The following is a 141,260-nucleotide window of genomic DNA, read 5'->3' on the forward strand; positions in this document are numbered from 1 at the left end:
ATTCTAGCATTAAGACTAACCACTTGATGAAACCATGGGTATGGTGCCGACAAACCTTGGACAAAATACAGAAAATAAAAAAGCTGTTCCCGTAAATGTCAAAGGGACGTAACTCTGAGCAGCAGCCTGTTGCCTTCGGCCGTTGGGCCACCCCGACCTGCAGGGGAACTTGTTACGCAATATTTGATTAATAACATAACATCGGTTTCCACTGCTTTGGGCAGTATTCTAGCAATACAACAGCTGAGGGAACCAGATAGGGACTTGATACATTGTCTATAGATCTATGTGGGAAACCGAACGGGGCCTGTTATGTGCTCTCTACTGCTCCATGCACTGCGAGGACACAACAACATTTCATTAGCATTCACGTGTACTCGCCATGATGGTGATCGCTGACAAGGTATTCATACGCGCAGTGATAGGGCTAATTACAAAACTTGGATCACGATACAAAACTAGGATCGCGATATGAATTGAGTATTATATATTATAACCAGTCCTTCCTCCTGGTAAACCGCCAAAACACCAGTTTACAATGTATGAACGAATGGAAATAAGAAATGTAGTTGACACCTCTCTTCAGGTCACCATGGCCGCCTTTGATTCAACTGCATCAGCTCCACCGTTGACATAACTGAAACACGATCTTCCATTTCCTACATCACTTGTTGTGAGAAAAGATTTTGTTTGTTGTTTAATGCAGGGATGAAAATGGATATTTTCCTTTTGAGCTGAAACATCTTTGCAATGGAGCGTGGTCCATAATTTAGATGTGTTTAAGGGGAAGCCATGAGATTTTAACAAATTTGTGGTCACTAAAATTCAGGGGAACATTCTCACCCCTGTTAATACCACTCTCCGGAATATTCCAGCTATATGAGTGAGTGAGTTGGATTTAACGCCGCTTTTAACAGTATTCCAGTTATATCACGGCGTGTCAGCTTAATGTGGGAGGAAAGCCTGAAGTGATGCAGGTCTCAGACGTTTACCACTTCAGTGAAACCCACAAGCAGGGGTATGGTGCTGACAAACCTAGAAACATAATTTATCATTATAATCAGGGCGAACCGGGATTCGAACCCACAATCATAGGTTTCTGGCGTGCCCAAGGGACTCCAGCTATATGACGGCAGTCTGTAAATATTAGTCTGGGCCAGACTATCCAGTGATTGATATCATGAGCAACAATCCACGCAATTGGGATACGATGACACACACCAACTATGTCACCGACCTTGACCTCCCAATCCGGTTAGACACCTCTTACAACAACCATGATTTTCCTGAAGACCAATTCTAACCAGGACCTTCACAGGTGCATCTTATAAAGTCCTAAGGCTCTTCCTATACAGTTTAAACACTGCCACCAGTCATAGCCGCCACCAGCGAGAGTGCTGAATCAGCACAACAGAAACCCTCAGTGGTCATGGTCAGTATCCAATACAAGTGAGTGAGTGATGGAGTGAGTTTTGCTTTACGCTGTTTTAAGCAATATCGCAGCAATTTCACGGCGGGGGACACCAGAAATTGGCTTCACACATTGTACCCATGTGGGGAACCGAACTCATGTCTTCGTAATGAGAAGTGAACGCTTTAACCACTGGGCTACCCCACTGCCCCTCCAAACACTAAATCCATGGTACAATCACTGACTGCTGAACAAAACAACCTGACATATGATATTATAATTCAGGGTAATTATTTTCCACAACAACATTTTGCATTTTGCTGTCCGTCAATAGGACTTTTTATCCATTTAGCTATGTTGTTTTTTTATTTTGTGAAATCTGCCTTTTTTAAACTGTAATTCCCATAGAATGACTGCATGATGAGTGTCAAGGACACCAGGTTTACAGGGCACACAGCTCAGCAAAATTTTGTGAGTGAGTGAGTTGTGTTTAACACGGGTTTTAACAGAATTCCAGTTATATCACAGCATGTTAGCTTAATGTGTGAGAAAAGCCCGAAGTGATGCAGGTCTCAGATGTTTACCACTTGGGTGAAACCCACGAGCACGGGTATGGTGCTGACAAACCTAGAAACATAATCGGGGCGAACCGGGATTCGACCCCACAATCATAGGTTTGTGGCCTGTCCACGGGACGCAACTCTGCACAGCGAATTGCTGCGCCTTAGACGACTGGGCCATCCGTGCCCCCAGCAACATTTAGGCTCATGGAGGAGCAGCCTGGAACATCCATTACCCTAGACGAGTATGGGCAGATATATGTATACTGAATCACTTTTGTTTCATTCTTATGAACAGTATTTCAGTTACATTATAGTGTATTCAGAGGCCTGAAAGGAAAAGAAAGTTGAACGTTTCAGATAACAAAAAGTATATTCAAATGATTCCAAACTGTCTCTACAATGTTGGATTTCTTCCATGGGTGCACTGATCTTAAACGCCTTATTATATACAATTAAAATTCATTCACTGTCAAAGGAACAGTTTTTGCACCAGCATATATGAAAAATATTGTCTGCTAAACGGGTGAAATAGACCTGATACCCTGACAAACAACTTATTATAAGCAAAATCACATATAATTATTCAAAAATTTATATGTATTTATTGAATTTCCTATGCACAGTTCTAGGAACTCTTTTCAGTCTTGCTCTCTGCATCGAGAGCTTTCAACATGGCCAGCAGGTTGTCTCTCCTTGCCGAGAGGGGCATATGGGGACTTCGCCACGTGTGCACTGTGTTTCCGTACGCTGTGTATGTCTTTGGGCCCCCCTCCTTCATCAATGACCGCAGAGCAACGTTCCTCTTCAGCAGCTGGCTGTAGTACTCAATTCCCCCCTCCACATAGTCCCTCCCCAGAGATGCTGTCCGTCGCTCAATTTTTCGGTCTGTGTAGTTATTATATGTGTCCAGACCTAAATAGTATAAGGTCACACCAACAAAGCCGATAAAACTATAGACAACCATTCTTGCCGGTAACGGCGCCTTCTTGTGGAAATTGGTAACTTTGTTAAACACAAAACCTGTGCAATAAGCAATTGAGAAGAATCCAGAGAGTAGTATGGCCTGTGTGTGCACATGGTACGTGTTGACGGATATCAGTTCTCGAGCGATGGCGAAACGTCTTGCATTTTCACTGAAAATCAACGAGTCTAGCAGAGAGGATCCAGAGTCGGAATGCCAATCGATGGCTTCATTTTTCAGGGTAATCTTGTTTCTTTCAATCTCCCTTGTTGACTTGTACGTGAAGTTGATGGGAATACCGATAATGGCGCCATCTCTGGTACTGGTGGAACCTTTGCTGAGAAGGTTCTGTCCATAAACGGTGAAGAACCGGACACTGGCTTCGGAAACAGGATCCAATTTCATGTTGGTCAGAATCTGAAAATACACAACACGTCATGTTTCTTCAATCTGTTTGTTGTTTAAAACTGCACTCAGCAAAATTCCAGCCATATGACGATGGTGACATCATGAGCCCAGATCTATGCCAATTGGGATACAATGACATGCAATCAACCAATTCATAGAGCCTGACCACCCAAGCTAATCGTCTCATGACAGCCTGGGTTGCTGAAAACCACCTCTAACCCAGAGTGAGTGAGTATGATTTTACGCCGCTTTTAGCAATATTCCAGCAATATCACGGCGGGGGACACCAGAAATGGGCTTCACACATTGTACCCATGTCGGGAATAGAACCCGGGTCTTCGGCGTGACGAGCAACGCATTAACCGCTAGGCTACCCGACCGCCCCTACCTCTAACCCAGATCTTCACAGGGTTATGTGTGTGTAGGTCAATGGTAAGGAGTGTTGCTCATGCTATCAACCACTGTTGTCTAGCCTTGTGGTCAAGGCCTCCACCAAGCAACCCAGGAGCTCCACTCACGACCCACAGTTAGTCAAGGTCAGCTGACTCACTACCAACAGGAAGTCAAGGTCAGCTGACTCACTAACTACAGGAAGTCAAGGTCAGCTGACACACTACCTACAAGAAGTCAAGGTCAGCTGACTCACTACCAACAGGAAGTCAAGGTCAGCTGACTCACTACCTACAAGAAGTCAAGGTCAGCTGACTCACTAACTACAGGAAGTCAAGGTCAGCTGACTCACTACCAACAGGAAGTCAAGGTCAGCTGACTCACTAACTACAGGAAGTCAAGGTCAGCTACAGGAAGTCAAGGTCAGCTACAGGAAGTCAAGGTCAGCTTACTAACAACAGGAAGTCAAGGTCAGCTGACTCACTAACTACAGGAAGTCAAGGTCAGCTGAGTCACTACCCACAGGAAGTCAAGGTCAGCTGACTCACTAACTACAGGACGTCAAGGTCAGCTGACTCACTAACTACAGGAAGTCAAGGTCAGCTACAGGAAGTCAAGGTCAGCTGACTCACTAACAACAGGAAGTCAAGGTCAGCTGACTCACTAACTACAGGAAGTCAAGGTCAGCTGACTCACTACCAACAGGAAGGCATGGTCAGCTGACTCACTAACTACAGGAAGTCAAGGTCAGCTGACTCACTACCAACAGGAAGTCATTGTCAGCTGACTTACTACCCACAGGAAGTCAAGGTCAGCTGACTCACTACCAACAGGAAGACAAGGTCAGCTGACTCACTAACTACAGGAAGTCAAGGTCAGCGGACTCACTAACTACAGGAAGTCAAAGTCACCGGACTCACTACCAACAGGAAGTCAAGGTCAGCTTACTCACTAACTACAGGAAGTCAAGGTCAGCTGACTCACTAACTACAGGAAGTCAAGGTCAGCTACAGGAAGTCAAAGTCAGCTGACTCACTACCAACAGGAAGTCAAGGTCAGATGACTCACTACCAACAGGAAGTCAGGGTCAGCTGACTCACTAACTACAGGAAGTCAAGGTCAGCTGACTCACTAACTACAGGAAGTCAAGGTCAGCTGACTCACTACCTACAAGAAGTCAAGGTCAGCTGACTCACTAACTACAGGAAGTCAAGGTCAGCTACAGGAAGTCAAGGTCAGCTGACTCACTAACAACAGGAAGTCAAGGTCAGCTGACTCACTAACTACAGGAAGTCAAGGTCAGCTGACTCACTACCAACAGGAAGTCAAGGTCAGCTGACTCACTAACTACAGAAAGTCAAGGTTAGCTGACTCACTAACTACAGGAAGTCAAGGTCAGCTACAGGAAGTCAAGGTCAGCTGACTCACTAACTACAGGAAGTCTAGGTCAGCGGCTCACTACCAGCAGGAAGTCAAGGTCAGCTGACTCACTAACTACAGGAAGTCAAGGTCAGCTGACTCACTACCAACAAGAAGTCAAGGTCAGCTGACTCACTTGTTGTAAGAGGCAACGAACGGGATCGAGTGGTCAGGCTTGCTGCCTGGGTATATAGCTGGAATATTGCTGACTGCAGCATTTAACAACAAACAAACAAAAGAACAAACTTCCTGTGAGTCATCACTCCCAATCTGGAGGAAGAGAGAGCCAAGGTGTGTGGGAGTTACCTCCTGTCCGATTCTCTTTGAGTCAGCATCAAGCGGCACTGGGAGCCCGTCCTTATACAGCTGCACAGCTTCCAGGTAGCGCCGGATTCCCCACACCTGGGGATACACCTTCCCCACGTACAGCACCGCGGCGCCCACTGCAGCAATGTACTGCATGTTCTGCCGCACGGCACCCAGGAACGCCATTCTGTGGACAAAACATCACACTTCAGTTTGGATGTTTAATCTCCGATTTTAAAAAGGAAAGAAACAAATACAACATCCATGTTATCGATCCCCATCCTGCTGACAGCCTCCGTGGTCTTGTGGTAGAGCGTCACATCCTCATCCTCCTTATCCGCTGTACTTATCATGCTTATAAACCAGAATTTTGTAGTATAAAGACAATAGATACCATGAACATTGCATTGAGGCTACAACTACCACGACATACTTGCATACATACTATTTCATGTCTTCAAAGCCTATTCCAAGGTGTAGGTTTAGGAATAAAATCTCACAAATTTCACTTATATAAATAAAATTGCTGTAAATGTAAATGCCGGCTCGTTATATAAAACCTAACTCATGGTGCATTAAACGCCATGTACCCCTCGTGATCCTGCTACAACTTATATTCTAACCCGGATCTTCACAGGTGAAACAATACATGTAGCATGACAGGTGATGTGATTTGATTTGTTTGTTTGTTTGTTGTTTAACGCCGCACTCAGCAATATTCCAGCTATATGATGGCGGTCTGTAAATAATCGAGTCTGGACCAGACAATCCAGTGATTGACATCATGAGCATCAATCCACGCAATTGGGATCGATGACATGTATCAACCAAGTCAGCGAGCCTGACCACCCGATCCCGTTAGTCGCCTTTTACGACAAGCATAGTCGCCTTTTACGGCAATGATGGGTTGCTGAAGACCTATTCTACCCAAGAATCTTCATGTGAATTGATACAAAATACTAATGTCATTGTTGGAATCATTAGTCAACAATAACTGCACAACCCTAACATTACAATACATAGCGAAGCTCCCAAAACATATAAGTTTAGAACTTGGAGGCTTGCCGAGGAGTTTTAAACTTTTATTGACTCATCTTGATGTATTTGATATCAAAAGACACAAGGGTGAGATTCTATTTATTATCCAAAATCATTCTTCTGACTTTTTCAGTTTGTAAACAGTAATAACCAGTGTCTTGAGTGTACAAAGTGCAGATAGCTAGCTTCAGTTTCCACAATAAGGGATGTTATTTAAGGACTGACTTTCACTTTGTGTGAGTTCATTGGAGTATGAACCCTCACCTTCATAGAGTGTGGGTCAAGCTGTATGAACGTCAGGGCTTGCGAAGACGTTCATACAATATTTGGCCCTCATTCAATAAAGGTTCATACTCCAATGAACTCACACAGAAGTTGTTAATGAACCTGTGGCTATTACAAGTGTTAGTCATCACTGATTTATTGCTCGATCATTGAAAGGTCTTTGTAAAGATGTATCACATACATAGTATGGTAAATTCATAGATTGCTATAGACTGACACTGTAGTGTTGACATGGATCAAGTCATTACCACGATAGTATGGATGTGCTTTTTTTCGTTTTGTTCTCTAGGATGGGTTGTAGCGAGAATATCTTTAATGCAATCAAACGGGCATGCAATCAAACTCTCTGACTTATCCCGATGTATGCTAAAACGCCAAATTCAAGATTAAAGGGTCTAATTAATGAGAAACAATGCATCTGTATTTATTCGTGCTAGGGAATTCCTAGGGGGTTTCCCCATGAATGTGGAAGTAGTCCGTCAGTGTCTATGTCATTTCAAGAATACAGTCTTGTGAAAATAGTATGAATGTTAAAATGTGTCATTCATACACTTATGAACTTCAGTTTTGCAGTCATGTGACCAACCTCTCATCCAATGGAAACTCCATACTAAACTTCAAATAAAAAATTGTTTGAATGTGACGTCATGGCAATTTACAGCAGCACGAACGTCAAAATTTAATTTATAGATCAGGGGTAATATATCTATAGATAAGTGGGTCCGGCAGTGAATGCCATTGATATGGAATTTTCTAATATTTTTGCAGTTATTTATGAACAACTGGACAGAAAGAGATGTTCTTGAGATTGGATTGCTCTTATTAATTGTCCAAGTGTCTGTGGTGTCACAAAAAACATGCTTTCCCTTGTAGTCCTATGCAATGACTAAGGAATTTCTTTTTAAATTATTTTTACTAAAAGCCTAGGCAAGCCTAGATCAGACAAAACCAAGACTGGTATCTTTGATTCCACAAAACAGCAGAGAAGGAAAGAGAATTTTTTTTTAAAAATTTAATTGACAAAAAGAAATGTTTTCATAGTCTAAGTGGGATACTAGATGATCTGTACCAACAGAGATTCATCCCCACAAAGATCCATACCCACAGAGATCCGTACCCCCCAAAATGGCTAAACATTCACACATTTGGCGAACTCAAACACAGATTTGGATATCAGTACACAAATTTCAAGGACCAACACCCATTTATTTTTATATTTGTTGCATTTAAAATGAGTCAGTATCAGACACCATATTGCATTAACCAGTATTGACCTAAAAACAACAACAAAATATATATTCATAATTGTTTATCTACAGCACTAAATTCACATATTCTAGCATATATACTTTAAACACATTTCATTTAATTCACTTTCATCATGTTCAAAGCAATCATTATTTATTCACAGCACCATATTCACATATTCTACCATTTTGAGCATTCAATAACCCTATGCAATCATGCATTATACATTCAAACATACAAGTCACTCAGTGTGTTGATTGGGATAATTGGTGGTTATCCCTCAGACAAAGTTCCAATTAACACACTCCGTCTCAAACACAAGCAGTTCACACAGTGATCTCTGATCTTAGTCCTTTTGGCAGTCGTCTTGTTACTATACAGGCCCATGCACATTCAAATCGTAGTACACATTTCAGTTGACAGTGTCACTGGAACTGACATGATATAAGTCAATGAATTATCCTGTGACTGACTGACCAAGAAACTGAAGCCAGTGAAGGACAAAATGTCAACTACCGAATTCTCTTTATTTTCATTTTCTAAAAGGTCCGTAAAAATTTATTCGATCACTGAATGAGTTCTAAACCATGTATTTCAACAGAACCATATTGAAGTTGTGGTGCGCGAATAAACAAATCACCTCTTACTTTGATATTGTTCTCGAGAGTCCTTCTAAAATGCTATTTACACGAGTTACGCCTGGGCGCTGCCATTACAACCTTTGAAAGGTTACTTCCGGTCGGTGCTCTTCCGTATTTGGAAAGTTCCGTCATATTCCGACTTCCTTCGTAAACATTGGATCGTTGTACTTACCATAACACTCATTACATATCGTAATTGAGACAGGAGGTTGTCTGTTGAATTTGGTTGGTTACACTATTTCATGCTTGTTATTTTGTATTTTATACATGTTTCTTAAATGCACAGATTATATACTTGAAAAAGAAGGTAAATATTTACTATGTAAACAATTTTGTAATAATCATTGTCAATTTTGATAAATAGTTTACAAACGTGAAACTGTTTTAAATTTATATTTACACATTCGATCAATTAAAGCATAATGCCACAATCGGAAAATGAATATTTTAAATCTATTTCTATTTGTTCAATTTCTCGTTTTCATGAGTGATTACAAAAACAGGCAGATTCAACTCGATACCAACAAAAAGTAACTTTTTTAAATGAAAGCAATTCATAACGTATACAGTACTTCACAAACAGATTTTAGAAATATGCAAAATGTTCCTATGTTCTTTTTAGATTTATTCCTGTGTCAAAATTAAAATTAAGGACATTATATCTCAGGGAACACTGCATAAATAAAACTTCGCAAAGTGTCTTTGTGAAATGAATACTAAAATGTTAACATGTAAACTTACAATTAGGGCAGTTTATGAAGCAAACTTATTTTGCTACTATGGTCATATTTTGGTTTTATATTTTCTTAAAACATAATATTTTAAACTAGTTGAGACTGAAGTATTTGTTCTATTCTTTCACAGATTTTACAAGATAGAGTTGTCAATAGAATAATCAGCTGATAGATGTATTTTAGGACTAACGGGTCCAGATTAAAGAGGTTTCACTGTATTCGATCTTAAATCATTAACCAATGTCAGGAAAAGTATTGAACAAGATAAGTGATTGGTGAGGTTTCAAACGCACTTAGAAAATAATATAAAATTGTTTTAATTTAATTGGTTAACCAAAAAACCGATGTAAACCATGTATTAAAAAGTATCCCTATAGCAGCAGAATAACAAGTTAGTAGTTGGATCGTTCAGATTAATTGTCATTTTAAAAAAATGATAACTTGACATGTAGTTGCAATGTAACAGAGTGACTTACACCAATACGAAAGTGTTCACTAAAGAAAGTATCACTTCGCATTTATTATTTAGCATTTAATATATAGAAAACAGGAAGGTTTTTCTTTTAAATCTTACAAATGTCTCTGTCGTACATGAAAAGTAAATAACGCACAAGACCATTCCGTTGAATGACCGGTAGAGGGCGATACGAATTGAGAGAAGTATAAATAAATAGTTGTTAGGAAATTCCAATGGCGAAAATATCGGAGATGACAGTGAGGTTGATTGGAAAGGGTCCTGTGAATCATGCGGGTTTTAGGGAAACCAATTTTGTAATTTGTGGCCATGAAGTGATGAAGCCTAATTAAGGAGCTACCAGTGTGTGTTTGAGACTGACCTAGCAATATGTCGGCCTTTTTCCGTTTTCTGAGCAAGCGACGAAGCCGAAGAGGGGTCAAAAATAGGACGGATCTTGGTCACCCCGCCAAGAAGAAGAATGTGTTGACTTGCACTGTGATGCTTTTGGATGGCACGGATTTTACTGTCGATGTAAATGTAAGTATATTTTTTAAAAGATATTTTCACTTTGATATACAGAATTGTCGTGTGCACATTTGTAATATTAGTGGTATAAACGAGAGGGGGTGGAATGTCGATCCTCATCGGATGTCGACAACTTCCTGAAAGGGAGTTTACAGGTGTGAAAGAATTCGTGAGCTCGACAGGTGAGCTTCGAGGAAATATGTTTGTTTTGTAATTAGCAACTTGTTGAACTTAACCCTTTGAATATGAGAGATGGGTACATTGTTTAAAACCAAAAGACATCACTCCTTTCGCAGACTTGAGCTAAATATAAGAAGACGAGTCATTCTTTCTAAATTTGAAAATGTCAACTTGACACTGTCCCCAGTTACTTAAGAAAGACATTGTTTCAGTTTGTGGATCAAAGTTTCTTATTTACAGTATTAACACGTTTTAATAACGTTTGTTATTTCAAACTTTATAAAGGCAAACTGTTTTTTCTGCTATTGGATTTTCAACATGTTCAGTTTCCAGTTTCAAAGGTAGATAAGGATCTATTTCTGTTTCTCCTTAACAAGGAGTGTAAATATTTGTGCTTGAACCATTGAGCCAAAAGAAAAATACAACAAACAAAAGTGTATGCTCAATTTTGTTCTTAAAATTAGCAGGGACAGTGTCAGTAGTAGTAGAGAATGTCCCCTGTGCACTGCAACACATTAGATTGCTATGGCCAATGTTTTGAATGAACTTGGATGCACCTCGTCACACTGTTTAACATTCTGATATATGAGCAATTGACAACACATCTCCATTTGCTGTCAGGGATGTAATATCATGTCAGCTTTCTGTAAAATATTTTCTCCTCCAAATTGCTTGATCATGTTTTTGCATTTCTTAGTTGATAGTTCATCATGTTCGCCATGACATGTTTACTGAATTCATGGGTGAGTTTACATGTTGCAAGGATGTTGAAGAACCAGGATCCAGAATGGCCGTTCTGTTATGAGAACTTGTCACATATTTACTTACTTTTCCTTACGAGATAACTGCTATAAACACTGTGACAAGTTTCCCAGTGGACACATCAAACACTACCCACTCTTGTCTCAGCTGGCTTGTGCATGAAAATCAGTGGATGTTTCAAGTTCTCTTCCAGCGTACCCCCTCAATATCTCAATGTATTCATTTCAGAACAATTTATTGATGGCCCCAGTCAGATTTCCTTAAAACATTCTGAGTATCAAAGAGCCAAACCACAAGTCAAAGAGCAATCTAGCTAGCATCATCTTGGACAAACTGTTGGTATCAAGAAAAGTGGTTGGCTTCTTTTTTAAATGACACAGTTTTGCGACTCCTTTTGACAAGTAGAATGAACAAAACATGTATACATGGTATATGAATGCAGCCTTGGAAAATTCAGAGTTTTGTTAAGACATGTTCTGAGGGCTGGTGGAACTTTCTTTGTATCTTATACAGCTTGGAGCAGATACAAATGTTACTATGTTTACATTCCCTGTCAGATTTATTCAGGTACAATTTGTAGCAAATGGAAGCATAATCAATGAACTGGTTCAGAATAACAGTCCACAAGTTCTACTCGTCAATGAGGACCATCATTGGATGATGCTTGTCTTCAGCACAGTGTAGTAGTCAGGGACTAGCGGGAAGTCGGAAGGCTGGTATGTAGTACCTCATTCGACATTATAAGCGCCCACAGTGATATTTGCTGATATATTGGCTAGTGATCAATCCCTATTAGCACCTCTTCCGATTGATCAAAGTACACAAGACTTATTTAATCGTGTATAATACGCACTCGTGTGTTACATGCACCCTTAATTATGGGCAATTAAATTCTGGAAAAATATTTGTCGTGTATAATACGCACAGACTTTTCTTTTGTATCATTTCAGGTACATAAATCTAGAAATATATGATCTTTCAACTCTGTTTTTTTTTCTTACCAAAATTATATTCTAATAAGAGCCCCCTATTTCTTATTTTGAGAGCGCCCTGGGCGCTTATTACGTCGAATACGGTCTACCCATGTCTGCCAGTAACTGATGGCTGGTGTTGTGACATGCATGTCCTATTCCTCACCTGGCAGAGCATCACGTGGGACAGTACGCAGGATGAATAGGGCTTGTGTTCATTTACATTGTGCTGGCTGTTGAAGTCCCATTAAATGGTAATATACTACTTCAGTTTAGATAGGGATATGTAAATCTCTCAGTGACACACAGCACTGATCTCATAGATCAAGTGTGTATTGAAATACATCTCTGATTAACATTTTCGAGATATGAATAGTAGGGGTGTCACGATAAATCGAAATATCGATATATATTGCTATTTGTAAGCACTTAAAGTCAATAGATCTATTGTTAAAATCAGTTTCCAATCAATAGTATCGATTTCAGTTAAGAATATTGATAGTTTCGATTGTATTTACCATTTCAATAGAATACATGCAATGCTGTTCAAAGTTGTTTTTCTTTTGATCATTAGTGGCAGTAATTATACATGGTAATGTGGAAGTTTCTTTTTCTTGAACTATTAGGGTAAAGAAAATAATCAATCAGCCATATCTCAAACTTTACTTTTTATTTGTTGTTATGGTTATCACATTCAAAGGAAACTTCAGTTCCAAGGTTTAATTCAACCCTAAAATCCATCTAAATTGATACACTGAAAACTATCGATAGTTATCGCAATATTTTCTTTCAGTAGTTATCGCAATATTTTCTTTCAACATCAATAGTTATCGCAATAGTTTCTTTCAATATCAATAGTTATCGCAATAGTTTCTTTCAATATCAATAGTTATCGCAATAGTTTCTTTCAATATCAATAGTTATCGCAATAGTTTCTTTCAATGTCAATAGTTATCGCAATAGTGATTTCCAGACTAATAGTCGCCCCTTCTGAGTAGTATGCAGGGTTTGCAATATTTTAGACTTAATTCACAGTGGAGGAGAGTGCTTCAGTGACCTGATCACATACTGCAGGGTCTAAATGATTAATGTTGACATAGAACATAGAATTAATGTGTTTTCACAACACATTCAACTCGTGTTTGTAGCCTCAAAAACAAATTCTATTTGTGCTTACCAATAAATCATGTGACCAGACTTTCGTCTGGTCCTACAGGGGACATCAGGGATGGCATGCATGGTATGTACAGTAGACCTGTGGTTGGCTGAGACAGGAGATGGAGGGGAAGTCAGCCAGGCCATGGTGGAGGTAGTAGTTTTATCAGCTGTTTGGACACTGGCTTGATAACCTCTTGATATTTATGAGTGGAGTTGTTTGGATGTAGATGGGTATTTTCTGTACCAGTAGATCTTGTGTTGGTCCCTGATGTGGACTATTATATCCCCAGGATTTTACCATGGCCTACAAAACTAGGGTTCCAGGGCCCCAATGATTAATGTCAAGGGTCTTTACAGGAAATGTGAGGGTCCTGTTTTTGTGGCATAAGTAAGGTTTGTTTGTTTGTTGTTTAATGCCACACTCAGCAATATTCTAGCTATATGACGGCGTTCTGTAAATAATCAAGTCTGAACCAGACAGTCCAGTGATTGACATCATGAGCATCGATCCACACAGTTGAGATACGATGACATGTATGGACCAAATCAGCGAGTTGTACCTAGACATAGCACGCGATATGGAGAATGTAGTAGCATGGCCACTTAATACGAGGGACGGTCGGGTAGCCTAGTGGTTAAAGCGTTCGCTCGTCACGCCGAAGACCCGGGTTCGATTCCCGACATGGGTACAATGTGTGAAGCCCATTTCTGGTGTCCCCCGCCGTGATATTGCTGGAATATTGCTAAAAGCGGCGTTAAACCATACTCACTCACTCACTATTACAGAACTTTTATTTCTTGTCAAGAAATTGATGCAATCAATATTATTGTGCATCCCCAGGATGCAACATATTCTTATTTCTGCATCCATTCTCTACATCTTTCTGCGTCGTGTAAAATACTGTATGCCAACAGTTTTACATATGAGTCAAACACTATCTGCTTCAACATGGTCGATATTCTCAGACTATTGAACATGTTGAAAGTTGCCATGTATGTTTTCCTGCAAGAGGAGTAATGTTTCTTGAACAACTCCATGAGTTCACAGTGTCTACCTCTCTGGGATGCTGATGAATATTACATATTGAATAACCTGCAATGTAAGGTATCAGACAACCAAGGATGCAATATTTATTTATGCACCTACTGAAACCCTGGCTGAGACTAAATATTACTGGTAATTTCTGCAGCATATTCTGATCTTCACAATGAAGTATTTATGAAATTGCACATGATGAGATTGAGTAGGATTCATATGGTTATGGCGTCCTGTCATTAAAACCGTTAAAAGCAACCATATTCCAGTTTTCTAAGTCCGGAAGGTAATAATGGTTTCATGTGTGAGTAGACATGAATTATTGATAGAAATGGTCTTTGTTAAGACAAGTCAAGGCTGACTGATTGCCTTGAGAGTTTTCTTGTTATAGTTGTAGCTCATTCTCTGATAGTCTGGAGCTGTGCAGGAAAATGCTCCTTGATTTCCACAAGTCACTGTTATTTCCTGCTGTGAAATATGCTACTGTAATTGATTAAGGTCTACCAGCAATGGTTACAACTGGCTGGTGAGCGTGACAAGGTGACTACCTTACCCCCTCGTTAACACCTGCGTGTTATGTTGTTGTTTAATGAGGGTGTTCACCCAACCATTGCTGTCTGTTACTTGTCAAATGTCTTCCATTCAAAGTTTAGGTGATATCTACTAATACTATTATTAATATCTACTGGAAATGTAAAGTGATAAGACTTGACTCTAATTAGTTGCCAGTTTTGGGAACAGACTGCCTTTCCTCTGGTGGATATATTTTCACTGGTATTTCCTGTATTGTGAATGATTTTCCTGTCATTATTACTGTTTACCGCATCTTTATGATAAGTAGAACTGAATTTGCTCCTGATTTTGTTTCTGGGTTTGTCAGCACCATGCTCATGGGTTTCACCAAAGTGGTAAACGTCTGGAACCTGCATCACAAAAGCAGCATTAAAATAGACTGTTGCTCGCTCACTCACTCACTCACTCACTATGAAGAGTATTGGAATTGATTCGTCTTTATCGATGTAATAATTTGTTTCCAGTAAACCCCTCTCACTATTCAGTGTTTGTTGTTGAGTGAGTTATCTGAAGCACAAGTTGTCCTTTCGCCATGTGTTTGGTATGATCCTGCTCAGAAAGTTGAAAGTTTTGTGGAAGTGTATCACTATATGCGAACAAATACTTTCAAAACTGATCAAAGTTACAGAAGTGTTCATGACTGAAGTCTTTGATAGGCATTTAGAAGTTGGGGAAAACATGACACTTTTTTAGGGATAGCAACTTCTTTTATTCTTTGTATGACGTTTCAGAGTTACGTCTTGCTCCTTCATCAGGTTAATGACCCTCGAAGATTCCGGGTTAGAATAGGTCTTCAGCAACCCATGCTTGCCGTAAAAGGTGACTATGCTTGTCGTGAAAGGCGACTAACAGGATCAGGTGGTCAGGCTCGCTGACTTGGTAGATGCATGTCATCGATCCCACTTGCAGGGATGTGAAATCTCCGCGGAAACGCGGAAAATCACGTTTTTTAAAACAGTAGTCCTCGGAAAAAATCATCCTCCGCGTGACTTGCGTGGATCGATGCTCATGATATTGATCACTGGATTGCCTGGACTCGATTATTTACAGACTGCCATCATATAGCTGGAATATTGCTGAGTGCAGCGTTAACTGGTTAAACAACAAACCAACCAACCATCAGGTGAATAACATTATCCATAAAAAAGTGTCATGTATTCATGTTCATAACTGGTTTCAGATGTTCTTGGGGTAAACAAGAGCCATCCTTCTGACAGTGTACTGTACACATGGCATGTGGTAATTGTGACATAATTCTCTACCTCTCCTGGTATCAGCTCTCAGCTAGGGAATGTTGTCTACTTCAGTGGCCAGATGTCTGCAGCAGCAGTGTATTACATGCTATTTCAGCAGAACCCAGTTAGACAGTATAACTGCCAGTAAGGGCTCAACATCACATCACTCAGTCATGATAATTGTAAATTGTAAGCAACTTATAAAAATGCCAATCAAGCAGTTAATTGCAAATTTCAATGTAGGGTGTGATGATTGTGCTCTGGGGGTCAGTGTGTTTCAACACAAGTGTTCGAAGGTTACATAAGCTACTTCTATGTGATGTTTTCTGAATCAAAAGGGAAAAGATCTTTATGGCAGTGCCTTGAGGCAGAGATTGACAATCTGCTGCATACTCTATAGAGTCATGTATAGATTGTCGATGTTGGAAATATTGATGACTTGATGAGATTGGGAGGTCGACTCACTGACTGCTGCACTGAAGCCTACCTCGTTACGTCACACCAGTGTCGGTGATGAATGTGTTCAGTCTGACGTGGTGGGTGAGTGAGAGGTGTGTGCTGTGAGAGGACGTCCTCCAGATGACACGAGCTAGTCAACACTGTCAGTTCATCATGTGGAGCTGTCAGTTTCAAATTAATAATCACTGTTAATTGATACTATGTTTAATCATACAAATAGGGTTCACTCAAGCAATTTTGACTATCGAGTGAAAATTTCATATATTCCAGAGGTACACCCACACTTGCCCATACAGCACAATATTAAATTGCCCCATTGTATTTGAAAATGTGGGCCTTTTTTTTAATTTAGGGTCTGACAGCACAAGGCCCACCCTAGAATTATCCCTGTACAAATGTAGGTATGTAAAAACATGGTCAAGTCATGTTAAGTAACAGGACATTAGCCAAGTTTTGAGGCCTATCAAACAAAGTTTTGAGGACTAAAGTCGGTATTGGATTTTCTTTTAACTGTAGTCAAGAAACGGTGTGTGGCCACAAGTGGACTTGCACCCCAGTGTGATGAGGGATGGTGCTGTCGACATGTCAACATCTACATCATGTAAACTGCCGGACTGCGTCCACATTCCTCACACAACCCCAGGGATTCTGTAGCACGAATGAGTACATGTTGTTTTTATCACTCGGACAGTTTACTCGTGTAGTTGCCAGTCGTTAGTTTTGGACGACATTTCAGTGTGGTGTTTACTAGACCAGACAGCATAACCCAGTGTTTCCTGTCTGGAGATGGGTCACACCTAGCCTCTCACATTCACTCAGTTATATTTTCCATATCGCCCAGCCCTTACTGTAAAAAAGCCCTAATGGACAATGATGAAGCAAGTCTTGTTTTTCCAAAGGGTGTCACCTGGCTCTATCTCACTGGGGCTCCTTTTTAATTTATATGGAGTTGTTTGTTTCTATCAGAATTCTATGTTTGACTTGTTGTCTCCATCCAACACTCCCTCTGTTCCACCCCTTCTCTTCCCCACACTTGCACCCTGTAATGTGAACCCAACTACTCCTCAAACAAATATATCCTGTCATCTTGCCTTGCGCCAAGGGTCTACTGAAAGATATGTCCCTGGGTGTAAAGTAATTCTATCCTTATAATAGGCAAGTCTAGATAAGGGGACAGACAGTCTGAGGACGTCAGTTATTTATTGGGACAACTTGTTCTTATCATTTATTTAATCTAGAAATTATGATTTTAACTAATAATTATTGCTGTGGAGACTTACACAAGTCTACCTGTCACCTACCATCATTTACTTATGTCCCTGACCTCTGTGACCTGGCAACACCATTACTGTCAGTTTGATGCAGTGGCTGCTGGGTTGCAACAGGCGGCCATCTTGTTCTGGATTGAAGTGTCCGTGCCCCACCTCCCAGTGTTGGGAATGGGGCTTGCAAGTCTTGGAGTCCTTTTCATGACCAGTTTGTTAAGTACTGAAGATTTACAGCGACCCTAGATTCAGATACTTAAGGAGACTCAATAATTGAGTACACTGCATCAGCCTTTCAAACTTGCGCTTACTAGTTCCAGACTATTAAATTGTGCTGAAAGTACAAATCCAATGACACTTGTTCTCTTTCAGACCAACAGAAAAAAATAGTTCTTATATCATCTAATAAAATATGATAAAAAGGAAACTCCAGTAGTCTAGACTTGCCAACTATTAGAGACTTGCATGGGCTGTATTAGATATATTTGTTTCACAGACTGTATGATGCACTTGTTGATGAGTATTATTTGATGGTTATTATCTGATCCAGTTCCCAATGCCTCAGTTTTGCTACAAATATGGAGCCATACTGAAATAAAGTCCTCTGGACTTGTCTTTAAAAAAAAGAAATTCTGAGGCAGTGCATGAGCCCCTTCCTGTCCACCCTTCCCCACAGTAGGGGCTTCTCACTTGCACAGGACCCCACCCACCCCCCACAGTAGGGGCTTCTCACTTGCACAGGACCCCACCCACCCCCCACAGTAGGGTCCAGGTCGTGCCCCCCGGGGCTTCTCCTTGTACCGGACCCCTCCCCCCAGCTCTTTGAAGACAGCGCAGACAGGTATTGAAGCCTTAAGCCACTGTTATAAAGGCCTGTGAGTTAAGATGGGAGTCTTAGGTGCTTGTGACAATAGGTGCTTTTGCCACAGTGACTTCAGGTGTAATAGGTGTTTGGATTATCATAATCCCTTTCAGCCTGCTCAGCAGGAATGTGTCTTTGTTATTGCAAGTTGCAGAACCACTGATGGTCTCAAGTCTGTCCTTAAAGGGGTACTTGCTTCGGGCATATTGGCAGCCATCGCATGCTTGAGACGTTAAAATCAAGCAAGTTTGCCGACTCTGATGTTGGGACATAGACCAGTGTAGCAGTTTATTATTAAGCTAATAACACAGATACAATGTTTCATTACTTCACATTTGACTAATACAGTGAGTGAGTAAAGTTTCAGGTCACATTGGAAATATTTCATCCATGTCGTGATGAGACAAAATTTGACATTATTAACATATATTTAAACTGTATTAAATTCTGTTGTCAAATGACATAATAACTAGAATATCACAGATTTACATAAAACTAGTTTGAGAGCATGTAAAAATAAATTAGCATGCAACAACACAATAGAAAAACGGGTTATTGATCGCCAGCAGCTGAAGGTAGATCACCACACTAGGAACCATGGGGACTTACGCTACTTTTGCTACCTGCATGGACCCCAGCCAGATTTACATCATCCCTTCAGGTGTTGGCGATGGCTGACAAATTTAGCCATACATGAAACAACACATATGCTACGATTAAAAATGTGGCAGAAATTAATATACTTTGAAAGACGTGGTCTTACATTTCCGGGACTAATACATCATCAAGACCTGGAAAGGAGTTAGACTCAAGACTGTTCTGCCCAGTAGGGTTAAAAGTTTACACTCTCACGTTAGCCTTGCTTGAGGTGTACGGGGACAGAGTACCCCTGAAGATCCGGGTTAGAATAGGCCTTCAGCAACCCATGCTTGATGTAAAAAGTGGTTATGCTTATGGTAAGAGGTGACTAACAGGATTGGGAGGTCAGGCTCGCTGACTTGGTTGATGAATGTCATCGTATCCCAGTTGCATGGATCAATGCTCATGATGTCAATCACTGGATTATCTATGATTAAGTTAATAACACAGATACATTACTTCACATTGGACCAATACATTGTCTAGACCTAGACAGGACTCAAGACTGTTCTGCATAGTAGGGTTAGAACTTAACACAGTTAACATTGTTGCCTGTTAACCCAGGGCTAAATACCTGCAGGCTAGTAAGAAATTTCCCCATTGTTTTTATATTTCGAAGACATTTCATTATCTTTACAGGATCGGGTGGTCAGGCTTGCTGAATTGGTTGATGCATGTCATAGATCCAATTTGCGTGGATCGATGCTCATGACATCGATCACTGGATTGGTCCAGGCCTGATTATTTACACATTGCTGGAATATTGCTGAGTGCGGCGTTAAACAAAAAATCCAACAAACCAAATCATTATCTTTATCTGGGCTTGTGAAGCTTTTCTCTTAAGTTCTAACCCTGCATAGTCTCCCCTGGTTTAAGGTGACCTTGCTATTTGTTGACCATCCAAGGGTTTTACGAGACTCACAAATGTAGAGAATGGATGCAGAAAACAATTAACTGCGTCCTGAGTGATGCACAATAATATTCATTGTATCTACAGCGCATCGAGCAGTTCTGGGTGTCTGTTATTTCATCCATCAATCGTGACCACTGTCCACATGATCATTGATTCATTCCAGGCTCCAAAGTAATTATCTAATCGTACAGTACACTACACCATTTCATTACTTTACAGGACTGTCATATAGCCTGCAAGCACCCTTAAAATGTATTACTGGGGGTCACCAGAACCCCTACTTTCGTAACACAAGGAAACAGGATATTTACTAATCTGAAACTCATAACCGTTGTTTGGAACTTGTCTGTTCAGGAAAGACTTTTGAATGTTCGAGTAAGTGTCTCTGTCAAATTGTCCTCCACAGAAACTTGAATCATCTGACAACTGTCAGGTCACTGGTCTTCAGAGGTCAATGTGATGAAAGGGTCAGTGGTCAAGTTCTCACTGGAGGCCTCACATCAAGCACCTGCTGGTCATTGCTGGGTGTATATATATATACAAGATATTCAATCAGTGATAAGAATTGTCGGTTACTCAAGACAAAATGTCAGACATTAGGTGGCTGAGCGTCTGACAAAATGTCAAGTGGTTAAAAGTATTTTGAGGAAACTATTGACCTTCATTTATGAGGTCGTGTAATTGCTTTGATATTTCGGTAGTCAAAGTAATAACCAGGGCTAGACGTTAGCACTAGCCTGCTGGCCCGAGCTAATTGCATTATTGTTATAGACTACCTAGGGCTGGTAGAATTTTAAACATTTCGGGAACGTTTCTATATGTTATCACTATTCGGGTCGAGTTGACTTTCTAGGTTAAATTCTATCTCTGGTAATTATGACAGAAAAATATCATATTAATATGGCTTAAAAAATCAGAAAATGTTAAAACTCATTTATGTTTGAGGGACCTTGTCGGCCTGTGGAAGTTTTGTTCAAGATTTGAATTCATTGGCAGACTAGTTTGAAATTTAGCCTTTCAGCAACATGAACAAATATCCCCAATAAAATCTTGCACTATTTTCACTTCAGAAACTAGTTGCTTATTCCATTTTGAAGTTCAGCTGTCTGATTTGAAATCCAAGAGTTATTGAAGTGCCTCTGTTTACCCAGCAGTGAATGGGTACCCGGTAGGATGAGATAGCAATGTGGTTGTTAACCTTCTAGCACCTAACAGGCAACTTGGTTTGTATTCTTCCCAAGGAGCTGAGAGTGATTCTTGAGTCCAGTGACCGGGGTAATGGTAGCGCTTTGGGCGTGGTGTGGATATATGCACAATATTAATAGCCTATTGCTGTATTCCATATCAACAAGATCGAAATTCTGCGTTGTTTGTAAATTCTGCAACCAAGTTTTTAGAATTCTGCACATGATTCTGCAAACTTTTGAGAGCTACGTTTTCGTGAATGAAATTGCCCATTACACTTAAAACACATTTCACTTTCACGTTTGTGTTTTATTTTGTTAAGTGATCACTAACTACACCCCTGATTATGCTCAACATTATTATGATTATGATCGACATCAATATTGCACAATATTGGACAATTTGCAAAACGCATCCCCATTCTTGCCCACGTCGCTAGGCATATGGCTGTACCCCTAAGCACTAATATTTTTAGTTGTGCACCTGTTGTACTTGAGGCAGGCATTTGTCTGACAAACTTTACCATGGCTAGAATAGTTGATTGAAGTGAATCTGGAGATCCCTGTGTAATCATACAGACTTGCTCTTCCGGCAAACAATAACAATAATACAAAAGTCAACTTCACATGGCTGTACCCCTAAGCACTAATATTTTTAGTTGTGCACCTGTTGTACTTGAGGCAGGCATTTGTCTGACAAACTTTACCATGGCTAGAATAGTTGATTGAAGTGAATCTGGAGATCACTAGTGTAATCATACAGACTTGCTCTTCCGGCAAACAATAACAATAATACAAAAGTCAACTTCACTTCGAAATAATGTCATGATATTGATTTCATGTAACCATAAAAGATTTTTTGTGAATTGAATAGTCTTACATCCATATTTATAACACAAATACCTCAAATAATTTTTTCGAATGACTTAGTAATTTGAAATAACAAGTATTCAGGACAAATTTTACGACAGAAACAAAATGCAAAAGTCTGCACAAGAAGTGATTTTCTGAAAATAGGTACATTTCTGTTCTGAGTTGACGCATCTGTGAAATATTCTGCAACCATGATTGATTGATTGATCATTGAAAGTTTTATAGGTGTTCGTGGAACTTGGCCCATTTACACCTTTCCCATAATAAAGGTTTGACAAGTTCCTAGAAAATTCATAAAGTAGCGAAACTGGCAAACTCTTTAATAAGCTGGAGTACAATGAGGACTGCCTGTACGTAGTAACATACAGTTTGTGTCATAGTAACTGTCGCCCATGTTCCCTTCCACTTCTATTACGACTTGTGTCTGCGGTGACACACAGATGATTGGTGAATTAGGTCAGCCCCGAGCCCTGACAAGTCATAAACTCGGGATCACCTCACACTGTCACAGAGACATGTATGCACTGGTCCGCACATTCAACACTACTTGCATGTCAACTGAAAAATCTCAGATACAACACCGTTCAACGTATGTTTCAAGACCGAGTCTAGGGGATTATTAGTGTAAATCATATTTCACAGATCCTCAGAATTTGTACTAGACTAATACTGTATGAAATCTTTTATTACACATACATTTCTCTCATCTAACTGTCTAAAATTAAAAAATAATTTTCCTGATGCTGATTTCATAGAGCTGGCTAGACTTGCTTTTATGTATATCTAGATTGGTTTTGCTTTAATAAAATAAATCTCTTCCACAGTCATAGTGCTGAGTTAGCTTGTACCAGTCCAGAGGACATGTGTAGAGCTTATTTCACTGGTACTAATAGCTTGGACTTGTAGCTGGTCCTTCTGGAACAAGACAATAATGTTTACTACGTTTACATTTGTCAGTTTTAGTCAGTCCCAATCTGTAGCAAGTCTGTATAAGCATTGAGAACTGGTTCAGATTTATAGCCCTCAAATGCTATTTGTCAATGGACAACCGTCATAGGAGTTGTACTGAAAAAGCTGCAGTGATCAAGTGTGAATCATAACTACCTAACCCCATACTCACATCAAATAACTGTCATTACTGCTTCCAGTCTCGCTATAATCACTTTGAACTTATTAGGTAGGTCAAAGGGTTGTGCAAGAGTCAATTGCCTGTAGATGTTTTCACAGCCCAGTGTTTGAAACAGCTGCCTGCCCGCTAGCCTAATGCCAGTGACTTTTGAATTGGGCAAGTAACATTTCTGTAAAGCTAGCCGATAGTCTATAAATTCTAGTTAATACATATATATTTTTTTGCGAATCATCAAGTCAGTTACAGTCATTTAGTGGTCATTTAATGTCAAAATCATTTTGTTTTCATTTTGTAGTTAATTCGAAGTGTTTTGGGCTGGTAAAATATGATGAAGCCTTGCCACATTTTTTGTTAACAAGCCCTCCTGGCCAGTGAACTTTGGAAACGGACTCAAACTATGTTATAGAGATACATTGACTTACATCATCCAAGTCCTGATCCCGTTAGTCCCCTTCCATTTGGTATTTGGGTTGAACTGATGACTGAAGATTATATGAACGGAACATGTATACAAAAGTACAGAAATGTTTTACTGAGGTCGACATGATACTCATTTGGCTTGTTGAATGGCTGAGTCAGCAATGTACCAGATATTTGATGGAGGTCAGCATGCCGCTGCACAAAACAGCCTTGGTGCTACAACTGTCGCAAGTCTATGTTAAGGTGTGGGAGTTACGATCATCTTTAGCGCTACGACTGTCTTAAGTATATTTTAAGGTATGGGATTTGTGATCATCTTAACGCTACGACTGTTGTAAGTCTATGTTAAGGTTATGGGAGTTACGATCATCTTAGCGCTACGACTGTCGTAACTCTATGTTAAGGTATGGGATTTACAACCACCTTAGCACTATGACTGTCTTAAGTCTACGTTAAGGTATGGGAGTTACGATCATCTTAGCGCTACGACTGTAGTAACTCTATGTTAAGGTATGGATGGTATGATCATCTTAGCACTATGACTGTCGTAACTATGTTAGGTAAGGGAGGTACGACCACCTTAGCGCTAAGATCGCTTTGTACAACGGCACCCAGCACAAAAGCCAAACAGTGATTGATAATACAAGCAGAAACCCTCTGGGGTACAGTGGCATCCAACACATAACACAACATGTTTTATTTTTCAAGTTAAAAAAAACCCAGTACTGACGAAGTAGGAACATGTTCATGTCATCTGGTTCATATTTTTCAAACAGGTATTATCATTATGATATAATTTTTTTTCATTCGGGAATTGCCTTTGTCAAACAGATTTCTAACGCATTCATATAATTAATGTAAGTGCTGATGTCGATAATTGTGTACGTAGGAACTTGTAACAAAATAGGTTTAATAGGTTTGTGTGAGATTGTATATGATCTCCATTAATACCAGCAGGGTGCTGTGACAGATCAGTCGGAATGAGTCAGTATTGAGTTGCCTTTTCTTGTACATGGAGGTTGGGGAAGACATGTTTCCTTTGAACAGGGAGTTACGTAGGATTCAAGCTAAATGGATCTGGCAAGTGAATTGGGGGTGGGAGTGGGGCTCAAAATTGGGATTTTTTAAAGTTCCTTTTTTTCTTAAATTCAGAGGTCTTTTGACATCGTATGTTAACATTACAGTAATATAACTAAGTACTTATAGCCTCTCTTCATTACTGGTCCTGAAGTAAGTGAAACACAAGCTCATCCCACCAAGCCGTCACAGTAGTTACAATTATGTACATGTTTTCGCCGTCCTTGACCCCATATCACCTCTGTGAGCGGAGCTATTGGCCATTAATGCTAACCCTAACATTAGCTCCAAATCGAAAAATGATGTCATGATGTAGACATGAGTAGGGAAAGTTTTAATTCCAATTTGGAATCTCTTGCTGACATTTGCTTCAGATATGGGCCAAATATCAGCTTCTGAGCAGGTCTAGATAAAGCCCTCAGAAGCCCCAAGTTTGCAGCAAATGTCAGTTAAAATTCGCATAATCAGTCTGCAATTTTAACCACTTGTGCGAAGCCTTGTGTCTTGTAAGTCATACTCTGTTTCAGTCTGTAAGTTCAGCCTATTCTTGACCATATGCTAAGCCCAAGATCTACTGAAAATACTACCAACAAATATATTCAGGCTAGTGGACTAGTATTTGGCACAGACTTCAAATGTAAATATATAAATGTCCAATAATGTCAATATGGTCGTGGCTAGTGTGGTAGCTTCAGCTGCCCTGTCTTGGTGACTTGTTTTCACGGACTGCCTGAAGTTTACCTTCTCAGACAACTAGCAGACTTATGTGTATTTCAAACCTAAGACCCATATGAATATTGATTTAGTCTTCTTGCCTGTGTTAATGTTCTATTTTCGTTAAATCATTCATCATTAACTGCATCTGTCCTATCTTACAGTATTGATTAGGTACCACAGGAAACTATTATCATGATTATGGAGCATTTAGCAAGGAGAGAGTAGTTTGTTTCTCTTTGAGTTTTAAATTACACATGGGTATCAATTATCTTGATCAAACTTATGTGTGCAGTGGTGTTCTGAATCTTGAATTATCATCAGACATTGGAAGATAAATGAGCTTTTATGGAAATTTGTTTGTTTGCTTGTTTTGTTGTTGTTAATGCTGCGCTCAGCAATATTCCAGCTACATGACGTCGGTTTTGTAAATAATTGAGTCTTGACCAGACAATGCAATGATTGATATCATGAGCATCAATCTACGCAATTGGGATATGATGACATGCATCAACCAAGTCAGTGAGCCTGACAACCCGATCCCGTTGGTCGCCTCTTACGTCAAGCATTGTCACCGTCACCTGGATTGCTAGAGACCTGTTCTAACATACAGCACCTAAAATAAGATAAAGTACACCCAAACAAGATAAAACATATGCCATGTATTAGTTAATTTGATTCATAACATTTAGCTTCCTGTATAGATTGGGAAAGCAGCAGTTGTACTGAGTAGATGTTTTCCTTGTCAAAGAACTTGAGCCGGTTGTAGTCAGACCTCTATATATGTCTTAAATGTGGATATGTCAAAACGATTATGATATCCTTGCATAGAAGTAGATGTTTATATGTCTAAAAACACTTGCGGTTCAAGCTTTGAATCTGTTTGCATTCTCTTTGAGGTATGAAGTTCTCAGCTGTGTATCTATTGAATATCGGAAAACACCTTTTTTGGATAGATCAGTATTTCATATTCAACGACAGTTTTGTTCAGTACAGTATTAACAATGATTAAGTGTGAGTGAGATGTACAATGTACAATGTACAATGAACAAACAGCAAGTGGGGACACTGGAAATGCACATTGTTCCCAGGGTGGAAGTCAAACCCAGGCAAGCGCTTTACCCACTTGGCTACCCTACTACACTGTGGGGTTGCCTGGTCAGAATTTGTCGCCAGCAACCTATGCTGATCGTGAGAGGCAACTACATGGATCGGGCAGTCAGGCTCAGCATGGCTCAGCATGGCTCAGGGACTAGGTTGACAGTGTGTCCTCATGCTGTGGATCATTGCTCATGATATCGATCACTGGATTGTCAGGTCCAAACTTCATTATGTGCAGACCGCTGTCATATAGCTGGAATATTAGTGAGGGGCAATAGACAACAAACAAACAAACAAACACTACCACAATAGAGGAAAACTTGTTGATAACAGCTTGGTGATGTTTATGAGCTTCTGTTGACTGCTGGCTACGCTATTGGAATATTGTGTTGTGTGTCAGGTTATAGCGACCCTTGTACGGTGATCAATAGCTTTACTGCACTTAATGTTGGCAGCCATTTCCTTGTCTGATCATGCTATCAGTATTGTTCGCAATGCAGCATGTTGTTTGTGAATTTTTGTAATGTCCCAGACACAGTTCCTCCTAAAGTTGTCATGATAAGTTGTGGGAGGAGACATGGGTTCAACTCCAGGCACACACGCACATCTTCCCTTCCAGATCTCATGTCCCTTTCCAGATCTCCTGTCTTCCCTGAGTTAGTAGCCTTGCTCCAAGGCTCTACTAAAAGATAAATCCATGGATGTATAGTAATTCTATCCTTGTGATAGCCAAGTCTAGATAAGCAGGCAGTACAAATACCAGTCTTCTATGGGGACAACTTATATTTTATATAATCTAGAAATTATGATTGAAACTACCAATTATTGCCTTAGAGCCTGGTGCAAGTCTATTGAGCTACCTGAGTGACCTACTTGCCGAGGGAGCAGATACAACCTAGGTTTCAATTGGGTCACTGATTCCACTGAGTCGTGTGGGATGACTCCCCTAACCTCCCCTGCACAACATACAACCCGTGAGGTCTTCAGCATCCATGCTTGCTGTAAGAGGCAACTAGGCTTGTTGTAATAGGTGATTATTGGGATTGGGTGGTCAGGCTTGCTGACCTGGTTGATGCATGCCATCATATCCCAGTTCCATAGATTGATGCTTGTGGTGTCAATCATTGGATTGTCTGGTCCAGACTCGATTACTTACAAACAAACAAACAACACTGAGCAGCAGCCTTCCATCCTCTACACACATATGCCCGACACAAGGAGATGAAACAGTCGTCGTCCACCATGTCCTCTTGTCCTAGTGCTGTCTCAAATCAGATGTGTGTCATACAAGAAGTAGTATCCCCATGTACAGGTGACATTTGGGGAAGATTGAAGATGATGAAAGGAGCCTCCTGTGTCTGGCACCTGTTGCTGCCTGACTCACTACTTGGTGAGGACTTGCTTGTCATGTAAGAAGGGGGTGGATGTCCCGTTAGGCAGGGTGTCCAGTTGGGCAGGGTGTCATGTTGGGCAGGATGTAAGGTTGGGCAGGGTGTCAAGTTGGGCAGGGTGTTCAGTTGGGCAGGGTGTTCAGTTGGGCAGGGTGTCAAGTTGGGCAGTGTGTCAAGTTGGGCAGGGTGTTCAGTTGGGCAGGGTGTTCAGTTGGGCAGGGTGTTCAGTTGGGCAGGGTGTCAAGTTGAGCAGGGTGTTCAGTTGGGCAGGATGTAAGGTTGTGCAGGGTGTCAAGTTGGGCAGGGTGTCAAGTAGGGCAAGGTGTCAAATTGGGCAGAGTGTTGAGTTGGCTCAGGTGTCAAGTTGGGCAGGGCGTCGCGTTGGCTCAGGTGTCGGGTTGGCTAGGTTGTTGAACTGGGTCGGGTTTCAAGTTGGGCAGGGTGTCGCGTTGGCTCAGGTGTCGGGTTGGCTAGGTGTCGAGTTGGCAAGGTGTCGAGTTGGCAAGGTGTCGAGTTGGGCAGGTTGTTGAGTTGACTAGGCTGTTGAACTTGGTCGGGTCTCGAGTTGGGCAGGGTGTCGCGTTGGGCAGGGTGTCGCGTTGGCTCAGGTGTCGGGTTGGCTAGGTTGTTGAACTGGGTTGGGTCTCGAGTTGCGCAGGGTGTTGGGTTGGCTCAGGTGTCATGTTGGGCAGGATGTCTATGGGTAGGGTGTCGTGTATCAGGACAAAGAGGTCAGGGAGTTGCATTCAACAGTTACAGTATATTAAAACTGTGGTGGTAAGGTATACTTCACATCCAGATTGTTTGTTGTCAACAGTTCCAGAGGGTGGGGATATTGATCATCATGTCACTGCTGTTCACTAACGATTCTGTTAACGGAAGAGTGTGATGTTCAAGCTGCAGACTCGGAAACAGGGGGTTCCAGACACCCTTGGGCCAACCAGCCTGCAGCTCATTTCAGACAAGTGGTTAAATAACCAGATTTGGGGAGAAAACTGCTGATCCCTCTAAATGTACGGACAGACCAGCCAGTGGACATTTCTATCCCAGTGTAGTGTCAGCCTAGGTCTGTGTGGGGTTGGTAGGAGAGGGCAGGACACACTTTGTTGTGTTACTCCATGGTTAGCCGGAGGGGTAGGAACAGGGAGAGAGGGGGAGAGAAGTCGGCAAGCCCCGCTGCATTATGTTACCCAGTGGAGACAATAAGGCTTTCCTCACAACCTCCCTTGTTTAACCTGACAGATAAGTAAGTTGTAAGAGGGTCCTGCCCAATGTCAAGATTGTAGAGACGTGAGACAATAGGCCGCTGATGTATCAGGTGTCTCCTCCACACAGATGAGTCAGCTAATGAGGTGCTCTAACAAGGTGGGTTATGTATGTCAGATGACACCTACATGGTAAGGGAGGGGGAAGTCACCTGGGGGGGAGGTAATGTCATGGAGGAAGTTAGCTGGGTTTTGAGGTAATGTTGAAGGAAGAGTTGGGGGGGGGGGGGGGGGTGAAGGAATGTCGAGAGGGGAGTTGGCTGGGAGGGTGAGGTAATGTTGAGAGGGGGGTTGGCTTGGAGGGTGAGGTAATCTCAAGGGGGGAGTTGGCTGTGGGTGAGGTAATGTCGTGAGGGGAGTTGGCTGGGAGGGTGAGGTAATGTCGAGAGGGGAGATGGCTGTGGGTGAGGTGATGTTGAGGGTGGGGGTTGGATGAGAATAAAACATTAAGGTATGTTTTTATTTATTTGCATCAGGCTTGTTCTCTTGTATAAATAAAGAACAAGCATGATGTATCAAGCTGCAGAAACCAAATAACCTGTTATCAAGCCTACCACTAATAGGAAGGTGGTGAATGTAAGAGCTACAGTATGTCAGTACATAAGGGTGTCTTGAATCAGGAGGGTGGTGAATGTAAGAGCGACAGGTAAATACCTACAGGTGTTAATTGGTTACCTGGTCATGATCAAAGCCAGTTCAGGTGACCCAGTTCTGCAAAGTTCACCCTATTCACCTGAAGAAGAAAAGACATATGGGATTAGGTCTGAAAAGTTTGGGCATGGCCAGTGAATCCTTACTGGACAAGCAATAGTCATTTCATTTGGTTTGTGGTAGTATTAATGGGATCCGTTCACAGAGTCCGATTTGGGCAACGTCCAAAGCAAATTGAGAGATAAACTAAACCCCCCTTCCCTCCCCATAACCTCTCTCTTTGAGATGGCATCTGGTGTTTGTTCACTTGGTGTGGAGACCACATGATCATTCTGTCTGTAAGTAATCATCTGCCCACCGAGATACTGTCTGTCTATTTTCTGCGTTAGATGCAGGACTTGACCTGTGAAGATCTGGGGTAGAATAGGTCTTCAGCAACCCATGCTTGCCACAAAATGCTACTATGCCTGCCATAAGACTCGCTGTCTTGGTTGATGTATGTCATCATATCCCAATTTCTTAGATCTATGATCATGATATCAGTCATTGGATTGTCTGGTCCAGACTCTATTATTTACAGACCACCATCATAAAGCTGCACTATTGCTGAGTGCAGCTTTCACAACAAACAAATAAACAAACCGAGAGATTCTGTATTGCAATACATGTTGCCATATGTTGGGAACTAAAGTGTTTGGACATTGTACAAGCTGATCCTATTTTCTACATTCAAAAGTAAAAATTACTCAGCATGGTCTGTCGCTGGCATTTTGTAGTCATGGATACAGGGGAAAAAACAATGTGAGAGAGAAATCATTTGTGAATGAATTTCTGTGTAGATTTAAGGTTAAACGATGCAAAATATAAGAAGCTTGTTTAATCTAGTATCATTTGAAAAGTGTATTGCAGGATACTGTAATACCGTGCAGTGCTTAGTAGCATTAGAGCAGGTTGTACAACAAGAAGCATCAGAGCAGGTTGTACTCCAAGTAGCATCAGAGCAGGTTGTGCTCCAAGTAGCATCAGAGCAGGTTGTGCTCCAAGTAGCATCAGAGCAAGTTGGGCTCCAAGTAGCATCGGAGCAGGTTGTACAACAAGTAGCATCCGAACAATCAGCCTCATTATGGCAATCGTAAAGTCACCATGGAGGTGTAATTATGATTACCATTATCACTGACAGTCTGAATCCCAGGTGAATTTATTTTGTTCCCAGTCGCCACTGAAAAGGATCCTAGTTCCTTCAGGGTAGCATTGATACAGGAGATTGTTATCAACTGTTGGCTCAGGGGCACCTGCCGGGTTGTGACAAGAGGGAGGTGTAATTAAAGCTGAAGAGAACAACTTGACATTTGTAAGGCTGCCCTCTACAGATGTGGCTCTGGCATTGTACCTGACCATGGGTATACTTACAGAGACTAACAACGATCTTATCAACAAAGACGTGGTCTGATGAACTGATGAAGTTTTTAATGTTTCATTAATGCCCTCGATCGAAGTAGAATGTTGTTTGCCAAGAAACTAAAAAAATGCCGGACTCAGATACTTTCTGAGGCTGTTTCTGAACAAATTTCTTGTTGACAGTTAGGAAAATTAAACTAGCAAATGAGATGGAGGTTTGAGCATATATAGTCTTTGAATCTAGGGACCCCATGAATCATGAAAGGTTATGACAAGGATTCCTGACAGTCATTCTTAATTTCAAACACTGCTTAATGATGTCAGAAGTCTTTGTTGAACTGAATTCTAGGATTTGTGAAGTGCGTATGATACCCACTCGAGGTATTTCGACTGATATCGGTGATCACAGATTTGTATGATCAGTTTAAAGCTGTAAGAATATATTTGTTTCTGCTCATATTTATTGTTTGACATTTTAATCTGAAAACAGAAATTATATGTTGGCATCACCCTCAGCAGGAAATACTAAGTAAATCAAATGTGCATTCCACTGAGATGGAATCATGGCATGGCTAGCTCCTCCTACTGCAACCCCAGTGCTATAGGTTTCACTCAAGTGGTAAACGTCTGAGATCTGCATCACTTCGGGCTTTCCTCCTACATTAAGTGCCATAAAATAAATGAAATACTGTTCAGCGTGGTGTTAAACCCAACTCACTCACTCACTCACTCACTCACCCAAACAACCACCCACCCACCCACTCACTCACTCACTCACTCACTCACTCACTCACTCACTAACAATAATGAACTAATCATCTGAATTCTGAATCTGGATTCAAGGTGTAACATAACTCCAGATAAGCTGTTGATTTTAGTAAAATATGCAAAATACATTTGCCCAATTAGTTTTGAGTTGCTTGCATACAAATCTCTCGTGAAAACCTTAAAAACTGTACTGGACATGCTGGAGGGAGTGGGGGATGGATCCTGCTTAGTCAGCAATATTATCAGCACTGGAATCAACTCAGTACACCAGACAAGTGAACATACACCTGCGGAGGGATGCCATGTCACTTGAACTTTACGGGTGAATGCTTGAAGCATTTCCCTACCCTACCACGCATAACCTTACAAAAAACATTTCCCCGTGTGGCGAGGTGAGATATTCCACCTGTGTCACCTCAAGGTTTGTGTTCAGGCAGGTAGAGATTTCCTCCTCCATTGTTGAAGATGTCACACTGACTGGCCATGAATGCAGCCGGACTGTGATGTATCCATCGCCATTGTCCATTAGATTAGCTGTGGCTCCTGTTTTGCTCTAATTCTGGATTTGATTTACACAATTTGCATCCTTTAGCTGGGAGAGACAAGCTTTAACTCCCATTAAACCTGGCAAGTATCTGTTAGATTGGATGAAAGTAGATGGGTTATCTCCCTTTGATGTTTCTGCCCAAACCCGTGCTTGAATAGTTGATGAAATGAGTTATCATTGATCACTGAGATCACTGTGTCTATAAGACCGCCTCCATGGTCTAGTGGTAGATCGTCTGCCCGGAGACCGGAACTACGGCGGAAGGTCCAGTGTTCGATTATGGCCGTGCATACCAAAAGACGTTTAAAGATGGTACTTGTTGTTACCCTGTCTGGCACTCGGCATTAAGGGGCTCAAAAAAGGACTGGTTGGCTCGGAGACAGTTTACTGTGCCTGAGTGTAGTATTCATTCATTAATATACATGCTAATCTGCAACATGGTATCTGAGTGAGCTAGCACAATAAAAATCGACATCAGTCCGGACTAGTACAAGCAGCCACACACACCTGCATGCACGTCACTATATAAGTGCAATAATCTCGGACACAATGCAAAACCCCATTACACCTCACTGTCTCTTGATCAGCCTTGAGATTCAGCCTCGTCCACAAGTCTGCAAGTCTGCAAGTCTGCAAGTCTGCTAGCCAGAGACTGTGCGGAGGGCAGGTTAAAGTACTATCATGTTTGTCCTCATTGACTGGTAGCATATGAGGGCTGTCATTCTGAACCGGGATTTTTTTTGTCAATGTCAATTTTGCTAAAACATTTTTGTCTCGTTCAAGCAGGTCACAAGAATCAAACTCTGAGGACTAGTGAAATAGGGTTTACACTGGGCTCTGGATAAGTCTGTTAAAAAAGACAGCCTGCCATGTAATAATAAAATTCGCTTCCCCAATAACCACACCTCAATTCCTGAATTTCCTCCCTGTACTTAAGAATTCAGTGTTATGAATTATGATGGTTTGCCAAATGATAATACTGTGTGCTGAGTATATCATCATACTGGACTGTGTTCAGATGGATCATTTCATCAGTGTGCACAGTATCGGAATTATTCTAACAAAACTACTATGTGGATGCTGAGAGAAAAATCACTTTTTTACTGGTTGGATATACTTAGCAATAAATGTATTAGCCTAATGTCCTATTGAGCGTTTCCATTCCAATGTTCTCAGTATTTGGGGTGTCCTTGTCCGAGGGATCCCTAGATTCAAATACTGTAAGAGAGAGTTTCAAGTTTCACTTCGGGCTTTCCTCCTACACTAAGCTGATACGCCGCGATATGACTGGAATACTGGTAAAAGCGGCGTTAAACCCAACTCACTCACTCACTGACTCACTCTAGAGCATTTATCATGCATGTCTCATTATTTAGTGTTGTTCGCACCTACAGTGGTGACCTGATGGTGAATGCCCCATCACCACTGTAGATCTGTAATGGCAGGTCAGGGAGGATTGTCAATTTGAACGTGTTTTGGGATGGCCAGGAAAACAATGAATACAACAGGAAAACAACCCAGGGCAATCCTGGACATCAGGAGAGATATGGAACATTCAGTCAACATCGTGACCCAACCCATAGCACACTGAGATATATATATATAGTGAAATATATTAAACCCCACCCAACCCCACCCCACTGAATGTCAAGATCATTAACCTGGCTGTGTATTCAAATAATTTCTGCCAAACCGTCAACCATTCGAAACGTTTTGTGTTACATAACAGGAATAAAAATTACACTAGGAGACTAGCCCGAATAGGGGTAGCAAATAGAAACAGCCTAAGAATGTTCACAATTCTGCCTGCCATACTTTATATCAGTGAAATTGGCTAGGGTGGTAGGCTGGTTTCAAATTTCTGTCTCTGTGTGATGGAAGACAAGATGATGGCAATGGCTGCCACAGAGGTGCAGGTTGTGTCTGATCTGATGGAAGACAAGATGGTGGCAATGGCTGCCACAGAGGTGCAGGTTGTGTCCGATCTGATGGAAGACAAGATGATGGCAATGGCTGCCACAGAGGTACAGGTTGTGTCTGATCTGATGGAAGACAAGATGGCGGCAATGGCTGCCACAGAGGTACAGGTTGTGTCTGATCTGATGGAAGACAAGATGGTGGCAATGGCTGCCACAGAGGTACAGGTCGTGTCCGATCTCATGGAAGACAAGATGGCGGCAATTGCTGCCACAGAGGTACAGGTCGTGTCCGATCTCATGGAAGACAAGATGGCGGCAATGGCTGCCACAGAGGTACAGGTTGTGTCCGATCTGATGGAAGACAAGAAGGTGACTGGCTGCCACAGAGGTACATGTTGTGTCCGATCTGATGGAAGACAAGATGGCGGCAATGGCTGCCACAGAGGTACAGGTTGTGTCCGATCTGATGGAAGACAAGATGGTGGCAATGGCTACCTCAGCTAGCACTTTACCAACTACAGAGGTGCAGGTTGTGTCCCATCTAACACACCACTCTTCTGGCAACTTGCAGTGCATTCAGTTTTCATCCTTAGTTATGATGGTTTTCTTTGGGGGAGGGGTTTGAATAGCTCCTGTCTGTTTGTTTGGGGAGGAGGTTGTAATAGCTCCTGTCTGTTTATTGTGGGGAGAGGGGTTTTTAAAATTATTCCAAACACTGACTTCCATGCTTTATTTTGAACACTGCAGAAGGTTCTGTTTTGATGAGTTTGTACTCATGGTACTCAAAACAATCCATCAAACATCGCACAGTGAGCCAAGTGAGGACATGGGGAGGTTGCTGCAGGAATGTGGAACTAGTTTGGCAGAACTACACATTCTCATCTCAGTCAGAAAGTGAAACTTTTGAGGTTCAACCTGACCTGGGAAATGATTAAAAGAAAATCTGACGTTGAAATGTGTGTATCTGGTATAGCATGGGCACTGCAGTATGGGCACTGCAGCAGGGGTAGATTGAAAAAAAATGCATTTTCTGCTGAATTGGTTCTCCCAGATTGGTTCTTCTCATTAGCCAAGGACTCTTTACAAGTATGTTTGAGTACTGGCTTACAACAGCCCACACACTTTGAGTACTGGCTTACAACGGCCACACACTTTGAGTACTGGCTTACAACGGCCACACACTTTGAGTACTGGCTTACAACGGCCCACACTTTGAGTACTGACTTACAACGCCCACACACTTTGAGTACTGGCTTACAACGGCCCACACACTTTGAGTACTGGCTTACAACGGCCACACACTTTGAGTACTGGCTTACAACGGCCCACACTTTGAGTACTGACTTACAACGGCCCACACTTTGAGTACTGGCTTACAACGGCCCACACACTTTGAGTACTGGCTTACAACGGCCCACACACTTTGAGTACTGGCTTACAACGACCCACACACTTTGAGTACTGGCTTACAACGGCCCACACACTTTGAGTACTGGCTTACAACGGCCCACACACTTTGAGTACTGGCTTACCATGGCCCACACACTTTGAGTACTGGCTTACAACGGCCACACACTTTGAGTACTGGCTTACAACGGCCCACACACTTTGAATACTGACTTACAACGGCCCACACACTTTGAGTACTGACTTACAACGGCCACACACTTTGAGTACTGACTTACAACGGCCCACGCACTTTGAGTACTGACTTACAACGGCCCACACACTTTGAGTACTGGCTTACAACGGCCACACACTTTGAGTACTGACTTACAACGGCCCACACACTTTGAATACTGACTTACAACGGCCCACACACTTGGAGTACTGACTTACAACGGCCCACACACTTTGAGTACTGGCTTACAACGGCCACACACTTTGAGTACTGACTTACAACGGCCACACACTTTGAGTACTGGCTTACAACGGCCACACACTTTGAGTACTGACTTACAACGGCCACACACTTTGAGTACTGGCTTACAACAGCCCACACACTTTGAGTACTGACAGGCACTGTACTATTTCAGCAGGTCACAGGTTTGAATTGGTCCCCAACAACCGATACTGGTATAGTCTATCTCCCAGCACTGGGGAATATATTAAAAAAGGAATCCAACTCAAGTCTAGAATGATTTGGCAAGTCTAGGTTGCCTCCGCTCCTGAAATTAAGCATTGTTTTGAGCTCAATTTCAGTTTTCTTATTTATTTTTTATATTTTGATCAGATAATTTTATTTCTTGGACTAAATGTTAGTCTAATGGTGGTCGTTTGAGGCAACTTCATTGATCAGTTCGTCAGATTCGGTGACCATGAGCTGCATGTCATACCCAACAGCGTGGACCGTTGCACATAGAATCAATCACTGGTATGTAATGCTCAGACTCACTTATTTGCAGGCTTTCGTCGTGCATGCCATGCAAGGAAATATGGCGGAGTGCAGCATTAGGTAACAAACATTCTACCATGACATTGAAGGATTGGTTCATTTTACAAAATTTGAAGTGGTTAATGAGCGATAACCACTTCCGACAATGAATCACTGCATTGAATATGTACGCAGGAAAAGTCTGTCTATAAAACACATTTTAGTCATAATAGAATCGAGATTACCCTATTCCGCTTTTTAAATTTTGAATGGTTTATTGTTGATAAAACACCCCTGAATATAACGTGCTAGTGAAGGTTATTAATGTAACATTTAGCAGTCTTAAATCAACAATGAACCATCTCAAACATGTCTTGATTTATAACTGAATTAGGTTTATCTCCTGAAGAAAAAATAGACCATTCATTCAGTATTAGGATTGGTAGGCCAGTAGACTGGTGCATTATCAAAATCAAACTGAAAATATTTTGCCATGCATGTATAGAAGTTCAGGTAGATTTTGAATTTCAATATTTTTTTGTGTATGGGAATCTCTGTTATCAATCAGCATTAGTGATGCAGGTTACAAGATGGAGCATTGATGTACAGTCTGCCAAGACAGAAGCTTATGGTTATCCAAAAAGGTCGTAAGACCTTTCCATACATCTTGTGTAAATGTTGCCATCAAGTATGGGGAGGAATTCCCTAAGAGACTACAGAAAAATATTTACCACCATCCATGTCGTGGTCTTAGCTTGAAAACCTCCCTGCAATGCATGTGGTGGTGTGTCAGACATGCATGGTGTGAACACGAGGATTTGTGGTGGTGCACTGTAAAGGCAGGGGCTTCCTGTTCTTTGGGGAGACTAATTCTGATGATTTCAAGACTTGGAGGGTGCATGCCGTGAAGGTCAGAATGCTGTCCCATGGAAGAGATTCAACATGGCCTTGGGAAGCTTACATTCCTGGCTGGTACTGCAACCACTGCAACCACTACCTCACTACTCCGGGACTCCAGGAGTGGAAGTGCAGGCCTTTTTTGTCCCCATCTTAGAAGTTTCTTTGAACATTTTTTCAAGATTTTAGAAAAAGGTGTTTTGTTAAGTTCAAGGTGTCTTGCAGTTTGAGAGCTTTTGAAAGAGAAGATTTGTGGTGTGCAGTGTGTTTGTTGTCGTTGTGTGGACATGGTGAAGTCACAGATCCGAGTCTGTTACTGTGAGCTCTTCTCTGCTGTTGTGGGGGCGGTTGGGTAGCCTAGTGGTTAAAGCGTTTGTTCGTCACGTCGAAGACCTGGGTTCAATTCCCAACATGGGTGCAGTGTGTGAAGCCCAGTTCTGGTGTCCCCCGACGTGATATTACTGGAATATTGCTAAAAGCAACGTAAAACCGAACTCACTCACTCACTATATTCTTTGTGCATGTGGATGTGAATAAGTGTCCACCACTTCATGTGTGCTATATATTGATATCAAGTTGTACTGATTCATAGATGGAGGCCAGACTCCTGCACTTATCACCCATGTTGGATGGGTAGAAATGGTGCAATCAGCATGATCAGTGTACATATATTTGATATATGTATACTGAATAATGACCGTATCGCCAATGTTGAATGGGTAGAAAGTATACAATATGTTGTATGTATATGATATGCTGAATAATGACCGTATCGCCCATCAGTAATTGCCACTCCTCTCTGACCACACGTCACCCTGCGGCCCAACAATGGCCTCCGTCAACAGCAGATAATCCTCCAATTCCAACAACTGTAACAGCAAGCGATGCATTCAGCTGGGATTGACTTGTGTTTGTGTTAAAGTGAGCTATTGTGACGCTTACTGCCCCGCTAATCCAATTGTCTCTTTTACGATATTTACATGACTGAGTGCCTGTCACCTTTGTTAGGTCAAATACGCCGGAATTTGATCAGCGACCCGTAAAAAAATAATAAGACGACTTGTCGTAGCTGTTATGGCCTTTTGATGTGTCTGGTGGTAGTTGTTGACACGGACCTCTTGGCTGGTTACAACAGTGAAGTCCATTATCCCAGGGCAGTCACGGATATCATATTGATACGTACTACGAAAAAGATGTTAAGGACCACTCCATTCTTTCATATTACTTCAGTTAATCTGTCATGCCAGTTGAGGATCACCTATATACTAGGGAAAAGAAGTTAAGGACCACTCCATTCTTTCATATTACTACAGTTAATCTGTCATGCCAGTTGAGGATCACCTATATACTACGAAAAAGAAGTTAAGGACCACTCCATTCTTTTATTTTACTAATGTTAATCTGTCATGCAAGTTAAGGATCACCTATATACTACGAAAAAGAAGTTAGGGGCCACCTATATTCTACTCAAATAAGTTATTGACCACAATTCTTTCGTATTACTATAGTTAATCTGTGTGCCATGGCCCTTAACATTGTACTGGTTGAACATCATGTACATCTGCCTGTTGAAACCAAGTTTAGAGATGTCCTTTTTGTCCCGATGCAGCTCACTTCGTGCATTTTTTATGTGAAGTTGAATTATGTATGTCATTTGTCTATAGTTTTTATGTGTGACTTTTTGGTGTTACCTTCATCTGAAGTGAGGGCCGATGTTGAAGATTTTTGGTGAAAATTCTTAATCAGTTACGTACCTTGGCACCGTTCGGAAGGTGCAATAACAAACAGATAGTGATGACCATCCAAAATATAATAGAAACCAAGTTATCAGATTTGAACGTTCTGCTAGTTGCTTGCATTATAAGTTACTAATTAGATCCCAACCATCAAGTCGTTTAAATGCTGTGATGAGTTTGATTAATGATAACGTCTACAACAGTGTTACCTAAGTTTGTAAAGGTCAAAGGTTAGGGCGATGAAATGTGGTGGGTTTGGGCAAGGTGACCCATTATGCCGTCCACTTAACATGCCATAGGAGTATCACTGTACAGAAACTATTTGACCACAAGCAAAGGAGGCTGATCGCAGTCTCTGCAATGATATCAACACGCTTTGTGAGGACCATCCAGATTGTTTGACAAGGACTATTTACTCTGTGTCCTCTGTGGCCATATGGCTGGCGTTTAGTGGTGTATGATTGCGCCTGTTAGGCCACAGTGCTTGTAGACGGTAACTCGCGATGCTCAACACAAGAATTTCAACATCGGAGCATCTTGGATCGTTGGTGCGCTGACCCGATTTGTTTGTCGTTAATCTGTGAAGAATTTTTTGACAAACATTGCTGTTGATCGTATGCATGACAGGCCCCTAGCATACATAATGTTTGTTACAAGATCAGCAACGTTACATGTGTCAGTTGATGTTTAATTTCAGACCAACTGCAGGGTTCAAAATGCTTGAAGTGGAGTGTCAATGGCACAGTTATAATCATGACGACAAAGTTTACTTAAGTTTGCAGTGGCAGATAGAGGTGGAACTAAACGGTCTGGTTGCGACATGATATGTATCCAAATACTATGGGTGTGATACGTTTTGTATCCCGATACTGTACTTTTATTTCACAATTTGATATTCATTTTGAATGTGAATAACAACCCCGAATCAATTGTTATAAAATTCAAGCTGGGATCATGTGCAGACACATGATGGTAGAGGGCACTGTGAAGGCCAACCAGGACAAACTTGAGCATCTGCTAAAGCTGCTGGTTGAACAGATTCTGTTATTATTCACATGTTTTCACACCAATATAACTTGTAATGAAATGTATCGTATGGATCAACTAATGGGATCACTCGCTGACTTGGTTAATGTATGTCCTCAATTCCAATAACGTGGAATCAATGTTGATGATGTCAATCACTGGATTGTCTGGTCAACACTTGATTATTTACAGACTGCTGGAATATTGCTGTTATGGCATTTAACAACAAACAAACCAGTCCGTTTCGGGTGCTTGCCATTAATATTGTGATTGCTATCCTGTAAACATGTCTGACGACGTGGACAAGAAATGTTTGTTGGTTGGTTCATTTGTTGTTTAACGCCACACTCAGCAATATTCCAGCTGTATGACGGCGGTCTGTAAATAATCGAGTCTGGACCAAACAATCCAGTGATTAATATCATGATCATCGATCCACGCAATTAGGATCGATGACATGCATCAACCAAGTCAGCGAGCCTGACCACCCGATCCCGTTAGTCGCCTTTTACAACAAGTATAGTCTCCTTTTACGGCAAGCATGGGTGGCTGAAGACCTATTCTACCCCGGAATCTTCACGGGTCGACAACGAATGTAAGGGCCCTGTACAGTAATGAAGTAGTGGACGGCCAGATTGGATCATTACTTTCATTGCATGACTTCATATTTGTTTGTCAAGAACTTGGTACAATGAATATTATTATGAGTTCCTCTGCGTGCAATACATTTCTTTACTGCATCCATTCTATGTTGTGCGTCTTGGACACACATTTCTGAGAGACTTGTCAGTATTGATGTAGACTGAGCAGATATTTTCATCAACCTCATTTGTGTGTGGTCAGCATACCTCCGTTACATCTGTGGCAGTAGATATCTCTTGTAGTTGTAGCAGATAGCATGGCCACCAGGTAAACCTCAACTTGGACATTTGACCTTTGTGGCTGGTGGTACTGGACACCATGTGATTCCACCAGCTCTCACCTGTGTCAGACTTAAGTGATTGAAACAATGTATGAAAGTCTGTATGAGTGGCCCTCCTTGTTACCTGATGTTAAATGTAGAGAGAAGACTGGGATCCGGGACCCCGGGACCCCACCATTCTTATCTCCCATCACAAAGTGGGTTCTGTCCGTTCCTTTTCCAGAGCATAACTTGGAAACCATTTTGATATTTTATTATGAAACTTTGTATAGATATCAAACGATTGCCTTTTGCTGTTTCTTTGGCAACAAGTTGGACTTTACCCTCGAACAGGTTGCTTTCATTGCCAGTGTATAACTTAAAACACAGATGGGTTGTAGTGTTCATATCTGGATCATATAATATTTTTTTAATATTTTCCCAGCAACTTTATGATCATATTAACAAAATACCGAAGTTTTTATGCTATTTTGGATTTTCTACAAAATGATCTACGTAGTGGTGCCTGAGAACCGGTTATCAGAATTACCTAAATGTTTACCTCTTGGCAGAGGAACGCGTAACAATTTACAAGTGGCACCTGAACCAGGCTACTTCTTTTTTATTGCTTCCAATTAGAAAAGGTTCCGGTGAACTTGTGGTGACTTAGTTAAAAAAATTGATGCTACACGGATTCATACAGTTTGCACACCGTTTTTTTTATTTATACCTCAACGAAATGAAATAAATACACAGTCAATCCTTAAATGAACAAACAAAATTCTAATGTGCCCCATGGTAACAAACTAAGTTTTACTGGATTGAATTACATTAAACTAGTCGGGTGATTCAGTCCAATGATGAAGGTTCGACAGTGTAAAAGCTCCTGTGGAGATTCCAGGTTGGAATTGGTCCTTGGCGTAAGAGGCGACATGCGGGACCGGGTGGTCGGACTCGCTGACTAGGTTGATGCATGTCATCGATCCCAGTTGCGTGGATTGATAGTCATGATGTCATTCACAGGTCATTCACAGGTCCAGACTCGAATACCTACAGACATGCCATCAGGCAGCTGAATATGGCTGAGTGTGGCATTAGGCAGCCAACAAACATGAGTAGCATAGTCACTCATTGTCTATGTCAGTGAGAAAGTCAAATAAAATATTCAGAGCACGTTGCAGTTTCTGCTTCATGAATATGTCGAAGTATTGAGTAGAATAGCTTGATTTTTCAAGGTAGAATAAATTTCTGAACAAGGTTTTTTTGTATTTGAATGACAGTGTTTAATAATCTAACAATGCAGCCCTTTTGAACTACATCTGTATAGCAGAGATGAATAATTCAATGCAGTTGCAAAACTAAAACTAAAAGTTGTAATATGCAGTGAGGCAAGTTATCTGTCTTTGATTCCCTGAACCTTATTATATTCCTTGCCACCCAACTCTGTAGCTGTAATGCTATTGCCAGATAGCCCTAAACAAAGCAAGTCTTGGATTTACCACAGTAGGCCCAGGCCAGTTAAAACCAACGTCCTATTTGCTTTCACAGGCTATGCTCATAGTTTGTTTATTGTTTGATACTCGGCATTATTCCAGCTATATGATAGCGGTCTGTAAATAATCGTGTCTTGACAAGACAATCCAGTGATTGACATCACGATCACCGATCCACGCAATTGGGATGCTATGCCATGCACCCAACTAGTCAGCGAGTCTGACCACCCAATCCTGTTACATTTACGACAAGCAAAGTCGCCTTTTACGGCAAGCATGGGTTGGTGAAGACCTATTGTGTGTTTATAAAGGACTCCAGTTTGTTAGAGAGTTGAACTGCTGTAGGAGGAGATGGAGGTGGACACCTAGCCCTTTGTCCTTGCACCAAGCACCTGGAAAGGACCCGTGAAGATCCGGGGTAGAATAGATCTTCAGCAACCCATTCTTGCCGTTAAAGATGATTATGCTTGTCATAAGAGGCAACTAACGGGATCGGGTGGTCAGGCTCGCTGACTTGGTTGATGCATGTCATCGATCCCAATTGCGTGTATTGATGCTCATGACATCAATCACTGGATTGTCTGTTCCAGTCTTGATTATTTACTTACCGCCATCATATAGCTAGTTGTTATTAAACAACAAACAAAAACAAACAAAGCATCTGGAAAGAGGAGATATCCAGTTGATTCAATGTTGTAAATATTTGATGGTCGTATACCTGTGCCTGGAGCAGAGGACATTACTGAGAGAACAGCAGGGTTTTTCGCAATGCACAAATGTAGGGAATCACCAGGAAGCAGTAAAAATATATGCTGTATCCTGAATGACACACAATAATATTCATTGTACCTACAGCGCATCAAGAGCAGTTATAGATGTCTGTTATATCATCCATCAATCGTGACAACTGTCCACATGATCATTGATTCATTCCTGGCGGCTCTAAAGTAATTATTAGAAAGTATATCAAGATGTACAGTACACTACACCATATCATTACTTTACAGCCTGCAAGGACCCTTTAAGTAATTATTGTTGATTATTTTGTAAGTCAAGGTAAAGACCCTGGAGCATCATGCAGGACTTGTAGATAATATCAGCACTTTGTTGTCAGGATGAACAGAGTGATTCTGAGTTTGTTGGAGGTCCAATTCATGGGGGGGTGCGGTCGGGTAGTCTAGTGGTTAAAGCGTTGGCCTGTCACGCCGAAGACCCGGGTTCGATTCCCGACATGGATACAATCTGTGAAGCCCATTTCTGGTGTCCCCTGACGTGATATTGCTGGAATATTGGTAAAAGCGGCGTAAAACAATACTCACTCACTCCAATTCATGGGCAGGGTGGTGTTTGATGTAGTGCTTGACCTGCTGCTGAAGTGTGTAGGATCTTGTGTTTTGTATTGGCTACTTCCTGCATTGTTCATAAGCATCATGGGACTAGAGTCCGTCATGTCTTCGCCTTGTCTTGACATGGAGCCTGTGTCATTAAGGGATTTACTGGCTGCCAAATGCAGCTCCCTAAAATATAGAAAGCAGACATAAAAGAAAAACAGAAAAAGTGCAAATGGGCACCAGTTAAAAGAATTTTCAACTTGTTGTGTAATGATTCAAGTATATTTCCGCATGTCATATATATTCCAGATGTTAATAAAACACATCACGACTTACGGTATTTATACAGTATGACCAAACATATTTAACTGTATCAAGGGTATAATTCTAGATGCAAGACATTTGTAAAATCAAAAATTATTTCTGAGGGATTCTTTGATCGACGTACCTGATGTCATACGCACATTCTGATTGGTTTGTCGTATTTTCACACATAGCATGCATCAACAGGGGAGAGTCTTCTTGCAGGCTACGGAAAGGGGTGACGAATGAACGAACAGCCTCAGAGCTGATCATTCTTGTGTCACTTGTAGCAGAGTGCTGTCTCTGTGTCAGTCTGGTCATTCACAGACACATTCCATCCTGATGTGACACTGAAGTTGATGGCATCAGAGTTTGTGCCCCTTAACAGCCAGGATCTGCTCAGTTTTGAGGGGTTTTATGCAAATCACCCTCTGCACAGTGAAAATGGTGAATATGGAGTCTTTGGGTGCAGATCAAACATGGACAGCTGGTCTGTGCTTTATATAGAGTTTAGGTGAAGTCTTGACAACACATTGGACCGCCTCCGTGGTCTTGTGGTAGAGCGTCCGCCCGGAGAGCGGAAGGTCCAGGGTTCGATCCCAGGCCGCGTCATACAAAAAGACGTTAAAAGATTGTACTTGTTGTTACCCTGTCTGGCGCTCGGCATTAAGGGGCTAAAGCAAGGACTGGTCGGCTCGGAGTCAGTATACTGTGTCTGAGTGGGGTATTCATGTTACACTGCGGCATGGTATCTCAGTGAGCTAGCACTATAAATCGGCATCAGTCCGGACTAGTACAAGCAGCCACACACACACACACATAATACACGTGCATGCACGTCGCTATATAAGTGCAATAATCTTGGACGCGACGTTAAACCCAATTTCACCTCACCTCACCTTGACAACACACTGGAACATGTTGGTGCCTTTGTCATGAAGAAGGGCAACAGAGAATCACTTGATTTGTTTAATAACCCTATTGTGTAACATCAGAAACATTTGAGTGTTGGGAGAGTGTTGAATCAACATTGAGGAATTATTGCAAGCATTTCTTATATCCATTGTTGCTTTCAGCATGTACGGAATATTCATGTCGTGATATTATATTTTATCGAGAATATCTTCTGATGGTATGTGAGTTTACATACATAGAACGGATTCCCAGTCAGACGTAGAGCCATGTTGACAGGCAAGGGTGTACGCCACAACATGCTCTATTTAGGAGATTAACTTTCTTTGTGGTGTAATTTATCTTGCATCTTTCTTACCAAGTTTATCATCTTGTTATTGACACTTGCTCCTCCGTCCTGCACTGTGTGTTTCTCCAAGGGCAAGAGCTAATTAGAGGTGGAGAGATAAGGGGTTAAATATTTAATTGTAGTTAGGGCCATGTTGACCAGAGCTGACTGTTGAGGATAGGGATGACTTGAACATGCACAAGATTGTGTTCGAGAGTTTGTACATGCACAACATTGTGTTCGGGAGTTTGCACATGGACAAGATTGTGTTCAGGAGTTTGCACATGGACAAGATTGTGTTCGGGGGGTTGCACATGGACAAGATTGTGTTCGGGAGTTTGCACATGGACAAGATTGTGTTCGGGGGGTTGCACATGGACAAGATTGTGTTCGGGAGTTTGCACATGCACAACATTGTGTTCGGGGGGTTGCACATGCACAACATTGTGTTCGGGGGGTTGCACATGCACAACATTGTGTTCGGGGGGTTGCACATGCACAACATTGTGTTCGGGAGTTTGCACATGCACAATATTGTGTTCAGGGGGTTGCACATGCACAACATTGTGTTCGGGGGGTTGCACATGCACAACATTGTGTTCGGGAGTTTGCACATGCACAACATTGTGGTCAGTGGGTTGCACATGCACAACATTGTGTCCGCGGGGTTGCACATGCACAACATTGTGTCCGCGGGGTTGCACATGCACAACATTGTGTTCGCGGGGTTGCACACGCCAGGAGTCTGTGTGACACTGTGTGGAAGGTGCTGTAGACTGTGGTGGTGTAAGACAGTGGCGGGACCTGGAGACGTAGCTCACACGAGTCACTCTCACCTTGCACACATCTTCTTGCATGCTGTAGTAAAGTTGTTTCAGATTGAAAAGATTTCTTCTTATATCATCCAAAGAAAACTTGGATTTGCTCAGACATGTGAAATCTTTCTCCTGCTAATTTAGGCAGCCTGTTGGTGATAGAGGCCAATGACTGACCTGTCCGGCACAAGGGCAAGCCTTGATGTGTTGTATCATGACCCTACTGTCACACTGATGGCCTGGATCCCTATCAGGACAGCTGAATGTTAATTATAGCTGCAAGTGGTGCCTATAAATTAGACAATGGAAAGACCAGTATCCTAATTGTGTGGGGATGTAACACGGTTATGTGGCTATGTATCACAAAACATTTGTTTCATAATTTGTGGTAACATAACCAGGTGCTGTGGCTATATTTCTTGATGATGTTCCATTATATATCATGGTGTTGTGGCGATGTATATCATGATGTGGCTATATATCACAGTGATGTGGCTGTATACCAAGTCCTAAAAGTCTTACCATGCTTACTTGCAGATCACATAGTCAGTGGAGATATGCATGGATGTGTGTGTTGTTGATGTGTGTGAAGAATTGCTGACTCAGCTATTGTAAGCAACAGACAACTGGGATGGATTCTCTCTCTCCTTCCCCACACAAATTAGTGTCATCCCATATACCAGGCTCAGTAACCATGGCAACAGTTACATTATAGCTGCTTGTGTGGGAAATGAAGTGTGAATACATCAGAGTTATGAAATGAGTAACTGTGCAAGTTTATTATCTGTGAACTAAATTATATTAACATTATTAGCTCGTTCAAACCTAAACCCGTCAGTTTGTGGTCAGTCAAAAAGTATGATCCCATATAAGGAGTGTCATTTACAGGAAAGTTTAGTGTTGATATAGTATATCAATATATCAATTAATAATAACATCAGTTATTCTGTATGTGTACAGATAAAAGAATTCCTATGCAGTTGTAACAAATGTTATATTTGGGACAACACTTTCTTAGTAAAGTACAGATTCTCATACTTTTTCCGGGATTCAAACCCACACTGCGAGAGTGAGCATGGTGAGGCAGCTAATCGCCAGCACACAAAGTCAGCGATCTAACACCTTCACTCACCGAGGCTTCTGACAACTGGTAGTCTAGATCACGTACTTTGTGTACCCCTCTGACAAGGGTATATTGGCACGGCTCCCATGGCCGAAAGCTAAATGGTATTGTGTATTCATTGTGTATTCATCCTATGCAGCTAATCAATTTAATGATAAACATGAGCTAGGCTGTCCTTAAAGTGTTTAGAATTGAATTTTCTCCCTTCTCATCTTAATTATGGTACTCTGAATGTATGTTGACATTTCTGGGGCAGTGGGGCAGTGAGTGAGTTGGGGTTAAAGCCGCTTTTAACAGTATTCCAGTTATATCACAGCGTGTCAGCTTAATGTGGGAGGAAAGCCAGAAGTGATGCAGGTCTCAGACATTTACCACTTCGGTGAAACCCATGATTCGAACCCACAATCAGGTTTCTGGCGTGCCCAAGGGATGCAACTCTGCAGAGCGATTCACGCCGCCTTAGACTACTGGGCCACCCATGCCCACTGTGGGAGTGAATCAGGAATTTATTATTGATATTCATAAATTTGAATCAATATAGAATAGACATTAAAAATTTACTGAAATATAAATATTGTGCAAAATGATGACATACCACATATTAAGTTTGAGCAGGTGGCATCATTTATTAGTATGGTAGAATACTTACTAGAGCTGAGTATCGCCTGGTATCATGCAATACGATTTGTATCACGATACAGACTGACGATACTACTAGTATAACAATACCCCACATCAAATAGTAAGAAATGACAAAATCACGGAAATACAGCTCTAAAACCTCTTTCTTCACACATTTCTGTATAATCTCAAAAACTTCAACCAAGAGAAACATAAGAACAAAACATTTTTAAATGAAGGGATGGTTATTGAATGTAATAGTCGGCGCATCCTCAGCCACCACGTTCTTGTGATCTGCCATGCCTACAGGTAGCGCTATGCTACTTCTGCCATATGGGAGGTAACTCTATTGGCTTCTGTTCTATTTATAGCATATCGTGATCTCACAAACTGACGATTCAAGTATAGTATATACCTGAGTATCCATGATATCGTATGTATCAGTGAATTGGAACAGCACTTAGTTGGTACTTACTTTGTTCTCACATCACAAGTGAACACCCGAGGGATGCTGACAATCTGTATTTCTGTGTTACAGAAAAAGTCCAATGGCGGCGAGCTGATGGAGCAGATCTTCTACTACCTGGACATCATAGAGAAGGACTACTTCGGGCTTCAGTACACCGACGTCCACAACGTCAATGTGAGTCCACCTTCTCTACATGGGTGCCTGATTGTCTTTATCGGTAAACGCTGCACTCAGCAATATTCCAGCTTTTTGACAGCGGTCTGTAAATAATTGAGTCTGGATCAGACAATCTAGTGATTGACATCATGAGCATCGATTTGTGCACTCTGTATATGATAACATGCAGGGTTCACTCTAGGAATCTTCTGACATGGGCTCTTTATGTGAAACTTTCATATATTCTGGAGGTACGCCCACACTTGCCCATACAGCACCATGTTAAATTGCCCCATTGTATTTGAAAATGGGGGCTTTATTAAGCACAAGGCCAAACCCTAGCTCTGAACATGTATCAACCAAGTCAGCGAGCCTGACCACTTAAGATGGTCGTCTCTTCTGACAGCATGGGTTACTGAAACGAAGTCTAACTCAGATCTTCAGAGGGGGTATGTATGGTAAGGGGAAAGGGTGTTGTTCATGCTGTCAACCACTGGTTTGTCTGATTTAGACTTCATTACAGGTTTTTGTGACATTGTGTGTCACAATTGATGACAATTTTTTTTGTGATGGTGTTTTATTGACTATGTGTGATTGTTGCTCATGGTATCAAGCACTGGTTTGTCTGGTCCAGACTAATCACACAGCCCGGGTGTAGCTGAACAAGTGCTGATCCACCCATGCATGTATAAGGAATGGTACCTGATGTTTAGGGCTGGTTAAAAAGATCGATAATCAGAATCATCGTCGATGGGAAGAAATATTAACGGTTATCGATGTGAAAATTGTATCATCAGTAATATCTTACATAAGCAGTTGTGATAAAATATAGTTTAAATTTACCAAAACAGACTTGTTATTATCAATCGTCTTATTTGCCAAAGACGAGGAGGCAACTGTTTTTGTTAAAAGACTACAGTGTAATCCATGCATGAATGTGTCACCACTCACCATTAGCATGAAATGTGTTGATTTCTTTTGGACTTCTTTGCATATTTGCTCTAAGTTTCTTCTCTGATGTTTATTGATAATTGATCGATATTTAATAACGGTTATCAAACTCTATGACCTGTATTGACAGCCAGCCCTTCTGATGTATGTTTTTTGTTAGACAGCAGTGGGGTAGCCCAAGTGTTAAAGCGCTCGCTCGTCACACTGAAGGCCCTGGTTCTATTACCCACGTTGGTGTGATGTGCGGAGTGATTTCTGGTGTCCCCCGTTGTAATATTATCATGATTATTGTGCTAAAAGCTGTGCCATGTGACATGTTTTACTGTGCTCTGTGTTGTTGCAGCATTGGTTGGATCCCACCAAGCAGATCCGCAAACAAGTGAAGAGTGAGTATGTCCTTCTTGTTCAAACCAACATGGCCGTTGTCTCACAGGTGTCTGCGAACAAACGGGATGATGTCCTCAATGTCATTCTTATCAAATTCAAAACTTCATTATTTTAGTAACTTTTTACCTCTTTGACAAATAAGAAAGTCACTGCAGCAGGGTTGTTTCTAAAATTGACGTCATCGGAAATTTCAACAAGGTACCATTTTCTGTGAACTTTCAGACTTTGATGTGAAATCAGGGAGCGTAATGGGTTTTGGATAAATCAGTGATGTTAGGAGTTCAGTTCACCAGCACAAGCTAGATGACGAGGTATTTGTTTGTCAATTGGCAAAACAAACTTGGCTGGACTGCTGAAATTGACATTGTAAATTGACAGGAAGATTAGACAAATACGGAAGAAGTTGGGTCATGATTTCATCCCCCAAGCTTCTGCCGTACCATGTTTCCCCATCTACTCCATCTGGAGCTCATCTGGTGGTTACTGATGGGCGCCACATGCTAGTTAGGTGTCCGGTTCCTCTGTCGTGTTGCAGAACAGTGTACTATATATCTGTAGTGGGTAACGAAGCTCTTCATACTCTTTGGTGCTAGTTTACTCCATGCTTCTGTACCAAGTCAGATTTTGATCCTCTTGAAAAATTGTGTGGATTCTCTGGGAGAGTTTGTAAATGTACCATACCACTCAAAGAAGTTAAAGAACACCCGCTTCTTTCATATCACTAGGTAATCTGTCATGCTAATATGAAAGAATTGTGGTCCTTAACTTCTTTTGAGTAGTATAGAATCCCCATAAGTATGTTTTATCATGTAATAATTTGAAAACTGAAAATATTAAACAACCACCCTTTATAATCTTGCATTTCTCTTCCCACATGAGATCCACTGCAAGACACAGACAGGAGCCAATCTCTGACTGGGGCATACTTTGTTTATTTGATGTGGAATATACAGCTTATCACCTTTATATTATTTCCACTGTAAAACATGTCGTTAGTCCCTCCTTGACTCTATGAACAAATAAGTTGTAACCTTATCAAAATACTATCCATGTAGAATGAGATTAACCATGTCAACCAAGTTTGTTTGGGAAGGATGCAAGGTTCTCCTGTTGTGTTTTACCCCTTCAGGATCTCAGGTGGTGTGGTCCCCGGTAACCCAAACTTGGTTTAAGACAGGTCTACCCAGCTTCTAATAGCCGATGTAGACACAGTTTATATATAAAATCTTCATTGTGTTACTGTAAAAGAGTTCAGTAAAAATCCTTGCCTTGCTTGTCAACGGTATAAGGATCTGTACCAAAATGACGCTATTTGAAGTAAAGAAAGTAGTAAGTTGTTTTCCTAGATTGTGTCTACTTCCGTCAACTTCTAAGAAATGCCTATCAAACATTGATTCTAGCCAACCTAGAGGCTGATAGGTATTGGGCAAAGATGTGGCCTTGAGTTGCCTGCAGTAGATGTCAGGTGAGGTCTGGTGAGGTCAGGGTCCACACTTTCATCCTGTCCGTGTTGAAGATGCTTGAAACATTGAAACAAGACAACTGTCTGAAAATATCAGCAACCACCTTGTTAAGAAATGAGTTGCTATTTAAAGTAAATACTTTAATACACAAAAGTTTTTCCAGAAATTATTTCAAATATTGTCTATCCATATTTAACATTTTCTCTTTTGCAGAGGTATTTAGTTCGTTTTTTAACTTTGTTATATATATTTAAAGTATATTTACAGCACAGATTGTTTGTTATATGTGGACGTCTCCGGGGCCTGTTCTCATGCTTGCCTTGCAGATACAACTGTATTTCAGCATGCTCTTCTGTTACCTGTCCTCTGATTGGTTGATTCTGATTATTTACACAGATCCCTATTGGCTGGATACTGATGGCGATGCCAACGAGCCTGAGCAATCAGACACTTATTCAGAGTCATGTGTGTAATGGCGCAGTTTGCTGTTTGGTCATTTTGTGGTGTTTTCTTCTCTAATATCTTTCAATTTCTGACAAATCTTCCTTCTTTTTCTGCCTTATCTAGCTGTCACAGCTTTCTGTGTGGTATGGCTTTTTCACATCACGTCAATACTTTGTGAATGATCATACATCACCTAATATAGGCTCTTTAGCAATATGTGAGTCGTTATTAACAATATGGGCACCGAACGATCTGGCCATTCAGGAGATATTAGCTGCAAGGATGAAAACTATCTGATCTGGCCATTCAGGATATATTAGCTGCAAGGATTAAAACTTGCCAATCTGCCCAATTCCATCTGTCACTGTTACATGAGTAATTATTTATCATTTTATCAGCTTCTCTTGTCGTGAAGAAATACCCATGAAGATGGGTACAATAGGTCTTCAGCAAGCCATGCTTGCCATAAAAGGTGACTTTGCTTGTTGTAAGATACCACTTACAGGATCGGGTGGTCAGGCTCGCTGACTTGGTTGATGCATGTCATCGCATCCCAATTTGCATTGATCGATGCTCATGATGTCAATCACTGGATTTTCTGGTCCAGACTTGATTATTTACCGACCGTCATATAGCTGGAATATTGGTGAGTGCGGTGACAAACAAATCTGTCGTGAAGACAGGCTTCTCTAAGGCAAGAAGTTGGACTTGTTTGACAGAGGAGACGAATTGTGTACAGTGTTCAGTTGAAATCATTTCAGGCTTACCTGATCATAAATAAACCAATCATATAAACTGGTATCAGGATCCGATAAATATGCAAATGAGTTGATCTAGCAGGAACTACTTTTAATAAAAATGTCCCGAAGTTTATCAGGGGTTCCTGGTGTGTGAGGAATTTTGCAGAAAAACATGCTGCACAACATTCGGCACTTTGTAACACATGGGAAGGTTTACTCATACATTGTATTCCTACGTTAGTTCTAAAGGTATGTCATTCAATGAAAATATGGGGGCACGGGTGGCCCAGTCGTCTAAGGTGCTGCAATTCGCTGTGCAGAGTTGGTCCCTTCGGCACGCCAGAAACCTATGATTGTGGGTTAGAATCCCGGTTCGCCCTGATTGTTTCTAGGTTTGTCAGCACCCACCATACCCGTGCTCGTGGGTTTCACCGAAGTGGTAAACGTCTAAGACCTGCATCTCTTGGGGCTTTCCTCCCACATTAAGCTGACACGCCATGATATGACTGGAATACTGTTAAATGTGGCGTTAAACACAACTCACTCACTCACTCACTCTCACTCACTCACTCACTCACTCACTCACTCACTCACTCACTCAATTAAAATATGTCTTAAACTTTCAATGAAGACTGCAACAAACCAAGTTTGTGTTTGGTGCCGCTGAAAATATTCCTGGTTGTATTTACCACTTACCGGTGTGGCTTGTTCTGTATGAGACTCGGGTTTGTCAGACAAGGACATAGTCCTGGCTTCTCTTCCACAACGCAGACCTAGCATTATGCACATCTTCGGATCATAACTGCCAGGATCCATGCTCGTGTTATCAATCACTGGATTGTCTGGTCAAGATTCAATTATTTACAGACCATCATATGGAATATTGCTGAGTGCGGCATTAAACAACCAACAAGCAAACGGCTAGAATTAGTGGTTAGTTCCTGTGTAGACTGGAATAGGGCTAGCTAAGAACATTGATAATCGAAATTATTGTTGATGTGAAGAAATATGAACAATATTTTATATGAAAAATTGTGTCATCAATAATATCTTACTTAAACTATTGTGATGAAATAAAGAAAGTTACAGAAGCGGACTTGTGTTTGTCCACTGCTGAAGACAAAAAGCAACTGATTCTGTTATGTCCTCAAAGTAATCCATGCATAAATGTGTCACCCCTCACCAGTGACATGAATTATGTTTTTGTCGATTTTGTATATTTGCTGCAAGTTATTATCCTATATTTATTGATAATTGATAAATGTTTAGTTAACGGTTGTCGATCTCTAACATCTATATCGATAGCCAGGGCTAGCAGGGAGGGTTACAGCAGGGTTGTTACAGGCCTGGGTTCGATTCCTCACATGGGTGCAATGTGTGAAGCTCATTTCTGGTGCCCACCACCGAGTGTTGCTGTAATATTGCTGAAAGTCGTGTAAAACCCAATTCACTGACTCCTGTAGAATGGGAACAGCGTAGCCCATTGGCTCATCATGCCGATGAACTGAGTTCAAATCCCCACATGGGTAAAGTGTGTGGTTTTCACTGTGATATGGCATAAAACAATGCTCCCTCCAGTGAAGAGACAAAGATTGTCAGTGGAGGAGCGGTAATGGCATGACAATGGCTGTTCTCAGAGTTCAAAATTATGAAGTTCATGGTAATCTTAGTCCTTAAGGTTTATTGCCAGCTTCTTTTTTTTTAAATAATTTTGCTTTAGTTTTTAGTCCCTTGATTTGTAGAGTTTGACACTATAGTCACAAGAGACCCTTGGTTTTCATCCATGATTTTGAACACTGTTCGTCTTGTGTCTTACTCTGACGTTGGCAACTGCTGATTGTGCCTTCATTTCCACGCTGGTGTCAGCGTTTCGCTTCACTTTGTGTGCTGAAAGTGAAACTCTTTTTCATGAATGTTGAAAAGTTTACCTGGTGTTAAAAAATATGCCCTTAAAAATCCGGGTTAGAATTGGCTTTACAGACAGCTTAAATATACCTGGAATATTGCTGAGTGCGGCATGATACAACCTGTTGTTAAAGCTCATGATACAACAATGACAGCACCTTGACTGTAAGGCTTCGCTTGCAGAACACTGTTATTGTAGGAATCAGTGTTGTATGCAAGGGCAAATAACAAATTGAGTTGAACCTTTTGACAGTATGCTTCATTGGTAGTTTCACTGTACGGGCCTCTTGTAAAAGGGAATGGGAAACACATCACAAATACCACATTCCACGTAATAAGCGCCCACTGTGATATTTGCTGATATATTGGCTAGTGAACAATCCAAAATAGCACCCCTTCCGATTGATCAATGTACACAAGACCTATTTATAATACGCACTCGTGTGTAATATTCACCCTCAATTATGGGCAATTAAATTCTGGAAAAAATATATCTGTCGTATATAAACATTTCAGGCTGTCTGCATAAACCACGGAATTTATGTTTCAACACTGGTTTTTTCACCAAAATAATATTCTAATAAGAGCCCCCTATTTCTAATTTTGAGAGCACCCTGGGCGCTTTTTACGTCAAATACGGTAAGTACAGAGATGTGACCCATACTGAGCTGACTCGAATCACGTGGCAATGATAGAAGTTGGCACTAGTCAGTTAAGTCAGTTGCCAAACTGCCCAATAGTTAGATATAAGGACTTGTAGAAATTTTACCATTTTTAAGGGTTTTGCTAAATGTTATCATTATAAGGACAAGTGGACTAAAATTGTTAGTTTCTATTGCTGGGTGGTTACAGTTTGTGTGAATGATTGTTTGTTAATCACAGTATTAATCACAGTATTGATTCAAGATGGGTTTAAGTTTTGCTGATTTTGATTTTGCAAATAAGAAAACTACAATTGACAAATAATATCCTGTCAGAATTGATCCTATGTAATAGTAGTTTTATCAATGCAGACCTAGCTGAAGCGAAACTAGACAGTATATTTCTAGAGAGTCGCAATGGTTTTCCTGACTTTTCACTGGAGTGGTACACGTTGAGTGTCAGTGCGAGCATGCACGGTAATGTGTGACTCAGACAGATCACACCACACACATCAACACCACTCTGCTTACTAATGTTCAAAGTCTGGCCACATGAAATAATTCTCACCTTGCCCTTCAAAAATAGTGCATTGATTAACACACCTTAATTGATGTGACAGTTGCCATGGAAACAGCTATACAAAAAAGGTTTATCACATGCAAACTTAAGATGTAAGTTATGCAGTTTGCCCAATTGAATTAGCTGTTTGTAGTATTTTTGTGTCTTGTTTATTTCATGTAAATTCTAATTTAGTGTTGTTTATAAAATATTAGATTTTTTCCATTTATCTGGTTATTATATTTTAGATTTTTTTATCTTAAAATATTGATATGATTAAAGTGGATGTGGTCATAGATTTGGATTTTGTTTTAATCATTTTAGAGAACCAGTAACTACTCCAGGGACGAAATAATGATTTGTCTTTCTTCATGAGACATGTTCAATATTAATTGAGTCTTTAATCTTTCTGAATATAATGTTTGTATTTTTCTACTTTCTACTCTTGATTTACTCTTGGTCCAAACCCCTGGAGATTTAACAGGCTGAATAAGGTTAATAATTGCATGACCCTTACCCTTATTAATAATAATATTGATGGTAATTTCGGACTGAATTTTGAAATTGTGAATTATCAGTTCTTGTGTTGTTGATTGCCAGTTTAGCATGTTTGTGCATAGATTGTCAGTACAAGCCGAGGGGTCACCATCACTAGTTTAGAATATATTCACATTTACTTCACCATCAACTCACCATTTTAAACCTTTTTTTGATATTTTCATTCTGATATTATTTCTGAAAAGTGGTAAAGGAACTTCCAATTGTCCATCTTCATTAAGCATGTTAAGTCGTAATTATTTCTTTATTTCTTATTTCAATTTAATTTGATTATTATTTTCAATCATTATCATTATCACTTCTGTTTTTTCAAAGAAAGTCATGGGGCGTATTTTGTTATTAAAACTGAAATCGTCGACTCATCAGTGGATGGTTTGTTTGCAGTTGGCCCTCCCTATACATTCCGATTTCGAGTCAAGTTTTATTCATCTGAGCCAAATAACCTCCGGGAAGAATTAACAAGGTAAGTTCTGTGTATTGGACTTATTGGTCGGGTATTATGGGGGTACTGTAGGGCTATTATGGGGGTACTGTAGTGGTATTATGGGGGTACTGTAGGGCTATTATGGGGGTACTGTAGTGGTATTATGGGGGTACTGTAGGGCTATTATGGGGGTACTGTAGGGCTATTATGGGGGTACTGGAGTGGTATTATGGGGGTACTGTAGTGGTATTATGGGGGTACTGTAGGGGTATTATGGGGGTACTGTAGTGGTATTATGGAGGTACTGTAGTGGTATTATGGGGGTACTGTGAGAGTATTATGGGGGTACTGTAGGGCTATTATGGGGTACTGTAGTGGTATTATGGGGGTACTGTAGGGCTGTTATGGGGGTACTGTAGTGGTATTATGGGGGTACTGTAGTGGTATTATGGGGGTACTGTAGTGGTATTATGGGGATACTGTAGTGGTATTATGGGGGTACTGTGGGAGTATTATGGGGGTACTGTAGGGCTATTATGGGGTACTGTAGTGGTATTATGGGGGTACTGTAGTGGTATTATGGGGATACTGTAGTGGTATTATCGGGGTACTGTAGTGGTATTATGGGGGTACTGTAGTGGTATTATGGGGATACTGTAGTGGTATTATCGGGGTACTGTAGTGGTATTATGGGGGTACTGTAGTGGTATTATGGGGATACTGTAGTGGTATTATGGGGGTACTGTAGTGGTATTATGGGGGTACTGTAGGGGTATTATGGGGGTACTGTAGTGGTATTATGGGGGTACTGTAGTGGTATTATGGGGGTACTGTAGTGGTATTATGGGGGTACTGTAGTGGTATTATGGGGGTACTGTAGTGGTATTATGGGGGTACTGTAGAGGTATTATGGGGGTACTGTGGGGGTATTAAGAGTTTCTGGCACATCATCAGATTGTGCGGTATTTCCAGTCTCTGTACATGATAATACTACGTTATTTGAGTGGTTTAACCCAAGTAAAAAGATTCGTTCCTGCCTTCATTCAAAAATGCAAAATAACAAATATTATGCAGCTTTGAAAATGTACAGCGATTGTGTCTGTATTTTCAGATAATAAAGTTCAGCTGCCATGTTTACCAAAGGAGTCACGATATACTTGTTGTAAGAGGTGACTCGTAAATTGCAACTAACATGACCAGGTGATCAGGCTCGCTGACTTAGTTGATGCATGTCATCGTCTCCCAGTTGCGTGGATCAATGATCATGTCAATCACTGGATTGTCTGGTCCAGATGCGAAAATTTACAGACCACTGTCATAGAGCTGGAATATTGCTGAGTGTGGTGTTAAACAACAAACCAAACCAAGCCCAAAACATGCATATTGTGATACTTATTTTGTGCTGTTTGATGTGAAAAACAACACTCCACAGACTCATGGGAATGTTTTTTAGGGGGGAGGTCGAAGAAGGTTCAAGGTTGATGTGCTGAGCAACAAGTGAGTGTCTCCTCTTTGTTTCAGGTATCAGTTCTTCCTTCAGTTGAAACAGGACATTTTCCACAACCGCTTGCCTCTGAGTGAAGACACACTGATTGAACTCTGTGCTCTAGCATTACAATGTGAGTACACCCTGATTGAACCCTCCTCTAGCATTACAATACAAGTACACCCTGATTGAACTCTGTGATCTAGCATTACAATGTCAGTACACCCTGATTGAACTCTGTGATCTAGCATTACAATGTAAGTACACCCTGATTGAACCCTCCCCCCGCATTACAATGTGAGTACACCCTGATTGAACTCTGTGCTCTAGCATTACAATGTGAGTACACCCTGATTGAACTCTGTGCTCTAGCATTACAATGTGAGTACACCCTGATTGAATTCTGTGCTCTAGCATTACAATGTGAGTACACCCTGATTGAACTCTGTAGAATGTGAGTACACCCTGATTGAACTCTGTAGAATGTGAGTACACCCTGACTGAACTCTGTAGAATGTGAGTACACCCTGATTGAACTCTGTAGCATGTGAGTACACCCTGACTGAACTCTGTAGAATGTGAGTACACCCTGATTGAACTCTGTAGAATGTGAGTACACCCTGACTGAACTCTGTAGAATGTGAGTACACCCTGACTGAACTCTGTAGAATATGAGTACACCCTGACTGAACTCTGTAGAATGTGAGTACACCCTGACTGAACTCTGTAGAATGTGAGTACACCCTGACTGAACTCTGTAGAATGTGAGTACACCCTGAGAGTAATGATCTGGTATCCGTTGCACCCACCACCATGGTCCACCACTTTGAAGCTAGTGTGTAACGACCAATAACATGTAAATCACATGCTCTGTCAGACTCCAATGTACAGCCAGCCTGTCACCATCACAGCAGTCTGTCACATGCTGTAAGGATCCAGGGTGTCACATGACGTCATCATGTTGTAACCACAGTACTGTGTATATTCCCAGTAGCAGTCTGTAACTCTACCCGCTAGTCCGAACACCCGTGAAGATCCGGGTAGAATAGGTCTTCACAAACCTATGCTTGCCATAAAAGGTGGCTATGCTTGTCGTAACGGCTGACTAACGGGATCGTGTGGTCAGACTGGCTGACTTGGTTGATGCATGTCATCGTATTCCAGTTTGGTGGATCAATGCTCTTGATGTTAATCATTGGATTGTCTGGTCCAGACTCGATTATTTACAGACCATTGTCATATAGCTGGAATATGGTTGAGTGCAGCGTTGAACAACAACAAACAAACAAAACGCTAGTCAAAGGCCGAGTCTGGTAAAAGTGTGTTCAGTCAGTGAGTTCAGTAAATAATAATCTATATGATAACACTAAAATCTCCAGACAATGATGGGGACAGCCATGTTCAGGCTAGTAGTGTAGGTTTTGGCACAGACTCCAGTAGCAGGCTTGAAATAGTCACATACAGGAAATATCTGTACAGCTTTTCTTAGGTCGTTAAATGTTAAATTTGGAACAGAATATTTACAGTGAGGTAATAGAATGTGCCAAAGAAATGTCCAAATACTTTGAAGTTCAAACTCTGGCAAATATATCGGTTATAAACAGTAATACAGAAACTATCTGTAGCAAATACATTAGTGGCTGATTCTGTGCACCTCTGGCCCCAGCATGGCGCCGGCGCCAGAATAATGGTATCTGCCTGCCTCGCGTCACATGCGTCTATCATACTGGGTGAGGATAACAGAGCCTGGCTGTACAACCCCAGTGCTATCTTGTGTGTAGTGACAGCAAGCACACTTTCATGGGCAAGGGAGCAGGGCTTGGTGACCTTTGGTGCCATCTCGTGGCACTACTCTTGTAACCATGGCACTACTCTTGTAACCATTGATATCTCCTCCCAGGAACAAGCTCCATTGGGTGTGGTTTAGTGGTAATGGAAACCACCAACAGTCCTCTGTTGTCTCAGGGCTTGGGATCTAGAGCCTGTATTGTCTCACTGAACACTGCATGGGGAAGCAAGGGTTTTATCAGAAATTGTCCAGAATTAGTTTGTCTGTAAATCGATTTTTGAAATTAGGCGAAGTGAAATGGGGTTTAACGTTGTATTCAAGATTATTACACTTATATAGCGACGTGCATGTGTGGCTGCTTGTGCTAGTCCAGACTAATTTCAATCTTATAGTGCTAGCCCACTGAGATACCATGCCAAAGTTTATCATGAATACCCCACTCAGACACAGTATACTGCCTCCGAGCCGACCACTCCTTGTTGTATCCCCATAATGTTGAGCTCCAGGTACGGTAACAAGAAGTACCATCTTTTGACGTCTTTTGGTATGACACAGCCGAGGATCGAACCCCGGACGTTCCTCTCTCCAGGCAGACGCTCTACCACTAGAACTTAGTCTTCAGATGGAGGTTTGACTCGTTGTAGAATTGGGGAATGGTTATGTCAGTGAATCAGAGAGAGGAAGATGTGTTTGGAAGCAGTTATCTCCTCTTGTCTCATGGCCAGTAATATCCATATTTATCATTTAACTAAAGCATTTATCCATGACATAAGCTTATGACATAAAAACATGTATGCCATACCCCAATGACATAAGTATGCAGATTAGATATGCAAATTAGATAGCCGGAAGTGGGACTTTTTTCGCCGGTGCACGTGAGTAGGTGTTTACAAACAACATGGATACCTTTGATGTTGGAGACAATGTTTTAATAGATCAAAGGGGAAGTGCTACAGTGATATCCGTGTTGACAAATGGATATTACAGGTTACAGGTTGATGGTACTGAATTTGAATTTGACTGTGATGAAGGCAGATTATCAAAACTTCCCTGTGGCCAAAGTTTCATCATCGAAACGCCATCGTCGAGCACGGCGAAGCAGACGACGAACACAAAGCCGAAAGATGCCCAAGGAAGATTTGTGGCTGTTGAGGACGGCATGATCGATGGTGTGATCCTAGACAATCAAAACAAAAACACAGCCAAGAAAACTTTGTACGACTTGAAACTGTTCGATAACTTTCTAAAAGTACAAAATGAATTTCGCCAAATGCACGAAATCCCCCCAAACGAACTAGACACACTTCTCTGCAAGTTTTTCATTAGTGTTCGAAAAACAAATGGGGAAAATTATGAACCAAACAGTCTCACGGGTTTTCAGAGCAGCATCGAGAGATCACTAAAACGAAGGGGGTATGGCTATTCACTCACGTCATCTTTAGAATTTTCACGATCACGGGAAGTATTAAAGGGGAGAAAAATTGAACTAAAGAAAGAAGGGCGTGGCAACTTACCAAGGAGAGCCGACCCGATTGGTGATGAAGAGATCGAGTCCCTGTGGCAGTCCGGATCCATTGGAATCAGTAATCCAATGAGCATAATAAACTGTCTATGGCTCTACAACACAATCCATTTCGGGTTAAGAGGTGTCAGTGATCACTACAACATGTGTTGGGGGGACATCACATTGCATGTTGATGGAGACGATCACGAATATCTTGAACTGTCCATGAGACAAGAAAAGAATAGGTCCGGTGAGAATCCTCGTGATTGTCGCGACGTTAGGCCCAAAATGTGGGCTAATGTTGCTGATCCCTCTCGGTGCCCTGTGCAGGTGTATAAGTTGTATGCCTCCACGCGTCCACTCGACTTCTGTCGAGATGACGATCCCTTTTACATCGGCACACACACTTTAGGTATGCCTAAACCTGGCGATCAGTGGTTTATCCGCTATCGTATTGGGAAAAACAAACTTTCCTCTCTCATGAAAAACATGTGTGATGCCGCCAGTCTCCAAACATCGAAACGACTCACAAATCACTCTGCGCGCAAACACCTTGTGCAAAAGTTGAATGACAATAATGTTCCGCCAAATCAAATAATGCAGATAACTGGCCACAAAAACATCCATTCTGTGAACAATTACTGTCATATCAATCCTGACCAGCACAAGCAAATATCCAACATCATTTCACGAAACACTCCATCCCACACTATGACATCCCAGCTTGTTGGTGAAACTCCCGTCATGCAGAGCGGCCCCTCGCGTAATGTCCAAATCGACAGTAGAAAACACAGTCAGCGGTCTCAAATAATACATGTTTCTGGTGGTGTCAACACTATGTTTGCTGGCAACATTACTGGTGGAAACATAACGATTAATCTCGTTAAACCTCCAAGCCCGGTCCCAGTCAAAAGACGCCGGATTGTCATCGAAAGTGATAGTGACACCGACTAATGCATCTTACTCTGACCTCTCAGCCGCGAGACATTCTTCAAGTGAGAGAGCGGTTTGATTTGAAACTATATATTATAAGTGAAATTACACCAGAGATATAATCAGATTACACAGAATCGTTGTTGTTACCGTTATTAAAGTTTCAATTATTCTGCAAAAGTCTGTTCAAGTATTTTGTTTAAAATAATCCGAGGAACTTTTTTTGTCGGCGAAGGAATATGCCATAAAGGAGTTAAGAGGTTGTTTATTTTGGTTTACACGGCTATGGAAAACATGTATCACTACGCACGATCTATACGTAAGATTTCGACAAGTTGCTGATGTTAATGTTTAATGCAATTATTCCTTAATTGGGAAGCAAAAATGTGAAAATGATAAATAGAATTCATCACTCGTGTTTTTTAATATGGGAAATATCAACCTCGTCCCGTTAATCGGTATTTGCCTCGCCAAAGGCTCGGCAAATACCGATTAACTAAGACTCGGTTGATATTTCCCATATTAAAAAACACTCGTGATGAATCCTCTATCTAATATCCAGTGTGTCATCAGACCCCATAGGTTTGCCTAGTCGAGACTGTAGGATAAAACACCTCCCTCACTCGATCATCAATTCAAAGTACTTAGTCAGCTAGCAGTGTAGGGCTGGGAAGGGTAAATCGGGTACTTGGGTAGGGTGGGTAAAGAGTAGGACCCGGGTACCCACAGGACTACCCGGACCCGTGGTCAGTCATGTGATATATTGTTTAATGATTACAAATATCTAGAACTCTACATTACAAGTCACTAATGTTCGCATTTCTTTCTGACTGAGCACCATTGCTTCTGACCTTCATAGGTTTGAATAACACTTCAGTCAACTTCAGTGTATGCATGACCAAATCGTTATATACATATATTTAAATACATCTTACCAGGGCTTCGCTCAAACTATTTCGAACCGGACATTTTGTACCAAACTCTTGAGACCTGTAGCGGGTACCCGGGTAGGGTCGGGTAAAGCAGGGTGGGTACCCTGGTAGTAGATTTGGACTCGTCCCAGCCCTATAGCAGTGACTTTGTAACTTGCACAGTGAGTCAGATCAAGTGAGGTAGATTCATCTACTGTTGTTCCAGCATGCTGACTCCTTGTGGCCCTGATGGTATTGATCAGGCCTGTGTCGCAGCTGTTGTATTGATCTGTCACCGAACACTCCGTGTGATTGACATATTCCGTCTGGATAAGAATCCACATCTGGTTTTAGAACTTTTGTTTATGTACCTGTACCACATTAGAATACCATGGCAGAAAACCAGGGAGCGAGTGACCCCAGCTTAAATGCTTAAAAACACTGCTGTATCAGAAAACCTCCAGAGACCACACGACCCCACCTTAGGTTCTGAAAGTGCTATATCAGAAAACCTCCGGAGACCACACGACCCCCACCTTAGGTTCTGAAAGTGCTATATCAGAAAACCTCCAGAGACCACACGACCCCCACCTTAGGTTCTGAAAGTGCTATATCAGAAAACCTCCAGAGACCACACGACCCCACCTTAAGTTCTGAAAGTGCTATATCAGAAAACCTCCAGAGACCACACGACCCCACCTTAAGTTCTGAAAGTGCTATATCAGAAAACCTCCAGACCACACGACCCCACCTTAAATTCTGAAAGTGCTATATCAGAAAACCTCCAGACCACACGACCCCACCTGAAGTTCTGAAAGTGCTATATCAGAAAACCTCCAGACCACACGACCCCACCTTAAGTTCTGAAAGTGCTATATCAGAAAACCTCCAGACCACATGATCCCACCTTAAGTTCTGAAAGTGCTATGTCAGAAAACCTCCAGAGACCACACGACCCCCACCTTAAGTTCTGAAAGTGCTATATCAGAAAACCTCCAGAGACCACACGACCCCATCTTAAGTTCTGAAAGTGCTTTATCAGAAAACCTCCAAACCACATGACCCCACCTTAAATTCTGAAAGTGCTATATCAGAAAACTTCCAGAGACCACACGACCCCACCTTAAGTTCTGTAAGTGCTATATCAGAAAACCTCCAAACCACAAGACCCCACCTTAATTTCTGAATGTTCTACCGTATATGACTGCAGATAAGCCGACCCTGTAGATAAGCCAAGGTATTAACTGGACCATTGAAATACGAAATCTTCAGGACCCCTGCACCCCTAAATTTCTGACACTGCTATTTCAAGAACATCTAAGGTCCAAGATCCCTTATTTTCTGACAGTGCTTAAACATGTTACCATGGTAACTGCCTATTGAGTGCCTCATGACAGGTTCCATCATAATCACCATCAGCAGGAAGAGATGATTGATGTCATGACATCGAGTTGTTACCATTGTTAAGCATAGGTGTTCTCTTACTGATTTACTTAAGGGCCTGTACCATGTCAGAATATGTGTCCCACATTTGTTACCAGACAGACTTGACAGCGTTAGAAATTGGCACTAGTCCTATAGTCCTTACCAAACTGCCCAATGGTAAAGGACTAGTAGAAATTTGCCATTTTTCGGGGTTTTGCTATATGTTATCATTATAAGGACTAGTGGACGAAAACTGTTAGTTTCTACTCCTGCTTGATCAAAGAGAGCAGGTTTTGCTGTGGTGTAGTGTTGTGAATGTTTTTATGAGACTGGTGTTACCTTGAGTGGGAGGACAGGAAGACTGGGTTGGAGTTTATCAGCTGTGTGACATTGTAGTCATTGTCTTCCCCACTGAGTGAGGCTTGTTGTGACGTTGATGAATTGCAGTGTTGGGGTAGTTCTGTGTGGGGACAATGTACACCACAGTTAGGAGGACACAGATCTACAGGGAAACACCGCCTGGAGGAAACACCTGTCTGAGGAAAATACTCCTGTATAGTGGGGTTATTTTTATCTGTGTTGTGTACATGTCACAGGTGAATATATTCAGTTGCAAATATACAGAGGGTACAATACATAAGGCTGGTGTACCGATACAGAGAGTACAATACATAAGGCAGGGGTACCGATACAGAGGGTACAATACATAAGGCAGGTGTACTGATACAGAGGGTACAATACATTAGGCTGGTGTACCGATACAGAGAGTACAATACATTAGGCAGGTGTACTGATACAGAGAGTACAATACATTAGGCTGGTGTACCGATACAGAGAGTACAATACATTAGGCAGGTGTACCGATACAGAGGGTACAATACATTAGGCTGGTGTACCGATACAGAGGGTACAATACATTAGGCTGGTGTACCGATACAGAGAGTACAATACATTAGGCTGGTGTACCGATACAGAGAGTACAATACATTAGGCAGCTGTACCGATACAGAGGGTACAATACATTAGGCAGCTGTACCGATACAGAGAGTACAATACATTAGGCTGGTGTACCGATACAGAGAGTACAATACATTAGGCAGATGTACCGATACAGAGAGTACAATACATAAGGCTGGTGTACCGATACAGAGGGTACAATACACAAGGCTGGTGTACTGATACAGAGAGTACAATACATTAGGCAGCTGTACCGATACAGAGGGTACAATACATTAGGCTGGTGTACCGATACAGAGGGTACAATACATTAGGCAGGTGTACCGATACAGAGGGTACAATACATTAGGCAGGTGTACCGATACAGAGGGTACAATACATAAGGCAGGTGTACTGATACAGAGGGTACAATACATTAGGCAGGTGTACTGATACAGAGGGTACAATACATTAGGCAGGTGTACCGATACAGAGGGTACAATACATTAGGCAGGTGTACCGAGGCAGAAGGTACAATACATTAGGCATGTGTACAGATACAGAGGGTACAATGCTGCTCTACATAAACCGGTACATTGTGTGACACAATACATATGGTGCATTACTCAGCCAGAGGAGATTACCTACTTAACTGTTTGTTATTTCAGCTGAGCTGGGAGACTACGACCCAGAGGTCCACACCCCGGGGTACATCTCGGAGTTCCGGTTCGTCCACAACCAGTCCGAGGACATGGAACTAGCAATCCATGAACAGTTCAAGAAGTGCGGGTGAGTCGTTACACCACTGGGTGAATGTCAATTTGACATGTGATGCTGGCATTAAAAGGAAAACTGAATTACTGTAATATCCTTGTTTCAGTGGACCTGTAATATCATCTGTTGTGTCAGTAGATCTGTAAGGTCCTGCGTTGTGTCAGTAGACCTGTAAGACCCTGGCTTGTGTCAACAGACCTGTAAGACCCTGTGTGTTGTGTCAGTAGACCTGTAAGATCCTGTGTTGTCAGCAGACCTGTAAGACCCTGTGTTGTCAGCAGACCTGTAAGATCCTGTGTGTTGTGTCAGTAGACCTGTAAGACCCTGTGTGTTGTGTCAGTAGACCTGTGAGACCCTGTGTTGTCAGCAGACCTGTAAGATCCTGTGTGTTGTGTCAGCAGACCTGTAAGACCCTGTGTGTTGTGTCAGTAGACCTGTGAGACCCTGTGTTGTCAGTAGACCTGTAAGACCCTGTGTTGTCAGCAGACCTGTAAGATCCTGTGTGTTGTGTCAGTAGACCTGTAAGACCCTGTGTTGTCAGCAGACCTGTAAGATCCTGTGTGTTGTGTCAGCAGACCTGTAAGACCCTGTGTGTTGTGTCAGTAGACCTGTGAGACCCTGTGTTGTCAGTAGACCTGTAAGACCCTGTGTTGTCAGTAGACCTGTAAGACCCTGTGTGTTGTGTCAGTAGACCTGTGAGACCCTGTGTTGTCAGTAGACCTGTAAGACCCTGTGTTGTCAGTAGACCTGTAAGATCCTGTGTTGTGTCAGTAGACCTGTGAGACCCTGTGTGTTGTGTCAGTAGACCTGTAAGACCCTGTGTGTTGTGTCAGTAGACCTGTGAGACCCTGTGTTGTCAGTAGACCTGTAAGATCCTGTGTGTTGTGTCAGTAGACCTGTAAGATCCTGTGTTGTCAGTAGACCTGTAAGATCCTGTGTGTTGTGTCAGTAGACCTGTAAGACCCTGTGTTGTCAGTAGACCTGTAAGACCCTGTGTTGTCAGTAGACCTGTAAGATCCTGTGTTGTCAGTAGACCTGTAAGACCCTGTGTGTTGTGTCAGTAGACCTGTAAGACCCTGTGTTGTCAGTAGACCTGTAAGATCCTGTGTGTTGTGTCAGTAGACCTGTGAGACCCTGTGTTGTCAGTAGACCTGTAAGACCCTGTGTTGTCAGTAGACCTGTAAGACCCTGTGTGTTGTGTCAGTAGACCTGTGAGACCCTGTGTTGTCAGTAGACCTGTAAGACCCTGTGTTGTCAGTAGACCTGTAAGATCCTGTGTTGTGTCAGTAGACCTGTGAGACCCTGTGTGTTGTGTCAGTAGACCTGTAAGATCCTGTGTGTTGTGTCAGTAGACCTGTAAGATCCTGTGTGTTGTGTCAGTAGACCTGTAAGATCCTGTGTTGTCAGTAGACCTGTAAGATCCTGTGTTGTCAGTAGACCTGTAAGACCCTGTGTTGTCAGTAGACCTGTAAGACCCTGTGTGTTGTGTCAGTAGACCTGTAAGACCCTGTGTTGTCAGCAGACCTGTAAGATCCTGTGTTGTGTCAGGAGACCTGTAAGATTCTGTGTTGTCAGTAGACCTGTAAGATCCTGTGTTGTCAGTAGACCTGTAAGACCCTGTGTTGTCAGTAGACCTGTAAGACCCTGTGTGTTGTGTCAGTAGACCTGTAAGACCCTCTGTTGTCAGTAGACCTGTAAGACCCTGTGTTGTGTCAGGAGACCTGTAAGATTCTGTGTTGTGTCAGTAAACCTGTAAGATCCTGTGTTGTGTCAGGAGACCTGTAAGATCCTGTGTTGTGTTGCAGGGGGATGACGCCGGCCCAGGCGGAGCTTGCCTACCTGAACAAGGCCAAGTGGCTGGAGATGTACGGCGTGGACATGCACATGGTCATGGTGGGTGTCGACCTTCACAACCTCGGGGCAGCCGTCTCCCTGTAACATATTTGTTGTCACCAAGTTTCGCAGACAGGAACGGTGGACTGATTTCTCTCAGAGGACCCTGTCCAAACATCGAGTCTGGACCAGCAACAGTTTCAGTTTAAGTTTCGAGTTTCAATTAAATGACTTTGTGGAACAGAAGCAGTATGTAGTGTTGGCTTACATAGTATATCTTGCTTAAGACGTGTTGGTTAGCAGGGAATATCTGATTCCAGAGGTGTCAGTCTACAGAGACTATCTGGCTACTGTAGTATGTAAACTTACTGATTTTTGCTTGTTTTGTAAGGGTCGAGATGGCAACGAGTACAGCCTGGGTCTGACTCCAACTGGAGTTCTGGTGTTCGAGGGCAAACAGAAAATTGGTCTCTTCTTCTGGTAAGAAGCAAACATTGAGGATACAAAAGCTGTAGCCTATAGTAGAGAGGCGGTTTGTCTTTTACTAATTATATGGGATCTGTATGCAGGAATACTACTGATATGTTCCAGGAATACTTGGTTATTGTGACAATACTGCTGGGATATTGTGGGAATACTGCTGGGTTATTGTAACAATACTGCTGGGTTATTGTGACAGTACTGCTGGGATATTGTGGGAATACTGCTGGGTTATTGTGAGGATACTGCTGGGATATTGTGGGAATACTGCTGGGTTATTGTGACAATACTGCTTGGTTATTGTGGGGATACTGCTGGGATATTGTTACAGTACTGCTGGGATATTGTGACAATACTGCTTGGTTATTGTGGGGACACTGCTGGGTTATTGTTACAATACTGCTGGGATATTGTGGGAATACTGATTGGATATTGCGGGAATACTGCTGGGTTATTGCGACAATAATACTGCTGGGATATTGTGACAATACTGCTGGGATATTATGGGAATACTGTTGGGATATTGTGACAATACTGCTGGGATATTATGGGAATACTGCTGGGATATTGTGACAATAATACTGCTTTGTTATTGTTACAATGCTGCTGGGATATTGTGGGAATACTGCTGGGTTATTGTGGGGATACTGCTTGGATATTGCGGGAATACTGCTGGGTTTTTGCGACAATAATACTGCTGGGATATTGTGACAATACTGCTGGGATATTATGGGAATACTGCTGGGATATTGTGACAATAATACTGCTGGGATATTGTGACAGTACTGCTGGGTTATTGTGGGGATACTGCTTGGATATTGTGACAATAATACTGCTTTGTTATTGTTACAATGCTGCTGGGATATTGTCGGAATACTGCTGGGTTATTGTGGGGATATTGCGGGAATACTGCCGGGTTTTTGAGACAATAATACTGCTGGGATATTATGGGAATACTGCTGGGATTTTGTGACAATAATACTGCTGGGATATTGTGACAGTACTGCTGGGTTATTGTGGGGATACTGCTTGGATATTGTGACAATAATACTGCTTGGTTATTGTGACAATGCTGCTGGGATATTGTGGGAATACTGCTGGGATATTGTCGGAATACTGCAGCGAGTTTGCTTCATCTAACATCCTCTCCTCCAGGCCGAAGATGACCAAGCTGGACTTCAAGGGGAAGAAGCTGACACTGGTGGCTGTGGAAGACGATGAAACCGTGAGTGAGGGAGTCATATTTGTCATTAACAAAGTCATGAGATCAGGGTATAGGATAGTCTTGAATGGATCTGGATGTCATGTCCCTCTTTAATGACTAGACTCAGTGTCAGGGAAGCCCAGGTTGAGATGGATCTGTGGATGTCATGTCCCTCTTTGATGACTGTATAACGATCATGGACTGTTGCAGGGTGCAAGTCAGGACCATGTGTTCGTGTTCCGGCTGGCGAGCGACAAGGCATGCAAGCACCTGTGGAAGTGTGCAGTAGAACACCACGCTTTCTTCCGACTGAAGGGCCCTGTCAAGGAGGGCAATGCTAGACAGAATTTCTTCAGACTCGGGTCAAGGTTCAGATACAGGTGAGACTCGTTTTGTGTTTGGATGAAGTCGGGAGACTCATATTGTCACGCTCATCAAATAAAACCTGATGCGAGACTGATAAGACAACATGTACCCGAGTCATTCTGCAACAACAAATTCATCTTGCCAACATGTTTTAATCTGCCTTTGTAAAAGAATTTGAAAATTGATAGATAGCTGTTCGATTGAGCCGAGGTTAACTTGTGATGTGTCAGGCGACTTTCATTGACTCTTAACAATGGGCAGCTCCCTGCTTATGAGGCGGTACAGAAGCTTTAGTTCTGGTGATATTGAATGGACAACTGTGACTGGAATAAGGACCTACAACATAATTCCGATAAACCAATCGAGGCTGTGTTGAAGGTCAAGGTTGTTGGACAAGCGGTGTTTAACTTTATTCATTAATAAGAGTTAAATTTGTTTTACATGTCTATTTGGGTTTTTCTACTGCCAGGCTGAAGGAAGAGAGTATCTCTGCCATGTTTGGATGTGATGGTTCGGCTGACCGAAATCTATGGGGATAGTTTGTATGTGTGTCAAGAGTTCTCCATCAGTGTTCCAAGGTCACCTTTCATTTCAGTGGTCGAACGGAGTACCAGACAGCCACTGTTAGTCGAGCTCGCCGCAGCGTCCGATTTGAACGTAAACCTAGTCACCGCTACTCCCGCAGGGCAACTTTCGAGCGAGCAGAACGGGAAGAGAAGATGAAACTGGCCCAAGAGAGAGCCGACAGGAAGAAAGCAGCGCAACAAAGCCGGGAAGCTATCCGGGCGGACAAGAAGGAAACAACAATCGATGAACCCAAAGTAACAACAGCAGTGCTGTCTCCTGCTGCTGCTGCTGCACCAACTGTGACAGTCGACGTTGCCGACGGCCCGGCCAACACCTCGGCTCTTGACAGATTAGACACCTTGATCAAAGGAACGGCAGCAGACACTTCAATGAACTCTCTAAACAGGAAACCTAAATCTCCACGACCATCAACCAGTTCTTCAGCTGGCAATAATGTTTCCATACAAGGTTTGTTCAATTTGGGAATATTAACACTAGAAATGTCATCAGGCAAGACCCAGGCTTAGGGCCAGTTTAATGTTAATATAGTGTGTGGTCTTGATTTGTAGACAAGCCTGACTTTCCCACTAGTTTTTGTAATTATTGCAAATACCCTACCTCTAACTTCTTTCAGTGGCATTTTGAAGTTGGTGTGATGAAGAAAGACAAAAAGTTGTTCATCCATAGAACTTGTCTTTCTTCATCACACCAACTTCTAAATGCCACTGAAAGAAGTTATACGTCGTCTACATGGAGACGTGGCAATCTCAGCCATCAACAAACTCATCACTTGTTTGATAACGGTGTTAGGATCTACACCGAAACGTTGCACTAATTGTAATAAGAAGTTGTTCATCCATAGAACTTGTCTTTCTACCCTACCTCTATTCATCATTGCCGTAAGTCCTGTATTTTGGCTGTCATCACACTATGAAAGTCTTCAGAGATTCAACAGAAGTCCTCTTCACAGTCAACCATCCATAATATGTTGTGCAAGTAATAGTACCTCATCACCTGCACCTAATGCACATGCACGAGGCAGGAAAACCTCCCTTTCCAGTGTGTCAACAACAAACACAATTCCGAATTTAACAGAGAACATTACTTTGGGAGTCATGCTATAATTAAGATCTTCAGGTCAGTTTGATGTCAATATCCAATGTCATTCTGATTCGTAGACATGCTGGACTTCCCCATCAATGTTATGTTGTGGATTTCATTGTAAGATCTGCCACAAATAAGATTAGGACATACATCTGAAAATATATTTTCTGGGAATCATGGCAAGGTCCATCTGTATAAACATGGATGCCAAGCTGATGTTGATGTGAATCTGTTACAGAGGCATCTGAGTTCGCGATGGCACGGATGAAGGTGTTGGACGATACGGCGCCGGTGGTGCACAAACCGAAGCCAGATGTGAACACATTTAAGAACAACCAGGTCAAGTTTGCAGGAAGCAGCACAGCCACCATCCCCCCTGACCAGATGAAGTGCAACATCTTCAAGGCAAGGATGGAAGAAGACTTGAAGAAAGGTGGGAGGAGATTAGGAGTGTCTTAGATGTGATTGTCAGCTGGGATGAGAGTCTTAGATGTGATTGTCAGCTAGGAGGAGCGACTGTCTGATTGTCAGCTGGGAGGTGACTAGGGGTGTCTTAGATGTGATTGTCATCTGAAAGTAGTGTCTTAGATCTGATTGTCAGCTGGGAGGTGACTAGGAGTGTCTTAGATGTGATTGTCAGCTGGGAGGAGTGACTGTCTGATTGTCAGCTGGGAGGAGTGTCTTAGATGTGATTGTCAGCTGGGAGGAGTGTCTTAGATCTGATTGTCAGCTGGGAGGAGTGTCTTAGATCTGATTGTCAGCTGGGAGGTGACTAGGAGTGTCTTAGATGTGATTGTCATCTGAAAGTAGTGTCTTAGATCTGATTGTTAGCTGGGAGGTGACTAGGAGTGTCTTAGATGTGATTGTCATCTGAAAGTAGTGTCTTAGATGTGATTGTCAGCTGGGAGGAGTGACTGTCTGATTGTCAGCTTGGAGGAGAGTCTTTGATTTGATTGTAAGGTGGGAGGAGTGGCTTAAATCTGATTGTCAGCTGGGAGGAGTGACTTAGATCTGATTGTCAGCTGGGAAGAGTGTCTTAGATCTGATTGTCAGCTGGGAGGAGTGACTTAGATCTGATTGTCAGCTGGGAGGTGACTAGGAGTGTCTTAGATGTGATTGTCATCTGTAAGTAGTGTCTTAGATGTGATTGTCAGCTGGGAGGAGTGACTGTCTGATTGTCAGCTTGGAGGAGAGTCTTTGATTTGATTGTAAGGTGGGAGGAGTGGCTTAAATCTGATTGTCAGCTTGGAGGAGTGACTTAGATCTGATTGTCAGCTGGGAAGAGTGTCTTAGAACTGATTGTCAGCTGGGAGGAGTGACTTAGATCTGATTGTCAGCTGGGAGGAGAGTCTTAGATCTGATTGTCAACTGGGAGGAGTGGCTTAGATCTGATTGTCAGCTGGAAGGAGTGACTTAGATCTGATTGTCAGCTTGGAGGAGAGTCTTTGATTTGAGTGTAAGGTGGGAAGAGTGACTTAGATCTGATTGTCAGCTGGGAGGAGAGTCTTTGATTTGATTGTAAGGTGGGAGGAGTGGCTTAAATCTGATTGTCAGCTGGGAGGAGTGACTTAGATCTGATTGTCAGCTTGGAGGAGAGTCTTTGATTTGATTGTAAGGTGGGAGGAGTGGCTTAGATCTGATTGTAAGCTGGGAGGAGTGGCTTAAATCTGATTGTCAGCTGGGAGGAGTGAGTTAGATCTGATTGTCAGCTTGGAGGAGAGTCTTTGATTTGATTGTAAGGTGGGAAGAGTGACTTAGATCTGATTGTCAGCTGGGAGGAGAGTCTTTGATTTGATTGTAAGGTGGGAGGAGTGGCTTAAATCTGATTGTCAGCTGGGAGGAGTGACTTAGATCTGATTGTCAGCTGGGAGGAGTGACTTTGATTTGATTAAACAGTGTTGGAAGCAGGCAGAATAGTCAGTGATTTCAGATAGGTATCCTGTCCGCATTGTGCAAGTGGATAAGTCGCATGTAGAAGGCCTCGAATTACCATCTTATGAAGATGCAACCAGCCTTCTAGAAACTGTCACCTCATGAAGCAGCTCTAATGAGGTAGTCAGTGCCAGAAGTGAATTGACTACTGTAAACAAGCTCCTCACATTGAGCTGTCTATTATGGGAGGGTAACATAGGTGTCAAGCACTGGGATGGAGCTTTGACTGTAAACAACTAAGGGAGGTCACTCTATTTTACGAGCAACACAATTAGCTGCCACTAATAATCAGCAGAAATAAGCTTATAATATACTCCACCACAAAACAATATGTGTACTTTAATAGTTTATGCAAGTACCTGTTATTTACATTTTCAGACAACGAAGTGGTTGCGTTGCCGCCGCTGCCGGTGAAAGTTGTGTCTGAGGACGAGGAGGAGGACGAGAAGGAGAGGTATGGCTGCTCTTCTCGCCTGTGTTTTCTCTCATGTCGTATGTTGTATTGTACAACTTGTAACTGCATGGTAGACATCTTTCATACTGAATGTGTATCTAGTATCACTAGTAGTATCATTTGTATTGTTTGTAGTTGTAACTTCATTAATATCATAAGGAAGAGAATTCATGGATGTCAACTTCTTTATTATGAGGAACACAGAATTTTGGAGTATATGCTTATTCCTTCATCTGGTGAATGACTAAGAGTAAGCATATACCCCGAAACGTTGTGTTCCTCATAATAAAGAAGTTGACATCCGTGAATTCTCTTCCTTTTGCGTATCACTTCTAAATGCCTTTTTCAAAGACTTCATTAATATCATGCATCACATACCAGGTGTGTTTAACATTGGTTCACATGCTGCCAGGAGGGTTTCAAGAGCTTCACAAGATTTGTTTATCTGCTGAGAATATTGGTACTTGTAGGAGTTATGATGGCTTTCAAAGGAAATTGTGTTGCCTGCCAGTTTATTACGATCAAGCATCAGTTGATTTCAGTAATGGCTATATACTACTAAAAAGATCTTAAGGAACACCCAATGCCATGACAGATTAATTTTAGTAATTTGAAAGAATCGGGTGTTCTTTAACTTCTTTTGAATCATAAACAATTGCACCTGTTCAACAAAAAATCTGTTTTGATTTAAATCAGTTTTGTTATCGTACTCGGCACATGGGAGGGAAATCATAGAGACAGCAACAAGAACACTATTTACCGGAAACCTTAAAGAGATTTATCGTTATCATTCTAGTTTTTTAGTTGTATGTTTGACTGCTTCATATGAAATAAATGTTTCTGTTTTGTATTTCATTTGTTTGTAGATTAATAATGACATTTCCAGTACCTAGACTCTCCTCACAGTTGCTGACTGCAGCAAAAGTAGATGTAACAGTAATGATATTATTAATAGTCCATGTATAATGCTTATCTCCGTGCACGATGGCGTGCTCAAAGCTATCGTCAGTTAGACAATGCTGTAATTTTGCCGACTGCAGCATAAAATAGCTGTTATTGTGCTGACTTTGCAAGTATCAAAGTATGTCACAATATTCATTCGTTCATCATATATAGACTTTCTGTAAAGATTTTCTCATCATTTTTCTGTTCCCTTAACATTTTGAGGGCTAGATAAATAGTTCTACGTTTATGCCTGGCTTTTTTTGCCTGTTTGTAACAATGATGAGAACTTGCCTACTTGAGACACATCCCACAGAATATAGAACACGATCATGTTGTCATGTTATTGAGTAACTTTCTGGTACTTGATTCCGACTTACTGTGTTTTGAGTCATGCCTGCGCCTTCTCAGAGACTAGTTTACCAATCAATTCAAGGCATCAACATGTATTATACATAATCCTACAGTGAACTACGGTGATAACGAACTCAAAGGGACCACTCAGTTTAGTTTGTTATATCTGTTCATTATAAGAATATATACAGCAAATGGACAGGACTAAAAAGTAGTTTGTTATATCCGTTCATTATAAGAATATATACAGCAAATGGACAGGACTAAAAAGCAGTTTGTTATATCTGTTCATTATAAGAATATATACAGCAAATGGACAGGACTAAAAAGTAGTTTGTTATATCCGTTCATTATAAGAATATATACAGCAAATGGACAGGACTAAAAAGTAGTTTGTTATATCCGTTCATTATAAGAATATATACAGCAAATGGACAGGACTAAAAAGTAGTTTGTTATATCCGTTCATTATAAGAATATATACAGCAAATGGACAGGACTAAAAAGTAGTTTGTTATATCTGTTCATTATAAGAATATATACAGCAAATGGACAGGACTAAAAAGTAGTTTGTTATATCTGTTCATTATAAGAATATATACAGCAAATGGACAGGACTAAAAAGTAGTTTGTTATATCTGTTCATTATAAGAATATATACAGCAAATGGACAGGACTAAAAAGTAGTTTGTTATATCCGTTCATTATAAGAATATATACAGCAAATGGACAGGACTAAAAAGTAGTTTGTTATATCTGTTCATTATAAGAATATATACAGCAAATGGACAGGACTAAAAAGTAGTTTGTTATATCTGTTCATTATAAGAATATATACAGCAAATGGACAGGACTAAAAAGTAGTTTGTTATATCTGTTCATTATAAGAATATATACAGCAAATGGACAGGACTAAAAAGTAGTTTGTTATATCCGTTCATTATAAGAATATATACAGCAAATGGACGGGACTAAAAAGCAGTTTGTTACATCCGTCAGTTTGTTATAAGCGTGTTCGTTATAAACGAAGTTTACTGGATTTAGTTTTGGAAATCGCTGACAGGATCAGTAAACTAGAACAGTTCAAAGAGGCCTCCCATGAAGCTGACATGCAATGATAACACTATACTACTGTTCATGGAGGATTCATCCTTGACTCTCTTCACCAATTTCGCCTGTCAGGAGGTGATCCGCACAGCTTGAATAAGGAAATAATACAGTGCTACTTTCATTTGTAGATTATGTTGTGCTCAAAAGAAGTTAAAGGATACCCGACTTTTTCATGGGACTACAGTTAATCCATGTCATGACATATTAACAATAGTCATATGAGAAAATCGGGTGTACTTAACTTTTTTTGGTAGTGTATGTTAGAGATAAACATTTTTCGTGCTAATTTGACAGTTTAAGCTTTCTCTTGATGTGCTCTTTGTGTATTGGTAACTTCCATTAACTTTGTGACAGGGTAGTACCCTCACACACAGGATGTCAACTGTATCAAGCGTTTCTTGCATTTGTCAGAATTGGCTTATTTGAATATTTGCTTATATATTGCATTTTGATTTGTGTAGGAAGTTGTTCATTTTTCAAAGTATTTGTTTACAAGAAATAACTTATCACTCAGAAATTATTTGTAGCATTTGTGTACCTGTAGTTTTGTTTTTCATTGACGTTGTCTCCTGCGTAATATCGTTTTGCTATCAGTACCATTTCAGCAATGTTTTTTGTTGTGATTATGGCCTTACTTGTGTCATCAGTGTATGTAATGTTTGTCATGTGAACAATATAAGGAACTGACATTTGTAAGAGGCAGGATTTTCAAAATGATAGTTTGTAGAACAAGACTTGCCCAAGCTGTGCTGGATAGTCTCCCTTACAGCGGACTCAAGTCCCAAATTTGCCAAACTCAGAATCCTTGGGTTGTCAGCACTATAGCTGTGCTTTAAGAAAGTGGTACAAGTCTGCTTCAGGCTTACCTCCCTTTGCAAGCCAGTATGACTGGGATACAGTTTAAGACTTACCTCCCTTGGCAAGCTGACACTCAGTATGACTGGGATACAGTTAAGGCTTACCTCCCTTAGCAAGCTGACCAGTATGACTGGAATAGTTTAAGGCTTACCTCCCTTGGCAAGCTGACACCCAGTATGACTGGGATACAGTTTAAGGCTTACCTCCCTTGCCAAACTGACACCCAGTATGACTGGAATAGTTTTAGGCTTACCTCCCTTGGCAAGCTGACACCCAGTATGACTGGGATACAGTTTAAGACAGTGATGAGCCCTACTCACCAATTGGCCACTTTTACGTTAGCTTCTTAAAGATGTTTTAATTTGCGGTAATGTTTTATGTGATTAGGACATTGTGACTTGTGATTTGATTTTTTGTATGAGTTTCTATCAATGAAACAGAATCACTGTGAGTTTCTTGTAAATTGTGAGTAGTCCAGTGTCTCGGACACCTATGGTAAAACTGTTCTGTTGCAGCCTTTCAAATTGACTCAGACAAGAAGCTACTGTTGGCAGCCCTTCCGAGTGTCTGCCATTCCACGAGGATCTAGTGGTTGCAGATAGTGATCTGACTGATTGTGGGTCATAACATGACCTGAATGACATCACAGACACCACAGTTCTGGCTGGAATACTGCTGACTGCTGTGTAAACAATATGCACACACTCACTGTGACCCAAAATAAACAGGCGATTTTTTTGTAAATCTTTTCAGCAATGAATTATTTTTTTTCTAGATATATTTGAAATGCTGCAATGTTACATTGTCTCCCTGCCTATTGCTCTGGATTTCTGAAGCTCAGTTTAAATTCTGACACTCTTGAAATATATACCTACCTTTTAATAACATCTTGTGTTGTCCAAAGCTCAAACAAATATATTGCTTGGTGTGTTAACATTAACACCATCATTCTATCCAGCTGTCGACTCTGCTTTCTAGAGGAGGTTTATTTAACATACATGAGATCTCCACTGAGCGTCGGCATAGGCACTGAGCTGTGTAAGGCAGTTTTACCATAGGTAACACATCAACTGCATGTTTCCATGGCAACTGACCCTGCATGCTGTCCTTGCTTCCAGTGATAAGAACAGTGAAAGTGATGCCGATGAAAATGAGGACGTAGATTCGGAGAGTGAGGAAGAAGAAAGGTACAAGGTCACACTGGTGTTCTAACCTGTAAACACAGAACTACAGCATGGGAATAACTACTAACACGCATGTTCTATTAACTAACAACTATAGTAACCAGGAGTTGTCTTCCTTGGCTGAATTATCTCCCCTGATTGTGTCACAGGCCTCAAGATTAAACCAGCTAGTTGTTGATGTCATGTGATACATGGGTATTCTGTCTTTAAATCTATAACATTGTGGGAAATAGGTTTATAAATGCTTTGAAGTAGCAACTCTGATTGGGAGGGTGTGTTTCAAACACTGCCTCTTTGGCAATGTACAAAGATGTGTTTTGTCTTACTCAGTCTTTCACAGTGACTTAATACATGTTCATAATTCAGTCATGGAGGACAACTCATGGGACTCTAACCTTACAGTATTTTGATGCAGATATTTCTGACATCACAGCATTTATTCTCTAAGACAACTCTCATTTCAGCATAACATCTTTGTGATCTTCAAACAGTCTTGTTTGCTCTCTGTATTTCATGATCTTGATTCATTTCACATGTACAGAATTGCTGATATGTAAACGTCTATTCTACATCCATTAAAATCCAACTTTCCACAATTTCCATCAACACTTTCACAATTCTATACTGATCTGTAATCATTTGTGTCATTTTTCATGTAAATGTATTCATATTATAAAGAGATGGCACAGTCTCTATGAGGGCTTCAAGTTGTTATGTTTAACTAAAATTAACCAGTTTATGTCCAGGATATTTGACTTGATGTTGTTCTAAGGGTTTATTTACAATATAAAATAATCTCACCCGTGTGTCTTTTGATGTCAGATATATCAACGGAAGTTGATAAAGTTATAGTATTAAAACTTAAGAACTTCGAGGTTTGCGAGGAGTTTTAAACTTTTCTTGTGTTGATATGTTTGATTTCAAAAGACACAAAGGTGAGATTGTATTTATCATCCAAAAATCAATCCTTTAACTTTTTTAGTTTGCAGACAGTAATATAAGCAGTGTCTTTAGTGTAAAAAGCTAACATGCTTCAATGTCGGATAGATTAATGATGTCATTTGATTGTGACATGGTAACTAATGACATCACAATGGTCTGCAAAGCATTGTGATGTAAGGAGATATTGCTTGATTTCACATATGTCCTGTGGAAGCCAGTTTTGGATGATAAATCAAGAGTGTTTGACATGTTTAGTCTTTGAAGTCGAGATATTTGGTAAGCATTTGGTGAACTCTTTTAAGGAAACCCTGAAACCCTTGTAGATAAATGTCCTGCATGGTTGGATTAATTAACAAGAATGACCCATTGTAGCTTAATACATTAACACAGGAGGAGATTGTTGTGTGTTGGGGAAGACTAGATTGGTTTATTTGGCAAATTGGATGAAATGATTGCTCCCTTAAAGCATGTGTATACGTGATGTGTATCTGTAAGACCTATATCGTCATGTGTAAGGTGTAACTTGCATGGTGCGCATCATAGCAGCATTTTAAACATTTGTATTTCAGAGTTGTGTTACCATGGTTACTATATACCTGTTGGGGCAAGTGATGCAGTGCTGGTCTGGGCATTTATGATGCAAAATCATACTCACGGTTTATCGTATATCACACATTAATCATCAGAATCATTATATTCATATTTCATGTCATTGTAAATAGCTGTGCTTATGGCAGATTTTTTACAAATATTTGTAAAATGTGTCTGCCTTGGCAAGAGAATCTTTATTCCATGTCATATTATGACCGTACTCGTTTCTTCATGACTGGGTGTAATTTGTGTTGGTACAAAGACTGTGTTGGTACATAGACTATCTGTTAACATCATGACAGGTATTGAGTAATGATTGTGGTAGAAGTCCAGTGAGACATTGACTTACAATGGTGGTAGAACTCCAGTAAGGTGTTGACTTACGATGGTGGTAGAACTCCAGTAAGGTGTTGACTTACGATGGTGGTAGAAGTCCAGTGAGACATTGACTTACGATGGTGGTAGAACTCCAGTAAGATGCGGACTTACGATGGTGGTAGAACTCCAGTAAGGTGTTGACTTACAATGGTGGTAGAACTCCAGTAAGGTGTTGACTTACGATGGTGGTAGCACTCCAGTAAGATGCTGAATTACGATTGTGGTAGAAGTCCAGTGAGACATTGACTTACGATGGTGGTAGAACTCCAGTAAGGTGTTGACTTACGATGGTGGTAGCACTCCAGTAAGGTGTTGACTTACGATGGTGGTGGCACTCCAGTAAGGTGTTGACTTACGATGGTGGTAGAAGTCACGTAAGACATTGACTTACGATGGTGGTGGCACTCCAGTAAGATGCTGACTTATGATGGTGATAGAACTCCTGTAAGACATATGATGGTGGTAGAATTCCAGTAAGGCATTGACTTACGATGGTGGTAGAACTCTACGAAGGTATTGACTAACGATGGTTTTAGAACTCCAGTAAGGCATTGTCTTCCAATGATCATAGAACTCTAGTAAGGTGTTTATTTAGGATGGTCGTAGAAATCCAATATCATGTTGACTGAGGATGGTCGTAGAAGTCAAGTAAGGAAGTGACTTACAATGTTGGTAGCACTGACATCACTTTTTAGAAGTGACTTTTCTTCATGATTTCAAGGACTGAAAGTAAAATGTTAAAAATAGCAACTACGCACTTCTGGGGACAGGAGTGCGGCAATCTTTGCTTGATGTTGATGTCCATGGGTTCACTGTGCTTCGTTTCAGTCCTTCGTTGAATGCCTCACTCAATGCGTCCAGTGTCGCACCCGATGATGTATTGCACTTGGTGAAGCCTGTCAAGATAGCTCCAGCTCCACCCACCATCACCATGCCTGTTGTGCAGAACGGGTGAGTCAGTCTTTCATGTCATGTGACCATACTTCTACTACAGTATTGGGAAATGAAGCACCAAAATATTCAGGGTCAGTGAGGCACTTAGGTCCAGTATTCAGGGTCCTACAAGGTCCAGTATTTTGAGCCAGTGAGGCAGCAAGGCCCAGTACTCAGGGTCCTACAAGGTCCAGTATTCAGGGTCCCAGAGGCACCAAGGTCCAGTATTCAGGGTCCTACAAGGTCCGGTACTCAGGGTCCTACAAGGTCCAGTATTCATGATCCTTGAGGCACCAAGGTCCAGTTTTCAGGGTCCTAGAAGGTCCCAGTATTCAGGTGCCAAGAGGCACCAAGGTCCAGTATTCATGATCCTTGAGGCACCAAGGTCCACTGACTGACTTATCCCATGTTGTGAGACATGTTCAGCTGACGTTGTGTTTGTGTGTTTCAGTTACAGCAGCATGGAGAGACGTAGTAAGCCGAGCACATCAAGCACCTCCTCTCACACGTCGCACACCTCACACAATCGCACTCTCAGTCAGACAAGTGACACCACGGAGAAGAATCGCAAACTAAGTCAGAATAGTGACGTTTTTGTCAGCATCAGTCCAAACAGCGTTATTGGTGTACCACAGGTAATCCACTTCCTAGCATAGCACTGTGGAGGATTGAAGTGCAGGTTCTTCTGTGTAGGGGTGAATGGTCTTCTGTGTAGGGGTGGAGGGTGCCCTGTATGAATGTCGAGTGTCCAGTGCCAGTGGAGAATGTTCACTGCTGGGGGAGGGTGTGCAGTGTAGGTAGTGGGTGTCTAGTCTAGATGGAGGGTGTCCAGTGTAGGTAGAGGGTGTCCAGTGTAGGTGGAAGGTGTCCAGTGTAGGTGGAGGGTGTCCAGTGTAGGTGGAGGGTGTCCAGTGTAGATAGAGGGTGTCCAGTGTAGGTAGAGGGTGTCCAATGGAGGTAGTGGGTGTCCAGTGTAGATGGAGGGTGTCCAGTGTAGGTGGAGGGTGTCCAGTGTAGGTAGAGGGTGTCCAGTGTAGGTAGAGGGTGTCCAGTGTAGGTGGAGGGTGTCCAGTGTAGATGGAGGGTGTCCAGTGTAGGTGGAGGGTGTCTAGTGTAGGTAGAAGGTGTCCAGTATAGGTGGAGGGTGTCCAGTGTAGGTGGAGGGTGTAGGTAGAGGGTGTCTAGTGTAGGTAGAGGATGTCCAGTGTAGGTGGAGTGGGTCCTGTCAAGGTCGAGGGGTCATGCGTAGTGTAAGTGGAGGGGTGTTCTGCATAGGTGGAGGGTGTCCTGTATAGGAACAGAGGTGTGCTTTGAGGTTTGACATGTCCTTTGTCTAGTGATGTCCTGTGTTAGTGGAAGGTGTCCAATACAGATGGTTTGCTGTGTAGGTTAAGGGTGTCCTGTGTTGTGTATAGGTTCAGGGGTGTCCTGTGCAGATGGAAGGTTTCCTGTACAGATGGAAGGTGTCCTGTATGAATGATGGGTGTCCTGTACAGATGGAAGGTGTCCTGTACAGATGGAAGGTTTCCTGTATGAATGATGGGTGTCCTGTGCAGATGGAAGGTGTCCTGTATGAATGATGGGTGTCCTGTGCAGATGGAAGGTGTCCCGTATGAATGATGGGTGTCCTGTGCAGATGGAAGGTGTCCTGTATGAATGATGGGTGTCCTGTGCAGATGGAAGGTGTCCTGTATGAATGATGGGTGTCCTGTGCAGATGGAAGGTGTCCCGTATGAATGATGGGTGTCCTGTGCAGATGGAAGGTGTCCTGTATGAATGATGGGTGTCCTGTGCAGATGGAAGGTGTCCTGTATGAATGATGGGTGTCCTGTGCAGACGGAAGGTGTCCTGTAGGAATGATGGGTGTCCTGTGCAGATAATGTTCTGATGAGGGTGTCATGTCAAGGTGGAGGGTGTCATGTATAATTGTGAGAGTCCTGTTCCTATCTACACAGGGTTGTTCTTACATCCATAATAAAATATTGTGCTTGTCTTAAAACGCTTGACTGTCAAGCTTCAGTCCATCTAGATTGTTAGGGCTTTGGTATGTGTATGTGTATGTTAAGTGTAGGAGGAGTACTCTGTTTTAGGTTTGTGTTGTAAGTGCTTTATGTGTGGAAGCCCTGAACCCTGATTCACACAGCAGTCTTAGCACTCTGTCTGTGTTGGAATTACAACAGTCGTAGAGCTGAGACCACGTTGTGGAAAGGGGACCAGGGCCTTATTCTGTCATCTTTGTAAGTTTGTTGTTGTTTTCTGTAACTTTCATTTCCATGTGTACTGCCAGAATGGTTGTTTTTTATCAGTTGTCTTAACATCTCTCGTTTCATTTTGATCCTTTCATCAGCCTCCAGAGAAAGCCAAAGCTAAGCAGCCTCCTCCAGTTCCTGCTAGACCCAAAGTTCCCCTAAAGGTGCTTCTTCCCCAGCCCCAATCAGAACCCTCCCAGGAGGAGGGGGACGAGGGCATGTGTGCTCCTCCAGAGCTAACCCAGCTATATCCTCCGCTAACCTGTGGGTCCGAGGGGGACAGGGACGAGATACTCATTGACTTCCCTGCCACTACTCCCACATCCCAGACCCCCTCCAATCCAGCCCCATCACCCACCAGCGCCCCCTCCACCACCCCGTCCACCACCCCCTCCAACCACCAACCCAACCCATCATCTCCCTCCAACCCCACCTCCAAACGTGCCTCCAATCCCACCTCCAACCCCGCCTCCAACCCCGCCTCCAACCTCACCACATCACCCCCCTACAACCCCACTCCATCATCTTCCTCCACCCCATCTACCCCCTCCACTGTCACAACATCAGCTCCCGTGCCACATCCACCTAGTGCTGTCCAGGCATCTCCCGCCTCCCATGCTGGTTCTGCGTTCTCTACCACTGAAGCTGGTGTTTCGCTGAATCCCCCCCAGGATTCTACTTCCATGCAGCCTAACAAGCCCACTTCTCACATCAAGTCAACGCATGCTTCTGACACCAGAGCTGCCAGGACTGAATCCCGGAGACTGTCCGGCCCCGGAGTGATTCCCGCTATCACTCTCACCAGTCCAACATCAGAGTCCGAGTGTGTAATAAGTCCTGCAGCTGAACATGGGGCCATTCCAGCAGTTCCACCACACGCAACTGGAGGTGGTGGAGAAACGACGAAACCATTCCAGATAACTGCCAGTGCCACACCGCTGAGAGAGACGAGGGACAATCCGTTCCCGGTTCCAGACGGTGAAGGTGATGCTCACTGCAGAGTTGGCGGAACAAAGCATACGAGTGGGGTCACGGAGTCCTCTGACAGTTTCGATGACGATTTGGACATGCCTGTGGACGACAAGGACACCAAACCATTCCCTCTTGACCTGAACGCTGCAATAGCTGCTGTAGAGAAGGAGGCTGCCATGGCAATTGATCCAGCAATATTCCAACCTGTCTCCCCCATTTCCAACTCCGTGGCTCCAAGGCCCTTTCCATTAGACATTGAGTCCATCACCCCCAAGCCTGAGTCCCCCAGTAGAGTCCCGCCCAGTAACCCAGCCCCTGCTCATCCCCATCAATCACTTCCTGCATATAGAGTTATCTCCCCTGACCCATCCAAGATGGCTGCTGCTGATGTCTGCACAGACAGCTATGTGGGAGAAGGGCCGCCTGTCTTCATTGTAAGTTTTCTCAACACTATTCAGGTCCCTGCACTCGTTGAACAAACAAGATTTGCGAACTTTTCCTTGTGGAACGTGTTCTTTCAAATTTGCATTTTAGAATCTCACTAACCATGCATGGTAAGTAGGCATGACACAGTTTGAAAACTTCCAACCCTGTTGAAGATTGACTGAATTTGACTTGAAACATTGACGTGTTTGTTCCCTGACTAACAATATGTTGTGTTGCCTCTGATCAGAGTTTGCTGGCTTTCAGCTGCACATAGACACATGCAGGTAATGTTCGAAGCACAAGTGAGATTAACATTGATGGATATTGATTCTTTGCCTGTGTCTGAGATCCGCTCTGTCTCAGCTCTCTGCGTAGGATCTCAGTTTAGTCTGAGAATTGATAGAATCAGTGGTCGGGGCCATTATCTTAGGCACCGCTCTATGCTGTGTGGAGTTGCATCCCTTAGCCATAACAGAATCCTGTGGTGATGGGTTTGAATCCCACATTCGCCTCTTGATTATGTTTCTAGGTTTGTCAGCACCATACCTGCGCTCGTTGGTCTAAAAGAGTCCTTCATCACTTTGATCTTTCCTCCCGGGATATAACTGATATACTTCACGTAATGTCAAACTCACTGACAGTCAGTGAAGTCCAATTTTAAGTAGACTTGGCAAATTACTGAAATTAAGTACAGGCCAGTAGAAAGATCACAGATGTTATCAATGCATACAGATGAAGAAAAACAACTTTGAAAAATATCGAGATTTATTGCTAGGGGTGTGGTTTTTGCAGCTGTTGAAGAAACTGAATTTATAAATCCCTAACAGTATCGTTTGTTAAACATTCATCCAGATTATCCTATGGCTTTGCAAACTCTGATCAGAAACTCAAGTTTTTCAACCTCAATTTTATCACTGTTCGAAATTCCTGTGGACCTGAATAGATTTAGCATGAGAAAATTTGCATCATGTTATGATAATCCTCATTATTTCATTGACTAACATTTCATGAAACCATTGTGTGTGCAGTTGTTGTGTGGACCAGGTGCTTGTTTATTGTGATTTATAGCATGTGTACCTGTCTCCATGGCAACACTACCAGCTTGACAGGAACAGAGGGATGATAGGAAGGGTAGTGTCAGGATACTGGGCGAGTTTTGTGTTTGCTTCAGTTAGTGATCCGTAGATCCGTGGAATAGTTTCTAAAATGTTTGTTTTGTTTGTTAGATGTTTAAAGCTGTTTAATATTCCAGCTTTATGATGGGGGTCTGTAAATAATCAAGTCTGGACCAGACAATCTAGTGATTGACATCATGAGCATCGATATACTCAGTTTGGATACAATGACATGCATCAACCAAGTCAGCGTGCCTGACCACCCGATCCCGCTAGTCGCCTCTTACGACAAGTATAGTTGACTTTTACGGCAAGCATGGGTTGCTGAAGACCTATTCTACCCCGGATCTTCACAGGTCTTCTTGAATGTGAACTTACTCACGTCTCATCCCAGTAATCAGTGTTTGGGATATCTCTGAAGATCGGTGGTAAAAGGTAGTGGTAGGACGATACATCGATGGATCACAGTTTTCTTGATGCATGTATCGATCACAGTCACACACAAAGTTAAAAATATCAATTCATACCTTAAATGATAAACGTTACGTCAAGCACTCATTTTTATTTTAGTGAAAACATAAATATGTTTATCCATTGCACCATATTTGATACTGCCAACTGTAAATCATCAGCGTGCAAGGTATTTTGCCATCCTGTGTTTGAAAATGATTGCTTACGCACCACAGATAAGAGCACATTGAAGGGTGTCCTGATATGTATTGGATCGTGAACAATGTCGTGTGACACATATCAGATCGCACAGCACAGTGGGTGTATCGTCCCGGGCCTAGTAAAAGGTGTCACCTGGCACATTGTGTGCTCATGCTGTCACCCACTGGTTTGTCTGTCCCATTATACAGAATATTGTATTTGTAGCTTAAAACAACATACACTTTTTACTCAAAGATTTAGTATGGTCAAGAAAGGTTATCATTGCATTTGAGAGTTAAGTCCCTTTGATACAAGAGTGGTAATTGCATGACGTGAACATTGATGTAGCTGAGAGTTGAAGGAAGTGTGGGAAGGGAGTGCACCAAGGAACTGGGACTTCATGCACTGGGGCACTGGAGCCCAGATGTGGTGGGAGCTAGCCTGCATGTACATGTAATTGAATAGATCTAGATAGATCCGAGGTTTGCTTGAAAGCACTCTCATCCCAGATGTTTCCCTGAGATACAATACCCCGATCTGTGGACAGCTCCAGGGCAGGGCAGGGCAGGGCAGGGCAGGGCAGGGCAGGGCAGGGCAGGGCAGGGCAGGGCAGGGCAGGGCAGGGCAGGGCAGGGCAGGGCAGGGCAGGCGAACACTGAGCGAACTGACTGCCAACTTTCACGGGTATATCGTGTTCCAGGGGTTTGGTGTTCCTAAGATCACCATTACGAATTGAGGTATTAAGGTAATGAAGCTGAATCGTTTTAGAAAGCTGACTTCTGGCTCAAGAACTAATGGATCTTCATTTAGCTGGAGATGTCCACAGATCTTTGGGGACACTGTAGCAGAGTAAAAGATTGGACTTGAATGAGATTTGCATGGAAGAGCATGAGGCCTGAATGGTTGAAGGACTGGTTTGACATGTCTCAGTTTAAACACATACGTTACCACCTCATTTCAAGCTGCAAATACTAAGCTTGTATATTCTGTGATAATGTTTAACTCTGTCGACTAAAGATGAAGCGTTTGGCTGCTCTACCTGTCTACTGTATCTCCAGTGTACCAGCTTATGCTAATAATGTTTTCTCTGTATTTAACTCTTCTTGTGATATTCAGATTTCCAGCAGGCCCCCATTATTGGCAGTGCAATATTCCACCTGTGTATTCCTTCACCTGTATAGCATGATCAGGAAGTGCATGTGTATATATATTGTCAAATGATGATAATGAATTGTTTGTTCCAGCTTTTTGCTGACAACATATTTCTATAGATTAGAGTCTTTTGGTTCTAAATTAAGTGACTCTCTTTAAATTGTACCTAGCTTATTCTTATTTCGTTGACAGTTTTATAATGAAAGAAACAGGTTTGTAAGTAATCTACATTAATATGAAGATAAAATTCGACTCTCCACATGGAAATTAGCACAATATTTTAAGTTTGGGAGTTTCTGTTGATGAACATTTTAGACCCTTTGTGCGAATAAAAGTGGTTTGAAAACTGCAGCAGTTATGACTTTATCATACTCATTTCAGGAAACATCTTTTACCGGAACAAAAGCAGTGAACCGCAAGAATCCGTCTTCTTCAAGTGCTAAGACCACAGTGAGTCATGTGATTACTGTGAACAAAAGACCTGCGTCGGAGTCCAACGCTTCTCATGCCAATGGCAACGACCTTTCACCTTGGCAGGTAGCGCCACCTGAGAAGAAAGTGGAAAGGAAGATAACTCTAACTACGGAATTGTGAAGTGCAATGGGACCGATATGAATTGACTGATTGAGAAAGAGACTCCAAAAGAAAGTGTTATTAGAGAAGAGATGTGACGATGTGGACAAATTCTTCCTGGAAGAGACTTAAATTTGCCAGAATGAGCATCTGTGGGAATATTGTGTATGGATCTACAATATAGCACACTGTGGTATTTTGTGTGTAGATCTACAGTGTAGCACACTGTGGTATATTGTGTGTAGATCTACAGTGTAGCACACTGTGGTATATTGTGTATAGATCTACAATGTAGCACACTGGTATATTGTGTACAGATCTACAGTGTAGCACACTGTGGTATATTGTGTGTAGATCTACAGTGTAGCACACTGTGGTATATTGTGTGTAGATCTACAGTGTAGCACACTGTGGTATATTGTGTGTAGATCTACAGTGTAGCACACAGAGAGACCTGCAGTGGGAGAAGTTTAGAGAAGAGTTGTTTTGGAAAAGGAACCTACATTGAAGAGACTGTTTCAAGAGGAAGTGTTTTAGAGAATGGAGCTAATGATTTTATGGCATATTTTATTCCCTCATAATTATCGCCCAGGATGGGACTGGTGTTTCGTGATGTCCTCTGGCTGTTTGATCACATACTCTCACCAACTACAGGAATGGAGTCGTAATACTCTCTGTTTCTCTGTCATCAGCTTTCAGAAAATACTGACCATTTTTGCCCTTGGCATCTCACTTTTCAAATTGTGCATACTCAGCAAATCTATATAAAAAAATATGGTGATCATTTTTGTATGATTAAATGTCAGTTTATCCTGGAATGTTTCCGTGTAAAAATAGATGATTTTGAATCGCACGCTTCTCGTACTTTTATAAGTTAAAGGATTATTTCTTCATGTATCCTAGGCGTCATAGCAACAGGAGCCACAGAAACAAATTTGTAATTAGATCAGAATTGTGTAAAAAACAGAATCTGGAAGCAAGAAATCTGCTTCGTGTGCATGTGAAGATGATGTGTCAAAAGTTGTAATAATTTGCTCTTGATATGACCATGTTCCCCCAACACGAGTTGGTTTTTTGACATGAATTAACTTTTGTAACGGTTCAGGGCCGGTGGATGATATCTTGAGCCCCAGACCTGTATATTGGAGACTGCTGTTGCCCATTTCGACATTTGGGGTCTTGATCAACATGGGATGTAGAAACTGCAAGAAATTTCTGATATGGAGATTTTCCAGAGCTGATTCCCTTTGGGTGCTTGCAGTTTAGGAACGTCTTCAGGAGGGGCCATGCCAAGAACACTTTTTCCACTTTCTGTCTTGCCGATTGTTTTCTTGCTTCAAAATGCAGTGATAGGAATGGGCTTATATCTCTTTGAAAATAGTCTGTGTAGTGTTGACATGGTCCCTCTATTCTACAAGGTGGCCATAATATACAGTATGTGTGTAAATGATGCTTCTATTGTACATGGGTGTTGTACAAGTGTTGCTTCTAGCCCTCCTGTGTAACTCGGTGGGTAGGGGAGCTGTTCACAGGCTTCCACGTCAAGTCAGTAGCACCAGACAAGCCAGTGATTCACACACAAGGTTGGCACACATAGCTACCAGTTGCTGATGCAGGCTTCCGAAAAATGTTGTAAGTTTTTTGTTGATAATCCCAAATTGAGTTGAGCTCAAAAAAGAAAACAAATATTTTTAAAATGTTTCTTTGTCGTGAGTTTTTGGAATGGAATTTTACGATATTACTTGTTACCTGGAAATAGTGTCTGGGTCGTTACTGGGTTTTTTTAAAACTCTGTGCTTTGTTTCCTGCTTGTGTGCTCTTGTGACAATATTAAGCTTATCGTCCGTGGTCATTCCTAACGTCAATTTGGAAATTTATCTGGCTGTCCTGTTGTCAGTATTGTATTGAGCCGGTTCTGTATATTTTGTGGATGTCATCACTGTGCATGTTATTTAAAGGAACACTAACTAGCATCATGTACTTGTTTATACACATTGTAAATGACATGTATTATGTAGTTCTTGCCACAATGTACTCAGATTGGTTCGAATCTTAGCCTATGCATGTTCGCTATTCCAATAATTGACATATCTCAAGCATGCCTTATTTCTCGAAGACATATCACTCTATTCCTACAACACGTCCAGGTGATCGGATTCCGTCGATTCAAGACACGTGGGCCTTATGCTTTTTTTAAATTTTGTATGTTATTCACCAGAAAGGGTCTTACAAATATGTTTTGGTATTTTATGTTGCCTATCTACATGCAAGAACTGTTCAGTCGAAGGCTGTCACGACCCTGAATTCAGGCGTAACATTTCATGTATTTTGCACGCAGCATTCTGAAGGAACGTCAGCCATTGAAGTAAACAGGCATATGGCTGAATGGTTGGCGATGTTGTATACGAGGAAGCTGCCTCCATGAAGAGTTGTTTCGTCATTTCCTCATATTGTACAATAGATGTGATGATATTTAGTTGCCAAGACAACCAATGTCACATGTTTGAAAAAAAACCGAGTTGTCCAACCCCTTTGTTTTCGATTAAATGTTTCTTGTGAAGACCTCGGGTAGAATAGGTCTTCAGCATCCCATGCTTGCTGTAAAAGGCAACTATGCTTGTCTCCTGTGAAGATCCTGCTTAGAACAGGTCTACAGCAACCCATGCTTGTCATAAGAGGCGACTAAATGGGATCTGATGGTCAGGCTAACTGACTTGATTGATGCATATCATCGTATCTCAATTGCATAGGTCAATGCTCATGATATCAATCACTGTATTGTCTGGTCCAAACTCTAAAATATTTACAGACCGCCGTCCTATAGCTGGAATATTGCTGATTGCGGTGGTAAGCACAAGGCCATCAGTGGAATTAGATTCAGTCTGTTTGTTGGGGTAAGTAGGCCAGGGGCTTCAGTTGTTGACAGTTTTATTTGTTACTTGTTACAATTTTTTTATAACTTTTACGTGAACTGTTTTAAGTAGCTGGCATTAAGAAGGGTTGTGATTTCTCTACATTTACTTTTGAATTTGAATTTGGTGGTCATCGCACATCCCCAAAAAATTTTTTTGAGTTAACGAATGCTTCAGAGTAGTTTGATAGAAGAAGAAAGAATGACGTCCTTACACGATAAACAGAGTTTTCTTTATTAGGAGATGAGTTATTTTCAATTTTAACAAGCTGTACACAAGCTTAACCTCAATATTCACTGGCAATCATGGACATTCCTGATTGTCATCGTGGTTGTCATTGTGGTTGTCATCGTGGTTGTCACCCAGGCTGTAAGGGGAAAGAATTTGCTGTTGTAGCTTCGAGCCATGCTACCAGGTAATGGCCGATCTCCTCATCTGGCATTCCATTGTGAAATAGTTCACAAATGTTTGTGTCGAAGTATCTCGGTGGGGTGAAAGAGTAGGAAATGTGCTATTTATAGATGTTGTATTGTGTAGGTATTTACTAACATGTACAAATGAACAAGTTATTTCAGTCATTTCAAACACAAAGTTTTTTCTGACAGTTTTCACGCAATATTTTTATACCCGTATTTTTAATCCCTCCCACTGTTTCAGTAATGGCGAAGAAACGTTTCAATATTGTTACGATGCTTCAGTTCTTGCAGCTTCCACATGTCTGTCATCGTCGCCATCTTCATCTGCCACCATACATTCATACACTCTGTCCATGTTTCTATTGTCCTGTGTACCTTAATGACAATAATATTTAAATATAAAATTACCCAATTATACAATTTATTAATAATTATGACTTGCTGGTGAAACAGATTTTGTTTTCCAGTGTGGAAGTACAAACAAAACAGCCCTGCTCATTGTCCAGCTCAAGGTTATTCAGCCGACCTTGCTTTTACAAATGTGTAATTTCACCAAACGGGTTATTCCTTTCTCCATCCTAGTGTCAGCAAATGCAAATATTGGATAACTTGTAAGCCACTCTAATGCAATGTGGATCTTGCGCAGGTGCTGCCTGCCACTTTGGTAAAATTCTGACCAAAGTCTGGTTTTGAAATGACTCAACTCTCACAAACTTGCTCAAATCAACCTGGAGATTGTGCAAGGAACAATTGAATATTTATATATCTCTTATGAGAGGAGGATTTGTTTAAAACTTCTTTCTCTCCCAGCAGGTGGATGTATTCTTTAGCATTTCTGGAAGAAAAGATGTCTGTCGAAATGATATTTATGAAATTTTTACCTCTGACTATTTTGTATTCATTTCTTTGGAATAATTTCGTCCATGTTTGGTGCTGATTTAGAAACTTGTGCCTTTCACTCTATCAGACATTTCACTCCGATTGTGGATCTGTGGGTTGTATTTTCATTGAAATTACATCGGATGAGATGTCACTGGGTAACATTCAATTTGAACAGTGGACTTTTCTCTTTAACATCAACTTATTTTATACGAGATGGTTTGTTATCATTCACAAGGTTATTTGTAGATGATCAAATTTATAAAGAAAGTAACCATTACATGCAATAGATCACTTGTCAGAGAATGTCAGTCATAAGTTGTGAGGGAGGTGAAGAGAATGTAAGAATTTCAAAGTGCATTTTGACATTTTTGAGATCTAATGGTCATTTATGACAAATATATGTCAGTTTTATTATTTCATTGCTCATGAAATGTGTTAAAGTGTCATTCACCTTTACATCCTGTACTTTAAACTTCTACACTAATTTAACAAAGAGGTTGATATGTGTCTATGGTTCACAAGGACGTAGACTTGTATTATTGGCCACAGCAAGCTTGTGTCCACCGTCAATGTTGATGTTCAGTCAGCACTCCTCTTCAAGATGAGAACTCCAAATAGCCTGTTTACTCTTCCTTTAATGTCAGACAAGAAGTTCATTCATATTCGGACATCCCTGGATGATCAGATGGGATAAATCAGTTATATAACAGTACATCCTGTCAAGCATTGGCAAATGTGTTTTTCAGTCAATATATGTCATTATATCCCTTGTGTGACATGCTGGTTATTGCTGGCTCATGTTGAAGAGGGATGCTGGACTCCCAGTTTCCTGCTCTGTCTGTATATTTTGTCTGTACATAACTCTATGATCTGTCTGTTGGTGACACCCTGGCGCTGTCATGGTAACAACTGGGGTTGACAGAGTTGTCTTCCCTTTAAGACAATAAAGGTATTTCAACATGAACTGTGAGTTTGGTTTCCTTGAATTACGGCCAGGGACAGCATTGCAGTATTTAGACATTTAGACCGTATTTAGACAGTATTTTTAGCATTTAGTCACCATCACAGCATTGCAACATTTAGACAGCATTACAGAACTGTTTGATATGCATTTCTTAGAAGTTGACCGATGGTGAAGTAGACACAATTTATGGGCAACTACTTCTTTATTATATTGTTATGCTTGCTTGACAATAGCAAGGATCCACACCATAACAGTAAAATAAAGAAGTTGTTATCCATAAATTGTGTCTACTTTAGAGCATTTGCAGCCTGTAGACAGCCTGTAGTCAGCCTGTCATAGCTCTGGAAGAAGAACCTTGGAAGCCAGGCATCAGGACATTGTTTGGAAGACCTGAAAGGGTCATTATTAAATTGATTTCACTCGTGGCTATATGGCTGCAATAATGTTGATGAGACCTTCAATTTTAACTCGCTCACTAATTTCATATCAGTCCGTGACCTGGAACATTTAAGCAGTATATATTGATAGGTGCGGTGACAAGTGTTGAAAGAAAGACGTTGATGCAAGTTTGGCTTGATTCTGTTTCAAGGGATGGATTCATTTCATGTCTGGCAATCTCTAACCGCCTCCCTCTGTAATACAGTGCCCTGTATTTGGGGTGAGAGCTGGTCCCAAGAGGTGACTTAATGGGTGATTGAGTGAATCGTGATGACTTGGTTGATAGTGTCTTCGTACCCGACAGCATGGATCGTTCCTCATAATATCAGTCACTGGCTCATCTGGTTCAGATTCCTTCAGTTAGACTGCTGTCATACAGCTGGAATATTGGTGAGTGAGGGGTTTCACAAGAAACAAACTAGATGGTATAGTTCAAACCAAGGGAGAATCAATTTTGACAGCTTTCTTCAGTTACACCAACATGGATGCATCATCTAAACTAAACAAAGGAAAATGTCAGGGTGACCTTCCTGATCACTCTGACTTTCAGAAACATAAAGGAAGCTTTATTGGAATGGAGCTGCTTCCCTTAGGTGTGCCAGAAACCTATAAATTCAAATCCCAGTTGACCGCCGCCGTTGTATAGTGCCGCCTAGAGAGCAGAACATCAAACCGTGAGTGCCTCATACCAAAAGACGTTAAAAGATGCTACGTTTTGCCCTGTCTGGCGCTTGGCATTCAGGGGCTAAAACAAGGACTGCTAGGCTCGGAGTCAGTATACTGTGTCTGAGTGGGGCATTCCAGTTAAACTGCGGCATGGTATCTCAGTGGGATGACACTATAAACTTTGTATTTGTCTGTACAAGTCCAAGCAGCCACACGCACACGCACATGCATGCACACATGTACACACCTATGTTGCTATATAAGTGCAATATTCTTGGACACGACGTACAACCCCATTTCACTTCCCCTCATATCCTAATTTGGCCTGATTCTGTTTCTAAGCTTGTCAGCACCATATCACATGCTGATGTGTTTCAGCAAAGTGCTACAAGATCTACAGGTGTTAAAAAAATACCTGGTCGAGATTGTTTGACTAAATCGATGAGAACAAATACTACTTTGTTGTTTGATTCTGACATTGTTCAACCAGCAAATTTAATGACTGAGATCCTTGACCAAAAGCTAGATCAAACTAAGTCTAATGAATAAAAGCAACAACTCTTTCCATCGTCATAAGAAATCTCTGCCAAAACTGAGTTGATTGTACGATTCCGACTATCATGAGCATGTGTTTATGAATTACTATCAAATGGTGATGATACCAGGTCGTCGCAAAAATGTGAGCATATCCTTCCCGACCAGTGGCATCTGTCACAAACACATGCAATGGCAAATCAATTCTTCACCTGAAAAAACACGAACAAGTAATAGAAGTCAAAATAGGGAATTGCGTTGGACTTCATATTTTTGTCACTGATGCTTCAAGTTTGAAAATGTTCGCATGTCTACCATAAAACGTTTTTGTGGCCTTTAATATTGTAACAATTATCAAACAACTTCTGGTCAAGAGGTGTACGACGCTCTTTGCAATCTTGGTAGAAAGAGCATGCTCGATTGTATCTCAGAAGTTGATAACTGAAGACAAGGGCTGGAGCTGCAGGAATATTGCTCCACAAAGGGAAAGTCACCCCTATTATCATACAGTCTTGTGGAGAGTGTGTTGTCACCCTGAATCTTTATGCACAGGTCTAAATATACAAACAGATGAAGCGATCTCACTGGTCTCCTTTGTGTCTAGTTCAGGGTCCCGTTCCACAAAGCGATCGTCGCGCGACTGTCGTAAGCCTATGTTTAAGTATTGGAGTTACGATCATCTTAGCGCTACAACTGTCGTAAACCTATGTTGAAGTATGGGAGCTACGCGAGTTATGCGAGTACTGGCACCACGTGAGAATGTCTCGGCGACAGGACGCTGGCCTACTGGGAGTCCAGATGCTTAGGTCAAATTAGAAGACCGAGTTCAACGTGCAGTATTTATAACACTATAACCACCAACACATGCATCATTCTTTTCTGTCATGAACTTTTTCCATACACCTGGAGAGGGATCTAAAGGTCACTGTTAGTTCTAACACAGACACATTTATCCAGGTGAGGTGAGGTGAAATGGAGTTTTATGTTGAGTCCTAGATTATTTCACTGATATAACGACGTGCATGCACGTGGGTGTTTGTATGTGGCTGCTTGTACTAGTTCCGACTGATTTTATAGTGCGAGTCCACTGAGATACCATGCCGCAGTTTTACATAAATGCCCCACTCAGACATTATACTGACTCCGAGCCCACCAGTCCTTGTTTTTAGCCCCTTAATGACGAGCGCCAGGCAGGGTAACAAGAAGTACCATCTTTTAACGTATTTTGGTATAACGCGGCCGGGCAATTTACCCAGATGGGATTTGTTGGTTGGTTGGTTGGTTTGTTGTTTAACGCCGCACTCGGCAATATTTCAGCTAAATGACGGCGGTCAGTAAATAATCGAGTCTGGACCAGACAATCTAGTGATTGATATCATGAGCATCGATCCACACAATTGGGATCGATGACCGTGTATCAACCAAGTCAGCGAGCCTGACCTCCCGATCCCGTTAGTCGCCTTTTACGACAAGAATAGTCGCCTATTATATAATTACGGCAAGTATGGGTTGCTGAAGACCTATTCTACCCCGGAATCTTCAGTGCTAGCCCACTGAGATACCATGCCGCAGTTTAACATAAATACCCCACTCAGACACTATACCGACTCCGAGCCGACCAGTCCTTGTTTTAGCCCCTTAATGACGAGCACCAGGCAGGGTATCAAGAAGTACCATCTTTTAACGTCTTTTGGTATGACGCGGCCGGGCAATTTATCCAGATGGATTTGTCCTGATGCCGTGTTACTTTTCGCCAAGAGTTTATAATAATGCAAACACAACTCTCAGTGATCCCAATGTCCTAGACCCCCGGCCAGACAAGTGGCAAACGAGACGTAACATCTTATACAGAGAGTGTACTTTGTGTTGGGATTGTAGGGACGTCCCAGACTCTTTCTGTCCCTGGGAAGTGAGCGAGAGATGGTTTTACACCGCTTGTAGCAATATTCTAGCAATATATAGCGCGGAACACCAAAAATGGACTTCACACATTGTTCCTATGTGGGGAATCGAACCCGGGCTTCAGCGTGACGAGCGAACGCTTTAACCACTAGGCTTAGGTCTTCAGCAACCCATGCTTGCCAAGAGGCGACCAACAGGATCGTGTGGTCATCGATGCTCATGATGTCCATCACTGGATTGTCTGGTCCAGACTCGATTATTTACAGACCGCCGTCATATAGCTGGAATATTACTGAGTGCGGCGTCAAACAACAAATAAACAAAACTAAAGTATTTTATTGGACCATTTGGCAATGCAATGTGGTTGGACAACAAAATGTATCTGCTGCACGAGAAACGTGAGAAGACGATTAATTCTTTTTTACAGAAACAATTAAACCAACAGAATTTAACCAATTATTGAACATGTTTAGATGTGGTCACAGGATTACCATGACTGTGATTGCTATAGTTGTTTATATTTAGTGTTCTTTCAGTAGATAACCATGTGTACAATAATGTTTTCCATCTGTCTAACTTCACTGTCCACTTGATACGAGCCCTTAGACTAACATTTAGTCTCTGAAATCTTATATTACACAATATCCTTCTTGACTTGAATAATAAAAAAAATCCCTATGCTGATAATAGAGCTAGCGTGAGCTGGCTAGACTTGCTTTTGTATGCGTTTCTAGATTATTATTTTTTCATAAAATAAATATATTCCACGGTCATGGTGCAGGACTAACGAGCCCTCTGAATATCCGGGTTAGAATGGGTCTTAACAACCCATGCTTGCCAAGAGGCGACTCACGGGATCGGGCGATGAGGCAGCCGTCGTATGGCTGGAATGTTGCTAAGGGCGGCGTTAAACAAAATACATACAAAACTTGAGACCTACTTCTATGTAATCAAATGTGTTCAGACGAAAGGATGAAATTATCGAAAACAGATTTGAATTACATCACGATTGCGGTAAATTTCCATTTTTGCCAATCTTTGTCTCGATGACAAGATTGTTTGTTTGTTTGTTTGTTTGTTTGTTTACCTTTGCATAAAACATATATATGACCCATCAAGTGTCACCAACATTCGAACCCACGATCATAGGTGGATGGGGTGCCCAAGGGACGTAACTCTGCACAGCGAACACATGATGTCATAGTGATTCATAGATCCCGGTTGGAACTGGTCTTCAGCAACCCATGCTTGTCGTAAGAGGCAACTAACGTGTTCGGGTGGTCAGGCTCGCTGACTATAGGTTGATCAATATTATCGTATCCCAATTGCGTAGATCGATGCTCACAATGTCAATCACTGGATTGTCTGGTCCAGACTCGATTCGTTACAGACCACCGTCATAAGGCTGGAATATTGCTGAATGTGGTGATTGACATCATGAGCATCGATCTAGGCAATTGAGATACGATGACATGCATCAACCAAGTCAGCGAGCCTGACAACCCGATCCCGTTAGTCGCCTCTTATGACAAGTTAGGGACCGACACCAGTATTCATATATTCATATACTCGCATCTTACAGAAGCTACTTTTCAAATTAAATGTTTGTTTCTATCATAATTATATATTTTCAGAGACTAAGCTTTAGTCTATATTAATAGATATATTCCACGAAACTGTAATCTGTAAACTGTCAGTAGAAACTACAATTTGGCGTTTGTATAAAAACTATTCTGCGTCAGTCTCTGACTTGTCGTAAGAGGCGACTAACGGGATCGGTTGGTCATGCAGGCTCGCTGACTTAGTTGACGTATGTCATCGTATCCCAATAGCGTGGGTCGATGCTCATGATGTCAATCACTGGATTGTCTATTCCAGATTTTTTACAGCCAGCCGCCGTCTTATAGCTAGAATATTGCTGTTTCGCTATAGAAAAACAAGCCAAAAACAATACAAATCCTTTTGTTGAAAAGGGTTGGTTTAAACATATTTATTTTCACACAAAATATTTTCATGTGAAAATGAATAAGTAAACAAGCTAAGCGCTTATGTTAATAATGATATGTTGGTAAGGGTTGACCTGCATTGATCGACCAATCGGCATAAACAATAAAAACATGATAACGAATAACTGAAAATGTAACAGAAATAACAAACGTTCCATAATACATAAAAAAATAATCGCTGGATAATTTGCCAGTACTATTTCTGAATAAACTAGCTGTGTCCTGTTCTGTTGAAAGAACGCTTCTCTTGTAGGCTGATATGAAAAGCCTTGTGTTGTTAGAAAGCCTGGCTTTGGTTGGTCGATATATGGTTAGTGTTTAGTGTTTATTTAACGTGTCTTGACAAGCAGTCGACAGACTATCGCGGACAGGTTTGAACTCGTCCTGACTCGCTAGACGCCGGCACCTATATAAACTCCGATCTAGTTTTGCACACGCCACATCGTGTGGATCTGAGACAAGCGTCGTGCAGTAAGGGTGTCGATAGGGACACATTCGTACATATTTCTGGATATAATTCTCCTGATTTGATTAAACAGAATATAAAGCTTTATAGTCCAAAGTAAGTACTGCATTTACACAATTTACCTGATATTATGTTATTATATCTGTCGCAATATTCACCGGTTCGTTGTCCAGATTACCTATATTTAATTATACCTAAACCTATATTTATAACGCGATGTGTATGCGTTATGCGGCTAAATGCAGGCGTGTTCACGACCGACATTGCTTGAAAGTGTTCTTATTTAATTGATACATGTGCTGAGAAGATCATGTGACAGTGACATCCTCAATGTCGAGTTACCCGACCGGGAAATTAATCAGTCAAGTCCCGCCACAAACCAAGGAAATGGGCGTGGCGTTTTTCAGGTCATCGATGCCAGTTATCTCTTTGTTGTCGATTTGAATTTTGTATGTCAGAGATTCAAATCGATAAAAATATATATATATATATATTTGACAATGAATTCCCATGCATTTCATAATTTAGTTTCTTTTTAAGCTAATCGATATAACATATATAAGTATATATTTATTCAACTTTTTTATCTCCTTTGTGGAGCTCTTCATGGTTATTTTATGACGCTTCACATATTATGTAGACGTAACCGTTATTCATACGCCCTTTGATCTTACCACGAACGTAATGGTGAGTCTGTTCACTCATATATACAGAGATTTTAATAAGGTTCTTCTACAGTACATATATGAAACCTAGAATCATATGTTGTCTCATGAGTGAAAACAACATGAAAGATAACTGTATTTGTTGTGTTGAAGTTCATCACATACCAAGGCCGTAGTTTAGTCGTCCACAAATAATCAAATTATCCGTCCTTGCAAATTACAAATGACAGCATAAATATATAAGTGATGAAAATAAGGCTTGCTGAATAAAATACCAATGAATCTATGGACCTCAATGATATGAACAAAACATAAATACCCTACGTCCAACCTTTGAGCCAAACTAGACCCTGGTCACCCTTTCCCAACTGATTTAAAAGTTTGCAACTTGTTCCTCACAACCCTACCCTCGAACTCCCACACTACACCCACACTACATCCACACTACATCCACACTACACCCACACTACATCCACACTACATCCACACTACACCCACATTACACCCACACTACATCCACACTACATCCACACTACATCCACACTACACCCACATTACACCCACACTACATCCACACTACATCCACACTACACCCACGTTACACCCACACTACATCCACACTACACCCACACTACACCCACACTACACCCACACCACACTACATCCACACTACACCCACGTTACACCCACACTACATCCACACTACACCCACATTACACCCACACTACATCCACACTACATCCACATTACACCCACACTACATCCACACTACATCCACACTACACCCACGTTACACCCACACTACATCCACACTACACCCACACTACACCCACACTACACCCACACTACATCCACGCTACACCCACGTTACACCCACACTACATCCACACTACACCCACACTACACCCACACTACACCCACACTACACCCACACCACACTACATCCACACTACACCCACGTTACACCCACACTACATCCACACTACACCCACACTACACCCACACTGTACCCACACTACACCCACGTTACACCCACATTACACCCACACTACATCCACACTACATCCACACTACACCCACACTACATCCACACTACATCCACACTACACCCACACTACACCCACACTACATCCACACTACATCCACACTACACCCACATTACACCCACACTACACCCACACTACATCCACACTACACCCACATTACATCCACACTATATCCACACTACATCCACATTACACCCACACTACATCCACACTACACCCACATTACACCCACACTACATCCACACTACATCCACACTACACCCACGTTACACCCACACTACATCCACACTACACCCACACTACACCCACACTACACCCACACTACACCCACACCACACTACATCCACACTACACCCACACTACACCCACACTACACCCACACTACACCCACATCACACTACATCCACACTACACCCACGTTACACCCACACTACATCCACACTACACCCACACTACACCCACACTACATCCACGCTACACCCACGTTACACCCACACTACACCCACACTACACCCACACTACACCCACACTACACCCACACCACACTACATCCACACTACACCCACGTTACACCCACACTACATCCACACTACACCCACACTACACCCACACTGTACCCACACTACACCCACGTTACACCCACATTACACCCACACTACATCCACACTACATCCACACTACACCCACATTACACCCACATTACATCCACACTACACCCACGTTACACCCACACTACATCCACACTACACCCACGTTACACCCACACTACATCCACACTACATCCACACTACACCCACATTACACCCACATTACACCCACACTACACCCACACTGTACCCACACTACACCCACACCACACCACACCCACACCACACCCACACTACACCCACACTACACCCACACCACACCCACACCACACCCACCCCACACCACACCCACACCACACCCACAACACACCCACACTATACCCACACTACATCCACACTACACCCACACCACACCCACACTACATCCACACTGTACCCACACTACACCCACACCACACCACACTACATCCACACTACATCCACACTACACCCACACCACACCCACACCACACCTACACCACACCCACACTACACCCACACTACACCCACACCACACCCACACTACATCCACACTACATCCACACTACATCCACACCCACACTACACCCACACCACACCCACACTACATCCACACTACATCCACACTACACCCACACTACACCCACACTACACCCACACCACATCCACACTACATTCACACTATGCCCACACTATACCAACACTACATCCACACTACATCCACACTACACCCACACTACACCCACACCATGACCCCTTTTCAGATAATCCCTGGTCTGTCTCTGGCTCCTTGGAAAAGGGTAGGATGGGTGGCCCAAGAACTAGTGTGTCGATCTGCCTACTTTATGGGTCTTGGTTTGAATTCCAAATATTTTGGGTTCAGTACTGCTTCTTGCATTTGGGTAAATTTTGGGAGAAATTTGGTTGTCTGACACAATCAGCCCTTGTCCTGCCATTGCAGGAGACGCCAGGACTTGGTGGCACCAGGTGGAATTGAACCTGCACCTTCAGTGTGATGAGTAAGCATTCTACCTGCTAGGCTACCCCATTATCCAGTGTCAGTCAGGAACAAATCATTTGGCTGCATCCCTGAAACTGTAGGACAGCATGCACATGTCAAGAACCATCTTCCCGAGGCAAGAGAGTTAACTGACTATAAAAGTCCAGTTTCCACCCTTGCCGAACTAGGCTGGTATTATGGAGTTACATTTTGGCTGGACTAACGAGTCGATGCATAGTCCAATCAAAATCGTGCACCGAAAATGAAATCCAGTTCGTAAAATGTCGTGCAGATTTCAGTCGATTGCAGGATTTGCAAAGCATGTGCACCGCCAACTCGCTGTCAGGAGATATTTTCAAAATTTTCTCATGTTTTTAATCAAGGTGCTCACGTGATTTGATGCATTTCGCGATGTAAGACCCGTTTTATCACAATATTGATATTGATTATTTTTTTAAGCAAACGCAAGTGATACGCGAGGTGGAATCTGATTGGTCCTTAGGAGAGGCTTAGAACGGACATAATTGGTAACGATCGAGCCAAGTAATTCCAGCCTAGTTCGGCAAGGGTGGAAACTGGACTTTTAAAGTCAGTTAACTCTCTTGCCTCGAGAAGATGGTCAAGAACTTGCCAAGCATCAAATAGTTATTGACATTTTTGTGACAGTTCTCATGTTTGTTTCAGTTTTGCCCAAATCTTCAAGATGTTCGCAGATGCAGTGAGAAAGCGGTCAATGCGTCGGCTGATGTTCGACCAAGAGGAGCTCAACAAAAACCCTGTTGAGAATGTTTCAGCAGCCCCGCTAGATGAAGACATGTTCGAGTGGCACTGCAACATTAAACAGGACGACATTATCTATCACCTGCTCCTTTTCTTCCCCAACAACTACCCCTACGACTCCCCAAGTGCTGAGTTTGTGCCTTCAGGCTTCCAGTACAACAGTGGAGCAACCAAACCAGGCAAACGCGGCACCAAGATCTGTCTGAACATTTTCAGTGACTTTGCTGACATTCATACCGAATGGGCAGATCAGAAGGCATTGGGCTGGTCTCCTGGATATACCATTCAGACCGTTCTGATGAACGTCATCTCCTTTCTGGCTGAGACGCAGGCATCGACCTGGGCCTGGATGAAAGATGCGAACGACAACAACCTCAAACTGTCCAAGAGCTTCAGCTGTAAAGAATGCGGCCACACCTACAAGAAGCCCTATCCTTCCTTAGAAACGAAACGAGCTGCCAAAGCACCAAAGGTCAAAGATGATGGAAAACCGGAAATTATCGACTACATCTCTAAGGATCGATTTAAAGTTGCAAAGCCCAAATCTCGGGATGATTTGTACGGTTATGGCTTGGTTGTGTCAGGACCCCCCAGCAGACCCTCCTTGACCACACCCTGCGAGTTCCTGACGGGGGAGTCCTACTACGGGATGCACAAGTCCATGGGCAAGGTCCAGAGTGTGATGAAGGAAGACCTGAAGTACTTCCTCCCACTCTACATCCACCCGTTGCACGGCAACGAGATCCAGCCCACGTTCGAAGCCACGATGAAGGAGCTGGCCCAACTGTTGCCGAGCTGCAAGAGGAAGACTGTTGCCGAGATGGTTCTCAAGGTCATCCCCAACCTCATGAGCGCCACCGTCGTGGAATTCTCCAAAGGAACCCAACACACCAGTGAGAACAGTCTCAATGGTTACTTTGCTCTACATCGACTGCTCCTGTGGGCGATGGAGATTTACACTGAACTTCAGGACATCGTAGAGGAGAGGCTGAAGGTGAGATTGCAGCGACCAGTTCTTTTTCAGCTATATGATGGCGGTCTTTAGAAAATCGAGTCTGACCATCCATCCGTTAGTCGCCTTTCACAACAAGCATAGTCGCTTTTTACGGCAAACATGGGATGCTGAAGGCCAATTCTTCCTTTGTGTCATTGCCGAAAGTCTCCATATTCTCCAACATATTCACATCCAAACCACACAATGTTCTTGTGCTGGATAAAGCCTATGTAGGTTCATTAATAATATGCAATAGTTTAACTGTCTTGTTGTATTTTCTGCAGAAATTCATCGATTCAGAGGATAATCGAACAAAGAAAGCCTGTCCTCATATCGGTGAATGGCTGCTTCTGCTGACGGCCTCCAGCAAGTACAGGTATGGTCCAGACACTGTCCCTTAAGAACATTATCATCACATTATCCATAGTTTGTGATGCGATAAACCAATCCGATAAAGATGGTACCATGACCTGGTAGATATGCAAATGAGGTCACTTCCAATAAGCTCCCATGGTTCAGTCTAGGATTTCTAGAATTATCCCTGAGCTTCATACTGTTGTATAATGGATTCAGGAAATGTAGGACAAGGGTTTTAATTCACACAGAGCACATGGCATTCATGCAGGCAGACATCTTGGAAGTCCCCCCTTTCTTACTCCCTAACTGAAGAGTACATTTTATATAACATAAGCTGTCCGGAGTTATCTCCCCTAGACCATACCATGAACACATTAAGCCGTCCGGAGTAATCTCCCTTAGACCACTACATTGAGTGTACATACAGACATAACACATACATCGATGCAATGACTACTTGCTTGAAACATTATTGCCTAAGTTCCCAAACTTTTATAGATGTTTCCCTGTGTGAGTGCTTAATTAAACAAACATGCATGCAATTCCTTGGCACTGTAAATACATCGGGAGTCACTTCATTGTTTTCCTGATCAGTGTCTAACACTTCTTCTGTGAGTGAAATAATGGCTTGGACTTTAAATGAATTATTGTAAGAATGACATCATCAGATGAAGCGATTGTTATCCTTGTGTGCTTTTGTTTTGGAAATATGTTTTCTGAGCCTGAACACGGAGCTTTTAACATTCACAAACAAGGGACAGATAATCCACAACTCTGAGTTGCGAGTCTTTCTTCTGAGAAAATGTAGACCAATGTTGGTTTCCTGACCTCAAATGGAGACATCAGCTCAGTGGGAACACTGACGCATTATGCTGTTGGAGGCGTCATGAACAATGGATGACGCCATCAATCATTTGCAACAAAATTAATTCACTCAGAACAGGTCATTCCTCACAGCTCATATGGTATTCTCTAAGAATACAATCTTTGTTCCTTGAAGATCATATTTTATTTTTGGTACAAATACACACTTGGCTAAACTCTCAATATATCTGAATAACATTTATATGTTGAAATAAAATTGGGGATAAGCACATGCTTACGGCGATCTGTAAAACATTGAGTGTGGAGTGTGGACCACAGCATAGTTGCTTTTTTAAACAAGCATGGGTTGCTGAAGACCTATTCTACCCTGCGACTTCATGTGTCAGCACTAGTATTAGTTGTAGTAGTATTAGTGGCAGTATTTTCATCATTGTTCTGTAACTATGTGTGTTGACAGGTGGCAGGAGGCAGCCAACGCCTATCTCTCTGAGTCGTTCAAGCGGAACGTGATGTGGTACGTGAAGGATGACGAGAAGCTGGGGTACGTGGACACCAACATGGACTACCGCCTGACCAACACCCTCATGCGCACCGCGGTCAGCAGGAAACTACTTGCCTTCCAGGTAAACAAGGGACATGCTCACATCTTGTATATTCCCCAGGCAAGAGAGTTAACTGACTTTAAAAGTCCATTTTCCACCCTTGCCGAACTAGGCTGGAATTCCTGGGCTCGATCGTGGCGCCACCTGTGGCTATTACGTGTAATGTCCTTTCTATGCCTCTCCTATTGACCAATCAGATTCAACCTCTCATATCACTAGCATTTGCTTCAAACAAAACGGTGGTGCCCAGTCAAGACGATCTGATCGATAATCAAAATCTATATTGTGATCAAACAAGTCTTACATCGCGAAGTGCATCAAATCACGTGAGCACCTTGATTAAAAATATGAAAAGATATAGAAAATATTTGTAGACAACGAGTTAGCGTTGCACATGCTTTGCAAATCCTGCAGTCGACCGAACTATGCATGACACTTTACGAACCGGATTTCGATCTCGGTGCGCGATTTTGATTGGACTATGCATAGACTCGTTAGTCCAGCCAAAATGTAACTCCATAATACCAGCCTAGTCGGCAAGGGTGGAAACTGGACTTTTATAGTCAGTTGACTCTCTTGTCTCGGGAAGATGACATCTTAGACAGCACTAAAACCATGCCCTTATTTCTATGGTGTCTCACTCACCTGACTGAAAGTCCCTGCTTGTCCTTCATTGTAAACCTATACCATGGCCTGCTTGTCTGCCAATGTAAACCTATGTCATAGCCTGCTTGTCTGCCAATGTAAACCTATGTCATGGCCTGCTTGTCTGCCAATGTAAACCTATGTCCCCGCCTGCTTGTCTGCCAGTGTAAACCTATGTCCCCGCCTGCTTGTCTGCCAATGTAAACCTATGTCATAGCCTGCTTGTCTGTCATTGTAAACCTATGTCATGGCTTGCTTGTCTGCCAATGTAAACCTATGTCATGGCCTGCTTGTCTGCCAATGTAAACCTATGTCCCCGCCTGCTTGTCTGCCAATGTAAACCTATGTCCCCGCCTGCTTGTCTGCCAGTGTAAACCTATGTCCCCGCCTGCTTGTCTGCCAATGTAAACCTATGTCATAGCCTGCTTGTCTGTCATTGTAAACCTATGTCATGGCCTGCTTGTCTGCCAATGTAAACCTATGTCATGGCCTGCTTGTCTGCCAATGTAAACCTATGTCCCCGCCTGCTTGTCTGCCAATGTAAACCTATGTCATGGCCTGCTTGTCTGCCAATGTAAACCTATGTCCCCGCCTGCTTGTCTGCCAATGTAAACCTATGTCCCCGCCTGCATTTCTGCCAATGTAAACCTATGTCATGGCCTGCTTGTCTGCCAATGTAAACCTATGTCCCCGCCTGCTTGTCTGCCAATGTAAACCTATGTCATGGCCTGCTTGTCTGCCAGTGTAAACCTATGTCCCCGCCTGCTTGTCTGCCATTGTAAATCTATGTCACGGCCTGCTTGTCTGCCAATGTAAACCTATGTCCCCGCCTGCTTGTCTGCCAATGTAAACCTATGTCCCCGCCTGCTTGTCTGCCAGTGTAAACCTATGTCCCCGCCTGCTTGTCTGCCAATGTAAACCTATGTCCCTGCCTGCTTGTCTGCCAATGTAAACCTAAGTCCCCGCCTGCTTGTCTGCCAATGTAAACCTATGTCCCCGCCTGCTTGTCTGCCATTGTAAATCTATGTCCCCGCCTGCTTGTCTGCCAATGTAAACCTATGTCCCTGCCTGCTTGTCTGCCATTGTAAATCTATGTCCCCGCCTGCTTGTCTGCCAATGTAAACCTATGTCATGGCCTGCTTGTCTGCCAATGTAAACCTATGTCCCCGCCTGCTTGTCTGCCAATGTAAACCTATGTCATGGCCTGCTTGTCTGCCAATGTAAACCTATGTCCCCGCCTGCTTGTCTGCCATTGTAAACCTATGTCATGGCCTGCTTGTCTGCCAATGTAAACCTATGTCCCCGCCTGCTTGTCTGCCATTGTAAACCTATGTCCCCGCCTGCTTGTCTGCCAATGTAAACCTATGTCCCCGCCTGCTTGTCTGCCATTGTAAATCTATGTCACGGCCTGCTTGTCTGCCAATGTAAACCTATGTCCCCGCCTGCTTGTCTGCCATTGTAAATCTATGTCACGGCCTGCTTGTCTGCCAATGTAAACCTATGTCCCCGCCTGCTTGTCTGCCAATGTAAACCTATGTCCCCGCCTGCTTGTCTGCCATTGTAAATCTATGTCACGGCCTGCTTGTCTGCCAATGTAAACCTATGTCACCGCCTGCTTGTCTGCCATTGTAAATCTATGTCACGGCCTGCTTGTCTGCCAATGTAAACCTATGTCCCCGCCTGCTTGTCCTTCAGTGTAAATCTATGTAATAGTTTGCTTGTCCTTCAGTGTAAACCCTTTGTCACGGCCTGCTTGTCTGCCAATGTAAACTACGTCATGGCCTGCTTGTCTGCCAATGTAAACCTATGTCCCCGCCTGCTTGTCCTTCAGTGTAAACCTCTGTCATAGCCTGCTTGTTTGTCATTAGTGGACATTAGTTCGGTCAACATATCCTCCAACTGTTGGATCAATGAAGCTGTAACTTCACGTTAGTTCCCACCTTAACATGACACCTGAATTCATCCGAGTGGTTTGAACCAATTTCATTATTGTTATTTTTTTTATGTACTTTTTTTTAACAAAGAAATGTACTAAATTTGGTTGTGGGACTTTTGTAGTAAATGTTGACCTTGTGGTGACAATGCTCTTAAAATCTCTCCAAGTGCATTTTTTGGCTCTGTAAACCTCTCCTCTGAAATTGCCAGACCGAGGAAGATGAATGTAGCGTGTGTTGTTCTCCTCATGACAAATTCAAGGTTTGTTCAAATCAGGGTTTTACTGTGTTTTACTACAGTCGTGCCTCGTTTATACGGACACTTGCGTCACTTCACAATTCGTCCGTATAAACGAATTTCCGTATAACTGAAACCAGCTTCTTACTGGAAGTCTGTCATGGAAGTTTGAACTTTACCACATTTTGAGGTTTGAATTTTAAACAATAAATCCAAATTGTCCAGATCGCCTGTGTTCTCGTAATAGGTAATCAAGGTCTCCATACAAGCCACGAACTTGTGCTTGGGGATTACATGTACAATAAACAAGGTCGTCTCAAACGTAACTCAGTGTCACTTTGTTAATTGACTTCTCACGAGTCAAAGGATTACCATCAGCGGAAGGATTACCACCAGCGGAAGTGTATTGTCCGGATAAGTGAGACAATTGTGTGTGCATTTCAGTGTTTTGTGTATGAAAATGACCGTCCGGTTCCGGAAACTGAATTTCCGGATATACGGGTAAATTTATATAGTCATTATTTCGTTTTGAATGAAAATCGTCCGGGAACCGAGGTTTCCGGATATCTGAAGTCCGTATAAGCGGGGCACGACTGTATTTGAATATCAAGATAAGGTTGAAATGTCATAAATTTTTTTCTTCGGGTGAGCTACAGAACCATGTCTCTCAGTTTTTTTGGTTACATTCCTTCCAAAACGTATTTAGATCAGAAAGTTCTTCACATGCGACCACCGATGGAGGTGTCACCAGATAGCTTTTCTTAAGTGTTGACGTTGTTGGCAAGTGTTGATTACATATGCATGTGAACGACACTCACTTCTCGGACTCAGTCTGGTTGTTTGTACAAAATAAGGTTGAAATGTCACATCATTTTTTCTACATAAGTCTATTTTCTTAAAATCTAATCTAGCTCATGCAAAATGTGGACAATCACTTGGTGGGGGCAGACAAAAAAGTCATTTGGAGAGGGTAATTTTTTTTAAAATGTGGTTGGAATATGACCACAAATAGTCACGAACATGTTCTCATGTCCAGGTGTTGTTCCTGGATATTGCAATGCCTGCCGGGAAATCCCGGAAGGACCTCCTGAAACGCTATGATGACAACCAGGGATTTCCCTCGCCAGAGATGGTGAAGCAAATGAAGGCAGCTGTGAAACAGATCGACGACATGAAGACTTACGATGACTGGTACAAGGTGAGATTTACAATGACCGATACAAGGTATGACTTACGATGACTGGTACAAGGTGAGATTTACAATGACCGATACAAGGTAAGACTTACGATGACTGGTACAAGGTGAGATTTACAATGACTGGTACAAGGTAGGACTTACTATGACTGGTACAAGGTAAGACATACACTACGTGACTAGGTAAGACTTCAATGACTGGTACAAGGTAAGACTTACGATGACTGGTACAAAGTAGGACTTATAATGACCAGTAAAATAGGCCTATGACAGTCGTAGCGCTACAATCACTTTGTAGAAGTGTCCTGGACTATCCAATACCTTAAAATAGGCCTACGACAGTCGTAGTGCTTTGATCTCTTTGTGGAACAGGGCCCAGGTTTGTAATGCTTAGTAAGGTCATCTTACTGAAAACCTTTTTGTCATCTTCCAGCTTCTGAAGCTGAAGCCCCCAACAAAGAAGGAACTGTTCGACCGACTTGTCAAGGCTGTCAAGTTCTCCATCCAAACCGATGGCTACAAGTGGACATTTTGGAAGACTGCAGGAGGCTGGACCCAGGTCCTCAAGCGTTATCCTGGTGGAAAGATTCCAGGGGAACCAGATCCTCCTAAGAAAGAACCAAAAGGAAAAGGAAAGAAGGTAGAAGAGGAGGAAGTGAAGAAACCAAAGGGGAAGGGGCCAGCTAGAGGGAAGGCTGCAGCAGTTGTTGAAGAAGAAGAAGAGGAAGAGGAGGAAGTGAAGAAACCGAAGGGGAGAGGCAAGGGTAAAAGTGTGGCTAGAGGGAAGGCTGCAGCAGTTGTTGAAGAAGAGGAAGAGGAGGAGGAGGAGGAAGTGAAGAAACCGAAGGGGCGAGGCAAGGGTAAAGGTGCGGGTAGAGGGAAGGCTGCAGCAGTTGTTGAAGAAGAAGAAGAAGAGGAGGAGGAGGAAGTGAAGAAACCGAGGGGGAAGGGTAAAGGTCCTGCGAAGGGGAAGGCAGTCGTCAAGGGGAAGAAGGGGAAAAAAGTGGAGGAGTCGGAGGAGGAGGAGGAGATGGAAGTGGTGAAGCCGGCTAGAGGACGAGGGAGAGGGGTCAAGAGGACGGCTGAAGAGGCGAAGGTCGGGGGGAGAGGAAGAGGGGGGGCAAAGAAGAGGCGATAGTCTTGATGGAAGAACAACTTGCAGGAGAGTCAAAGAAGAGAAGAGGATGGATCAAGTGTGCTGTTTTTATTTGTTCATAGTGCTGTAATCTATGACATATTAAGTACTGTGTGAATGTTTTGTGCTGAATATCAGTTGAAGGAAAGGCATTGAAAACATGAGCTGAACCTCTGTACGGAAGCTTTAAAGGGTTGTCATGAACTCTGAGATCTCTCTACAGAAGTGTCAGGAACAGTCAATTTCTGTGTGATAAAGTGTGAAAGAGGATTGCATCAAGAATATTTAGATATCAACTTAACATGTTTTGTATTGTGTCGCACAATATTCATGACATTCATGTTATCAAGAATAGGGTGATCAACACTCGTCTATATGGTAGATAAATTTATATCTGTCTGTAACTTGTGAGGTGATTCACAGGAAGATATTGGGTATCAACTGAACCACTGCCACGTATCATAGGGGCCTTACCTTCACGTTGGAGAATAAGATTTCAACAAATCAAATCCATCAAGAGCCTTTGCTCAACAAAAATGATTCTTTCATTCTTAATATCCTGAATTTAACTTGTCCCTTGTAACTAGGTTAGTATCTCATTTTATCATCCAAACTGGCTCCCACAGGAGATATGGCTTGGGTGTGATAAGGCGATATCTTAATTGTGGACGCTGCAATGAAATTGCATCACAGTACTTTGTAGACCATTGTGATGTCATTAGTTACCATGACATACAATCAAATGACATCACTAATGGCTCTGCTACTGAAGCTGTTAGCAGTACTTTTTACACTTAAGACACTGCTTATTACTGTCCACAAACTGAAAAAGTTGAAAGAATCGGCAAGCCTCAGAGTTTTTCCACTTTTATCAACTCTTGATGATATATTTGATATCAAAAGACACTCGGGTGAGATTCTCTATCAATACCATCCAGTAACTCCGTCTCCAAAGTTCTGTGGAAATATCACCACGACAAAGTTCGGGGATGCTGAAGGGTTTGGAAAAGACATTAATATAATGCCAAGTTTTCTATTATTTTACAATTGAGAACAATGTATTTTTTCCCTAGGTGTAAACAAGGAACTATTTCTTTGGACCCATCAAAAAATTTATTCATTCTCACTATTAACACAAATGTTTTTTACGTAAAAACTTGGGTATTTGCCACAATACAAACTATTAATCTTTTTTACCACTGCCAACAAACTATTCAATTTGGGTATATTTTTAACTAACTTTTCATTTAAAACATCTTCTTCATCACCCCCCAAATCAAATGGATGCTCCCTAGGAGACGATACTGAATGATGCATAAAAATTGTCAGTCCATATTATCATTTTGTTTAGTTTTCCACATTCATCATTACCATTTTTAAGAAATAAAATGTAAAACATTAATGTTTTTCAGGGCTTTTATTTTAAAATATGTGATCTCAGGAAGCTTTTTATGCCTAGGGAGTCCTGCAGCATCACTTTTTTCTGACAAGATAGGATTGATAATTAACTGTCTGTTTTAAAGTTATCAACAGGCAGCTGGGGTTGGATTCTCCCCAGGAAGCTGAGAATGAGCGCACACTGACCCAATTACCATAATGATGTTGCATTTTTTATATTTATACACCTGGTACATAGTTGAGCACTGTATACTTTATTTTGCCATATGAACTAGATTGATTTGAAAATCCCATCTTTTACAATTTTCTGACAAAATGTTTAGGATGTGACAAACTCCTGCAGAAATACAGAAACCAAACTTGATTGTCCAGCGCCATGTTTTGTGACTGTCCCACTGCAGTAGTTACATCACTACCCTTCTATTCCTGTCCACTGCAGTAGTTACATCACTACCCTTCTATTCCTGTCCACTGCAGTAGTTACATCACTACCCTTCTATTCCTGCCCACTGCAGTAGTTACATCACTACCCTTCTATTCCCGCCCACTGCAGTAGTTACATCACTACCCTTCTATTCATGCCCACTGCATTAGTTACATCACTACCCTTCTATTCCCGCCCACTGCAGTAGTTACATCACTACCCTTCTATTCCCGCCCACTGCAGTAGTTACATCACTACCCTTCTATTCATGCCCACTGCATTAGTTACATCACTACCCTTCTATTCCCGCCCACTGCGGTAGTTACATCACTACCCTTCTATTCCCACCCACTGCAGTAGTTACATCACTACCCTTCTATTCCCGCCCACTGCGGTAGTTACATCACTACCCTTCTATTCCCACCCACTGCAGTAGTTACATCACTACCCTTCTATTCATGCCCACTGCATTAGTTACATCACTACCCTTCTATTCCCGCCCACTGCGGTAGTTACATCACTACCCTTCTATTCCCACCCACTGCAGTAGTTACATCACTACCCTTCTATTCCCGCCCACTGCGGTAGTTACATCACTACCCTTCTATTCCCACCCACTGCAGTAGTTACATCACTACCCTTCTATTCCCACCCACTGCAGTAGTTACATCACTACCCTTCTATTCCCGCCCACTGCAGTAGTTACATCACTACCCTTCTATTCATGCCCACTGCATTAGTTACATCACTACCCTTCTATTCCCGCCCACTGCGGTAGTTACATCACTACCCTTCTATTCCCACCCACTGCAGTAGTTACATCACTACCCTTCTATTCATGCCCACTGCAGTAGTTACATCACTACCCTTCTATTCCCCCCCCCCCCCCCCCACTGCAGTAGTTACATCACTACCCTTCTATTCCCGCCCACTGCAGTAGTTACATCACTACCCTTCTATTCATGCCCACTGCAGTAGTTACATCACTACCCTTCTATTCCCGCCCACTGCAGTAGTTACATCACTACCCTTCTATTCCCGCCCACTGCAGTAGTTACATCACTACCCTTCTATTCCTGCCCACTGCAGTAGTTACATCACTACCTTCTATTCATGCCCACTGCTTCTGTGCAGCATGTGATGTCACTTCCCTCACATGGAACATCATCTTCCCAAGGCAAGGGAGGTAACTGACTACAAAAGTCCAGTTTCCACACTTGCGGAACTAGGCTGGCATTATGGAGTTATATTTCAGCTGGACTAACAAGTCTATGAACAGTTCAATCAAAATCCCGTAACAAAATCGACCTCTGGTTCATAAACTGCTGTGCAGATTTCGGTCGATTGCAGGATTTGCAAAACATGTACACGTACCGCCAACTCAGCATCAACAGATATTTTCCAAATCTTTTCATGTTTTTAATCAATGTGCTCACATGATTATGCACTTTGCGAGGTTAGGTCCGTTTTATTACAACATAGACTTTGATTATCGATCAGATTGTCTTGAATGGGCGCCACAATTTTTTAAAGCAAATACAAGTGATATGAAAGGTTAAATCTGATTGATCAATAGAAGGGACATAACTTGTATTAGCCACTCGTGGCGCTACTGTTGAGCCCTTGTTAGTAAAACATTCTGTGTCCCTGTGCTGACTGGTCAGGAGGAGTCAGTAGTATCTTAGACATATATCAGTCAGATCAATGTCATATTTATTCGACAGCCTCCGTGGTGTAGCGGATAGAGTGTCTGTCTGGAGTCCGTTTCCGTGGTGTAGTGGATAGATCGTCTGTCTGGAGTCCGCCTCCGTGGTATAGTGGATAGAGCGTCTGTCTGGAGTCCGCCTCCATGGTGTAGTGGATAGATCGTCTGTCTGGAGTCCGCCTCCATGGTATAGTGGATAGAGCGTCTGTCTGGAGTCCGCCTCCATGGTGTAGTGGATAGATCGTCTGTCTGGAGTCCGCCTCCATGGTATAGTGGATAGAGCGTCTGTCTGGAGTCCGCCTCCATGGTGTAGTGGATAGATCGTCTGTCTGGAGTCCGCCTCCATGGTATAGTGGATAGAGCGTCTGTCTGGAGTCCGCCTCCATGGTGTAGTGGGTAGATCGTCTGTCTGGAGTCCACCTCCATGGTATAGTGGATAGAGCGTCTGTCTGGAGTCCGCCTCCGTGGTGTAGTGGATAGAGCATCTGTCTGGAGTCCGCCTCCGTGGTGTAGTGGATAGAGCATCTGTCTGGAGTCCGCCTCCGTGGTGTAGTGGATAGAGCGTCTCCCTGGAGTCCGCCTCTGTGGTATAGTGGGCAGAGCATCTGTCTGGAGTCCGCCTCCGTGGTATAGTGGATAGAGCATCTGTCTGGAGTCCGCCTCCGTGGTGTAGCAGATAGAACGTCTGTCTGGAGACCACCTCCGTGGTGTAGTGGACAGAGCATCTGCCCGGAGAGGTTTAGGTCGGTGGTTCAATCCCTGGTGACGTCATTCAAAAGATGTTAAAAGATGTTACCTGTCATTACCGTGTCTGGCACTCGGGATTATGGGCTAAAACAAGGACTGGCCGGCTTGGACTAAGTATACTGTGTCTGTGGGGCACGCACTAATCTTAAACATGAATATTTCACCTGACCTCAATGTCATATGGAGATATTTCCAAAAGATACATACAGATGAATGAAGATGGGGTGGTGGTAAACTCCTTCTAGGGGTAAATGAACAGGTGTTGTGATTACAATGGGTGAACAATGCATGCCACAGACCTCGAGACACACTGGTATTATTATATATACAACTCCAAAGAAGTTGAACAACACCAGATTCTTTCATATGACTTCTTAGTCCGTCATGGGTGCTGGGTATTGCAACACACAGCCTTCCTCTTGTAGGTGTTCTTTAACTTGTTGTCAGTAGTATATATTCACTTCACTTCCTATTTACTGAAAACCAGGGCTGGGACGGGTACCTTTAGGACTACCTGGACCCGTGGTTAGTCACGTGATATATTGTTTAATGACAATTATCCAGTGGGTGAGTGAGTGAGTATGGTTTTACGCCGCTTTTAGCAATATTCCAGCAATATCCAACGGGGGAAACCAGAAATGGGCTTCACACATTGTAAGCATGATGGGAATCGAACCTGGGTTCGGTGTAACGAACGAATGCTTTAACCACTAGGCTACCCGACCGCCCCTACTATTAACTCTATGGTTACACTACAAGTCACTAATATTCACATTTCTTTCCGACTGTGTATCTCTTGAGACCTACAATGGCTACCCGGGTAGGGTCAGGTAATAGAAGCTAGGGTAGCCGGGTAGTAAATTTAGACTCGTCCCAGCCCGACTGCAAATACAATCCTGAACAGCAATATATAACGATAGATTCTGATTTCATAACTTAAAAAGTTTTTAATTCGGTGATATAAACAAAATGTTGAGGTTTTTTGAAGATGATGAAGATTGATGAAGATCATATTTGTTTGAAAACACATTTCAATGATAAAGTATGCAAATGATGATCTAGACCTAATCAACCTGACAGTTCACATTCACGACACTAAAGCTCTTGTACCATGTATCATGCAATAACAATACAACAGTCACGAACTAAAATTCCCCAATCTACCACTCCTATGCTTAATCCTGTGGAGTCCACTTCAGTGAAATCTGCAGATGAGAATGTTTCCTGTACTGCTCAAACTGGCGTCGGTGAAAATGGTTCTTGTCTATGCCAGCTTCAGGGTTGCAAGTTACCTGTGGGGATTCCAGGTGAGATAAGGTCCCTAGCAACCGTTGCTGATCATAAGAGGCGCTTATTGGATCATGTGGTCAGGTTCAGTGACTTGGTTGATTGTGTGTCATCGTACCTGACGGCGTGGATCGTTTCTCATAATATCAATCACTGGATTGTCTGGGACCCATTCCACAAAGCAATTACAGCGCTACGGCACTCATAGGTCTATGTCAAAGTAGGGGAGTTACGATCACCTTAGCGTTACGGCACAACAGTAAGTCTATGTTAAAGTATGGGAGTTACGATCACCTTAACGCTGTGGCACTACAGTAAGTCTATGTAAAAGTAGGGGAGTTACGATCAGCTTAGCGCTGTGGCACTACAGTACGTCTATGTAAAAGTAGGGGAGTTACGATCAGCTTAGCGCTATGGCACTACAGTAAGCCTATGTTAAAGTATGGGAGTTACGATCAGCTTAGCGCTACGCCACAACAGTAAGCCTATGTTAAAGTAAGGGAGTTATGATCACATTGGCGCTACGACACTACAGTAAGCCTATGTTAAAGTATGGGAGTTACAATCACCGTAGCACTACAATCGCTTCGTGGAACAGGGCCATTGTGAAGACTTGAATTTTTACAGGTCTCTATCATGGGACTGAAATATTGCTGTGTGCAGCATTCAACAACAAATAAAAACAACTCAAAGTTCTACACACAATATTTTCATCAGAGATTAACACAATGTCAACAAAACTGACATGAGACACCAGCCCTGAATCTGCTTATTGACCAGTTTGTGGAGCCGTTTATAAATATATTGTCTTTGGAAGGCTCTGGTTAATATAACAAAATATCACAGAATTAGATGTTGCTTCTTTGAACTTCACATTTTGGACTGTGTCAACCAGAAGAACTCCTGAAAGAAAGGACGAAAAACATGAACATCACATCCTGGGTTAGTCAGAATACTTAAGTTAATGATTAACTGTATTGGAATAGGATGTTGACATTCCTTGCAACAAGCTGCATCTTCCCTAGAATGTGGAACGTTTATATACTGAACCAAAAATTAAGGAAACAAGAATATTTTTGGTCATATGTTTTTGTAGTGGAGACAGCACACCATTTGAAAGAAATATCCCCTAATAAAATCATGATCCCTAATGTTTTTGTTCATTATATGTAAATTATCTGCTTAGACAATCAGTGTCGAGGTTCAACCAGCTAAGTCAATCATATTCCTTGTTGACTTGACCAATCATATTCCTTGTTGGCTTGACCAATCATATTCCTTGTTGGCTTGACCAATCATATTCCTTGTTTAACTGAGGCATATATAGCCAAACTGTAGCAGTGAATGCACATCAATAAAATTCAAATAGAGAACCATTTACTGTTTTCAATTGCTTGTCTCCCCGTTCCTTTTTTTTAATACATTAGTTCAAATTATTACTACAAATGTGTTTGCAAATCAAAAAAACAATAACAGCAAATTATAGCCTGGAAAGCTAATGGTTTCATGCATATTTTTATTAGCTGTTGAGTTTTGGCAGGAAATAAATGCTTCTTTGAGACTAAGTCCAAATTGTTTCCATAGAAATTTAAAAAATTAAACTCGAAAAAGCCAAAAGTTGAGCAAGTGGTTATTGCTCAACATGGAAGCGTTACAAAATTTAATTTTGAAAAATGTCAAAATAGCAAAAGTTTGGTGAGCAATGCATATGCCAAGTTTCGTTAAATTTATGTTGAAAGGTTTTCAAATTATGCCTTGAAAACAAACCCTCCCCTCATTTGAGAGTAAGTCGAAATTGTTTAAAACGTAAGAAAATATATTTTAGAAAAATGTCAAAATAACAAAAGGCACTAGTAAAGCTGATGAACAATGCATATACCAAGTTTCACTGAAAATCATTGAATGGTTTTCAAGGTGTGGTTCAGAATAGGATGGGAGCGCCCATGCTGAAACCAACGGCAACCAAGCCATAAACATTATGTCTCCCTTTCAGCAAGAATTAAACCACAGAATTGTTTAACTTGTGTGATAGGCAAGTTACAAACTCACTATGGTCAGGTTCCCCAAGGAGTGGGATGGTGTGGTAGTCAGGAGTATCGCAGCTAAGATTACCACATTGTACAGGTTCCGATACTTAAACTGACACAGTTAGTGGAAAGTATTTGCTATTCCCAATCTTGAGGTAATGAGAAGTTCAAACATGTTTCCCATCAGCGTGCACATCATCAAAACCTTAATTACAGTACAAGACAAGACTACATCCTGAGGCTGACCTTTCCATAACTTTGTGTGTCAATGTCTTTCAACTTTCAATGTCCACTTTGTAAAGACTCCTATTTCTGTGGTTGTGTAGTCAAAGGTTTCATGTACCTGAGTTTTCCTCTGAGCCAAGGGGTTGATCATGACGTTAATGATGGATGACCTTGACCTGTCCTCTAGAGCCGCCCTCATGGATTGGTCAACTTCCTCGGCAGTTGTGGCAAAATATCCTTTACCTCCGAACGCCTCGATCAGTTTCTCATAGCGAGTGTTTGGCACTAACCCTGATGGTGGAGCACTAAAATAATAAACCCAAACATATTGCATGAGAAATAATTAGGACGACAAAGTCTTGCAGTTCACCTTTATATAGAGTCCCCATCATTAAAGCATTGATTTGATTAAATCAGCTGACGTTAATGTTAATAAAGCTGTTGCCAAAATCATCTTGGAGAAGTCTAACAAATACATCACTAAGAGCAAAGTAGAAATTGATAAAAGAAATCCATATTTCAATATGTCTAAAACCATTGTATCATAACAGCTGAAGCCGATTAAAGTTTTAGTTTTAGGTTTAGTTGTAACAGACAAATCTTAGTTCAGTTGATAAAATTTTATAAACTTGTTTCCATATTATGTCTAAGCCAGCATATATTCCTCCATTGCATAAAATTATGTGTGAGTGAGTGAGAGTGAGTGAGTTGGACTTTACGCCGCTTTCAGCAATGAGCTTCACACATTGTATCCATATGGGGAATCGAACCCGGGCCTTCAGCTAGATGAGCGAACGCTTTGACCACTAGGCTACCCACCATCCCCATAAAATTATTAAATAGACACCTGAAATGTAGAGAATGTATGATATATACTACTTTAGAAGTTGAAGAACACTCGATTCTTTCATATTACCATAGTTAATGACATGGCTTGAGGTGAAATGGTGTTAATCTGTCAAGCCATGACATGAGGTGAGGTGAAATGGTGTTAATCTGTCAAGCCATGACATGAGGTGAGGTGAAATGGTGTTAATCTGTCAAGCCATGACATGAGTTGAGGTGAAATGGTGTTAATCTGTCAAGCCATGACATGAGGTGAGGTGAAATGGTGTTAATCTGTCAAGCCATGACATGAGGTGAGGTGAAATGGTGTTAATCTGTCTGGCCATGACATGAGGTGAGGTGAAATGGTGTTAATCTGTCAAGCCATGACATGAGGTGAGGTGAAATGGTGTTAATCTGTCAAGCCATGATATGAGGTGAGGTGAAATGGTGTTAATCTGTCAAGCCATGACATGAGGTGAGGTGAAATGGTGTTAATGTGTCAAGCCATGACATGAGGTGAGGTGAAATGGTGTTAATCTGTCAAGCCATGACATGAGGTGAGGTGAAATGGTGCTAATCTGTCAAGCCATGACATGAGGTGAGGTGAAATGGTGTTAATCTGTCAAGCCATGACATGAGGTGAGGTGAAATGGTGTTAATCTGTCAAGCCATGACATGAGGTGAGGTGAGGTGAAATGGTGTTAATCTGTCAAGCGATGACATGAGGTGAGGTGAAATGGTGTTAATCTGTCAAGCCATGACATGAGGTGAGGTGAAATGGTGTTAATCTGTCAGGCCATGACATGGGGTGAGGTGAAATGGGGTTAAACATAGCTGTGCGTGCGTGTGTGTGTGTGTGTGTGCTCTCCAGGCGGATGCTCTACCACTCGCTATCTGAAAGAATCGGGTGTTCTTTAACTTCTGTTGAGCAGGATATATACCAACAGCTCTGGAAAAAGGGACTACACTCAGACAAACTGGCAGCCCAGCTTGTTTAACTTGAGTGATTACAAATCAAGTTTGTTGATGTAAATCAAAGTTACTGGTTACCCTTAACACACGACACTAACCCCAAAGTACAGAAATGACAGGGTGTGCCCATCAGATCCACAGAGAGTAGTCTCCCTTTAATTCATTCACGCAATAGTCTTTATTTCTGTCTTCTTGTCTAATAAATGTCTGACAAATGTGCTGGTAAACGAATGAACTAGCCATCAAAAGTCAGTTATGCAAAGGTCTTAAGAGCCAATACAAAATGAAGCAGAGGGAAGATAATGTATTAAATTAAAAAACTCTCCCCAGTTGAACAGTTCATGACACTGAGCTGAAGGCGAATTGTTTGACATTTCTCACTTGAGTGTGAGGTCTCCCTCTGCAGCAGACTGCCAAGTATCCTCTGTGATGCCAAAGGAGATGCCGTTGTTGTTGATGATGACGATGATCACAGGCAGATTGTATCTGAAGCAGAAACATAAGGTGAGGTCAGGCTAGGCAAGGCTAGGTGAGGTGTGGTGAGGTGAGGCATGTGTGGTAGGGGTGAGGACTGAGGTGAGATGGTGTGGTGAGGTGGTGAGACTTGGTGAGGTGTGGGGTGAGGCATGTGAGGTGAGGTGACAAGGACTGAGGTGAGATGGTGTGGTGAGGTGGTGAGACATGGTGAGGTGTGGGGTGAGGTGTGTGGTGAGGTGTGTGGGGTGAGACTTGGTGAGGTGTGTGGTGAGGCATGTGAGGTGAGGTGAGAAGTACTGAGGTGAGATGGTGTGGTGAGGTGTGTGGTGAGGTGGTGAGACTTTGTGGGGTGTGGGGTGAGGCATGTGAGGTGAGGTGAGTAGGACTGAGGTGAGGTGGTGTGGTGTGTGGTGAGGTGTGTGGGGTGAGATTTGGTGAGGTGTGGGGTGAGGCATGTGAGGTGAGGAGAGAAGTACTGAGGTGAGATGGTGTGGTGAGGTGGTGAGACTTGGTGAGGTGTGGGGTGAGGCATGTGAGGTGAGGTGAGAAGTACTGGGGTGAGGCATGTAAATGAAGGAGGGATAACCATCTAGGGAGTCAAACACTTTAACCACTAGGCTACCCTACCACCCATGTTGGAGCTGGATGTCATTGCATCATCAAAAGGACAAAAAAGTGATGCACACAACAGTAGATGAAGGTCAAAACTTTTAGTTGTCATAAATGAGTGAGTGAGTATGGTTTTACGCCTCTGTTAGCAATTTTCCAGCAGTATCACGGCAGGGGACTCAAGAAATGGGCTTCACACATGTGAGGTATCGAACCCGGGTATTCAGCATGACGAGAGAAAGCTTTAACCACTAGGCCACCCCACCGCACCAAATAATCAAGTATTGACCAACCAAACTAGTGGCTGATAGCATGAGCAACATATAGCTGTCATGTTTGTCACAATGCCGGCAAAATAGAAACTGTATAATTGGACGTCTTCAGGCCTAAGAAAGTGCAGCCACACTAGATAAGGGTTATTTGAAGTACCTAGGTCATAGCAGGATGGAACATCATGGATAAAAATTCTGTGATCGCATTCAGAGACGCCATAGCTGGGATCATTCATGTTTCAGCTCCTTAGGCCTTGTCAGGGATGTGCACAATGCAGTGACAATGTAAACAACCACACTTTCAGTACGGCACCTTAAAGAACCAACCCTCACCTCTGTAGAGTCTCTATCTCCATGCCCGAGAAACCAAAAGCACTGTCTCCTTCCACACACACCACACGTTTGTCTGGTGCATGATCTCGACACCAGATGGCAGCAGCAACAGCGAAGCCGATCCCGAGCCCCATCGTGCCAAACGTCCCTGCATCAAGTCTGGCGTAGACACAACCAGAACATGTCACATCATTAACACATTCAAGAGAGTCCAGGGCGTCATACAAAACAACCTTATCTAAATGCTACGAATGTCATAAGTCTATGTTAAGGTATGGCAGTTACGATCACCTATGCGCTAAGATCGTGTTGTACAACGGCACCCAGAACAATATCTACCTCAGGATAAATAGAGTGTAAGCTAGGGCAGAGTTGAGATGACGTGGTGAGGGAGTTCCAGTTATTTGGCTTACTGTTCCAATTTTGTGCACTATGATGTCCGAAAACCTATGCTGCTGAAAGCTCTGATTGAAAACAGGACAATCCACGGCGGTTGGACGGTTTTCAATCATATTTTTCGGAGTGTTCTTTTTAAATCTTTGATTATATCAAAACGAGAAAGATGATTTTTTCCAAGCACTACTGTTTTAAAAAACGTGATTTTCCGAGGTTCACATCCCTGGTTATTACCTAGTCACCAGATGTTATTACATAGTCTCCAGATGTTATTACATAGTCTCCAGATGTTATTACATAGTCTCCAGATGTTATTACGTAGTCTCCAGATGTTATTACATAGTCTCCAGATGTTATTACATAGTCTCCAGATGTTATTACATAGTCTCCAGATGTTATTACATAGTCTCCAGATGTTATTACACAGTCACCAGATGTTATTACGTAGTCTCGAGAGTTTATGACATATTGTCCAGATGCTATCATTTTTTACACAATTAAAGTGACCAGGGAGAATTACACCTCATTCGAAATTCATTCAATACAGGGATTGTTGTTAGTGCACACCATCAATGATGCAGAGGAGGAGTTAGCATGAGACCCACCTGTGCCGAGGCAGGAAGTTGGGCAGCATGGTCCTCCCAATGTCCATCGTGTTGGAGCCCTCGTTCACAATCATACAGTTTCTGGGAAGGAGCTTGGTAATCTGCAACACATCCCACATCCAATCTCAGAAACAACTACACACAGTAAACTTCTGTCTTGTGTGTGAGTGAACGTGTTTCACACCTTTGCAAGTTGACACTCAATCAGCCAAGCAAACCAATCGTTGACAGCACAAGCAAGTTGACACACAATCAGCCAAGCAAACCAATCGTTGACAGCATGAGCAAGTTGACACTCAATCAGTCAAGGAAACCAATGGTTGACAGCATGAGCAAGTGTTAAAGAACGTAAAAGAAAAATGTCCATAAATAGTCTGCTGTCATTTAGTTTTTGAAGATAAGATGCACAACACACAATGCACAACAGACAACGGACAACGGTCAACCGATGACAAATGCCATACAAACAAGCCATGACGAAAGTCCACTTGACTTTCAGTCAGGTGAGCTAAAATGAAACTGAAAACACAAGTGATGAGTGAGAAACACTTCCCACCACTGGACCCGGCTCTTCCATACAAGTTGTCTTGCATGGATAACAGCATCTGCTTCATATCATTTTCCTTTTTGGCTGGCAACAACAACTCCCGACACACAGGACTAAAGGGATCTGCCGATGTCTGAGAAACATTGCCATTTTTTAAGCCTTATGATCATTCCAGTCCAGTTCGGCATGGGTGGGAACTGGACTTTAATTGTCAGTTAACGCCCTTGCATCGGAAAGATGATGATGATGATAGTCCTGGATGGGATCCTGAGTGTCACACAAGCCTGAGACAAACAGACACTGGAGATGGTGAGGTGAGGCTGGAGTGATTGAGCATGGATTAATGTCGCCTGGAGCAGTACTTCAGTTATATATCATGGGGTGTCAGTGGGAGGACAGCCTGAGGTGAGGCAGGTCTTAGAGTCGAACAACTTTGGTGAAACCCATGAGCACCAATATGGTGTTGACAGGTGCTTATGGTGCTTATGGTGCTTATAGACATATAAGAGGGCAAATCTGGGATTGCAACCCATAGTTCTGGCACAACTAAGGGATGCAACTCTGAACAACACAACTGAGGGAGACAACTCTGCACCACACAACTAAGGGATGCAACTCTGAACACAACTAAGGGAGACAACTCTGCACCACACAACTAAGGGAGACAACTCTGCACCACACAACTAAGGTATGCACCACAAATGTTGGCATGTTAAGCAAGTCATGACGGTGGAACTCAGATACACACTCACCGGCCAGTAGGCAGCATAGTAGTTGAGGGGGACGCTCACGTCATCACACATCGCCTGCAGCATCAGCAACAATGTAGCAGGACATCAGTAATGAAGAGATAATCCAAGATTGCATATTATTGTTCTCATGGTTGAGATTAATGTATATTTTGTATACCTAAATGAAAAAAACAAAACAGTAACAATTGTTGTTTGAATTGAACTTTTAGAACACACTTGAACAACTTTTATATCATACAAGTTCCAGTTCAGAACAAATCCCAAATATACATCAGAATTCTTCCTGGATTCTCTATGGTGTCATGCTCCTATACCAGGACTGACCTGTACGACCTTGTGGTTGTCTTCGATCTTAGCTGTCAGAGTCTTCCACCAGGGGGAGCTGGAGTTGAACCTAAACTGACCCGGGCTTCGGCCCATCTCCTCCGAGATCTGTCAGCGTAAGAGGTGAGTCAGTCAGGTGAGTGGGGATGTGGGTGTTTGAGATGGGTGAAGGAGGGAGGGATGTTGGAGGACTGGATTAATCTATAATGTCAATTTATTGTTCAAAGGCACCATTATTTTTCAGACAATTTATGAACTCTTCCAACACAATTCAGTTTGACATCTGAATTAAAACACATCTCTGACATCATTCTATTGTTTAAACACTCAATTATTTTAAGGAATGGAGAGTTGTTTGTCAATTATACATTATATTGAACCAACATTTAAATTAATTTACACTTGGAATAGACGGAATTATTGTTTACATTTGTTGACAATTTGAGGATGTGTAATTGTCAATCTCAGCTACAGCGACACATGAAAGTAAGGAGTGAAATTAACTATCAAATATTTTCATAATTTTGCATAATGCTTAAAAGCTAAAAATAATATGTTTATAATATTTTATGCAAGGGAAGGTTACCTGCAACAATGTTCATTTTTATAGCAATTAGATAAACCTTTGACGAATAAAAATAAATCAGGTAATATGTATATCCTTGTTCAGGGCTCTATATTTCCTATTATTTCCCACCAGACAGTATCACATCTCACCTGGGTGACAACACTGTGTATATCTCCCACCAGACAGTATCACATCTCACCTGAGTGACAACACTGTGTATATCTCCCACCAGACAGTATCACATCTCACCTGGGTGACAACACTGTGTATATCTCCCATCAGACAGTATCACATCTAACCTGGGTGACAACACTGTGTATATCTCCTACAAAACAGTATCACATCTCATCTGGGTGACAACACTGTGTATATCTCCCACTAGACAGTATCACATCTCACCTGGGTGACAACACTGTGTATATCTCCCACCAGACAGTATCACATCTCACCTGGGTGACAACACTGTGTATATCTCACACCAGACAGTATCACATCTCACCTGGGTGACAACACTGTGTATATCTCACACCAGACAGTATCACATCTCACCTGGGTGACAACACTGTGTATATCTCCCACTAGACAGTATCACATCTCACCTGGGTGACAACACTGTGTATATCTCCCATCAGACAGTATCACATCTAACCTGGGTGACAACACTGTGTATATCTCCTACAAAACAGTATCACATCTCATCTGGGTGACAACACTGTGTATATCTCCCACTAGACAGTATCACATCTCACCTGGGTGACAACACTGTGTATATCTCCCACCAGACAGTATCACATCTCACCTGGGTGACAACACTGTGTATATCTCCCACCAGACAGTATCACATCTCACCTGGGTGACAACACTGTGTATATCTCCCACCAGACAGTATCACATCTCACCTGGGTGACAACACTGTGTATATCTCCCACCAGACAGTATCACATCTCACCTGGGTGACAACACTGTGTATATCTCCCACTAGACAGTATCACATCTCACCTGGGTGACAACACTGTGTATATCTCCCACCAGACAGTATCACATCTCACCTGGGTGACAACGCTGTGTATATCTCCCACTAGACAGTATCACATCTCACCTGGGTGACAACACTGTGTATATCTCCCACCAGACAGTATCACATCTCACCTGGGTGACAACACTGTGTATATCTCCCACCAGACAGTATCACATCTCACATGGGTGACAACACTGTGTATATCTCCCACCAGACAGTATCACATCTCACCTGGGTGACAACACTGTGTATATCTCCCACCAGACAGTATCACATCTCACCTGGGTGATAACACTGTGTATATCTCCCACCAGACAGTATCACATCTCACCTGGGTGACAACACTGTGTATATCTCCCACCAGACAGTATCACATCTCACCTGGGTGACAACACTGTGTATATCTCCCACCAGACAGTATCACATCTCACCTGGGTGACAACACTGTGTATATCTCCCACCAGACAGTATCACATCTCACCTGGGTGACAACACTGTGTATATCTCCCACTAGACAGTATCACATCTCACCTGGGTGACAACACTGTGTATATCTCCCACCAGACAGTATCACATCTCACCTGGGTGACAACACTGTGTATATCTCCCATCAGACTGTATCACATCTCACCTGGGTGACAACACTGTGTATATCTCCCACTAGACAGTATCACATCTCACCTGGGTGACAACACTGTGTATATCTCCCACCAGACAGTATCACATCTCACATGGGTGACCACACTGTGTATATCTCCCATCAGACAGTATCACATCTCACCTGGGTGACAACACTGTGTATATCTCCCACTAGACAGTATCACATCTCACCTGGGTGACCACACTGTGTATATCTCCCATCAGACAGTATCACATCTCACCTGGGTGACAACACCCTGTATATCTCCCACCAGACAGTATCACATCTCACCTGGGTGACAACACTGTGTATATCTCCCATCAGACAGTATCACATCTCACATGGGTGACCACACTGTGTATATCTCCCACCAGACAGTATCACATCTCACATGGGTGACCACACTGTGTATATCTCCCATCAGACAGTATCACATCTCACCTGGGTGACCACACTGTGTATATCTCCCACCAGACAGTATCACATCTCACATGGGTGACCACACTGTGTATATCTCCCATCAGACAGTATCACATCTCACCTGGGTGACAACACTGTGTATATCTCCCACTAGACAGTATCACATCTCACCTGGGTGACCACACTGTGTATATCTCCCATCAGACAGTATCACATCTCACCTGGGTGACAACACCCTGTATATCTCCCACCAGACAGTATCACATCTCACCTGGGTGACAACACTGTGTATATCTCCCACCAGACAGTATCACATCTCACCTGGGTGACAACACTGTGTATATCTCCCACCAGACACACTGACGAGAGTCTATTGTTGTTCATTTCCTCTGGCAAGATGTCTACCTGAGCAACAAAAGGAATAACAGTAATTTTACCATCGAGCAAGATAGATTAGATTTAATTGTATCATGTTGTCAACAAATATTCTTAATGCAATTTCTAACAAATATAAAAACAAATCCTAAACACAAACAAATCGGATATGTTTATTCATACACGTAACAATTATAATAAATTGGTCATTTGCGAATAATCAAACCAATCCTTGTCTACGTCTGCCATACCTGAATGATTTTCACTTTGGGGCTGAATCTAGGCGGCATACCAAAATGGAGCATCCAGTTAAGACGGGCTCCCAGTAACACAATCACATCAGCTTCTTTCAGTGCTCTGGAAAACATCATCAACAGCTAAAACCAGTTTACTGGACAAAGTAGACACACCTTGAGAAACGATGACAAGCAAGTCAAGGAGCCTGACAGCCCAATCCATTAAGACACATCTTACAGCCAGCACAGGTTGCTGGGGATCTACTCTATCCCGGAACTTCCACAGTTTATACCACACACAAGGGACAGTACTCAGCTGAGGTGTCAAGCTCCTTGCAGCAATAGCCCTTTCTCAGAGCTCTCTATGCTATAGCTGCCACCAGTCAAAACTCCCCACCATGACAGGAGGCCAAAAGCATGCTTGGAGTTGAGTGAGTGAGTGAGTATGTTTTTACCCCGCTTTAAGCAATATTCCAGCAATATCACCGCGGGGGACACCAGAAATGGGATTCACATATTGTTCCCATGTTGGGAATCGAACCTGGGTCGTCGGCGAGACAAGTGAACGCTTTAACCACTAAGCTACCCGACCGCCCGCTTGGAGTTGAATGACCATCATGTTTACAATCAAGTGATGACTGTCATGACGCTGAATACACTTACCGCTGCTAAATTACTTTCTTTGTTTGTTAATTTGAATTTCTGTTTCATTAAATTGATACAGTAAGAATATAACAGGGGAGTTGGTTGATTGGGGATCTGCTCTAACCCGAAACTTTTACAGTTTATACCACACACAAGGGACAGTACATGGTCAGTCATAAACCTTTTCAAAATGAAATATGATGGCATTCCCAAAGACATAAACAAAAGTATGAACGTTACTATGTTTGGGGTTAGAGGGCAAATTTCAAGATTCTTGTAATGGCTACGCCCACACTGGTGGTAGCGATGTTATCGAGTGTGTAACGAAGGTGATACGCGCTGGGAAGGAGCTTGCTGAGGTGTATGCAATGGGAGACAACTCTTCACAGCAAAGTGTCATCGTGACAATAAGATGCACCTGACCCCAAGTCACATAACACGTCAGTACATATGCACTAAACCATGTTCCACAAAACTCAACAACAACAACAAGACATCCATACATACATAAGAACACTGACCTTGACCTTGCTGGCGCGACACAGAACGGGCTGTCATCAGGAACGACTCCTTTCCCCATGGGCGTGGGCAGGAATGGCAGCTGTGTCACGCTGACAAGCCTCTGTATCACATCCTCCGCCTGGGCATAGGCAGCGCCTGCAACGCATAGAGTTGCCATGGTTACTGACCATACACATTCACAGGCGTCAAATATGGTAAACAGTAGATGAGTAAATATACAAATTCAAATTGATTCCAATTTTTAACACTTCTTTACAGTGAGTGAGTGAGTGAGTGAGTGAGTGAGAGTGAGTGAGTGAGTGAGTGAGTGAGTGAGTGAGTGAGTGAGTGAGTGAGTGAGTGAGTGAGTGAGTGAGTGAGTGAGTGAGTGAGTGAGTGAGTGAGTGAGACTGTTAGAATATACAGAGACATATCCAAGTTGAGTACAGTTTATCCCGCAGTGACAGCTTGATGTGCGCAGGTCATAGATGTGTACCACTTTGATGAAACCCAGGAGAACCGTCAATCAGTTCGCCAAGTTCTACCCGGTAGGATTTGACTTAACCTTGTAGCACCTCACAGGCAGCTTGGGTTGCAGGCTCCCGAGGGAGCTGAGAATCAAAAGTGAGTGCACACAGATCCATTACCCAGGGTAAGGATAAAGCACTTTAAACATGCATTAGGGTGTGGTTTTGGCACATTATAGATATGCACATCATGAATCAGTAGAGCTTCATGGAGAACTTTGTTATGTACTCATATAAATCTGCAACATTCAGATGAATGGACCAATATATGCACCATTACATCGTTTCTATTATCACATCTCAAAACATAATTCAGGTTATATTATCCCCTCATTTGTAAATGCCACACCCCGGACTCCTGTTTTCCCAACACTCAACATTTACCTCTGGAACCTTCAGGGCACAAGCGTCATATTGAAAGTAATGTTTTAGTTCACCTTTGCCAATGACAATGAGAGGTCGTTCTGCATATGTAATGAGGTCAACAGCGGCCTTGACAGCACCAGGGTCAGCCAGGACTGCTGGTGGAGGGGGGCAACGACTTACTTCCCTGAGAAGCAAAACATTTAACAATAAAAATGTTTAAATTTAAAAATACCAACATTTGAATAAAAAAGAAAATTAAATTCAAATATAGATTTAACCTTAAAAATCTTAAATACAAAAAAGCACTCAAATTCAAATATAAAAAGCATTTAAATATATATTTTTTAAAACAATTTAAATTTAAACATAAAAACTCGAATATAAAAAACACTTAAATTAAGATATATAAAAAAACCATTCAAACATAAAAACAAATAAAATATAATATAAAAACATATACATACAAAAACATTTAAATTTAAACACAAAAACATTTTCATATAAAAAAAACCTTAAATATAAAAAAAACCATAAAAATTCAAATATAAAAACATTTCAATATAAAAACAACATTTTAATACCAAAAAAGAACATTTAAATTTAAAATCATTTATCTTTAACAGGAATCAAGTGTGACCTCCAGTCAGAACTCACTTGTTTTCCATCCCCGATTATCCAGGGTATTTTATCTACAGTCTCCAAATAGCCTGGACCCATTCGCTACCATTTGTTTGGAGTCCAGCTGGACTGACACGATGCTTAGAACACCCCAGCTTGTTGAGAACTGTCTTCTATACAACATGGAATGCCGTGTAGCTAAAGGATTTCCCTCCCAGTCTAACACCCAGGAAGACATTTTACAGCTAAAGGTTTATTTATAATAGTCGCTTGGTTTGAATAAATATATTTCATGTAAAAGACCGCAAGTTTGAATGTCAATCTGTCAAACTTATGTTTTTCATTGATGATTTGAAGCTCTTGAGTGAGAGAAATTCTGTGCTGGTGATAAGAGTGACGCACTTGGTAAAGTCTGAGACAAAGCAATAGAGGCTAAAGGGTCCAGGGTCCCGAATAAAACATTTGATCTTACCGCTCAACTATCGTAACTCCTGGGCCCCATTCCACAAGGCTTCTTAGCGCTATGAGTGTTGTAAATTTATGGTAAAGTGCAGGAGTTACGATCACCTTAGCGCTAAGAAGCCTACGAGTGTTGTAAATCTATGTTAAAGTATGGGAGTTACGATCACCTTAGCGCTATGAGTGTTGTAAGTCTATGTTAAAGCATGAGAGTTAAGATCAAGTTTGCGCTACGAGTGTTGTAAATCTATGTTAAAGTATGGGAGTTACGATCACCTTAGCGCTACAAGTGTTGTAAGTTTATGTTAAAGTATGTGAGTTATGATCGTCGATTGTTCTAATTTCTTAAAATATTCTTCCTTTACCTGACTTTGTCAGAATGTGTCTTCCCTGTGATCATGTCTCCGGACATGTCGAGGTAACACGCACCTGGGCGGCCATATGTGCTCAGTCGGACAGCCTGCGGGAGAGGTATGTATCAGAGTAGACTGTGGCATAATACAACATTAACCAATCTTAGGACACCCACAGGTGATATGGCTCATATCTGACTCGAGCCGACAATACACACGTTGTTACAGTCCAGTGTTGATGGCATCTTCTGCAGCCTGTCTACACTGAGACAGGAGTGAATGGGGGCATTGTTCAATGCCGCTTTGATTAGCATTTCTGAAAGCCCGAAGTGATGCAGCTCTTGGACAAAGTTGGAGACACCATTGACAGGGTCAGCACTGAGCCAATGTATAGAACCAGAGGAACATTTCTTTTCGGTCTGAGTTATAACTTTCTTCTGTATGGAGCTAATAACTTTAGTTTGAGCCTCATGGAAGCTTCTAGGGCTGGGACGAGTCCAAATTTACTACCCGGGTACCCGCTATAGGTCTCAAGAGTTTGGGAGAACATGTCCGAATAGGAATTGTTTTACCGCAGCCCTGGCAAAATCTATTTAGATACATGATCATGTATACACTGCAGTTGATAGACCCTTTATCCTTACAAGGGTACATATAAAAGTCAGAACGAATGCCTGCATAGTGAGAAGGAAATGTGAACATTAGCTATACTTGTAGTGTAACCATTGAGTTTTATTGTTAATGTCATTAAACAGTATGTCAGGTGACTAACCACGGGTCCGGGTAGTCATGTGGGTACCCAGGTCCTACTCAGGACCCACCCGACGAGAGTACCCGAGTTACCCGTCCCAGCCCTAGAAGCTTCGGATGACTATGTGACTTATTTCATAGAACGACCTACCTTCTCTACACAGTGAGGGATCTGGGTCAGCCGACTCGGTCTGGCAGAGAACTTGCTGTACACACGACTGGACGCACTCTCCACCTGCAGACCAGATCAGATCAGGTGAATAGGCAATATAGATTGGGCCAGTATGAAAGTGGGTGAATGAGGTATGTCATAACAGGATGTGGCTAGTGTGGTTAACTGAGTAGTTGGTTAAATAAATGGATGGTTCACAAGTTGTGTGGTTAACTGAGTAGTTGGTTAAACAAGTGGATGGTTTACAGGGCTCTGGATGATTGGTTGGTTGGTTTGTTGCTTTACGCCACACTCAGCAATATTCCAGCGATATGATGGCGGTCTGTAAATAATCGAGTCTGGACCAGACAATCCAGTGATTGACGTCATGCGCATCGATCCACGCATTTTGGATATGATGACATGCATCAACCAAGTCAGCCTGACCACCCAATCCCGTTAGTCACCTTTTACGACAAGCAAAGTCGCCTTTTACGGCAAGCATAGGTTGCTGAAGACCTATTCTACCCCGGATCTTCACGGGTGGGTTCTGGATGAAAAATGTAGCTGTCTCTATTACTAAAACAGGGATTCATAAAAGACAGAAAGGCTAATAATCTTACACACACAACCCGCACAGACACGAGAGGTATTGACAGTTTGCACATTTGGTTTAGGCAAAGCACTACTTTGTTTCTATATATCTAACACCCGTATCTTACATCACACTCACCTGTGGGAACTCCTGAAACCCTCCCATAGCTTCATGGTTCTGATCACATGACCCACCGATAACAATCAATGGCCTGGAAACAATCAAGCATCTGGTATAAAAGTGATACACTGTAAGTTATAGCAGGATAACAGGGGTTACATAGGGTGTTATGTGTCCCGCGTTAGCTTTAATACCACAAGCCGGAGGGATGCATAAATCCCCATGTACCCCGAGTGATCCTGCTACAACCAATATTACATTATAAAATAATTTAAATATATTCCAAATTGATAGAAAACAACTGCACGATTGAGCTGAGGTTAGCTTGTGCTATGTCAAATGACATCCATTGGCTTGGAAAAAGCGTGCGTGTTTTGCTTTAAAGCGGGGTATAAAGGATTTATTCTGTCTCTCAGAAATCCATGTGCAGCCCGTAGTGTTCATGGCGGGGTATAAGAGATTTATTCCCCTGCTGAGAAATTTATTACCCTCCAAGGCAGGTTAAACAGTATTTTATCAAGATCACATGGACCAATCAGATCTCATCATTCTGACATGGAGGTATGATCAAGTTCTTTAGTTTGTTTGTTTGTTTGTTTTCACAGGTCAGTTAATTTCTTAAGCATAATGAATATTTCTTAACAACTTTGTTGTACATGTGAACATGTGATAAAAAGTCTCTGTAAACATGATAATGCTGACCATGTAATAAGATAAAAAAACATGTCACCATGGCAACAGAGTTTTTGTTTTGCTTATTGTAATAGTTAATTCATCTCACCAGCAGTTCTCCATGGCGTTGGCCATCCCAGCTAGTGCATGAACCAGTCCGGGGCCAGACACCGTCAGACACACAGCCGGCCTAGAAGCACACCGGTCAGTCAGTCAGACATAGATTGAAGGACGGTCATACTTGTGAGTGTGGGATAACATTTATGAAGGGATTTATTTATTTTAGAACATAGATAGATAGATAGATCAAGTCAGCAACCCTGACCACCCGATCCTGTTATTCGCCTCTTGCGACAAGCATAGTCTCCTCTTAAGGCAAGTATGGGTTGCTGAAGACCTGCATACATATATAGGAGAGCTGGCTGGAAAATGGGTTTTAGCGGGGTAGGTAAGCGGTACCTTTTTGTTATGTAACCAATGGCTGATGCAGCATAAGACGCCTGGAAATAAACAAAAATGTTCTGTTTGTATTCGTCAAATTAAGAGGAAAAAGACATCCTATCATAAATCAAAACAGTTACTTCAATCACATTATGTTGCAATTATTCATCCATACCGATATCAATACATCAGTAACAAGATAAATTATGAATGGTTCACAGCTGACATTGATACCCCATGAGACTATCGATGGCTTCAACTTAATGCAAGCAATAAAATATGTGAACATTGTTGAAGGGACCTATGTTTTCATTCATAATATGTTCAAACATATACTAGTATCCCACTCAACTCGTCAAGTTTCCTGGCAATCTACTTATAGTAGAAGGTGAAATGTGGTGTAACATCAGATTCCACACTATTTCACTGATATAGCAGAGCTCAAGATAACTTTTTGAGCAATTGAGTTTTTACTCTAGGGTTTCTATTTTAATAGGGTTATTAGATTTTTCATTGGGTAACCAATATTCTTTCACTCATCTAATCATCACTCTGTTGTGTGTTTTTTTCCAAATTAGTGAACATTTTAGGATTTAAAAAAATGTTCTAGATGTATATAACTGTTCTAAATATATGGGCTTGACTCGAGAAGTAAATTAGCTCCTTAGTACGTGTGCTGAAAAAGCTTCATTGGGTAATTTTTATAATTTGAGTTCTTCATTCAATGCATGCGTTTCTGTACGCAAGTTAATTAAAAGTGATTGGGTTTTGAATATTTTTTTAGGGTATTTGATGCAAATACGCTGCTTATCTGCAGCTCTGTGATGTCCATGCTTGTGTGTGTGTGTGGCTGCTTGTACCATTCCACACTCATGGTGGTTTATAGTGCTAGCCCACTGAGATACCCCACTCAGACATCATTTGCTATGACAGGACAAGTTTGGAACAGACCACCTCCAGACCGACCAGTCCTTGTCCCATTAAGACATTTTTTTCTGTTTTTCCCCATCTTCCACCCTGAAATTTCATTCCAGAGTGAAATAACAAAATGTTTTCTCGTCTCAATTTTCCCGGCCGCTGTGAAAATGTATGCCCCGATTTGATAAAAAAGTATTCCTACCAATGTACTCTAATACAAATAGCAGGGCAGCTTGATCTTTCTAAAACTTTATTTCCGAGGCCAAGCAACTCAATCTATTTCCCAAATTAATTTTAAAACTATTATCAAGTGTTTAAAATTTCATAAAATAAGTTACAATATTAGAGAAAAACAGGGGCTTGTTTTCTGTTGTTTTTTTGCCCATCCACTCTGGTCAGAGATGATAAACACACAAAAAATTATGGATTGCCTCATCCCGAGCACCAGGCAGGGTAACAACAAGTACCATCACATAATGTCTTTTGGTATGACAGGCCAAGGGCAAAATATGGCTGAGCAATCTAGTCAAGAACCTGGCTTGACCAGGAGGTGGTTCAGACATGGCTGAGTGATCTAGTGAAGAACCTGGCTTGACCAGGAGGTGGTTCAGACATGGCTGAGTGATCTAGTAAAGAACCTGGCCTAACCAGGATGTGGTTCAGACATGGCTGAACGATCTAGAAAAGAACCTGGCTTAACCAAGATGTGGTTCAGACAAGGCTGAGTGATCTAGTAAAGAACCTGGCCTAACCAGGATGTGGTTCAGACATGGCTGAGCGATTTAGTAAAGAACCTAGCTTAACCAGGAGGTGGTTCAGACATGTGTCTTGGACACGGTAGACTCTGTAGTACTGACCCAAGCTTGTACACCCGCTGGCGTCATCGTAGTTCATTGACGTCTTTACATAACTTCCTGCTGGGCTGAGTGGGAGTTTACTGTTGCATTTTACTTGACCATGTTAACTCAGGTATTGATAGAGGATATATGTTGCAGTTAACAGTTACAGTGTTATTCATCACATTTGGTCACAAATTAAGAATTGGGAGTTGTACTTGTAATCATAATACTATCAAACATCAAATCTTAGCCACTAGCCAGAAGCCCGAGGCTAGTAAAATTATTATCAGTCTTGTCAGCTCAGCTTATAACATTATAACAGTCCATATATTAATAATGTTAACACAAAAATCTAATTCAAATATTGCCAGGAGACACGTTTTGGCTTGCAGACACACATCATATAGCTATTCCTTACCTCTAAAATATAAACAACTTACAGCTTGTTCATTTCTCATTGCGATGAATTTGATTCCTTCTGCCTGGGCTGCCATGGCAATCTCAAAGACTGGAACTCCAACTATGCCAAACATGTACTCAATGCCCTGAAACATGCAATGCCCATTTTGTTAATCCACAAGAGAACAAATATTATGAAAGCATTATTACCAGCTAAAAATTTCAGGCAAGAATATAGGTCCCCAGCAACCCATGCTTGTGGTAAGATGACTTAATGGGTCCAGTTGTCAAGCTCGGTGACTTGGTTGATACCATAACATAGTTTCCCAGTTATTTGGATCGATGCTCATGATGTCAATCACTAGTTTCTCTGGCCCAGACTTCATTGTTTACAGACCACTATCATACAGCTGGAATATTGCTGAGTGTGGCATCAAAAAACAAAAACAAATATGAGCAGAATTTGTTATTATCTTGCCTGTTGCCTTTTTTGGCAAACACATTATACAATAATGATATGGAATAAGTGTTTTTTATTAAATGTATACAAATTCACATCATACCATTCTGAAAAATTACATGAAAAACAACTGAGGAATTTTGCACTTTTTCTTTCGTGTTTCATTTGTGTATTAAAAAATTATTTTTTCAAATAATATTTTATAAAGACGCCATTATTTTTTTAAATGTCACAATGTGATATAGATTTTATGCATTTGTTTAACCAAGAGTAGTGATGGGTTCCAGCAGTCAAGGCAGGAGCCCACCTCACCACGCAAACAAGCTTAATAATGATACAAACAGCTGGAAGAAATCTAGTGGTTTTTGGATTAAATATTAAAATTTCACTTGTGAACTGGACCCACACTTGCCATAAGAGGCGACTATATAGTTGTTGTAAGAGGCGACTAACGGGATCGGGTGGTCAGCTCCCTGAATTGGTTGATGCATGTCATCGTATCCCAACTGTGTGGATCGATGCTCATGATATCAATCACTAGTTTGTCTGGTCCAGACTAAATTATTTACAGACTGCCGTCATATAGCTGGACTATTGCTGAGTGCGGCGTTAAACAACAAACAAGCAAACAAACAACAATAAGTTCACCTGTACGATCAGATGCACGTGTGTTCACAATTTCTTCATTTATAAGGCGGTGTAGGTACTGGCGCATTATGCTTAGACAGGACAGAGCGACGTAAGCCCCTTGTTTAGATAAAAGATTATTTACAGACTACCGTCATATAGCTGGAATATTGCTGAGTGCGGCGTTAAAGAACAAACAAAACGTCTTAAAATAACAGCACCGGACAAAAATGGCATTTCGCTACCCATATTGACTTATCTATCTAAACAAACTTATATCTGTCAGGATGGTGAGAATAAATATTTGTACTGATCATGATTCACGACAGACATAAATAAGATAAAGAGGGCTTATATGAAGGACTTTGATCTCTTGCCATGGCGTCTTGCCGTTTATGACTGAAAAGGCCATTTTCACACCAAAGTCCAAGCAAGCCTAGGGGAACAAGGCGACTTTGTCATTCGCTGAAATTTGGTGCACATATGTCCTGCTGCAACTGCAAAAAGATCTGGCTACATTTACCTGCGCCTTCATAGCTTGAGCCAAGATCGTCGCCCCGTCTATATCGCCCATGTTGTCGTGTGTAGTGCTCTCCGCCATTTTTCGATCATGTGACCACAGCGAAGCTCCTTACACTCATATAAGTCGACTGATAATGCAAAGAGTCTTACTCAGCACCAGGCGAAATGCAAGAAAGTGTGTATCTTTTGTTATAGGATCTCACAGAAGCTTTGGTTGTGTCATCTAGCAATTGATATGATGTATCTAGCCTTCCAGAACCCCCCCCCCCCCCCCCCCCAATCATAGTCACAGAACGTATTTAAGCGTTCTCCCACTGCTTGCCCAACACAGTACGGCATCCAGACTTTGAGGTTGTAGGTCACTGAGTATGAAAACGGTACATAATTATAAATAAATTACACCAATAAGAGTTGCTAAAACAGGACGGAAAGGATTTAAAAAGTATTACAAAGGTCATCGAAACATTTAAAACTTGCCGCTTCTCAATCTGTGACATGTGACATCCTATTTACATCACCCGCAAGCAAAGACGTCCTATTAAATAGTGATTTGAGGTGGAGTTAGAACAAGATCTATGTTCACTTCATTTTCTCTCTGGTTCTACTCGATAACCTGAACAACACGTTTTAAGGTGTCGGACCGGAACATCGGATTGAAAAATCAGCAGACCTGCGACACCAGTGACATCGAATGGTTAGAATTACTGAAGCAAGTAAGACCTCCAATCAAAACAGATATTCCTTTTGGGAGCAAATATTGGTAAGTTTATTACTTTGAAAAATCCCTTTTGGAGGGATATATATTGAATATTTGGGGTAATTACTACAGAAAACATAAAGTTGACAAACAAAATATTGATGAAATTTTATGAGAGCCATTATGGTTGAATCACCAATTTAACAATATTTTTAAACATTGGTTTAATCAGGGTATTCATAGTTAAAAAATATTATGTAGCAACAGATTTCTAACATTTGAAGAATTAAAAAAGCAATTTCAAATTAAAGGTACTTTACTTGACTACAACAGAGTAATGCTAAATAACCCTAAATCTTGGGAAAAAGCAATAAATGGCAGATTTTCTATCACAGCTAACTTATACATAAATAACATTTTGAAGGACTTGTTGATAAGAACAAAGGGCTCCAGAATATTTTATGATAAACTTATAGCTACAACTATTTTAACTTTCCTCTGATTTGTGATAAATGGGAAAATGAACATAATCAAAGCATTTTATGGAATAATGTTTTCTCTAATTGTAGATTGTGTACCAATGATGTTAAATTAATAGACTTCCAGTACATATTCATAAATAGAGCTCTATATACCAAAAAGGAATT

General features: G+C 41.9%; 4 protein-coding genes across 6 annotated transcripts; 2 read left to right on the top strand and 2 right to left on the bottom strand.

Annotated features, from left to right (window-relative positions):
* Nucleotides 1-2,343: 2,343 nt before the first annotated feature.
* LOC139470151 (transmembrane protein 177-like) lies at nt 2,344-8,762 on the bottom strand. The gene is made up of 3 exons (XM_071252450.1): nt 8,677-8,762; nt 5,459-5,645; nt 2,344-3,352 (listed from the first exon to the last, which is right to left on the bottom strand). The coding sequence occupies exons 2-3, from the start codon at nt 5,642-5,644 to the stop codon at nt 2,600-2,602; spliced, it is 939 nt and encodes a 312-aa protein (XP_071108551.1). The 5' UTR covers nt 5,645; nt 8,677-8,762; the 3' UTR covers nt 2,344-2,599.
* Nucleotides 8,763-10,110: 1,348 nt separating this feature from the next.
* Nucleotides 10,111-89,818, top strand: LOC139470233 (band 4.1-like protein 5). Of its 3 annotated transcripts, XM_071252554.1 has the most exons (19): nt 10,111-10,398; nt 49,275-49,379; nt 50,656-50,698; nt 52,559-52,627; nt 57,394-57,472; nt 58,955-59,052; nt 67,086-67,206; nt 68,997-69,084; nt 69,416-69,504; nt 70,660-70,729; nt 70,919-71,088; nt 71,670-72,109; nt 72,984-73,178; nt 75,056-75,131; nt 79,514-79,582; nt 82,319-82,441; nt 82,875-83,058; nt 84,771-86,078; nt 89,370-89,818. In XM_071252554.1, exons 1-19 carry the CDS (start codon nt 10,249-10,251, stop codon nt 89,580-89,582), a joined length of 3,690 nt encoding a protein of 1,229 aa, XP_071108655.1. In that variant the 5' UTR covers nt 10,111-10,248; the 3' UTR covers nt 89,583-89,818. The 3 variants fall into 3 exon arrangements, with proteins under 3 accessions (XP_071108655.1, XP_071108657.1, XP_071108656.1); XM_071252556.1 differs by lacking the exon at nt 79,514-79,582; XM_071252555.1 differs by lacking the exon at nt 52,559-52,627.
* A 10,919-nt stretch (nt 89,819-100,737) lies between these two features.
* Nucleotides 100,738-114,136, top strand: LOC139470234 (uncharacterized). Its single transcript, XM_071252557.1, has 6 exons — nt 100,738-100,843; nt 104,748-105,837; nt 106,122-106,213; nt 107,477-107,642; nt 111,475-111,636; nt 112,067-114,136. Exons 2-6 carry the CDS (start codon nt 104,767-104,769, stop codon nt 112,769-112,771), a joined length of 2,196 nt encoding a protein of 731 aa, XP_071108658.1. The 5' UTR covers nt 100,738-100,843; nt 104,748-104,766; the 3' UTR covers nt 112,772-114,136.
* Nucleotides 114,137-118,000: 3,864 nt separating this feature from the next.
* On the bottom strand, nt 118,001-139,995 carry LOC139470023 (2-hydroxyacyl-CoA lyase 1-like). Its single transcript, XM_071252315.1, has 18 exons — nt 139,918-139,995; nt 138,349-138,453; nt 136,170-136,210; nt 135,820-135,900; nt 135,057-135,129; nt 134,324-134,407; nt 133,435-133,529; nt 132,064-132,176; nt 131,120-131,255; nt 129,969-130,074; nt 129,664-129,747; nt 126,697-126,804; nt 126,373-126,426; nt 125,074-125,174; nt 124,073-124,231; nt 122,763-122,867; nt 120,700-120,886; nt 118,001-119,232 (listed from the first exon to the last, which is right to left on the bottom strand). The coding sequence occupies exons 1-18, from the start codon at nt 139,993-139,995 to the stop codon at nt 119,200-119,202; spliced, it is 1,743 nt and encodes a 580-aa protein (XP_071108416.1). The 3' UTR covers nt 118,001-119,199.
* Nucleotides 139,996-141,260: the final 1,265 nt, after the last annotated feature.

The sequence above is a fragment of the Haliotis cracherodii genome, unplaced genomic scaffold, assembly GCF_022045235.1.
Source record: "Haliotis cracherodii isolate W230 unplaced genomic scaffold, xgHalCrac1.p SCAF_20, whole genome shotgun sequence".
Lineage (NCBI taxonomy): Eukaryota > Metazoa > Mollusca > Gastropoda > Lepetellida > Haliotidae > Haliotis > Haliotis cracherodii.

Coding starts and splice junctions, on each gene's coding strand:
- LOC139470023 (XM_071252315.1), bottom strand. CDS start 139,995: ATGGCGGAGAGCACTACACACGACAACATGGGCGATATAGACGGGGCG. Junction 132,177..133,434: donor ACACATTCTGACAAAGTCAG/GTAAAGGAAGAA, acceptor TTTGCTTCTCAG/GGAAGTAAGTCGTTGCCCCC. Junction 125,175..126,372: donor ACTATGCTGCCTACTGGCCG/GTGAGTGTGTAT, acceptor GATGTGTTGCAG/ATTACCAAGCTCCTTCCCAG.
- LOC139470234 (XM_071252557.1), top strand. CDS start 104,767: ATGTTCGCAGATGCAGTGAGAAAGCGGTCAATGCGTCGGCTGATGTTC. Junction 105,838..106,121: donor TCGTAGAGGAGAGGCTGAAG/GTGAGATTGCAG, acceptor TATTTTCTGCAG/AAATTCATCGATTCAGAGGA. Junction 106,214..107,476: donor ACGGCCTCCAGCAAGTACAG/GTATGGTCCAGA, acceptor GTGTGTTGACAG/GTGGCAGGAGGCAGCCAACG.
- LOC139470151 (XM_071252450.1), bottom strand. CDS start 5,644: ATGGCGTTCCTGGGTGCCGTGCGGCAGAACATGCAGTACATTGCTGCA. Junction 3,353..5,458: donor CAAAGAGAATCGGACAGGAG/GTAACTCCCACA, acceptor GTGTATTTTCAG/ATTCTGACCAACATGAAATT.
- LOC139470233 (XM_071252554.1), top strand. CDS start 10,249: ATGTCGGCCTTTTTCCGTTTTCTGAGCAAGCGACGAAGCCGAAGAGGG. Junction 50,699..52,558: donor GATCCGCAAACAAGTGAAGA/GTGAGTATGTCC, acceptor TTATTTACACAG/ATCCCTATTGGCTGGATACT. Junction 83,059..84,770: donor GCGTTATTGGTGTACCACAG/GTAATCCACTTC, acceptor TCCTTTCATCAG/CCTCCAGAGAAAGCCAAAGC.